The sequence below is a fragment of the Pristis pectinata genome, chromosome X (genome assembly GCF_009764475.1).
Source record: "Pristis pectinata isolate sPriPec2 chromosome X, sPriPec2.1.pri, whole genome shotgun sequence".
NCBI classification, from domain to species: Eukaryota; Metazoa; Chordata; class Chondrichthyes; order Rhinopristiformes; family Pristidae; genus Pristis; species Pristis pectinata.
This window is the reverse complement of record NC_067450.1, coordinates 13255459-13383420: the sequence shown is the minus strand read 5'-3', so window position 1 is coordinate 13383420 and position 127962 is coordinate 13255459. Positions and strand designations below refer to the sequence as shown.

Sequence of the window (127962 nt, the reverse complement as noted above, 5' to 3'; positions counted from 1 at the left end):
TACCGTCACTGACACCCTGTGGGGAGGGAGCGGAGTCGTTCGTCACCCTCCCCTCAGCAGCCCAGTGGGGAGCCCCTTGAACCGGCACCATCGATGGGAGCCACACCCGTGCCCCTCCCTGTCTTGTTGAGGATGGCACGGACAGACCCCAGGAGCAGCGCCAGTTCCAACTGATGGTCAATAGTCAGCTGGATCTTATTGCAGCAACCCCTGGTCTTCTCCAGGAAATCCCAGAGTTCTTCCATGGGGATGAGGGGAGACTCGGTGGGGAGCATGAGGATGCCCACCATCTCACTGGTGATGGACTCCCAGATTGTCCCGTGTCCCCCCACACAGACTTCCCCCTCCTTCCCTGGGCAGTCACCCTCAGTGGCTCTCCAACTGGTCCCACCTCCCACACAATCCCACCCCCAGGTTCCATGGCCGAGGAATCCTCCTCAGGAACCTCTGGGGAACCTGGGCCCAGGGGTGGCATCAGGACAGGAACCCCTTTCACCTCAGGCCAAAGGGTGTCCCCAGCTCAGGACATCCAGTCAGAGCCAGGTCCTGAGGCAGAGGGGCAACTCTTTCCCCCTAACCTGCCACTGCCTACAGGCCCAGGAACTGGGGAACTATTTGCAAATTAAACAACATTTGCTGTCTCTGGGGCGGGCTCCTCTGAGGCACTGTTGGTATCAGAGGACAGTGAACTCTCCCTGACCTTTTACGGGCAGTGAACTCTCCCTGGACACCTAACCCAGCACAAGACAGTCTTTCCAACCACCGGCACCCTCGCTCTGCCCCCGGGAGGGGTTGGTGCGATAAGACACCAAATACAGCAGCAATGCTCCTAGGAGTAAAAATTGCATCGGGATTCCACATCCTGCCGACAGCATCTGGGAACTGTAGCTCCTTTCAAAACCAACCAACCAGTCAGGAAGCTCTTATTACAGGGTATGTACTTGATCTCGATAGCAAAGCAGTGATGACGTTTTCTTGTTTAACAGGAGTGAATTTCTTTAGCCAATTGCTAGATGACAAATCATTTTTAAAATAATGAACGCCAATCCCCATTGGGGCATCCAGGCCCAAGCCTCAAATTCAGCATCATGCCAGTTGCTAGACTTTATTCAAAGGCCTCCACTGGTTGGAGAATCCTGTAAAACTTCAAATTCAAATTTGCCCTGAGCCATTTAAGCTTACTATATCTAACAATGGAGTCTTCCAAGCTAACCCCAAAAGAACAGAGGGACCAGCCCATCGCTGGCCTCTAAATAAAAGCTCTGAATTTCTTGATAATGGATAAAGGGATCTGGACCTCCAATTTAGGAAGTCCAAGATCTCCATTCCTTGTTCTAATACTAATTAATATTTGTGTAAATGTAAAAGTCCCTTGACACTATATTCCTAATCACTTCATCCATTTTAACTAAAGTATTCTGGGAAGTCTTATTTAATATCACTGTACAATAGAGGATCATATAAACTTTACACTTCTGGTTTTCGGATAAGTTTTAGGTTAGTTATGTGACCATTCCTCAAGTTTACAAATTCAGTCTTCACCTGAGTAACAATCCAGGGATTGATTCAAGCACCCATTTGAGTCCAAGCACTCAAATAGATTGGGACTAATAAAATCTAATTCACCACCATTGATAACCCACTTCTTGACAGAATTAAAAATAAAGGTCTTATTTTTGGATTCCATATCAAAATTAATGCCTTGTTAATATCAATCTCAAGACTAGTCCTGTTACAAAATTTTCCACAACTTTGACGTCTCATGGCATGTCCTTGTGAGAATAATTCAGAGACTGTCATCTGCAAAGGCCAGAGTGGTACAATAAAACTTGTCTATCCCTTGGTAGAGGTTGCACCCATCCCTATCTACCAAACATCGTAAAATGTCCCTAATGACATTAAATAAAATAAGGGAAAGCAGGTCTCCCTGCTTCACCCCCTCCATAATAGGGATGGGTCCGGTTCTGGCCTTAACATTTTCAATAAATGTGGCTGGATTGAATTATAGATTAGAAATGAGGTTGATAAAATGGGTGCCAACTCCCACGTGGTCCAAAGCCTTTAATATTAAGCTTGTGACTGATAGAGTCGACGGCTTTGGCAAGATCTATTTAAAAACTACTTTCAAGTTTTGTATTGCGATATTTTGGTTGCATTTGGAGGTGGCTGCCAAAACACTTTTGCCAGACATTCATAGTGATTGACTCAGCCAACTGCATTGCCGAGATTTTGGTGAACACCCCTGATGTCGAACAGATTGTAGGCCTCCAGTTATCTATATTTGTTAATTTAATTGGGTTGTCTGACTTCAGAATAAGGACTGTGCAGTCGTTTTTAAATATTTGATGGAATCCGGCTGCATTTAGCCCAAGATTAATACATCAGAACTAAAATCAGGATGTCCATCTTAACAACCTTGTTTAAAACTTATCCGGTCTTGCTGGACAGCTTATGGCCAAGCCAGTATATGGCTTTGGAGAAACATTTTTAAATCCCAGTTTGTGGTGTGTAACAAAGCTGGAATTAGTAAATTTAACCCAGGCAACTAATGACATTTTTTCAAAATAAATATCAGTAAAAGCATGATTTTCAGTGCTCTTATTGGTTTTAAAATAGCTCCAGGAGGGTCCCCAACCACGGGGACCCCCTCACTCTGGCTCACTGGAGGAGCTGATGTCACAGGGGTTCCCCTATTCCTTTTTCCCACGGGACAGTGACCCCATTAGGGCCTGTGGCCACAACAGGGACCCGGCCAGCAGCTGTCTCTTCCCCCATCGGGTGGCCCCTGCACCCCAGAGCCACTCTTCTTCCTCCAAGAACAAAGTCCTCTTCCTCTCCTCTCTCCCACCAGCAAGGTAGATGGAAAAACTGTAGCCTCTCTCCACCTCCCGTCAGCTCCAGCCTTCCCCACACTGACTGCAGCAGCCAGCTCACTGGTCAGGGTCAGGTGTGCCCAGTTCTCCAGTCTTCCTAGCAACCCTATTTATCTTTGAGGTTTATTTACATTTACAATATTTGCATCAGAATATTTACACGGTTCTCAAATTATAACATTGCCATCCTTGTCCAAGAGACATCCACCAGTCCCGGAAGGCCTCCAGAGAGCCAGTGGATTCCTCGTGCTCCCTCTCCAGGGATATCTGAGGACGGACAGAAGAGAGGCAGGTAGTCAGATCAGGTGGAACTCCTGACAGCCCACTGCCAGGACCTGTGAATGACCACCTCGGCCAGGCCCAGGAGCAGACCAACGAGGAGGTTCCCCAGACCAACCCACCCCTCTCTGCACCAGGTGCTCAAAGATCAGGAGCATGGGGCTGAGGAGCAGCCCCTTCAAATACTCACAGAGGTTGCAACCTCTCACTCAGTATGTACGTGGACCACTGACTCCTCTAGGCTGCAGAGATGGCAGGCAGTCTGGGATAGCAACTTAAACACTTGTTGCATTGCAATGCTCTGGGCAACACTCTCCACACCAGGTCCCTGATGTAAAGGGGGAGTTCTCTTGTGTAGAGACACCTCCACTGGGGACATGAGCAACCTTCTGAATGGTACCAAAGAATGAGATTTTATTAATCATCTTTGAGTTGAATGCCAGCAGAATCTATAGCCTGGTTCAGATGCAATAGAATGGTCTAATGGCAAAGAGGTGCAAGCTGATTTGGGAGCAGGCTCTGCTGCACACTTGCCTACATATGTGTCCTTGCACTTTGACCAAACTCACAGGATCTTGTCTGCTGTTCCCCAATCTCCCTCTGCTTCCTTTGCTGCTTGATTTTTTTCCCCTGTTTTTCTTTATCCTCCTTCCTCCCTCCTCCCTCCCTCTTCCCCTGCATCTCCCCCCCCCCAATCTTATTTTGCAGCTGCTCATTCTCTCCTGCATCCAGCTGTCCCTGATTTCTGATTGCCCTTCCTCTTTCCCCTCGCCTGTTCTCTTTCTTCTCTCTGTCCCCCCACCAGCTGCCCCATGTGAAGTCTGCAGTCTAACACAGACTGCATCGAATCCCCCCCAAGAAGGCAAAGAAGGGTAGGACATACAGGGTAGGGTAGGGCAGGGCCCTGAGGAGTGTTGATGTACAGAGGGACCTTGGGGTATTTATTGAAGACTATTGAACAGTCCCATAGTACGATAAGATGGATTCTTGACCTCACAATCTACCTTGTTATGACCTTGCACCTTATTGTCTGCCTGCACTGCACTTTCTCTGTAACTGTAACACTTTATTCTGCATTGTTATTGTTTTCCCTTGTACTACCTCAATGCACTGTTGTAATGAAATGACCTGTATGGATGGCATGCAAAATAGTTTTTGACTGTACCTCGGTACATGTGACAATAATAAACCAATTACGTGTCCATAGATCTCTGAAAGTGGCAGCACAGGTAGAGAGAGTGGTGAGGAAAATGTATGGGATGTGTAGAATTTAAGAACTAGGATGTCACCTTACAACTTTATAAACCATTGGTCAGACCACAGCAGGAGCACTGTGTACAGTTCTGGTCACCGCACTACAGGAAGGATGTGACTGCACTGGAGAGGGTGCAGAGGGGATTCCCCAGGGTGCTTGCCTGGGACAGAGTGTTTCAGTTATGAGGAGAGGCTGGGTTTGTTTTCCTTGGAGTGGAGGAAGCTGAGGAGTGACTTTATAGAGGCTTATAAAAACTGAGGGGAAGAATAGATAAGGTAAATAGTAAAAAATCTTTTTTCTGTGGTGGGGGTTTCCAAGACAAGGGGACATAGGTTTAAGGCGGGAGGTTTAGGGGGGGGGAACCTTCCCTTAGGGGGGGGGAACCTTCCCCCAGAAGGGGGTTGAACCTGGAACGCACCACTTAAGAGGGGGTGTGGAGGCTTCAAGTTCTTTTTTCTTTCTTTCTTTTTCAATCTTTTTATTAATTTTCAAATTAGTACAAAATAATATATATAACATTAGTAATTATACACATGGTGCAAAGAGATCAGGATAGCAATCATAACAGTTAATATATATAATGACATGGAGTAAAAAAAAGTAATCTAGACCTCCTGTTCTCTTATTAAGTGAACAAATACAAAAGGAAAGATTGAAAAGAAATGAAATTTAATTATATGAAAGAACCCCCAAATCAAAACAAAAATTGACAATAAACCAAAATAAAACCAAAAACTTCAAAAAAAAACTGACTGATATTTCTTCAATTAAAAAAAAACATCATTATGTCGTCAACTCTGCTCCCCTGTATTCAAGGGTTATTGAAAGGGATCTGAAAAAGGTCAGCTTATATCATATGGAAGTATTGAATAAATGGACTCCAAACTTCCTCAAATTTAAGCAGAGGATCAACAGTGCCACTCCTAATTTTTTCTAAGTTTAAACATGCTATAGTTTAAGAAAACAACTGAAGAGTGGTGGGAGGCATTGGATCCTTCCATTTGAACAAAATGGATCGCTTGGCCATTAATGTGACAAAGGCGATCATACGACAAGCAGAAGCAGATAAATGGTGAGGTTCCATCATTGGTAACCCAAAAATTGCAGTAATAGGATGAGGTTGTAAATCAATATTCAATACAGATGAAATAATGTTAAAAATGTCTTTCCAATATCTTTCCAAAAGGGGACAGGACCAAAACATATGTGTCAGGGAAGCCACCTCTGAATTACATCTGTCACATATAGGATTTATATGGTGATAAAAATGGGCTAACTTGTCCTTGGACATATGGGTCCTGTGAACCACCTTAAACTGTATCAAAGAATGCCTGGCACACATTGAAGATGTATTAACTAATTGAAGAATTTTCTTCCCTGTCTCTGTAGGTAAAAGTATCTGGAGTTCTCTTTCCCATTCATTCTTAACTTTATCAAGTTCCTCTGAATGTATTTTCATAATTCGATCATAAATTATTACTATCAGGTCCTTCTGATAAGGATTAAAACCTAAATTTTTTCCCCTAATTTCGATTTTATATGGTGTCGGAAAAGAAAGTAAAGTAACTTTTAAAAAATTTCTAATCTGTAAATATCAAAAAAAATGTTCATTTTCCATAAGGAAAAAGCTGAGTCAATTCTAGATGGTCGAAAGAAAAAATTAGATTGAATAGGACTTGATAAATTAAATTTATTCAATCCAAAAAGTTTATGAAATTGAGACCATATCCGTATTGTATGTTTAACTATTGGATTAGTCATTTGTTTACTCAATTTAGTAAATGCAAAAGGGAATGAAGCTCCTAAAATAGAAACTAATGAAAATCCTTGCACTGATTTGCACTCAAGGTGTACCCAACAGGGACAATGAATTGCATCTAAATCTTGTGCCCAGAAAATTAAGCATCTAATATTAATTGCCCAATAGTAAAATCTAAAATTAGGCAAAGCCATACCACCATCCTTTTTTAATTTTTGTAAATATTTCTTACTTAATCTTGGGTTTTTATTCTGTCATATATATGAAAGAATTTTGGAATCAATAGTGTCGAAAAAGGATTTTGAAATAAAAGTTGGAATCGCCTGAAATAGATACAAAAATTTTGGTAAAATATTCATCTTAACTGCATTAATTCGGCCAATCAATGATAGAGAGAATGGGGACCATTTAGTAAATAATTGTTTAACATAATTAATTAAAGGTAAAAAGTTAACTTTATAAATAAGTCCTTGTGTTTCTTGGTAATTTTAACACCCAGCATCCAGGTGACTTTATAGCGGCTTATAAAATTGAGGGGGAGAATAGGTAAGGTAAATAGTAAAAAATCTTTTTTCTGTGGTGGGGGTTTCCGAGACAAGGGGACATAGGTTTAAGGTGGGAGGTTTAGAGGGGGAATCTTCCCCCAGAAGGGGGTTGGAACCTGGAACGCACCACCTAAGGGGGGGGAGGGTGGAGGTAGAGGCTTCAAGTTTAAGAAACACCTCAACAAGTGCTTAAATCACCAAGGCATAGAAGGCTGTGGATCTAATGTGGGTAAATAGGAATAGTATAGATGGATACAATGGGTGGCATGGACATGGTGGGCCAAAGAGCCTGTTTCTGTGCTGTCCACCAAGGAGAATCTCCCAGTGCCGGGTTGGCGGGTCTCAGTACACATTCCTGGTTGATGGAGGCCAATTCATCTCACAGCACACACTGTAACCTGAAATGTATGGGGCCTAGCTCCTCTACTGCCTTAAAAGCCAGCCAGCACCTCCACAGAGCCAGGAGGTGACAAGCACAGTGGGGGCTGCATCACAGAAGCAGCATTTTGCTGCCCTCTTTAAGATAAGGTATCTATATTAGTCACATGTACATCAAAACACACAGTGAAATGCATCTTTTGCGTAGAGTGTTCTGGGGGCAGCCCGCAAGTGTCGCCACGCTTCCGGCGCCAACATAGCACAGCCACAACTTCCTAACCTGTATGTGTTTTTTTGCCATTTGAAAAATGTTGTGAGCTTGCCCTATCTGTGTAATAGATATGAACCAAACCTAACTTAGATGTCTTGTCATTAATAGTGTCTGTACTTTCCAATAATCACTGCCAAACTGGAAATTAGATATTAATAATGTGGAATCTCAGTTCCTTCAGGGAATTAATTGGAGGTTAATTTAATATAAATATTTAAAATGTTTACTTGTAACCTTTCTTGCATCTCTCTCTCTCTCTCTCTCTTTGTAATCTAATCCATCTTTCTTCCTTTCTGTAGTTAATTCGAATGGCGCAGTGGGTAGAGCCACTGCCTCTCAGCTCTAGAGACCCCAGTTCGATCCTGACCTCTGGTGTTGTCTGTGTGTGGAGTTTGCACGTTCTCCCCGTGACTGCATGGGTTTCCCCCGGGTGCTCCAGTTTCCTCCCCAAAGATGTGCAGGTTGGTGGGCTAAATGGCTGCTGTAAATCACCCTCAGTGTAGGTGGGTGGGAAAAGAATTATGGGGGGAGGAGGGAAGAGGATTCGTGTCAGATTGTTGTAACTGGGTGCTTGGTGGTCAGTGCTCCCTTGGCACCACTCCTCCACTTGCCCTTAACTTCCCGTAGCTAACTTTCTACGTGCCCTATTTAACTGTCACTCTTGCTGCCCTCTTTGACCTCGTACCTAGCTGGTGACATCTATCATAAATACTTCTGTTAACCTTTGTGTCCATAGTTCCACATGGTCAGTCATTTCTCAATCGAAGAGCCTTTGCAGTTCAGTCTGGCCTAACTACATCCACCGTGCATGCTACCATCCAGCTGAGCTAATCATTTCTCAGCCAAAGCAGAAATAATTTCAGAACAGGTTTGGTTGTTGTCCCATTTACCAGCACATAGTCCATAACCTTCTCTGCCTTGGTGATTGAAGTGCTCGTCATAAATGTTGTGAGAGTTTCTGCCTCCACCACCCCCTTCAGGCAGTACGTTTGATTCTCATCACCCTCTGGAGATGCCCTTCAGATTCCCCCCTAAAACTCCTATATCTCACCTTAAACCTATGTCATCTTGTTTTAGACACCCCAGCAATGAGAAAAAGATTCTCACTATCCACCCTATCACCTCATGTTTTTGTACACCTCTATCAGGTCCTCCCTCATCCTCCTCCACTGATGTCCCTGCTCTTGTATTCTGTGCCATGGTTGATGAAGCAAGCATCCCATATGCCTTCTTCACCACCCTTTCTACCTGTGCTGCCACTTTGAGGGATTCATGGACTTGTATCTCAAGGTCCCTCTGTTCATCATCACTCCTTGGGCCCTACCATTTACTGTGTATGTTCTACCCATATTTGATCTTACAAAATGTATCACTTCACACTTGTCAGGATTAAATTCCACCTGCCATTGCATTACCCAGCTTTCCAGCTGGTATCATGCTATAGCCTAAGGCAATCCCCCTCACTATCACCGATTTTAGTGTCATCTGCAAACTTACTAGATTCACATCCAAGTCATTAATGTACACAACAAACAGATGGCATACAAAACAAAGTTTTTCACCCTACCTCAGTACATGTGACAATAATAATAAACCAATTCCAAATGCAGGCAAATGGGACTAGCTCAGGAAGGCACCTTGGTTGACATGGATGAATTGGGCTGAAAGGCCTGGTTCCATGCTGTTTAACTCTATGACTCGACTCCTGAGCCCTCACTCTCCAGTCTTCCTCCAGGGACCTAAACCTCCCATTCCAATACTTCCAATTTTCCCTATTTCTCTCCACTCTGGTCTACTGTCGCTTTCTTACCCTGCTCCAAGGCCCACTCTACTGTGCCCTGCGTCCTCACTCGCTAGGTGTGTCTGGTCACTCCTACACAGGGTTCTCTCCTATGCTGGGGGTAGTATCACACATTCAGGGTGTCTGATTATCAGCTGGTGATGTGATGTGATGGAATGAAGGAGATGGAGGTGGTGGGGATGGTGGGAACAGGGGAGGGAATTTGAATTACACAGGTCTCCAGGTTTGCTAGCATGGTAGGGAAGTTACTGGAGAGGATTCTTAGGGATAGGATTTATGAGCATTTGGAAAACCATGGCGTAATTAGGGACAGTTAACATGGCTTTGTATGGGGCAGGTCATGTCTTACTAACTTGACTGAGTGTTTCGAGGAGGTGACAAAGGTGTTGAAGGTAGAGCTGTGGACGTTGTCTACATGGATTTTAGTAAGGCGTTTGACAAGGTCCCTCATGGGAGGCTCATCCAGAAGATTAAGATGCATGGGATCCACGGTGAATTGGCTGTTTGGATTCAGAATTGGTAGTGGTCAATGGGAGTTATTCTGGCTGGAGGTCCGTGACTAGTGGCGTTCCGCAGGGATCTGTGCTGGGACCTCTGCTGTTTGTGATGTATATACATGCCCTGGATGAAAATGTGGATGGATGGGTGAGTAAGTTTGCAGGCGATATGAAGATTGGTGGCGTTGTGGATAGTGTATAAGGTTGCCAAAGGATACAGCGGGATATAGATTAGTTGCAGATATGGGCGAAGAAATGGCTGATGGAGTTTAACCTGGCCAAATGTGAGGTGTTGCACTTTGGGAGATTCGATGTAAAGGGACAGTACGCTGTTAATGGCAGAACCCTTAACAGTGTTGATGTGCAGAGGTATCTTGGGGTCCAAGTCCATAGCTCCCTGAAAGTAGCTACACAGGTTGACAGGGTGGTAAAGAAGGCGTACGGCATGCTTGCCTTTATTAGTTATGGAACTGAGTTCAAGAGCCGGGAAGTTATGTTGCAGCTTTATGAAACCCTAGGCTGCATCTGGAGTATTGCATTCAATCCTGGTCACCCCATTACAGGAAGGATGTGGAGTCTTTGGAGTGCAGAAGAGGTTTACCAGGATGATGCCTGGATTAGAGGGCATGTGCTATAAGGAGAGGTTGGACAAACTTGGGTTGCTTTCTACTGGAGCAGTGGAGGGGAGTATCTTTTTCCCAGGGTTGAAATGTCTAATACTAGAGGGTATGCATTAAAGGTGAGAGGGGGTAAGTTCAAAGGAGATATGCAGGGGCAAGTTTTTTTTTACCCAGAGTGGTGGTTGCCTGGAATGCGCTGCCAGGGGTGGTGGTGCAGGCAAATACAATGGAGGTGTTCGAGAGGCTCTTAGATAAGCACATGAATGTGCAGAGAATGGAAGGATTTGGACATTGTGTAGGCAGAAGGGATTAGTTTGGTTGGGCATTTGATTACTAATTTAATTAGTTGGGCACAACAGCGTGGGCTGAAGATGCAAGATTCTGCAGATGCTGGAACCTGGAGCAACACACACAAAATGCTGGAGGAACTCAGCAGGTCAGGCAGCATCTATTGGAGGGAAATGGACAGTTGACGTTTCGGGTCAAGACCCTTCAGGACCTGTGGGCTGAAGGGCCTGTTCCTCTGCTGTACTGTTCTACATTCTATGACCCATTCTGGGAATCTCTCAGGCAATCCAGGAGGATTGGTAACCCATTTACTCTTTGTATCAACAATAACAACTTTGCATTTATATTGTACCTACAAGGTGAATAAAATAGCCCAAGGTGCTTCCGAGGTATGGAACAAAAGTAGAGACAAAGAAGACAATAGGAGATTTTCAGCCTGGTCAAAGAGGTGTGTTTTGGGAAGAGAGGTATCAGTGGGAATTCCACTGGTTCAGACAAATGGAAGCTCATCCTGAAAACAGGTTATAGGATTTAATCCAGGGTTGGATTGGAGGATTCCTAGCATTTTGTGCCTGCTGGAATATTTTAATAGAGATTCAGAATTGTTATGGTCAGGAAATTTAAGATGTTAATTGAGAATCATGGAATTAAACAACCAAAAATGAATTTAAAACGTGACACTATTCTTAAAATAAAGGACACCTTTTGCACTGCCAAATCTTTTACACTTTCAGACGAAGATGGGTGAGACTGGACAGGTACCTCAAGTGGGTAGCACTCATTATTGTCTGAGGAGATTGAGAGTTCCTCGCACTGAAATCTCAGCACTAAGATTAGAGCTTGGTACAAGTTCAAGTTTAGCGTTGTCACAGGCATACAAACATAGGGTATAAATGCCACGTTAAATCTTGGTCTGCTCCCTCAGGTAAGTGAGTGACAGAAGATGCCGTGGGTCTGTGCTGAAGAGCAGGGCAGGACCAGCACCCAGGCCGACGTTTATCTCGCAACCGACATCACAGAAACGTTATCATCACAAAACGGTTTGGAATCTTGATGTGCGCAACACGCTTTACCGTCTTTTCTCCCCCATCTTAACAGTGACCGTACTTCAAACATCTACACCAATTCAAACCATTTCGACTTGTTTGGGATGCTGGAACTCGCCAGTAACAAACATGGCGGCCGCGGGCAGTGCAGGCGGCAGTTGCCAGCTAATGTCATGGCGGCGCAGGCTTCACATCTCGCCGTGGGATGGACGCGCTATTTCCCGGCGTGCTCGCTAGGTCCTGTTCCGCTGCGGTCACGGTGTGTTTTGTTGTTGTTGTTGTTGCTAATTTTGTCGCCCAGACTGAGTGAGTGCCGGGCTGTCTGATGCTGTGAGGAGCGCCTCTCCCGGTGAGTCACTCGATCCTCACTTCCAGCCGAGGGAGTGGGCGCCCGGAGCCTGGATCCGGGGGAGGGGGCGGGGGCGGAGGGGAGGGGGAGGGGGAAGGCCCGGCTCGGCCCGGCCCGGAGGCTCTGCCTGCGCTCCCTAGGCCGGGCCCACACAGGGTTCCTCAGGGACTAACGGGGCATCTCGGCACTCGCGCCCATTTTGTCGGGGGCCAGGAATGGGAATCCCGGCCCAAAACACCCCGCACCCGCGCCAGCGATGACTTATGAACAGAAATTAAGGAGGAATTGGAAAATCAAAGCTAGACTCGGACACCGTCCCCGCGGCATCTCTCTGCTGCCCGGGCCTTTTACTGACGTCCCACGGACAGGAGGGTTGCCTTTCATAAGGATCCAGTTCAAAACCTACATTTTTATTTTCTACATCTATGTAAACATTGCACACAGCTTCCACACCCTCCCCCCATAACTTCAGAGTACAGGCTTGCGGTAGAGTTAAAGCAACATCGCCGTGAGGTTAACTCAGTTTAACACACCTACATTAACGCCTCGCTTTGACGTTGGTATGTGACTACTGTGCATTTATTGCTGCTGGGACTCCGCTAAGTGCCGTTATGTTCGTGTTCCAAAAAGCGTTAAATCTGTCTGCAAACATTCTTGTGGCCCCGTCGTTGTGTCAGTCCGAAGGGTTCATAAACCCGTGATAACTATGGATGCTTGAAACCAGAAAGAGTACTGGCAGTACTCGGCGGATGTAGAGAGGGGAACAGAATTCACCTTTCAGGTCAATTACCTTTTTCAACATTTTTAAACCCAAGGATTTTCCAGCTGGTGTGAGCCCCCAAATTCCTCCTGATTTTGAGTACGAAAACATTGTGATGAGGGTGGAATTTGGGCAGAAATTGTTCTTCTTGGATTATTAACCTAGGGGCTTGAAATTCTGCTTGGTGAGGTGGAATTTGTTTGACACTCCCACTACAAACACCCATCAATTACTTTTTCTCCTGTTGCCCAGACAAAATAGTGCTATATAAAATCACAAGTGGAACCTCTAATGTTGGGAAACCAGCCAAGTTATCGCTGGCACCTTTTTTTTAAAAACAAAATATGCCTTTTCAGTACGGCCCAGTCCCACAATGGAATGCAAAGTGCGACTCAACATGAGACATAGTCATGAAGCACAATCCTAGGGACTGATCCCTCTCTACAGAATTTGAAATGGGATCAGCACCAGGTCAGAGAAAGTCTCTCCCCACTGTAGATCTGGTGGCAAGAACAGTTTGCCAGAAATTTTTGGACTTGACTTTCTGACAGATATTTTAAAGGGGGTGCTAGAATATCATAATAGGATGTAAATCTGCATAGTTTAGGTTAGTTGTGTTCCTAAAGTGCCTCAGGTACTTTTCTGCTGTGGCTTTCTCTTCTGTGGAAGACTTTTTTTTAATCCACTGACCTCTGGGCCTCTGCTATGGTCCTGCTTGGATGTAGGAACATGTTTGATTAGGACTCACTACTGCTTGTTCTTTTTTCCTTTCTAGCTAAAAGTAACAGTGCTATTAGGAGAGAGTTTCAAAACCAGGGTTACAATGGAATGCTTCTCCTATATGACATGCTTACAGCAGTCTAATTCTGTTTTTTGTACTTCCATCTTGGGTCCAACTTCTGGGCATTGTAAACCAAACTCCCAGCTCCATAACCTCTCTCACCATCTTTAAAAGTTTTTTCAGAACACATCTTGTTGACTGATCTTTTGCTTGCCCCTTTGACCTCTCTTTCCAATGGTTTGCAAAGTTTTGCATGCTTTTTTTTTATCTTTGGTTTCACATCACACTCCAGAGTTGACCACTGCAACATATTGAGGAAGAGCAGGGAGGAGTCCTGGCCAATATTCATTTCTGGTTCTGGTGTCCTGGCCAATATTTATTTCTTAATTAATATAAAGCAGATTTTCTGGCCATTATCACAAACTGTTAGGGGATTTGGGGATTTTGTGTAAAATTGTTGCATTCTTATATTACAACAGTGACTGCATTTCAAGGGTACTTCGGTGACAGTAAAGTGCCTAAAACGCTGTTTGTGGAAGCTTTCTGTGGCTGTTGTGATTTCTATAGTAGAGCAGTGATTGCACTCCAAAAGATTTCATTGGTTGTAAACTACTTTAGAATGTCTCAAGGTCATGAAAGGTGCTATGAATATGTTAATCAGTTTTTTTTTATTTCTATATAAATTCAAGATGTAGATTGAAAACAGGAGCTTTCAGTTTGGGGCAATTGCAGTTAGAGACCTGCATCATACCATCCTACGATATAAAACTTAATTGCATTCCTGAGAGTGGCTCATAAGCAAGTCATTTGTCAAAATGTTTCAGGTAAAAATGTCTGTCCTTATATCAAAGACAGAAGCAATTTGTTTTAAAATGTGGGAAACATGGGTACCAGGGTCTTGAAAGGGAAGTTGGAAATGGGGCATTTGTCTGCAAGAACAGTGGTCAAGAGGATATTATTTTGAGGTGGGGTGGGTGTGTTAGTGGTGGTACTGGTGCCCAAGGAGAAGGAACTATTTGCAACATCTGCTTAAAGCATGGAGGTTGAGGCAGGAAGTTGTGGCCAGCAAGTTAGTGGCAGTGTGGTCAAAAGAGCAGTGAGTGTCATGGGTGAGGGCATTTGTATTTTAGAGTTACAATTTTTTGTTACTGACTAGGGGAAGTTTATAAGCCTTGGTATATTTGAAAACAATGATCTGTGCTGAATGGTTGGAATAGTGCTGGGGATGCTATGGTTAATCTTAGTGTCCCAGCCTTTGGTGGGAGTGAGAAGGGAGGGAAAAGTAACATTGATAGGATTCCTGTTCCCAACCCCTCTGCTGTGAGATTTACTGGAAAATCCACATGTGAAATTAGGATTGGGCTCAATGATGTACCCTTTTTCCTCTTCCATTCTGCTCCTTCACCTTCAGTCAAATTGGCTGCATACATCCACTGGAATGCCTATTTCCTGTTGACAACTCAGGCCAAATTAGAATGGGTAATAACTGCCGCCTTTCTGGTGCAGCCAATGAGCAAAGTCAAACTTCTTTGAGGACATAGCTACCATTGTGGAGCAGTATCCAAACAAGGGTGGGTGCTTTTGGGGTGAGAAAAGTGAGAGGAAAACAGTAAGTGTGTCCTTAGTGGAGTCATGGAGGACAATAAGTGCTTCATGGTTTGGGGGTACTTCTGTACATCGATCTTCCTTCGTAATCACTATTGTAGATTGGACTGACCCTTGTCTTGAACATTAACATTATTTTCTCACAGGTTTATTTTCCCCTACAGTGACTCCTAATTATATTTGTTTACAGTATTCCAGCCAGATGAGCAGGGTGGATGGAATTTCAGATCATCCCAGTGTCCCCACAGGTGGGCAGCAGCCCCTCCTTGAGTACAGGAGAACTCCTCAGCAGCCACCTCTAGTAGACAATGTCATGCTACAAGACAACACCAGAGAAATCTTGCAGAACAGCTCCGTCAGTCATGAGATTGTGGGTTCCCACAGTCTCCTGCAGAGCAGCACAATCAATCATCAGCGAATAACTGACAGCAACCCAGTGACTCAAAACGCTTTGGGAAGTGCAGATGAAGCAGACAATCACGTTGCTGTTACTGTCACACAGGAACTACCCTGTGCACCACAGGTAAGTACCTTGATTTTTTTTTAAGAAAAGAAAAACATTTGCACAAAGAAATCTTGGAGCTCCAGGTGTACAAATCATATTTAAAGGCAAGGGATGCTCAAAAAGTTCAATGGAGTGCTGGTTTTTATCCCAAGAAAGCTGGATTACAGGAGGGAAGAAGTATGCTTCAGTTGCACAGAGCCTTGGTTAGATTCCATCTAGAATACAGCATTCAGCTTTGGGCAATGCATCTCTGGAAGGATATGGAGGGTGCGCAGCACAGATTCATCAGAATGATAAGAGAACTTAGCGAGTTAAATTGTTCCCTTGATCGTAGAAGGATGAGGGATGATCTAATATTAAAGGATTTCTGTGCAGATCAGGGTGAGTCAAGAACAAAGAACCATAGAACCATACAGCACAAAACAGGCCCTTCGGCCCACCATGTTGCGCCGTCCATCAAACCACCCTCTCACTATCTAACCCTTTCCTCCCGCATATCCCTCTATCTCACATTCCTCCATATGCCTATCCAACAAACTCTTGAACCTGTCCAATGCATCTGCCTCCACCACCACCCCAGGCAGTGCATTCCATGCACCAACCGCTCTTTGGGTGAAAAACCTCCCCCGACATCTCCCCTGAACCTCCCACCCATAACCTTAAAGCCATGCCCTCTTGTTTTGAGCATTGGTGCCCTGGGAAGGAGGTGCTGACTGTCTACTCTATCTATTCCTCTCAATATTTTTATATACCTCTATCATGTCTCCTCTCATCCTCCTCCTTTCCAGTGAATAAAGCCCTAGCACCTTAAGCCTCTCCTCATATTCCATACGCTCTAATCCAGGCAGCATCCTGGTAAATCTCCTCTGCACCCTCTCCAACACCTCCACATCCTTCCTATAATGCAGCGACCAGAATTGAACACAGTACTCTTAAGTGTGGTCTAACTAGAGTTTTGTAAAGCTGCATCATCACTTCATGGCTCTTAAACTCAATCCCACGATTTATGAAAGCCAACATCCCATAGGCCTTCTTAACTGCTCTACCCACCTGTAAGGCAACTTTCAGTGAACTGTGAATATGAACCCCCAGATCCCTCTGCTCCTCTACACTGCCAAGTACCTTGCCATTTACCCTGTACTCTGCCCTGGAGTTTGTCCTTCCAAAGTGTACCAAAGCATGTAATTCTAAGATGAGAGCCAGGTCACGTAGGGAGATCAAGAAGCAATGTGTAGTCGGAACTGTCCCATGATGCTGGGATAAGAGGAACTCCAAGACTGAGGTCAATGGATACTTGTCAGATAAGTTAGTCAAGGGAGATGGATTCATAGCACTTGGGGACAATTTAGCCAATGTGTAATTGATTGATGGAGGATCCTCAAGGGGCTAAATGGTCTATACCTATTCCTGTGATCTCAGCTGTTCCAAACCACAACTGCAAATTAATTAATTTAAGTGTAGTAGGAGGGTAAAAACAGATCTCATTGTTGTAAATAATATAATCTATTTTCAGTTAATATACTTGTCATGACACTGGAGGAACTCCCATGTTCTTCAAATAACATGCTGGCATGTTTTACCTGAGAGGGTAGTCCCAACCTGGCTTCTCTGAGAAATAGGACTGCTGACAATGCATCATCACTTCAGTTTTGGATGTTGGCCAGGATTATGTGCTCCTCTGGAGTGGTACTTTAACCTGTGTCTTTCTGACTTGCTGCCAGCCATGCCCCTTTCCTCACTGGTGTATAGTTTTTGGGTACATGTTCCACCCAGTGCGAGCACAAAAGTAGCCTGGGTGAGATAGCTTAATTGAAAGAAGTGAATGAAATTTATCTCGAGGCAGAACTTCTGAGTTTCATATGTTTAAAACAAAATTGAAGGGCAGACTGCAATTGGTGAGGCGTCAGCTTCATCCCCTTGCTTGACTGTGATGATGAAGGGACAAGATTTCATGTTTTCTACTCCCGTGCAAAGATCCAGTCCTACTTGTAAAACCTGCAGCGTGCAATCCAAAAAAAGACTTGTCTGTTGAATCTGGCACATGGTGCTAGCTTCCGGTCCTCCCTGTAATCTTCACCCCCTACTGAATGCATTCTCTCGCTTCCTCCTGCTTACAAACTGAAGGTGTATCCCACTGACCTAGAAACCAGCAGATAGCACTAGGTCGATATAGATTAAGGTGTTCTGGTCTTAAAGTATTTCCTGAGGCAAAACCAGGACTGGCTCACACATCAACAACATCTCCTGTATAGAGCAAGACATTGGGATGGCAGGTACAACCTCATTTGTCCATGGAAGTTTCAAAATTGTAGCCAAAGGATCAACAGAGTTTTAGATTGCTGCATTAGCAGTGGCAGCAATGAATAGCAGTGTCCATCCACTAAGTCTGCTGGAAGCTGCTACATATGGCTTACTCCCCAATGCTTGGCATTTGTTATGAGCACTGGGCAACATGCATTGTAAACTATTCTAACAACATACAAATGTATAACCATTGTAAATGAGAACAATTGCAGTAGTAAAGACCACTAATGTTCCAGCCTGTTAATGCTTGACAATAGGGCAATGAACTGATTATGTCTGTGACGCAGCTAAATGCTTATTTCGACACTACATATGCCAGAGGATTAATTGCATTTATTCTTTGTTATTTGTAGTTTCGGGTATTTATTCTTGCTGGTCATGTTACACAAGTGAAGGCCACAAGCAATCTTTGAGTGAAGTGGGTTCGAAGGTGGGGAATTAGTTGGATCAGGATGTGTAGATTTATTTCTGGCTCCATTGAAAAGTCATAAATCCTGGCCTTATCTTGTATTTCCACTTTGCCTTGCTATGTCCACACTTAAGGAAGTTGCATATACAGTTCCCCTGTCAAGCTCTAGACAATGGAATACCAATTTCTGAAAAAGGGTTTCTGAGCTGAAACATTGACCCTGTTTCTCATCCCACAGCTGCAGCCTGACCTGCTGAGTGTTTTCAGCATTTTCTGTTTTTATTTTAGATTTCCAGCATCTGCACTTTGTTTGATTGTGACCTGTTTGTGTGGGCCAGTTCTTAATAAATGTGGATGTAGGAATTTACAGTCAAGGTTGACAATGAGTTTTTTATATTGTGAATCTGCATTCAACTTGTGGGGTATGTGTTGTGAATTTTTTTATCTTTGTGTTGCAAACTTTGCCTGGACAGTTTAGTTGCTGAGATGGCAGGGACTGGCAGGTGCAAAAGAGTTAATTTTTTTTAAATAAAACATTGAGTTGACTTTATTTTGTTGGGAAGTTTTGGTTATTGATTATAAAAATGTAGTAATATCTTGTCTGGCAGTTCTAGCTGGTTTCTCTGCTTTTAATTCAAATTCTTTTTCTCTTCAGTTTTGATCTATTACCCTTTTACTTAAAATATGAAGGGTGAAGTGTAGTAATTACAAGATGTGCCCACTATTTTTAATTTTTAATATTTTATTTACAGCGTGGTAACAGGCCCTTCCATAGTGTCATGCTAACCGCTACGCTACCCTGCCACATTGCATACAGACAATCTTTGTCTTGCCTGTATGTGGCTAATTGTCTCTCCCCTCTTGTCCCTCCGTTACTCTGTAGTTTTCTTTCAGTGGCTGTCCCATTCTGCTTTTCCTCTGGGCATCTCAATGTGGAATAGAGCTGCTAAATTCAAGTGGCCTTAGCTTGTGGTGCAGAGGAAAATGTAGCCTGTGGTTCTTGGTAGCTTGCTTCCCCTGGCTTTCCTCCATTGCTTTGTTTTTCCACAGCAGTCAATTATCTGTTCACCCTGCCACACTTTCCTACCAATCCATTGCAGATAGAGGGGGAAGCTGATTGGTGTGGAGGCAGCTGCAGGTAAGTACATCCGATATTAAATTAAAATTTCTGATAGCAGTGGAAAAAGTAACCTAAATTTTTTTTAAGCTGAAGGGAACTGGAGTTGGAAAATACCTGCATGCAGCTACATCTGGACAAATAGAGCAAAGTAGCAGCACCAAACAATTGTGGTGGTTGAAAAGTAAATGTAATGGTGAGTATCTAATCTAGACAACACAAGATTGCTCACAGGAAGGAAGTGTGACAAACCCAAGACTTATAATGCATACAAATTAGGAGCAGGAATGGGCCACTCTTTGAACCTATTCCTCCATTCAATAAAATCATGGCTGATATGATTGTAACCTCAACTCTACATTTCTGCCTACCTTGCTCATCACGAAATTATCCACCTTTGCTTTAAAAGTATTCAACAACTTTGCTTCCACCATCCTTTGAGGAAGAGAGTTCCAAAGACTCAGGACCCTCGGAGAAAAAATTCACCTCGTCTTAACTGGGTGACTTTTTTTTTAAAAAAACCACAACCGCTAGTTTCAGATTTTCCTACAGGAGGAAACAGCCTCTCCACGTTTCATCCTGTAGAGAACCCTCAGGTTCTCATATTTCAGTCAAGTCCCCCCCTCACTTTTCTAAATTCCAACAGACATAAGCATAGGCTGTCCAACCTTTCCTCAAGGCAACCTACCCATTCCAGGGTATCAATATAGTAAACTTTCTCTGAACTGCTTACAATGTATTAACTTCCTTCCTTAAGGAAAGGAAACCAATACTGAACACAGTACTCCAGATGTGGCCCCCCTAATCCTGAAGCATAACCCCCCTACTTTTGTATTCAGTTCTCCTTGCAACAAATAATACCACTGTTAGTTTTCCTAATTTTTTTTTGCTGTATCCACATAAGCCTTTCGTAACTCATGCACTAGGACACCCAGACCCCTCTGCATCTCAGTGCTATGCAATCTTTCACTATTTAGGTAAAAGGCATTTTCATTTTTCCTGCAAAAAATAAACTTTTACAATTTCCCACATTTGCCCAATTTGAGTCCACTCACTTAACCTATCTATATCCCTTTGTAGCCTCCTTGCATCCTCTTCACAACTTATTTTCCACATATCTTCCATTACTCACGCCTCTGTTCTTGCTCCATCCAGAATGGGTGAGAGCAGAGTTCCTCTGGCCCTAACCTCACCAACTTCTGCATGCCATGTATCATATTTCACAATTTCTGCCAGCTCCTTCACATTTTCAACTCCAGACACAGTCCCCTCCCCTTTCAGCATTTTGTGGCGATTGCTCCATTTACAACTTCCTGGTGCACTGTTTTGTCCCTGCTGGCTTCTCCCCGCCGTATGGCACTTTTCCATGCAACCACAGGGGATGTAACACCTGTCCTTTTATCTCTTCCCTTCCCATTATCCAGGGACCTAAAACAGTCTTTCTAGACAAGGCAGTAATTCATTTTTATTCCTCCCAATCTAGTATACTGCATTTGGTGTTCACAACATGGCCTCCTCTGCACTAAAGAAACCACACGCAGATTGGGTGATCACTTGGAGTACCTGCATTCAGTCTGTAGGAGTGATGCTGAGCTTCCAGTTACCTGCCACTTTAATTCTTTATCTCACTCCCACTCCGACCTCTCTGCCTGTGGCTTCCAACGAGGCCCAATGCAAGCTCAAGACACAACTTGTCATCTTTTGTCTAAGCACGTTGCAGCCTGCAGGATTCTGAATTGAATTCTCCAGCTTTCGATAACTTGCTCTTTCTGTTTGTATCAGGATTGGCCATTTTTGCCTGCTGTTCCTCTTTCATTTGTATATTCCAGCCTGCTGGGCACATCTTCCTGCACTTTCTCAGATACTCAGACTGAGAAGTTTTCTCTTTCTCAATCCTAATGAAGAGTCCTCAAACTGTAATTTTAATTCAGTTTCTCTCCACAAACACTGCCTGACTTGCTGAGTTTTTCCAGCATTTTCTGTTTTTATTTTTCAGGGTTCCAGCATCTGCAGTTTTCTTGATTTTCATTTATTGTCCCACCTAACTTTTAGATTCATAGGGTCATACAGCACAGAAACAGCCCCTTCAGTCCAACTCGTCCATTCTGACCAAGATGCCAATCTAAGCTAGTCCCATTTTTCTGTGTTTGGCCCATATCCCTCTAAATCTTTCCTGTACATTTTAAACATTGTAATTGTACCTGCCTCAACCACTTCCTCTGGCAGCTCGTTCCATATCCCTACCACCCTCCTGATGGAAAAACTTTTCACTCAGGGTCCCCTTTAAGTCATACATCTCTCACCTTAAACCTATGCCCTCTCGTTTTAGACTCCCCTACACTGGGGAAAAAGACGTACAAAATTATGAGACACAGATATGATACAACTCTACAAGGTCACCCCTCAGCCTCCTTTGCTCCAGGGAAATAGTCCCAGCCTATCTATCTCTTTATATCTCAAGATCTCCAGTCCCAGCAACATCCTTGTGAATTTTTTTTGCTGTACCCTCTCTACCTTAATCACATTCCCAATTGTCATCAGCAAATTTAGTGACCATACCTTTGGTGCCTTCATGCAAGGCATCTGTATAAACTGTAAAACGTTGAGGCCCCAGCACTGACCCCTGTGGCACATCTCTCACTTGCCAACCAGAAGGCAGCCCATTTATGCCTAATCTGTTTCCTGTAACCAGCTAGTCTTGTTCTTGCCAAGATGTTTACTCATTCACTATGAGCTTTTATTTTCTGTAATGACCTTTTGATGTGGGCACCTCATCGTATGCCTTCTGGAAATCTTGGTCTTATCCACAAGACATGTTACTTAATCAAGCAATTCCAATAAATTGATCAAACATGATTTCCCTTTCACAAAAATCATATTGACTTTATGTGATTACTTTAAATTTTTCTATGACCTTGTTAATAACAGCTTCCAGCATTTTCCCAATGACCGATGATAAGTGAACTTGCCTGTGGTTTCCTGCTTTCTGCCTTTTGTTTTTGAATAAGTTTGCTATTTTCCAATCTACTAGAACCTTCCCAAAATCCAGGGAAATTTTGGAAAATTGAAACCAATGGATCAACTATCTCACTTCTTTTGAGGTCCTGGGCTGAAGTCCATCAGGACTGGGAATCTGGTCATCCCAGGTGATCCTACAATTTGCCCAGTACCATTTCCTTTTTCACTGGTAATGTTCCCGAATTCCTCCCTCCCTTACAATTCTTGATTTACAGCTATATCTGGGATGTTGCTTGTATATACAGTGAAGACGTGCAAAATACCTGTTTAATTCATCTGGCATCTATTTTCCGATATTAATTACCCAAACTTACTTTTTTAGGACCACTCACTAACTTATTAAAATATCTACAGAATATTAACAGTTTTTACAGTTTTGTTAGGTTTCCCACCTTTTATCCACTCTGCTGTTTTTAATATTCTGTCTAGTCTCCTGACCAACAGCCCGTCTCGGTACGACAATGTACTTTTTCATTAAGTTTGATACTAACTTTAACTTTAAGTTAACCACTGATGGTGGGTTCACCCCTTGGAATTTTCATCCTCACTGGAACGTATGTGCTCTGTGTGTTCTGAGAGATCCCCATCAACAGCTGCCACTGTGTCTCCACTGACTGACCCCAGCTCACTTCAGCCAGCTCTGCTTTCATCCTTCGTAGCTGCTCTAATTTAAGTTTAAAGGACTCATCTTGGACCCACTCTTCTGTCCCTCAAACTGAGTGTAAGCTTCAATCATTTTACGATCGGTGCTACCGAGGGGTGCCTTCACTGAGAGGTCATTGACCCTGTTTCATTGCACAATACCCGGTCTAGTGTAGACTGATCTCGCCTTGGTTCCACAGTGTGCTATTCTACAGAACCACCCTGAAGACACTGAACTGCCCATCTCCACTACTCCTGTACATCTGATTTTCTAGTCTATATGTAGACTGAAACTGCCCTGACTATCACTGGACCTTTCTGACAAGCTCCCATTCTTTCTTCCTTTATACTCTGGTGTGGTGACCCTTCCAGGGCCTGTATAACATTCCCACAAGCAACCTCCACTTGCATCCTCCTCTGGACCAAGGACAATGGCACAGCTGCTGCCTCAGTTCCAGTGACCCAGGTTCAATGCCAACCTCTGGCACTGTGTTGAGTTCACGCTTTCTCCGTGACCACATGGGTTTCCCCTGGGTGTTCCGGGTTCCACCCAATTGGTCACTATAAATTGGCTCTAGTGTGTGGGCGAAGGGTAGAATCTTGGGACAGTTGGTGGGAATATGGGGAGAATAAAATGGGATCAGTGTAAATGGGTAATTGATGGCCAGCACAGACTCAGTGGGATGAAGGGCCTGTTTCTGTGCTGTCTGACTCAGATTCTGAGAACCAATCTGGCTTCTCCAGTCCATCCACATACCTACATTTGTCACTATGGAATCATGTTTGTAAATCTTTTCTTCATCTTCACTAAAGTCTTTACAACTTTTCCCACAGTGTGGTGCTCAAAACTGGACACAAACTTGGGGGAGGGAGGGGAGGGTTGGGGGGAGGTGGTGGGTGGTTGTGGGGTGTGTGGGAGGAGAAATAACAGTGCTTTTTAAAAATGTTAGGCATGACTTAATCTTCTACTCTATCTTCTATTTAAAGCTCAAGATCCTATGCACTTTCTAGACCTGCTCTGCCACATTAGACATGGAACCCTGAGTTGCTTTGATTTCGTGCCCCTTTTAGAATTGTGTTCTCCAGTATATATTGCCTCATTATTCATACCAAAGTGTAACACTTCACATTTCTTAGCATTAAACTTTATCTGCGCTTATCCACTCATTCCATCAGCCTGTCTATACACACGAAGTCTATTACTGTCCTCCTCACAATTCACTGTGCAGTTTTGAAAATTGTGCCTTGTACACCCAAGTGATTAACATAAAACCAAAGCAGTGGTTCTAGCATCAACCCCGAAAAACTCCACAATACACTTCACTCCAGTTGGAAGGGCACCCTTTCACTGTGATATAGCCAATTTTGTTTCTGTGTTGTTACAGCTCCTTTTTATTTTCATGGATTTCAATCTGGATGTGGCACCTTACCTAATGTATTTTTGGAAGTACATACATGCTGCATAAATTGCATTACACTTATCGACCTTCTCTGTTACTTCCAGAAGCAGTGCTGATAAGTTGGTCGGACAAACTTCCCTTAAACAATCCACAATTGTCCAAGTGACTGCTGATTATTGTTCCTAAAACTTTCCCCACTTCCAAGGTCAAACTGCCTGGTGCGTAGTTCCGTGGCTTATCCTAAGTTGACTGTGACAGAGCTTGATTAATCGTTTTAGTAAGAGATGGAGAGAGTACTGATGGTTGATTCCTGGGTTTGAGTTACAGGTTGGAACCTAACTGAGGAGCTCAGATGGTTTACGTATAGAATGATGGATACCCTGGAGGGAATTGCAAACTGCCATCAAAAGATAGAGGGTAGATTCTGTATCTAGCAAAGCCTTGTCAGTTTATTTCTTCCTTTTCCAAAGATTTTTGTACAGGTGAGAAAATTACTAAAGTGGTAATTAGGTAGAAAATAACAAAAACTTAAAATCTCTGTTGATGCACTCAGTTGAACAGGACATCTGACTAAATTGGATGGAAGTGAAATTGTAGATAGGTGAGGGTAAAGATACTAGGGATTGCTTTTTGTTTATTTCGGTCAACAAATTTGGGGTTTATTGAGAGGATTTTATTTACCTCAAAGATTACAAATTCTTGTTCTGGACCATTTTGAGTGTAATTTTTTTAAAATTCAAATTCTGGGAGCTGCATAAACAGCATTTTAAGTATTTAGTTGGACATCTGTGCTTTATCATAAAAGGCCATAGAAGCCAGCAGAAGAATGGACAAATTGCTGAAAGGCAGAATTAAAAATGGGAACTGGCTGACAGTTGAGAAATGGGTAACTGGGTGGATCATATGTCCCCCCAACCCCTCAATTAGAACATTGCCAAATTGCAGAGAGCCAAAGTTTTGCCAGACTATTAACCACATCCTTGATCTTTTTCCCTCCATCCTCTAGCCTACAGATTCAGGTCCATTTCCTTGGTACTGGTGCGCTATGATCCTAGGACATTCAATCATATCTTTAGACCCGAGAAATTCTTCCTTAATCCTCCCAGTATTTTGTTTTCCTTGTGATCTCAGATCCCAGGAGTCTTTCCTGGTGTCTTCAGAATTCCCTCCTCTGTAGCATCTGTGGAGTCATTAGACCCCATTTCACTCTTCCTAGACAGTTGTTACTTAATCTTGGATACCGAGCCTCAATTCCATTAGTGTTGGGCCACTTCAGTGTTGATCATATGAATTGGTGTTGCATCCCTGCTTTTCTAAACCTCCCACCATGCGAGCAATATCAAGGAATGCTTTCTAGTCTAATAAAACTATCCATTTTTGTGGCTTTCAGACACTCATTGCTTGATTGCACCCAATAACATTAATTTCAATATGGTAAGGTGATGCATTCATAAGTTACACCCCATACAGTTTTGCTGATGTGGTTGGGAGTGCTTGCTTGCATAGTCAAGAGAGCTGAATTCCAGAGATTAGATGAAAGTGGCAGTGGCATAGCGATAGAGCTACTGCCTCACAGTACCAGAGACCAGGGTTCAATCCTGTCCTGGGACGCTGTTTATGTGGAGTTTACATGTTCGCCCTGTGACCCTATGAGTTTCCCCCAGGTGCTCCAGTTTCCTCCCACATCCTAAAGCCACGTGAGCTGGTAGGTTAATTGACATGAGAGATGTCAGAGGTCTTTTTTTTATATAAATGACAGAGTCGTGGTAGAGGCTGATACAATACGAAATTTAAAAGACTCTTAGATGGGCATATAGATACAAGAAAAATAGAGGATTATGGACTGGTAGGAGGGAAGTGTTAGATAGTTCAAGGAGTAGGTGTTTATATAGGTGGACACAACATCATGGGCTGAAGGGCCTGCACTGTGCTGTACTATTCTATGTTCTAAGTCAATCATTTCAGCTCCAAGACACATTCCACATTCTGGACACTGTTCTAGGCTGCTTAATCAGTGACCTTCCCTATATCAGAAGGTCAAAAGTGCAATGTTTGTTGCTGATGGCAGTGTTGAGCTTTATTTGCTTTTCCTGTTAATAAAACAGTCTGTGGCCACATGAAGCAAGATCTGGGCAGTATCCGTGTATATGCAAGTATCAATTAACACTCCTGCTAGGCAATGACCATTTTAAGTAAGGGAAGAGTCTAATAGAGTCAGAGCACGGAAACAGGTCCTTTGGCCCAACTGGTCCATTGCCAGCCAAGCTAGTCCCATTTTGGCAGCGTTTGGTCCACAAGCTAAACTTTTCCAATCCATGTACCTGTCCAACTGTCTTTTAAAAGTTATTTACCCACCTCAACCACTTCCTCTGGCAGCTCGTTCCACATGGATACTACCCTTCGTGTGTAAAAACAAAAGTTGTCCCTCATGTTCTTCTTAAACCTTTCTCCTCTCACCTTAAACTTATGCCCTCTAGTTCTTGATACCCTACCTCTGGGGGGAAAAAAGACAGTGCATTCACCCTATCTATGCCCCTCCTGATCTTATACACCTCTATAAGATCACCTCTCAGTCTCCTACACTGCAAGCAATAAAGTCCTAGCCTGTACAACCACACCACGACCTCTCAACTTTTATACTCAGTGCCCTGACTAAGGCCAGTGTGCCCAAAGCCTTCATCACCACCCTGTCTACCTGCGACTCCACTTTCAGTGAACCATATACTTCAAGGTCCCTACAACACTCCCCAGGGCCCTGCCGTGCACTGTGAAAGTCCTAGCCAGATTTGACTTTCCAAAATGCAACACCTTGCACTTATCTGAATTAAACTCCATTTGCCATTCCTCGGCCCATTTACCCAACTGATCAAACCACCCCACCACCCCCACCCCGTATTTTTTGATAAACTTCATGTCCACTATACCACATACTTCAGTGTCATCCTGCAAACTTACTAACCACACCTTGTACATTCTTATCCAAATTGTTGATATAGATGACAGACAACAATGGGCCCAGCACCGACCCCTGAGGAACACCACTCGTCATGGGTCTCCAGTCGGAGAAATAACCTTCCACCATCACCCTCTTCTTTCCACCATCAAGCCAATTGTGCATCCAATTAGCCAGCTCTCCCTGGATCCCATGCGATCCAACCTTCCAGAGCAGCCGACCATGTGGAACCTTATCAAAAGGCCTTACTGAAGTCCACATAAACCACATCTATCTCTCTGCCCTCAGCAACTTTCTTGGTCACCTCATCAAAAAAACTCAAGTTTGTTAATCACTTCCCCAAGATGTTGATCAGGAACTTAATTGGGCTGTGGCTACAAGAACAGATTGGATCAGAGCTCCAACAACACAATTTTGACAATCCAGGACAAAGCTGTTTGACATGAGAGACTGCAGAGAACAAAAACAAACTGCTACAGGAACTCAGTGGGTCAAACAACCTCTGTGGAGGCAAAGGGATAGCCAGCATAAAGAGGTGAGAGGGAGGGGTCTGGCAGGTGATCAGTGGAACCAGGTAAGGAGGGAGATAATGGGGAGGCAGAGCTGGGAGTGGGGGGGGGGGGGGGGGGGGGGAGAAGAAAAGAGGAGGCAGAGCTGGGAGGTAGAGACAGGGTGACAAGTGAAGATACAAAAGGCTGCAGGCTGCAGATGCTGGAATTTAATAAGGATGGAGATGAATTGAACCAGATAAGGGAGGGATGAGACTGATTTGGTGGGGGGGGGGGGGGGGGTGGCGGGCAGAGGCAAGGGAATAGGAGAACCAGAAGTGTATTATGTGGGTGATAGGTAGATGGATGCAGGTGGGGGAGGGGGAACCAGAAGGAGACAGAAAGGAGCATAGGGAGTGTGTTTGGCCTCACAATGGCTGTGGAGGAGGCAGAGGACAGACAGGTTGATGTGGGAATGGGAAAGGGAGTTGAAATGGCATGCAACTGGTAGGTCAGGATGGCCATTGCATACTGAGCACAGGTGTTCTGCAAAACAGTTGCCTAGTCTGCACTTGGTTCCACTGATGTAGAGGCCACATCAAGAGCACCAAATGCAGTAGACCAGGTTAGAGGAGGTACATGGGAATCTTTGCCTCACCTGGAAGGGCTGTTTAGGTCCTGGGATGGTGGTGAGGGAGGTGTAGGGACAAATGTATGGTTCCACCCTTCTCCCTCCTCTGACCTCCGTTCCATCGCCCTGACTCTACACCTGACCCCAGCTAGGTTTTCACCAACCTCCACCTCTCAGATGCTGTGAACACCAAGCCACTATCTCCCAGACCATCACAGATCTCATGTCAAGCGATCTCTCCTCCACAGTCTCCAACCTTTTAGTGTCCCAACCACGCACTGCTATCTCTTACCAAAGATCTACAAACAGGACTGTCCTGGTAGGCCCATCGTTTCTGCCTGCTCTTACCCCACTGAACTTATCTCCTCTTACCTCAACTCTATCTTGCCCCCCCCCCACCCCCCCACTTGTCCAGTCCCTTTCCACCTACATCTAGCACACTTCACATGTCCTCCACCATTTTGACAACTTCCAATTCCCTGGCCCCCATGACCTCATCTTCATGATGAATATCCAGTCCCCATACACTTTTATCCCACATCAGGAAGGTCTTGGGGCCCTCCATTTCTTTCTGGAACAAAGATCCAACCAGTTTCCCCCACCACTAACACCCTCCTCTGCCTGGCAGAACTTGTTCTTACCCTGAACAATTCCGCTTTTGATTCCTCTCACTTTCTACAAATCAAAAGTGTAGCCATGAGTATTTTCATGGGCCCCAGCTACACCCGTCTTTTGTTGGCTACATGGAATAGTCCTAGTTCCAAACCTACTCTGGCACCACACCCCAACTCTTTCTTTGCTATTTCAACAACTGCATCGGTGCTGCTTCCTGCACTTGTTTGGAATTTATCTCTGTTATCACCCTCACAACAAACTTTCACCCCACCCTCATTTCTGACACCTTTCCCCCTTTTCTGCATCTCCATTTCAGGATACAAACTATCTACTGACATTTACTATAAACCCACTGATTCCCACAGCTACGTAGACTACACCTCTTTCCATCACGTCTCTTGTAAGGACACCATCCCTTTTACTCAGTTTCTCTGTTCTGCTGCATCTGTTCTAGGATAAGGCTTTCTGCTCCAGGACATTTGAAATGTCCTCCTCTTCCAGGAAAAGTGGTTTCCTTTCTACAGTGGTTGATGGAGCCCTCGCTTGCATTTCCCATACTTTAGCTCTCACTGCCCCCATGCCCCCTGGGCCCCACTCAGGCAGCACAGCAGTTCCCTTGATCCTTGTCCTTCACCCTACCAGCCTTTGCATCCAGTGCATCAGCTTTCGCCATTTCTGCCAGCTGCAACATGATCCCACCACCAGCCACATCTTCCTCTCCTCACCCCTTTTTGCTTACCAGAGAATAACAATAGTCCTAGTGGTTCGCTCATCCCTATCCATTTATGCCTCCCCATTCCCAGCATTTCCCCCTGTAAATGTAGGAGGTGTAACCATTGTCCCTGCACCATCTTCCTCACCACCATCCCAGGACCTAAACAGCCCTTCCAGGTGAGGCAAAGATTCCCTTGTACCTCCTCCAACCTGGTTTACCGCATTCGGTGCTGTCAATGTGGCCTCCTCTACATTGGTGAGACCAAGTGTAGACTGGGCAACTGTTTTGTGGAATACCTGTGCTCGGTCTGCAGCAGCCATCCTGACTATTGCTTGCATGCCATTTCAACTCCCCTTCCTATTCCCACACTGACCTCAGCCTTCCCCACAGATAGAACAACACCTCATATTCCACCTGGGTAGTCTACAGCCCAATGGCATGAACATTGAATTTTCCAATTTCAGGTAACCCACATCCATGCTCCTCTCTCTCCTGGTTTACCCCATCACCCAGTTTTATTCCCCTCCTCCACCTGGTTCCATCTGCCTATCACCCACACACTACACCTACTGGGTCTCCTATCCTCTTTCCCCCACTAGCTCCGTCTGCCCCTCATCCCTCCATTACCTGAATCCACCTATCACCTCTCTGCCTCACCCCTCTCTCACCTATTTATATCGGCCGTCTCCCCTCAAAACTCTGTCCTGATCTAGGTCTCAACCCGAAACATCGACTTTCCCCCTCCCTCCACAGATGCTGCTTGGGCCACTGAATTCCTCCAGCAGGTTTGTTTTAAAAACTTGGTTGACCACATTCTTCCTCCACCACCAACACTGTTTACTAGCTGCAAGATATACTGCAGAAACTTGCCACAATTTCTTCAACAACACCTCCCAAAACCACCGATAAAGAGACAAGCATATTGGAAATATCGTAACTTGTATGCAGACAGTTGTGCAACATATTTGTCATTCCATTATCAGTAGGTTAAAATCCTGGAGCTTCTAAATAACAACATTACTGATATTGTGTCATTACAATTAAGGATTGGCATTTTGTGCTGATCTTAGCATAGATGAACACAGCCTGGGAATATTTTAGGATGAATTGTGGCTGGCAGTGGTCTGCATTTCCAAATGCAACTGTTGGCCTTCAGTTGCTATCACTTGAGTAAACAAAACATACTGAGCAATAAGTGCTAACTTATCTATTGTTTCATTTCATTGCTGGACTCCATGTGGAGTCCTATCTTGCAAAAAAACTTAGGATCAGAGGCCCCTTTCATTTGAATATGGATTCCTGGCCTGGAGATCAGTAGGGTAATGCCAAGTTGTTACTTATTTGTACATAGAATTACATAAGACATCAGGAACAGAACAGACTATTTGGCCCAATGAGTCCTTGTCAGTGGTTAAGCTCCATTCAAGTCTCTTCCCATCTTTCCTCATCTAAATCCATCAGCATGACTCTATTCCCTTGTCCTTCGTACTCTTGTCCAGCCTCCCCTTGTATACAAGTCGCTTCAACCACCCCTGTAGGAGTGAGTTTCACATTCTCACTGCCTTTTGTGTGAGGAAGTTTCTTCTGAATTCCCTTTTGGATTTTAGTGACCACCTTATATGGATGGCCTCTAGTTATGCTCTTCCCCACAAGTGGGAACATTCTCTCTGCATCCATTCCATCAAAACCTTTCATCATCTCTAAAGGTCATTCCCTCATCTTCCTCCAAATGAAAAGTGAATCAGTCTGATTATCCTTTCCCTGTTGTCATCCTCTCAAATCTAATCCATTACCTCTATATGCAGTGGTAGTATTTCAGGTGTGGTACAGATTTAGCATATCCTCTACTTTTCAATTCTATCCCTCCTGTGCTTGGTTTGCTTTCTCTAGGGCTATTAACCTGTGGCACAACTTTCAGTGATTGTATATTTGTACTCTGAGGTCCCTTTGTTCCTTGACCCCTATCTTGCTTGTTCTTCCCACCAAAATGCATTTATCAGCATTGAACTTAATTTGTCAATTATTTGCCCATTCTACAAGTTTATTCATGTCCTGCTGTAATTTCTTGTTCTTGATTCCAGAGTCTGAATCGTTCTGTAAATTGTGACAGAGCCTTGTGGAACACCATCACTCACTGGAAATACTGACCCTTTACTCCCACTCTCAGATTTCTGCCTTGAAGCCTGCTAGCAATCCATTTTTCTGCTAGTCCCTTGACTCATTCTGACATTCATTGCTTTATTATGGGATACCCTATTGAAGGCCTTTTGAAAATGTGGATAAATTACAGCTACTGCATTACCGTTGTTCACTCTTTGTTAGCACGTCAAAAATAAGATTGGCCAAGCAAGAGTTTTCCTTTTGAAGTCCATACTGACTTGTTCTACTTTTCATTACTAGATATTCCATTCTTTCCTTAGCAGTGATTCCATTATTTTTCTTACTACCAGTATTAAGCTGACTACAGTGACATAGTTCACTGGGCATGTTCTATCCCATTTCATAAACCTGGGTATTATGTTGGCTATCTACCAGTCCTCCATCATCACACTTTCTTCAAAAGAATTATTAAATACCCATAGTAATGCCTCTGCTACCTCTTTCCTAGATGGATCCAAAATGAGTAGATGCATCTTATCCTAGTAGGGAGTTTTATCCTCAGTTTTATTAGAAGAGGATATATTAAATAATCCATTTTAAGTGCACATCTCATTGATCATCTCATCACCCAATGTTATATACATCAGTTCTATCTCCCTAGTAAATACCAAAATGAAATCATATTTCAGCCATCTCCCTGTCATTATCTGTGACATTGTCCAATCAATCCCTAAATGGCTAATCCCATTCTTATTCTTTTTAAATTGACATGTTGGTGAAACATTTTGTTATCTTATGTTCCTTATTTAGGTTCACAGTTCCTCTTTGCCTTACCATTTTTGTTAATTCTTTCCTTATCACTTTCTATTCTCTCATCACTCTTTCCTCTATATATTCAACATATGCCTCTAACCTTTCCCTCAATTGTTCCCTAATGTCTCTATTCATCCATGGAGCCTTATGAGTGTTTGTATTGTTCTTGCCTTTCAGTGTAATATATTTTCTCTGCAATCTGTTAAATACTGTCAAATGTTTGTTGTTTAACAGTATTGTTGCTCATTTTTATCTAGTCTGCTCAAAATCAGCTTTTCTCCAATCAATTAAACCCTATTTTCATCATACTTTGGTCCTTAAAGTGTGCCATGTTATGGTCACTATTGCCTAGATGTTCCCCTACATGTTGTTCGGATTCATTTTCCAATACTTGATCCAATAGTAACTCTTCCTTTGCTGGGCTTTTTGCATATTATTTAGAATGGAGTCCTTTACACATTGTAGGAACTATTATTATCTACAATAGTGTTCTCCTTGCTGGAAAAAAGGATATTTTGGAGCACAGTGAGCAATCACCAGACTGGTTCTTGGGATGGCAGGTCACGGGGTGATAGACATGCAGAGAAGAAACAGACCCTTTGGCACACCACATCTACACCGACCATTGCACCCGTCTGTACTAATCCCATTTATCTGCATGAGGTCCATAACCTTCTAGGCCTTGCATCTAGATAAGCATTTGAATTGCTTCTCAAATGTTGTGTGTATCTGCCTCCATCGCCGTCTCAGGCATATTCCAACCACATTGTGTGGGGAAAATCCCACCTCTTGCCTTGGACACCCCCACTATGGAAAAAAGATTCGTACCATTTCCAGTATTTATCCCCCTCATAATTTTGTACATCTCTTTCAGGTCACCCCTCAGCCTCCCCTGCTCAAGGGAAAACTGAGCTGGCCTATCCAATCTCTCCTTGTAACTGAAATGCTTCAATCCAGGCAACATCCTAGTGAATCCTCTGCACCCTCTCCAGTGCAGTCACATCCTTCCCATACTGTGGCGACCAAAACAGTACACGACTCCAGCTGTGGCTCAACAAATGTTTGATAAAGTTGTAATGTGACACCCCAGCTCTTGTACTCTGTTACCTGTGACTGTGAAGGGAAGCCTCCCATATGCTTTCTACATCACCCTCTCTGTATATGCTGTCCCGTTCAGGGATTTATGGACTAGTACTCCCTCAGTTCATCGACACTCCCGAGGGCCCCACCATTTACTTGTTTGCCATCCCAAACTGCATCACTCCACACTTGTCAGGATTAAATTGTACCCCCCACCACTGTTCTGCCCAACTTTCCAGCTGATTTATATCATGTGGCAACTTTAGACAAACCTCCTTGCTCTCTACGACACCACTGATTTTTGTTATCTTCAAGTTCTAACCTTTTGGACCACCAGGTCTTCCATATGAGATGAGATTAAGTATGTTAGGCCACCTTTCTGTAGAGTTGTGATGAATGAGAGACGACTTCAGTGAAACCTAAAAGGTTTGATAGGGTAAATACAGCGAGGATGTTTCCCCTGCCTAAGTAGTCTCAGAATAAAAGGCAAGTCATTTAGGACTTGGATAAGAAGTTTCTTGACTCAAAGTGGTGAAAGTTTAGAATTCTCTAGTCTGGAGAGCTGTGGAGGCTCAGTCATTTAGTTCGTTTAAAAGAGATAGATTTCTGGACATTAGAGGAATCAAGGGATTAGAGGGACAGGTTGCACCTAAACCAGAATGGGACCAACATCCTAGTGGAAAGCTTTGCCAGTGCTGGTGGGGGGTTGGGGGGGGGTGAAGGCCAATTTCATTAAAATAAGACAGGACCTGGCAAAGGTGGACTGGGAGCATCTATGTGCAGGGTAAGTCTATATCTGCACAGTGGGAAGCATCAAAAGAAGAAATACTGAGAATTCAGGGCCATCATGTTCCTGTAAGGGTGAAAGCCGGAGTGACAAGTACAGGGAACCCTGGGTGTTGAGGAATATCGGGGATTTGTTAAAGAGGAAAAAGGCAGCATATGGCAGGTATAGAGAAGTAAAGAAGGGGAAATCCCATTAAGAGTTTTAAAAAGTGCAGGGATATGCTTAAGAAAGTTAGGAAGGCAAAGAGTGGTCATAAAATATCACTAGTAGACAGGAGTCAGGTAAATCTGAAGGCATTTTACAAGTGTCGCCAGGGAAAGAGTAGAACCTACCAAGGACAACGGGGGCAGCCTGTGCATGGAGCCAAAAGGTGGAGGTGAGGTCCTGAATGATTACTTTTCATCAGTATTCGCAAAGGAAACTGTTTTTGTAGTTGGAGAACTCAGTGAAGAGGAAGGTGCAGGTCTCCATAAATAAAGAGGTACTCGATGCCTTAGTGGGCTAAAAGAGGGAAAAATCCCCAGTCTCATCCACCTAAAGTTGTTCAATATATGAACATCAGAAATATGAGTGAGAGTAAGCCATTTGTCCCTTTTCAGCTAGTCCATAGGTTCTAGCTGATCTTTTACCTCATTGCCACTTTCCTGTACCGCCCTCAAATCCCTTTCATATATGAAAACCTAGCAATTTCCTCATTGACTAAGCTGTTCCCCACTGCACCATCAGTCCACTACCACTCCTTCCTTTCTCTTCACTCCCTCCATTTGAATGGCTGCCTGTACCATGGTGGTGTGGTCAGTTTGCTCATCTTCCTGCCCCTGGTCTCATCCACATGGGCTGCAAGAGCCTCGTGATGTTGGACTGGTGTATGTGTTGAGGCTCCAGTAATGTTATCAGCTGGATCCGTACTTGTCTCATTCATTGTCACACTTGTCTATTCATAACCACTGTCCACAGAGGCTACTGCTTAACCTACAGGGTGTGACTGTCTCCTGGAACGAAGTATCCAGGTAACTGTCTCCCTTCATGATCCAGCGTAATGTCTGCAACTCAGTTCAGTTCAACAACCTTGAGGTGAAGTTTCTCACAATCCAGGCAGATGTGATTGCTGGGGATCTGAGCTGCTCCAACTCCCATGTTACAATTGCCACACATTATCTGTTCTGTCATTCCTATCTGATCCTGATTTATATATTCAATTTACTTGGATGTCAAATGCAAGAGGAAAGTATACTGTTAATGGCAGGACCCTTAGGAGCATTGATGTACAGAGGGGTCTTGGGGTGCAATTCCATGGCTCCCTGAAAGTGGCAACTCGAGTAGATAGGGTGGTAAAGGTGGCACAAGGCATGCTTGCTTCATTGGTCAGGTATTGAGTAAAAAGGAGTTGGCAAGTTACATTGCAGCTGTATAAAATATTGGTGAGGGAACATTTGGAATATTGTGTGCAGTTCTAGCCGCCACACTCTAGGAAGGACATGGAGACTTTGGAGAGGGTGCAGGAAAGGTTCACCAGAATTTGTCTGAATTGGAATGTATTAGCTATAAGGAGAGGTTGGACAAATTTGGATAGTTTTCTCTGAAACGTCAGAGGCTGAGGGGAGACCTGATAGAAATATATAGTATTATGAGAGACATAGGGTAGATAGTCTTTTCCCCCCGGGGTGGAAATGTCAAAGAGGGCATAGCTTTAAGGTGAGAGGGGAAAAGTTTAAAGGAGATGTGCAAGGCAAATTTCGTTTTATTATGCACAGAGTAGTTGGTGCCTGGAATGTGTTACCAGGGGAGGTGGCGCAAACTCACAATAGCAACATGTGCTGTACCTTCTATGGTAGCTTGTTTGTTTTGAAAGTAATTTGACTATCTATTTAAAGTTGTATAGTCTATACTACTTTTATCTACCTTTTAGGTTTATGCTTAAATAAAATAATGCAATAAGCACTGGAAAAATACTTACAGCCTGAAGCTGACATGAGCCACCACAAGTATTGGAGAAACACGGCAATCTTGTTGTATCTCTGCAAATTCCTATACTCACCCAGTTTCTGACTTGTAAACTCTAGTTAAGCTGCACTCTGCAACCATCTCGTTAGCAGACATTTTCTTATTTTGGAGATGCAAATTATTGGCCAGCCTATTTTCAGCTGACCCAGTGGAATTGAGTAATCAACTTGAACTTATCGATTTCCAATAAGCTGACTCATTCACAGTGAATGCTGCAATGAAAAACTATTTTTCATACAATTATGTTGATTCTGAAACTATGACAGAAGTTTAGTCATCATTTTGCTATGTGCAAACATGGCTTTTGAATGCCAAGTCAAAAACAAATCACAGTGCAATCTGCTCAGGGATGATAATCTTGAAATGCTAAATGTACCCAACAATATCAAACAAAATCTGTCATTCTCAAAATGATCTCCCAGAAGCAGTACAGCACATCATGTTTATCCTGAGTAAATGTACATTGTTAAATTTGTATATTAATAATTAAAAATCAGTTTGTAAAGCAATGAATATTTTAAGCTAAATGATGAGATGTTGGTTTGGTATTTTGTATGTCAAAACACATTGTTATTAAGTCTCCAGGATCAATAAGGTCTTTAAATCTCATTTCAAACAAATTACCCCAAGAAACACACAGTCATAATTCTGTAAAGTGTAATTAAGGAAACCATTATTAGTCTGTTGACCTGGGTTCAATCCTGACTTCCAGTGCTGTCAGTGTGGAGTTTGCATGTTTTCCTTGTGACCACATGGATTTCCCCTGGGTGCTCCAGTTTCCTCCCACATCCCAAAGATGTGCAGATTGGTAGGTAAGCTGCTGTAAATTTTCCCCTAGCATGAATGAGTGGAGGAATCTGTTGGGGGGTGGGGGGTGGGGGAGGCAGCTGTGGGTATGGAGAGCTGTGGCAGAGTTGATGAGAATGTGGGGAGAATCAAAAATGGGTTAGGGTAGGATTTGTGTCAAATGATGGCTTACTCATTGGGACAAACGGCCTGTTTCCATGTTGGATCTCAATGACTAAAGTGAAACATGTTGCTTGTGATTGACCCTCAACCTTTTTTTTTGGTAATCTAAATTGCTTTTATGTGTTACTGAGATAAATGGAGGGAAACTTTCACCTGCTGGAAAACTCCAAATCAAGGCGACATGACTTTATTACCCAGGATACTAGGCTTTGTGTTTTCATTAATTCTTCATCACTTCACAGGGACTGGATTGGATCAGGGTTCACAAGCAGCTGATCCCAACAACATGCTGTTTTTCCACCTTGCACTCAAAAGTGTATGGGGGGGGGGGGGGTGGGCATTACCGGAACAACTGCAATGCAGGGGCTTAATTTAATGCCGTATTGTGACCCTCAGAGTGACTGCACCGTGCAGTTCTATGAACTTGAGCCTCGCGTTTAGGTCCATCAGACCTGGTTGATCAACTGTCCTGGTTGATTCCAGAATCAAAATACTTCATCTCCACTCTCGAGCCAATTAGGGAGAGCGAGCAGGAAATAGACAGGAGTTATAAAGAGTTTGTAGAGAGTACCTCTGTGGCGGTCCCCCTCGAAAATAGGTATCTCATTTTAGATTCCGTTGGAGAGGATGACCTGACAGGAAGACCATGGCAACTGGGACCTTGGCACTGTGCCCGGTACTGTGATCCAGCAAGGAAAGAGAAATGCAGTGGTTATTGAGGATTCTATAGTGAGGGGTACGGATAACAGATTCTGCGAAACCGACAATGAATCTTGGATGGTGTGTTGCCTCCCTGGTGCCAGGGTACGGGATATCACGGACAGGGTCCAGAATATTCTGAGGAGAGAGGGTGATCAGCCAGAAGTCTTGGTACATGTAGGTACCAATGACATAGGTGGAAAAAGAGAAGAGGTCCTGAAGGAGGAATACAAGGAGTTAGGGAGAAAGTTGAGAATAGGACCTCAAGGGTGGTAATTTCAGGATTACTACCTGTGCCACGTGCCAACGGTAGAAAGAATAGAAAGCTCTGGCAGATGAATGCGTGGCTGAGTGACTGGTGCAGGGGGCAGGGCTTCAGATTTCTGGATCACTGGGACCTTTTTTGGGGGAGGCATGACCTACTCAGTAAGGATGGGTTACACCTAAACTCCAAAGGGTCCAATATCCTGGCGGGAATGTTTAATTTAGCTGTTGGGGAGGGTTTAAACTAATCTGGCAGGGAGATGGAAACCAGGATGTTAGGATACAAGATGTTAGGGTAAGGGAGGAGGTTTATAGAAACAAGTCCAAGACAGTGTGCAGTGAGGATGGCAAGAAGGACAGGCAGGTGAGAAGTCAGGATAATCTGCTGAACAACAGAAGTACAACAAAATCAATAGCAGATACTGGACTAAATGTACTATATTTAAATGCACGTAGCATTAGGAATAAAGTAGATGACCTAGTGGCACAACTAGAGGTTAATAAATATGACATTGTGGCAATCACCGAGTCATGGCTTTATGACGGATGTGATTGGGAACTGAATGTCCAGGGGTACACAGTGTAAAGGAAGGATAGGCGGGTAGGCAGAGGGGGAGGTGTGGCTATGATGGTTAGTAATGATATAAAATCAATAGAAAGGAAGGACATTGGGTCAGAAGAGGCGGAATCCTTATGGGTGGAGCTAAGAAATAGCAAGGGTAAAAGGACAATAGTAGCAGTTATATATAGGCCCCCTAATAGCAGTCAGGAAGTGGACCATATGTTGCAGTTTGAAATAGAAAAAGCATGCCAGAGTGACAATGTGAAGATAATTATGGGGGATTTTAACATAAAGGTGGACTGGGAAATCCAGCAAGGCAGTAGATCTCAGGAGAGTGAGTTTGTGGAATGTCTACAGGACAGTTTTTTGGAGCAACTTATTGAGCCCACCAGGGGATCGGCTGTTTTGGATTGGGTGCTGTGTAACGAACTGGAGGTGATTAGGGAACTAAAGGTAAAGGAACCATTGGGAACTAGTGATCACAATATGATTGAGTTCAGTTTCAAATTTGAAAAGGAGAATCTGATAACTGGTGTATCGATATTTCAGTGGAACAAAGGAAATTACAGTAGTATGAGAGAGGAGCTGGCCCAAATTGATTGGAAGAGTAAGCTAGCTGGAGGGACGGCAGAGCAGAAATGGAAGGAATTTCTACAAGTAATAAGGAAAATGCAGGATAGATATATTCCAAGAAAAAAAGGTTTTGAATGGAAAAAAAAGGCACAAATGTGGATGACAAGAGGTGAAGGCTAAAATAAAAGCAAAAGGGAGGGCATACATGGAAGCAAAAATTAGTGGGAAACCAGAAGACTGGGAAACTTTTAAAAACCTGCAGAAAGCAACTAAGAAGGTCGTTAGGAAAGAAAAGATGAATTATGAAAGGAAGTTGGCAGATAACATTCGAAAGGATACTAAGTTTTTTTTAAATGTACAAGGAGTAAAAGAGAGACATGGGTTGATATAGGACCAATTGATAACGGTGCGGGAGAGATTATAATGGATGATAAAGAGATGGCAGAAGAACTAAATGAGTATTTTGCATCGGTCTTCACTGTGGAGGACATCAGCAATATACCGGTTAGTCAGGGGTCTCATGGAATGGAACTGAGTTCAGTTAAGATTACTAGAGAGAAGGTGCTAGGAAAACTAAATGGGCTAAAGACTGATAAGTCTCCCGGACCGGATGAGGTGCATTCCCGGGTTCTGAAGGAGGTGGCTTTAGAGATAGCGGAGACATTGGTGATAATTTTCCAGGAATCAATAGACGCCGGCATGGTTCCAGAGGACTGGAGGGTCACAAATGTCGTTCTGCTGTATAAGAAAGGTGGGAGGCAGCATAAAGGAAATTACAGACCTATTAGTCTGACGTCAGTGGTGGGAAAGTTATTGGAACCGATCCTCAAGGATGAGGTTATGGAATACCTGGAGGTGCAAGGCAAGATAGGTCCAAACCAACATGGTTTCATGAAGGGAAGATCCTGTCTGACCAACCTATTGGAGTTTTTTTTGAAGAAATCACAGGTAGGGTGGATAAGGGAGAGGCTGTGGATGTTGTGTATTTGGACTTTCAAAAGGCCTTCGACAAGGTGCCACATAAGAGACGGATTAATAAGATGAAAGGTCATGGAATTACAGGTAGGATAACAGAATGGGTGGAGCATTGGCTGGTTGGCAGGAAGCAAAGGGTGGGAATAAAAGGATCTTGTTCTAGTTGGCTACCTGTTACTAGTGGTGTTCCGCAGGGGTCGGTGTTGGGGCCGCTTCTTTTTACCTTGTACATTAACGATTTGGATGATGAAGTAAATGGTTTTGTGGCTAAGTTTGTGGATGACACCAAGATAGGTGGAGGAGTAGGGAGTATTGAGGAGACAGGAAGGTTGCAGAGACCTAGATTAGGAGAATGGGCAAAGAAATGGCAGATGAGATTCAATGTTGAGAAATGTGCAGTTGTACACTTTGGAAAAAGAAATAAACAGGCAGATTATTATCTAGAAGGGGAGAAAATTCAAAGTACAGAAGTACAAAGGGACTTGGGGGGTACTCGTGCAGGATACCTTAAAGGTTAACCACCAGGTCGGATCGGTGGTAAAGAAAGCAAATGCTATGTTGGCATTCATTTCAAGAGGTATAGTGTATAAAAGTAAGGAAGTGATGATGAGGCTCTATGGGGTGCTGGTGAGGCCTCATTTGCAGTACTGTGCACAGCTTTGGGCCCCATATCTTAGGAAAGATGTGCTGATGTTGGAGAGCGTTCAGAGGAGATTTACGAGGATGATTCCTGGAATGAAAGGGCTTACGTATGATGAGCGTTTGTTGGCTCTTGGACTGGACTCACTGCAGTACAGAAGAATGAGAGGGGATCTCAGAGACATTTAAAATTTTGAAAGACTGGACAGAGTAGATGTGGTTAAGCTGTTTCCCTTGGTGGGTGAGTCCAGGACCAGAGGGCACAATCTTAGAATTAGAGGGTACAGGTTTAAAACAGATGAGGAGAAATTTCTTTAGCCAGAGCTTGGTGAATTTGTGGAATTCCTTGCTACTTACAGCAGTGGAGGCCCGATCATTGGAGGCATTTAAGGAAGAGATAGATAGATATCTAAATAGTTGGGGTATCAAGGGATATGGGGATAAGGCTGGAAATTGGAGTTAGAATAGGTTTTTTGTTTTTGTCTCCCCCCCCCACCCCAAAATTTCTCATTCCTTTTTCTTTTTTCCCCTTTTCTTTGGAGCAGACTCGATGGGCCAAATGGCCTACTTCTGCTCCCTCATCTTGTGATCTTGTGACCCACGACTGAGGTCAGGAAACTCCCAGTCGTGGAGAGGTTTGGGACCCACAGATACAAGGCCAAGATTTAAAGATCAACTTTACATTAACTTTTTAAAATTATTGTATCTGGCTGTTTTAGTGATCTTTGTGCTTAGACTCCTAGATTTTTTTGGACTTTTATCCTTTGATCCAAAATGGATGGTGTTAACATAGCTGTGTTAAAATCCATCAGCTACCATTCTTATTCACTCCCTTCTAATTCGGTGCTCCTTTCTGCACTATTCATTGTGCCAGCAATACTTATCTCATTGGAAATATAGGTCTCTATTGTGGCATTTAAGTTACTGATATAGGTTGAGGTACCTGCACAGACCCATGTGGGATTTTAATTCAAGAACATGGCCATTATCTCTCTTCACTGTGTTCTGCTGCTTAACCAGACAATGATTTGCCTTCAGTGAGATAAGCTTTGATTTTAGCTGAAGGAGAGACTTTGAATATTTTTAAAGCAGAGTTAGATAAATTCTTGATAAGCAAAGGGGTGAAAGGCTGTCATAGAATACTACAGCACAGTACAGGCCCTTCGGCCCACAATGTTGTGCTGACATTGTATCCTGCTCTAATATCCATCTAACCCTTCCCTCCCATGTAGCCCTCCATTTCTCTATCATTCATGTGGAAGTTAAGGTTACACTTGGATCAGTCATGATCTTATTAAATAGTTGAGCAGGCTTGATGGGCTGAGTGCCTACTCTTGCTCTTAATTTGTATGCTCATATGTTAACTACTTCTGTAGATCTATAGTGATCAGTCTATTGCTTTACCACTTAAAAATATTCAGATGGATACATTACACACATCACCCCATCACTATTCCTTTTGGTAAAAACATACAATTTATGCAAATCACTGCTCATACTCCAATCCCTTCAACCCCTCAGCAATCTGGTTACTCCTCTTAATAGCTGCATTATCCATCTTGCGTTGTGGTGACCAGAATGGTGCACATTATTCTAAACATGCTCACTCCAATAATTTATGAAATTGCAGATTCTCTCTTCATTTTGGGTCCTTACTAGTCTTTTAATTTGTCACAGAATATGAAATGACTTTATTCACTGCCGTTGAGCAGCGTTGTGATAGCTTCATGTTCTTGTCAAATCAAGATCCCCAGCTGTCCATATTTGGCCTATAGGGGAGTTGGGGGTTAAGGGACAGACAGGAAAGTGGAGTGGACACCAAAGTTAGAGCAGCCCTGACCTTACTGCGTGGCAGAGCACGTGAGCGGGGGTTCACAAGATCACAAGACAAGGGAGCAGAAGCAGGCCATTTGGCCCATCAAGTCTGCTCCAAGGAAAGGGAAAAAAGAAATGAGAAATGGGGAATGGGGGAAAAAAACAATCACCTATTCTAATCCCAATTTCCGGCCTTATCCCCATATCCCTTGATATCCTGACTATTTAGATATCTATCTATCTCCTCCTTGAACGCCCCCACTGCTGTACGTGGCAAGGAGTTCCACAAATGCACCACCCTCTGGCTGAAGAAATTTTTCCTCATCTCTGTTTTGAAACTGTACCCTCTAATTCTAAGATTGTGCCCTCTGGTCCTGGACTTGCCCACCAAGGGAAACAGCCGAGCCACATCTACTCTGTCCTTTCCTATCAATATTTTAAATGTCGCTATGAGGTCCCCTCTCATTCTTCTGTACTCCAGTGAGTACAGTCCAAGAGCCGACAAACGCTCATCATACGCAAGCCCTTTTATTCCTGGAATCATCCTCGTAAATCTCCTCTGAACCCTCTCCAACATCAGCACATCCTTCCTAAGATGTGGGGCCCAAAACTGCGCACAATATTCCAAATGAGGCCTCACTAGTGCCCGTAGAGCCTCATCAACACTTCCTTACTTTTATACACTATACCTGTCGAAATGAATGCCAACATAGCATTCACTTTCTTTACCACCGATCCGACCTGGTGGTTAACCTTTAAGGTATCCTGCACGAGTACCCCCAAGTCCCTTTGTACTTCTGTACTTTGAATTTTCTCTCCTCCTAGATAATAATTTGCCCGCTTATTTCTGCTTCCAAAGTGTACAACTGCACATTTCTCAACATTGCATCTCATCTGCCATTTCCTTGCCCATTCTCCTAAACTGTCTAGGTCCCTCTGCAACCTCCCTATCTCTTCAATACTCCCTACTCCTCCACCTATCTTGTATGGTTAACTCCTGCTCCTGACTTTAATGTTCTTAAGTAAATGGAGATAGAGAATTTGAAAAAAGGGAAAAGCAGAGTCAAGATGAGAGCAGGATGAAAATTGATATTTTGATGAAATTTTCTTGCTCAAGGTGAGAGGAGGAAGTGACACTAAAATAGTCAATAGTATCCCACAAAAAGTAGTGAGGAAGGGGACTGAAACAAAGAATATTACACAACTCACAAAGGGTCAGATACATTCATTGTCTGTGAACTCTAGTGTTCTGGGCTTGAGGCACTGGCAGAGACACCTGGTACAAGCTTATTCTACAATTCAAACTCTGCACTTGAACAACAGTTGACTCACCTACTCTTTCTTCTTTAAGCCATGACCAATATCTGCAGTAAAATCTGTGTACAGCTGGCAAGAATGGAACATGACAGATCAGCATGCTCCAGTAAGATTCCACCACTGGCTACAGAATGGTGAAAGCAAAGACCTCTGTTTCATACTTGAAAAGGATCTCTGCATTAAGCAGCCAAATAGTTCCAATGCAACTAATTTATAAACATTAACCAGGAGTCTGATTGATTAGCAGCGCCTGTCCTCATGAGGGAGGACCTCTCACCATACCCAGAGGAATCATTAAGTACAATCAACTGGTTTCATTAAAGCTCTTCAAATGGAAGTATTATGATTAAAGTTTCTACATTTGCACCTGAGCAACTTGGAGCAAAGTAGGAAGACTTAGTCACTGACTTTTTCATCAAAATTACAGCAAATATGGCAGCTGCCATGGCTTGATGTTTGCCATATTAGATATTATAAGATATTTATTAGTCACATGTACATTGAAACGCACAGTGAAATGTGTCTTTTTGCATTACTGAGAATGCGCTGGGGGCAGCCCGCAAGTGTCGCCACTCCTCTGGCGCCAGCATAACATGCCCACAACTCCTAACCTGTACACCTTTGGAATGTAGGAGGAAACCGGAGCACCCAGAGGAAACCCACGCAGACACACGGGGAGAACGTACAAACTCCTTACAGACAGCAGCGGGAATTGAAGCCGGGTCGCTGGTGCTGTAATAGCGTTACGGTAGAGCATTGAGTACTGAGGGATGTCTTTAATAGGAGATTGTGTGCCAATCCTGGATTCTAGCAATTCAATGTGGTTGCATTGCACTCTCTGATGTTTCAGCAGTCCTGAACAAACCAGGTGGCCAATAGTGCAAAGAATACAGATTATGAAAATTGCAAACCACTGGATTTCTTCAGAGATCTGTGGTATCTAATATTCTATTACAGAGCAGTCTTGAAAACGTAGCAGTGGCTGTTTCATTTGACATGCTAGTACTGACACTGTGACAGTCAAGAATGCTGCCCATTCCATTTAGACATTGCATTTCCCTGTCCTCATGTTACTTGACAGTAGTTTCACAGCATTCATGGAAATGGACCCTAGGAGAGATTACTGTGAAGGCAGTGTAAAGAGTGTAATGTGAGTAGTAGCTTCACGTATCCATCAAAAATGAGTGAGAATCTGTACTACTGGCTATGATTAGTAGAGTATGGTTGTCCAAAAATTGATAGCATCAACTTTAATGGGCTGAAGTCTCCAGACAATAACCTCACTGTTATAGAACCCATATTATTGTAGGTGGCAATTGCTACTAGTAGTGTGTCAACAACCATGGGAGAGCACTGTCCACAGAGCACACTGGCAGTGCACAAGGGTGACTTAGTTGCATTGGAATTACACTTTGTGTTTTCCTTATTTAAGCTTAATAGAGGAAGTCAGCTGTCACCAATTCATAATTGAGCCTGCAATCATTCAAACAGGTGAGTCCTGTGCACTTCAGCAAGGCAGACTCCAGGCCCTGACCCCCAACTCCTGTGGGAGGCTTTTCTGGGCATCTATCCTGTGTATGCCTTTGATCTGAATTGCCTGCATGTAATTTTAATCATGCTGATGGATAATGCAAATGGGTACTCCTTAAGGCCTGATCATTGATGGCACCACTGCCAAGATGCCTTCATCTCCAGTCCTCTATGGCATTAATGTCCGCATGTGACTTTCCATTGAATCCTCACTGATGGTGCAGGTCGTAGGGAAGGCCCTGCAGCATGATCTCCTTCAGGGCAGAACGAAACTATCTTCTACAAAAAGGTGTTGCAACAGGAAGCATTAGAAATTCATAAAAAACTGGTACAGATGCAGAAAATGTTTCTTTTCATGCATTATTTGTCAAATCATTTAGTTTTTTGTAACAAATATAATTTTCTGTATGATGTAAGCATGCTTTTATGAAAATCAAACAACTGCAAATTCTGGAAGTCTGAAATAAAAATGGAAAATGGTGAAAACACTCAGCAGTTCAGGCAACTTCCATGGAGAGAGAAACAGAGTTAATCTTTCAGATTGAAGATCCTTCGGAACTGGGAAAGAGAAAAAATAAGTTAGTATTAAGTCATGGGGAGGGTGAATAGGACAAAGGGGATATCTGATAGGATGAGGCCAGGGTTGCTGTGAGGATAAGCTGTCAAAGTTATCTGCTTTTGTAGGATAGTGAGGATAGATGGAGAGAGAAAGAGAATGAACAAAAGAATGTAAAAGGTGTGAAGTGAGGGCAGTTACAGAGAGAGAGAGAGAACACAAACAAGGAACAGTTAAAAGCTGTGAAACACAGAGTTGTAGGAAATGCCCAGTAGGCCAGGCCATGCTAGTGGAGAGGGAAGAACTAAGCTAATATTATAGATGTATGACTTCCGACAGAATAGGCCAATTCTGATGTAAATAGAAAAATCAATTTACCTGATGTCGTTGAACTCAGTACTGAGTCCACAAGCTGCAACATGCCTGGACGGAAGATAAGGTGTTGTTCCTTAAGTTTGTGTAACAGAACAGGACGCCACAGACAGATGGGTAAGAGTCCTACAATTCCCTTGATATCTAAAATTCTATGAATCATCGATTGGTTCCGGATTACAGACATGGGTAGGATTTCAATGGCTGGTAGGCTGAATTAGGGACAAAGGCAGCAAATATTGCTGAGGTGGATGTGAGTGAACATATTGAAAGAATTAGAATCTCTGCGCAAGTTGAATGGGATACTGAGATTGCCAACACCTGGCTCAGCCTGAGAGTTGAACTGAGACCATGTGTGTGGTGTGGGGTGGGGTGGGGAGTGAAATCGATGGAAAGTGTAAAGGAAATTGTACTGAGCCTGAAAGCAGTGGTTTAGGTGTTCTCAATGCTTGGCTGGAGAAAATTTTGACTTTCTCAGTTGAGTGTAGGATAGCCAGCCTGATACCACAGAGGGGTTGGGAAAAGTGAGAGAAATTCAGAACTGGTTGCTGCAGGCATACATTTGAGAGCTGACTCTATGAAGCAATGTGGAGCTGAAAAAGAGGAGTGGACAAGGGATAGATCCTTGGGTACCAGTACAAAGTGGGAAGGGAAACTGGAAGTCCTGTAGTTGGACAGGAAGAGTGGAATCAAGTGAGTGCAATTCTGTTGAGCTGGATAATGGAGGAGGATAGTATGAACCACCACACCAAAGGCAGCAGACAGGTCAAGGAGGGAGAACGGACAACAATCACTGTTATAGAGGTTGCAATTTGTGCAGCAAAATGCTGTGGTTGGGGTAGAAACCAAATTGCTTCCAGTATTTCAGAGATCTAGAATAAGGGGTTTTATTTAACACTGTTCAAAGAGTATAAGGAAGAGGTTTTTAAATGAGAATGACAAAAACATCTTTACACTGAGAATTCTGAGGCTGTGGAATTTGCTTCTAGTGGTTGAAGTAGAATAGATGGTAACATTAAATGGATGGAAGATTATGGGAACAGGATGAGAAAATGTGATTAAGATCACTTGCTTCAATAGTAAGTGTAAATGTGGACTGGTTGAACTTAAACACTTTGCCTCTCAGTGAAATAGTTGGGCTTGGTTTGGAAGATCAATAGACAATGGATTTTCAAAGAAAGTTGAGGAGTGAGTTCCTCTGAGAGGGAGGAGTAAAAGAAAGACCATGGTGCAACTTCATGATAAAGGGTTTCACAGCCACCAAGTGGTTTGGTAGGATAGGAGGGCCATAGGTTGGTTGGTTGCTGTCAGAGTCCAGGGGGAGAGTGGTGGCCAGAAAGAGCAATGCCTTGCTGAGCTTTAAAATTAACTTGAAAGGATAATGGGATAATTGGGGTTGTTGTGGTGCATCTTGTCAGGAGATTCTGTGCCACCAACGGCAGCAGAAAGAAAGATGACTCGATAAAATGGCCAATGCTCATGGTTGCATTTAATAAGTTTAAATATGTAAGCATCAAAAATAGTACAGTGGAACAAGATTAGTTAACTAAGTGTATGACAAATGAAGAAGTGACTGATAAAAGGGAAAAAACATGTTTGATAAAGATAAAGGCTGTTGGGTAACCGACAGTAATGAAACCAGAATCACAAGTGCTGATTCCAGTTCATCTGGCTATATTTCTACATTAGCTCTTGGTTTCACAACACCACAATTTAAAAGTATTCATCTTTGTTTTGAACTCTTACATAGTCTTGCCCTGTCTTATTTCTGTATCCTACTGTAACAACCCACTGAGACTGCTGCCCTCTTTCACTTCCGGTCTTTTGCGCATCCTAGCTTTAATCACTACACCACTGGTGGCCGTGCCTTCAGCTGGACGTTCCTCAGATTCTGGAGTATGCACCCTAAACCTCTCCACCTCATCCCTTTTCTCCTTTAGGTTGATCCTTGAAAACCTCATTCTTTGAGTAAGCTTGTTCTAATATCTACTTATGTAGCTCATTGTTGAATATTGCTTAGTAATGCTCCAGTGAAGTGTCTTCTTGGGTTAAAGTTGTTGTTGGGATGGTAGGAAAAACAAAAATGGTCTGATAAAATGCCCAAAGTTCCGAGTTTGCATTTAACAAGTTTTTAATCTGTAAAAAAAATAGTTCAGAAGAACAAGATTAAATTAACCAAGAGTATGACCAGAATGAAGAAGTTATTGACAAAAGAAAAACAAAAATGCTCAACAAAGCTTCTTGAATAACTATCAACAAAGAAACCGGAATTGCAAGTGGTGCTGATTACAGTTGTCTGAGTAATCCGTCAAAGAACACAACATGCCTTACTGATCCAAGCTTTGAAGATTCATTCTGTGATTTCTTTTATCATCTTTTGGAAGCAGTAAAGGAGCTTGGATCTTCACAAGATAAGGAAGTAAACGCTTCTATTCTTTAGTTCCTGTAATGCACAAATTACATTCTTGTAAAATATGCAAATTGCTTCTGTTCAGAATGGACAGATTATGTTTTGGGGAAAGGCCTGCAGAATGCACATATTCAGAATGCACAGCTGTGGTGAAAGTTCCATCCAACTGGAGAGAGAAAAATATTCGGTTGAAGGCCTGATTTCTCATAGAAGCTGAGATCTTCAAATGATTTCAGATGAAATTTTTAAAAAAAAGATATTTTTAGTGGGTTAATTTCATTGTTATTTTGAAATACACTTTAAAAAAAATGTAATTTAAAATCTTACTTTCTATGTTATACATGTCAGTTATTTAACAAAATAGCTTTTTTGAGTGCTTCTGTCGGTTTTGCAGCAGTAAAATTTCTCGCATTTCTCATTTTTTTTTTCTCACGATATAGAAGGAGGTTATTCAGCTCATTGAGTCTATGCTCTGAGAACAATTGCATCGATCCCATACCCTCACTTATCTACCTACAACCTTATTTTTTCTCACATATGTCCATTAACATACACCTCTCGCTGCCTCGGTAAAGCAGCCAACATAATCAAAGACCCCTCCCACCCCGGTCATTCTCTCTTCTCCCCCCTCCCATTGGGCAGAAGATACAAAGGCCTGAAATCATGTACCACCAGGCTCAAGGACAGCTTCTATCCTGTTGTTATAAGACTATTGGATTGTCCCCCAGTACGATAAGATGGACTCTTGACCTCACAATCTACCTCGTTGTGGCCTTGCACCTTATTGTCTGCCTGCACTGTAGACTGTAACTGTAACTTTCTCTGTAACTGTAACATGATATCCTGCATTCTGTTATTGTTTTTCCCTTGTACTACCTTGATGTGATGAAATGATCCGTATGGGTGGCATAAAAGTTTTTCACTGTACCTTGGTACATGTGACAATAATAAACCAATTTACCAATTTACATCCTCCTCGATTTACCTACCACCACCTGCACACTAGGGGAAATTTCAGCAGCCAACTAACCCAGTGACCCACAAGTGTTTGGGATGTGGGAGGAAACCAGATCACCCGGGGGGAACCCACACAGTCACAGGGAGAATGTGTAATCTTCACACAAACAGCACCAAAGGTCAGGATTGAACCCAGGTCACAGGAACTGTGAGACAGCAGTACTACCTGCTGCACCAGTGTACTGCCTAATAACAACTGACCCAATCAATACTGAATGTTTGGTAGGGTCTTGTTTTTTTTAAATAGGTGCTTTGTAACATTGGAAATACATGAATTGGAAGTGTGGATTGCAAGATTGCTAATTTTGGTCTGCCAAATCAAAAATATTTTGGTCTGCCAAATCTTTTGATTTATTACAATTTTAAAACAGTGGCTTTGGAAGTATATGATTTTTGTGTTAATTCTGAAGAATGACATTTACCTTTAAGGGAAAAATAGGCTCTGGTGTTTGCTGTTCCTTTGCGGGTGTACTTGGCTCATGTAGGAGGAAACCGAAAACTGACACAGTCACGGGGAGTGCATACAAATTCCACACAGACAGCGCCGAAGGTCAGGATTGAATCCGAATCATTGAAGCTGCAGCACCACTGTGCTGAACAATTAAAAAACTGTCCCAATCGATAGTGAATGTTCAGTAGGCTCTTGGGAAATGCTGAAAACACTCAGTAGGTCGGGCAGCATCTGTGAAGAGAGAAACAGAGTCAGCTTTTCAGATTGAAGACCTTTCATCAGAAATCAAGATTGGGCAGTGTCCATGTGGCTTGACCTGACAGGAACCTGAAGTTTTCAGCAAAATATGCATCTGACCTGGCCCCAACACATAGAAGAGGTGGCTAATCAGTGTTATGTTTTGAGTTTGAAAAACCTGTATATTTTATGAGTAAAGAAAGGGTGTGGGAGGAGAGGAGTTCCAGAGCTTTGTGGGGTCTGGCTAAACACACGAGTAGGAGACAGTGTGGTGAGTCTTGAGTTCAACTGGGTTTTGATGCTGGGAGATGGAAGTGGATCTAGTGTGTTAGATTTGATTATTAGCAGGAGGAGAAATAATTTGCAGTTATATAATGCCTTTCACAACCTCAGGATGGCCAAAGCACTTTAAACTCAGTGGTTCAGTTTTGAAATGAAGTGATTGTTCTAATGTAGGAAGGCTGCCAGTTTCTGCACTGCCAGGTTTAACAAACTGCAATGAAATAAATTCCCAGATTGTGTGTTTTGGATGTTGGTTATGGGCGATATGATCAGGGCCTAACAGGAGCTGACTTCATGGGTTTGGGCGTAAATGCTAATGGAACCTTCAGGGTCAGGTTGGGCCATGATGTGGTGGCCCAGTTCAGTACTTTGTCCAGGTTAGATTTGTTTGACGTTACCAACAAATGGATAGTATGTTTAAATTATTATGCTTATGGCAAGGGTCAGTTCAGGTGTTCAAGTCTGGAAATGCTTATGTACTGGACTTGCGTCAGGTTTTAGTTTCATACCTGAGTGGACCTCTTAACAACTAGGCCAGTTTACTGGGAAAACTTCCCTGCTCTTCGAATAGTTTGGGATATTTTACAACCACTTGCTAAAGCTGATTAGCATCTTGTCTCAAAGTCAGCATCTTCGATAGAGCAGCATACAGATTGCACTCTGAGGTTGATAGAGTGACGCTTGGACCCACAACTTTCTCACTTAAGAGGTTGGAGTTAATGAGTCACAGTTACCGAGGCCATAATAATTTTAATAAAACAGAGAGAAACAAGAAGGCCATGGAAACAGCATTTGTTGTTTCATTCCACTTTGGACCCATTTTCGGTAAAACCTGCCTTACACAATATTTTTCTTCGTTAAAGGTACTGGGGAAAACCACTGATCTGGAAGGAGTTGAACAGCTTGATGAAAAGAAGCAGAGAGAGCAGGAAGATCTAGAAAAGCTGCGGGTAAATGAAAACCTAATGACGCTTGGAGAGAATGAAGAATTGTTGAAGCTCAGACAGCATGAAGAATTGATGAAGCTCAGGGAGCATGAAGAATTGCTGAACAAACAAAGGAGTAAAAAAGTCCGTACTACTTCTAAAGTAAGTTTGCGATGTTTTGCCTGTAAGATTGTGGTTTGGAATTTCCACAAGGGATGCAGTTGGAAAATGCGCTGAACAGTGCTGATAGCTGAGGAGTGGCAAATGGATTTCAATACAGATAAATGTAAGGTGATACATTTTGGAAAGTCAAACCAGCATAGGACTGGTTTGAATGGTAGGGCACCAGGGAGTGTAATGGAGCAGAGGGACCTTGGAGAACAAGGGCATAGTTCATTGAAAGCAGAGTCACATGTAGACGAGGTGGTGAAAAAGGCATTTAGCACGCAGGCCTTCATCAGTCAGGGCACTGAGTAAAGGAGTTGGGACATCATGTTGCAGTTGTACAAGTCGTTGGTGAGGCCGCACTTGGAGCACTGTGTACAGTTTTGGTCACCCTGTTATAGGAAAGATGTGGTTAAACTGGAAAGAGTGCAGAGAGGATTTACGAGGATGTTGCCAGGATCAGAGGGCCTGAGTTACAGGGAGGGGTTGGCCAGGTGAGGTCTTTATTCCTTAGAGCACAGGAGAATGAGGGGCGACCTTATAGAATTGTTTAAAATTATGAGAGGCATAGGTAAGGTGGACGGTAACAGTCTTTTCCCCAGGGTAGGGGAGTCCAAAACTAGGGGGCATAGGTTTAGGGTGGGAGGGGAAAGATTTAAAAGGGACCTGAGGGGCAACTTTTTCATGCAGAGGGTGGTGAGTATATGGAACGAGCTGCCAGAGGAAGTGGTTGAGACAGGTACAATAGTATCATTTAAGGAGCACTTGGATAGCTGGGTGAGCACTGTGGTCAGCATGGACTGGTTGGGCCGAAGGGCCTGTATCTATGCTGTATGCTGTATGACTCTATGTTGTCTAGTAACGTTATGTCCAAGTCTCTGCTCAAATCATTTACTTGTGGTCAAGTATAAAACCTCCCTTCAATAAATGCAACAAAGTAATTGAAAATTTGCTCAAATAATTGGTGTGTTTGAAGAACCAGACCAATCTGTGGTTTCAGTTGACTCTTTTTCAAAGCAGTTGCATTACCAAGGAAGATTAGTTGACTGAATTTGAACTTACGAAAGCTGAATTTAATATTATTTACAGATCCTCCCCAGCTTGTGTATGCTTGACTTGTGTACAGCCTGTACATATGAACGAGCATTGAGGAGACCAGCAGGATGGATCTGCCGGCTGCTGTGGGGCTGCGGGCATCTTCTGCCGGGTGGGAATTGAGTTTGCAGATGCGTTTCTGACTTGTGAACTGTTCGGGTTACGAACAGTTCACGGGGCAGAACCCTGTCGTAACCTGGGGAGGAGCTGAGAAGTAGCTGTAGCATCAGGATGAGAAATGGACCTGAGTGAGGACTTCAGTTCATTGCTGGTCACAGCCAGTCAGGCTGTTAATGATGAATTTGTGTAACCGCATGCACCAGTCGAGCCGGGATTCTGGATGTAATGTTTGAGCGCTTGCCCCACATCAGATGGCACAATTGACAGAAACTTTCCTTGCAGTGGGCATGGATGATTCCAGTAAAGCGACATTTGAAAGTACATAAAGATTTGCAGAAACCCCATTATAAAGTGGTAGTTTGTGTCCATAGCATGTGCTTAAAATTTTTTTGGAGTTTTTTGATCTATTACATTTCATTCTCTGTAGGTTCAGTTATTATCTGCACAGAAATCATGTTGGAAACATCTGGCCCAAATTTGCACTTTTGGTACTATTTGTGTATGGGCTGGATTTTTTTTTAGTGTAGTGCAATGTTTTTGTGCACTGCAAGGTGGAACATGTATGGAGGCCAACACCAACTACTTGCATTGTAGTTGTCCTTAACTGGAGAGTTGAAACCTGCTAAGGCAGCATTTAAAGGGGGCCAAGCATACCCATTCTACTGTCAGGGAGCCTGATGCATTTGTTGATTCACTAAATATGTTCTCTGGTATTCGCTCCAAGCTCCACCCCTCAACAGTGGATGTCTTCACAATCCCCAATTGCAAGGATGCTAGCCTGGTCATCGGTTCTGTTGAAAGATCTTTGACCAAAAACATTAACTCTCTTTCTCTCTCCACAGATGCTGCTGACTTGCTGAGTGTTTCCAGTATTTTTGATTTTTATTTCAGATTTTCAGTATCCGCAGTTTTTAATTGGTTTTCAGTTAACTGACATCTTTGAGCCCTTCTGCTCTGTCCTTTGATGCTGCTCAGTTCCTCAGTACCCTTTGATCCCCTGGCAACCCACGCTCAAGCTGGGCCTGATCCTTATTATGCGCAGCCTCTCTTCAACCCCTGAAATCTGTAGCATACCCTACTTCCTCAGCTGGCCTTGCACAGAACTGGTGTTAGCCCTTCCAGGTTGTGCCACTATATCTTTCCTGATTTGGATTACTTCCATTTCTTTTTGTTCACATGAGGTACTCACAGAATAATAACTTGTCCGTCTTTAGTTTTATAAAATCAAATACTTTATTTCAAATGAAAAATCCCATGGAAAATGTCTGTGTATCTGTGGAAACGTAGGCAAGGTTTTACATTTTTACTGTCAGTACATTTGCTGTTGTATTTGGAGCAATCTCAAATTTTATGAACTACCAGTATTTGGCAATTTCTCCTTTATCAGTGCACATTCAATTTTTTTTTCAGTTTTTTAATGTTTATCCCAAATGTTCCATTTTCCAATAGATTTTTCACCTCTGAAACTTTGGAGCTCCCTTCACTGACTTAGGAAGAAGGGTGAGTCTGTAGTGGGTTCTCCAATTCTTTGCCATAACTTTGTCAGGGGATTGATGAACACTGAATGAAGTAGCCTTAAGGCAAGTTCTGTCAACCATATGGCAGGAGATTGAGAGAACCCTACCAGAGCCTTTTGTTCCCATCTCGCAGTTTATAATTTGTTGAGAGGAAGATGATGGGTAGTGAGCTGCATACTTGCCTTTGGTGAGCTCATTTGTTGATGAACATGGCCAGTTCCCTCAGTTTTTAAAACACAGAGACCTGGAATTTCCACTAGGAATGCTGAGGTAAAATTACGCCCATGTTTATGCTCAATTTCATTATCCTAAACTTCACTGTAAAATCTCCCATCATTCTTATTTTATTTTGTGGTTGGGAACTAATTTGGGCATTCTCCATGCACAATTGACTTTTCAACCAGCGTAAAAGAATTTTGAAGACTTGAGCATTGTTGGTAATGGATGTACCTTAAATTCTATAGTCTTTTGAACTTTCTTGGTTGGCTCTTCCCAGATTGTGCTGATATCCGGGTGAAGATCAAGTAGAAACCCAGAGCTCTGGATATGTGTGGTATTTTGTAAAACAAATTGATGTTCTGGAAGATGTTGAATAATGTAGTAATTTTCATCACTTTACTGTATCCTGATGGATCGATGAAGTGAGTGAACCAGCAAGTTCCAAATGTTGTCTTAACAGCCTTGGTCCATTTCACTCTTCAAGCATGTTCCATCATTCAAAAATGATTACTTTTTTTAAGCATAGTCTCCATTCTTTTTCCCCCTTTCGTAGAGCCATAGTATTATACAGCATGGAAACAGGCCCTTTGGCCCAACTCATCCCTGCCGACCAAGTTGCCTACCTGAGCTGGTGCCATTTGCTTGTGCTTGATATTCCTCTAAACCTGTTCTATCCATGAACCTGTCCAAATGTCTTATAAATGTTGTACTTGCACCCGCCTCTACCACTTCCTCTGGCAGCTCGTTCCACATACCTACCACACTCTGTGAGGAAAAAAGTTGTCTGTTAGGTTCCCTTTAAATCTTGCTCCTCATGTTTAGACTTCCCTATCCTGGGAAAAAGATGGTGACCATCACGAGTTGGGTGAAAGGCCTGTTTCCGTGCTGTATAACCCTATGACACTCTAACCTTATCTATGTCCCTCATGATTTCATATACCACTGTAAGGTCACCCCTCAGCCTCCTTCACTCCCAGGGAAAACAGTCCCAGACTATCCAACCTCTCCTAACTCAAGCCCTCCAGCCCCGGTAACATCCTTGTGAATCATTTCTGCACCCTTTCCAGCTTAATGACATCCTTCCTATAGCAGGGTGAACAGAACTGCACACAATGCTCCAAGTGCGGTCTTGCCAATGTCATGTACAGTTGTAACGTGATGTCTCAAACTCTTGTACACAATGCCCTGATCGATGAAGGCAAGTGTGCCAAGTGCCTTCACCACACTGTCTACCTGTGTCGCTACATGTAGGGAACTAAGTATTGTGCCCCTAGGTCTCTCTTTTCCACAACACTTCCCAGGGCCCTGTTATTTACTGTGCAAGTCCTGCCCTGGTTTAACTTACCAAAATGCATCACCTCACACCTGTCCGGGTAAAATTTCATCTGCTAATCCTTGGCCCACTTCGCCAGATGTGTAATCTTAGACAACCTTCTTCACTGGCCACTATACCACCAATTTTGGTATCATCCTCAAACTTATTAGCCATACCAGCCAAATTCTCATCCAAACCGTTAATATAGATGACAAACAACAGAGGACCCAGCACCGATCCCTGCGGCACACCGCTGCTCACAGGCCTCCAGTCTAAGAAACACTCCTCCACTACCACCCTCTGCCTCCTACCACCAAGACAGGTCTGTATCCAGTTGACTAGCTCACCTGGGTCCTATGTGACCTAACCTTCCGGACCAGCCTATGTGGGACCTTGTCAAAGGCCTTGCTAAAGTCCATGTAGACAACATTTACTGCCCTGCCTTTGTCCATCCTGTTGGTCACCTCTTCAAAAAAACTCAGTCAAGTTCATGAGGTACAATTTCCCACACACAAAGCCGTGCTGACTTTCCTTGCAGTCCTTGCCTTTCCAAATGCAGGTAGATCCTGTCTCTCAGAATTCCCTCCAGTAACTTCCCCACCACTAATGTTAGGCTCACCAGCCTGTAGTTCCCTCGCTTGTCCTTGCAGCCCTTCTCAAATAAAGGCACAATATTACCCACCCTTCAATCTTCCGGTACCTCACCCCTGACTAACGGTGATACAAATCTCTCTGCCTGGACCCCAGCAATTTCTCCCCTACCTTCCCACAATGTCCAAGGATACACTTGGTTAGGCCCTGTGGATTTATCCACCCTTATGCTCCTCAAGACTGCAAACACCTCCTCTTTCATAATGTTTATATGTTCCAAGACATCATTATCTCCTCCCTGAGTTCCCCAGCTTCCATGTCCTTCTCCACTGTAAATATATACGAGAAATATTCATTTAACACCTTGCCCATCTCCTGTGGGTCCACAAGTAGATGACCACATTGGTCCTTAAGGGGCCCTATTCTCTCCCCTGTTACCCTTTTACTCTTAGTATACTTCGAAAATTCCTGTCTCAGGCCACCAAAATTAGCTTTGCCCCAATTTATGCCATTAACTTGTGGACCAGTCTTATCTTTTTCCATTGCTATTTTAAAACTAAGAGAATTTTGGTCATTGGTCCCAAATTACTCACCTACAGACACTTCAGCCACTTGCCCTGCCTCATTCCCCAACAGGAGGTCAAGTGTAGCCATTTCTCTAGTAGGGCCATCTACATGGTATGGTGGCACGGTAATGTAATGGTTAGCATGACGCTATTACAGCACCAGCAACCCAGGTTCAAATCCGGCCGCTGTCTGTAAGGAGTTTGTACGTTCTCCCTGTGTCTGTGTGAGTTTCCTCCGGGTGCTCCGGTTTCCTCCCACATTCCAAAGACATACGGGTTAGGAGCTGTGGGCACGCTATGTTGGCACCGGAAACATGGCAATACTTGCAGGCTGTCCCCAAAACATTCTCAGTAACACAAAAAGACACATTTCACTGTGTGTTTCAATGTACATGTGACTAATAAATTAATGTCTTATCTTACATATTGCTTGAGAAAACTTTCCTGGACATGCTTAACAAATTCCACCTTATCCAAGCCCTTAGGACTATGGCAGTCCTAGTCAATATGAGGGAAGTTAAAATCACCTACCATTACAACCATGTTGTTTTTTACAGCTGTCTGTGATTTCCCTACGTACTTGCTCCTCTAATTTCCACTGATTACTGGGGGGGCCCATAGTACAATCCCATCAAAGTGGTCACTCTGTTCCTTTTTTCTGAGTTGCACCCATATAGCTTCATTGGACAATTCGCCAAGAATGTCCTCATTTGTAGTATTTTCCCTTACTATCTTTGTACTGGGATAAATTTCATGGGTGACATTCATCAAGTGACTGTCCTTCACAACACAGTCCTTACTGACTTTACAGGATGCTGCCAATTAGATTGATGGCAACATCAGAATTGAACCCGGTGCCATTTTATCTTAGTGCTTACATGTAGCCACTGGCAAGTATACATTGCCTTTAATAAACTAAAACATCCCAAGGTACTTCAAACTTTGTCAATGAGCCATAGAACGATATGGGTAACTAAAAATTAAGTTATAGAGCTAGTTTTTAAAGTTGCCACCTACAAGGAAAGAAGGAGCAGCAGAGAAGTTCAGAGAGAGAACTCCAAAGCTTCAGGCCTTGACAGTTGAAGACATGGGAACCAATAATGGATCAATTAAAATCGGAACTGCACAAGAAGCCACAACTGTAGAGATCTTGGAAGGTTACTGTCTGAAAGAGATTGCAGCCTCACATATGCCTGGAATGCTTTATCCTTGGAGTTCATGGTCGCTCTCAGCTTCCTGGCCTCAGGATCATTACAGGCTGCTGCTGCTGCTGACCTCCACTGCATCCCAAAGTTTGTGCTTGTTTCTGTATTAAGGAGGTCACTGAAACTCCATACTTAAGGAGAGACTTCTTTTTCTTCTGCCCACTGGAGCAAACAGACTGGGCATTGGGCATTTCCCTGTGTTGCAGGCTTCCCCAAAGTACAGATATTCAGAGACTGCACCCTTGTTCTTACAGAGACTTCCCTGGCGTCACTCTTCACCAGCATGCCCTGGTCTCTCTGATCCCCACATGGCTGCCCCCACCATCATCATTGCAACATCTGATAGCAATGTTTAAGACACATTTAGACAGGTACATGAACAGGCAGGGAATAGAGGGACACAGACCATGTGCAAGGAGATGTGATTAGTTAAATTGGCACCATGCTTGGTGCAGGTGTGATGGGCCAAAGGGCCCGTTCCTCTGCTGTACTGTTTTTTATCATCATAGATCATAGAACAGTACAGCACAAAACAGGCCCTTCGGCCCACAATGTTGTGCCGACCTTTAAACCACGCCTAAGACTAACTAACCCCTTCCTCCCACATATCCCCCTATTTTAAATTCCTCCATATGCTTATCTAACAATCTCTTGAACTTGACCAACATATCAGCCTCCACCACCACCCTAGGCAGCGCATTCCATTCACCAACCACTCTCTGGGTGAAACACCTCCTTCTGATATCTCCCTTGAACTTCCCACCCATTACCTTAAAGCCATGCCCTCTTGTATTGAGCATTGGTGCCCTGGGAAAGAGGCGCTGGCTGTCCACTCTATCTATTCCTCTTAATATTTTGTATACCTCTATCATGTCTCCCCTCATCCTCCTTCTCTCCAATGAGTAAAGCCCTAGCTACCTTAGTCTCTCCTCATAATCCATACTCTCCAATCCAGGCAGCATCCTGGTAAATCTCCTCTGCACCTTTTCCAACGCTTCCACATCCTTCCTATAATGAGGCGACCAGAAATGGACACAGTACTCCAAGTGTGGTCTAACCAGAGTCTTGTAGAGCTGTATCATTACCTTGCGGCTCTTAAACTCGATCCCACGACTTATGAAAGCTAACATCCCATAAGCTTTCTTAACTACCCTATCCACCTGTGAGGTAACTTTCAGTGATCTGTGGATATGAATCCACAAATCCCTCTGGTCCTCCACACTGCCCAGAATCCTGCCATTAACCTTATACTCCGCCTTGGAGTTTGTCCTTCCAAAGCGTACCACCTCACACTTCTCCGGATTGAACTCCATCTGCCACTTCTCAGCCCAGTTCTGCATCCTATCAATATCCCTCTGTAAGCTTTGACAGCCCTCCACACTATCCACAACACCACCGACCTTTGTGTCATCTGCAAACTTGCTAACCCACCCTTCCACCCCCTCATCCAAGTCATTAATAAATATCACGAAAAGTAGCGGTCCCAGAATTGATCCTTGAGGGACACCACTGGTCACAGTCCTCCAATCTGAATGCACTCCCTCCACCACAACCCTTTGCTTTCTACAGGCAAGCCAATTCTGAATCCACACAGCCAAGCCTCCCTGGATTCCTTGGCCTCTGACCTTCTGAAGAAGCCTACCATGTGGAACCTTGTCAAACGCCTTACTAAAATCCACGTAAGCCACATCTACTGCACTACCCTCATCAATCTTCCTGGTTAAATGTAGAACATTTCAGCACAGTACAGGCCCTTTGGCCCACGATGTTGTGCCGACATTTTATCCTGCTCTAAGATTTATCTAACCATTCCCTCTCACGTAGCCCTCCTTTTTTCTATCATTCATGTGGCTATCTCAGAGTCTCTTATATGACCCTAATGTTTCTGCCTCCACCACCTCTGCTGGCAGTGCATTCTACGCACCCACAACTCTCTGTGAAAAAAAAACTTACCTCTGACATCTCCCTATTACCTTCCTCCAATATCCTTAAAATAATGCCCCCTCATGTTAGCCATTTTCACCCTGGGAAAAGGTCTCTGACTCTCCACCCAACCTATGCCTCTTATCATCTTGTACACCTCTATCAAGTCACCTCTCACCCTCCTTCACTCTAAACAGAAAAGCCCTAGCTTGCTCAACCTATCCTCATAAGGCATGCTCTTCAATGCAGGCAGCATCCTGGTAAATCTCCTCTGCACCCTCTCTAAAGCTTCCACGTCTTTCCTATAATGAGGCGACCAGAACTGAACACAATACTCCAAATGTGGTCTAACCAGAGTTTTATAGAGCTGCAACATTACCTCGCGGCTCTTGAACTCAATCCCCTGACTAATGAAGGCCAACACACCATACACCTTCTTAACAACCCTATCAACCTGTGCAGCAACCTTGAGGGGTCTATGGACGTGGACCCCAAGATCCCTCTGTTCCTCCACACTGCTAAGAGTCCTGCCATTAACCTTGTATTATCCTTCAAATTCAATCTTCCAAAGTGTATCACTTCAAACTTTTCCAGGTTGAACTCCATCTGCCACTTCTCAGCCCAGCTCTGCATCCTATCAATATCCTGTTGTAATCTACAGCAACCTTCTACACTATCTACAACGCACGGTAGCGTAGCGGTTAGCATGACGCTATTACAGCACCAGCAATCGGAGTTCCATTCCCATCGCTGTCTGTAAGGAGTTTGTACGTTCTTCCGTGTCTGTGTGGGTTTCCTCCGGGTGCTCCGGTTTCCTCCCACATTCTAAAGATGTACAGGGAGGTTAATATGGATTTAAAATGGGCGGCGCGGACTCGTTGGGCCGGAAGGGCCTGTTACCACACTGTAAATAAAATTAAATAAAAACCACCAACCTTGTGTCACCTGCAAACTTACTAACCCACCCTTGCACATCCTCATCCAAGTCATTTATAAAAAACACAAAGACCTAGGGGTCCCAGAACAGATCCCTGCGGAACACCACTGGTCACTGACCTCCAGTCAAAATATGCTCCATCTACAAAAACCCCCTGTGTCTTCTATGGGTGAGCCAATTCTGAATCCACACAGGCAAGTTTCCCTGGATCCCATGCCTCCTGACTTTCTGAATGAGCCTTCCATGAGTAACCTTATCAAACACCTTACTAAAATTCATGCACACCATATCCACTGCTCTACCTTCATCAATCATAATGATTGTGCTTCATCATGAGCACAACCTACATGAAGGTAGATTGTGCTGTACCTTCATCAAAGCACAATCAGGCTCGTGAGGCACGACCTGCCCCTCACAAAGCCATGCTGATTGTCCCTAATCAGCCTATGCTTCTCTAAATGCCCATAAGTCCTGTCTCTAAGAATCTTTTCCAGTAATTTGCCCACCACTGAAGTAAGACTCACTGCCTGTAATTCCCAGGGTTGTTCCTACTCCCTTTATTGAACAAAGGAACAACATTTGCCACCCTCCAATCATCTGGCACTACTCCTGTGGCCAGTGAGGATGCAAAGATCATCAAAGGTGCTGCAGTCTCTTCACTCGCTTCCCATAATAACCTTGGATATATCCAGTCCGGCCCCAGTGACTTATCTATCCTAATGTTTTTCAAAAGTTCCAGCACATCCTATTTCCTCATGTCAACATGCCCTAGCGTATCAGCCTGTTGTGTACCATCCTCACAAACATCAAAGTCTCTCTCTCTCTGGTGAATACTGAAGCAAAGTATTCATTAAGGACCTCCCCTACTTCTTCCGACTCCAGGCACATGTTTCCTCTTTTATCCCTGATCGGTCCTACCCTCACTCTAGTCATCCTCCTATTCTTCACATATGTATAGAATGCCTTGGAGTTTTCCTTAATCCTACTTGTCAAGGCCTTTTCATTCCTCCTTCTAGCTCTGTCCATTCTTAAGATCCCTCCTGGCTATCCGTCTGATCCTTACTTTCTAAACCTTATGTAAGCTTCTTTCTACCTCTTGACAAAATATTCTACATCTCTTGTCAACCACGGTTCCTTCACCCTACCATCCTTACCCTGCCTCAATGGGACAAACCTATCCAGAACTACATGCAAGTACTCCCAAAACAACCTCCACATTTCCGTTGTGCACTTCCCCAAGAACATCTGTTCCCAATTTACACTCCCAAGTTCTTGCCTGATAGCATCACAATTCCCCCACCCCTAATTAAATACTTTCCCATATCATCTGCTCCTATCCCTCTCCAAGGCTATTGTAAACGTCAAGGAGCTTTGGCCACTGTCTCCAAAATGCTTTGCCACTGAGAGATCTGAAACCTGATCAGGCTTGTTGCCTAGTACCAGGTCCGGTATGGCCTCTCCTCTAGTCAGCCTGTCCACGTTCTGTGTCAGGAATTCTTCCTGAACACACCAAACAAATGCTCCCCCATCTTTCCCCTTTACACTAAGGAGGTGCCAATCAATGTTAGGGAAGTTGAAATCACCCATGACAACAACCCTGTTATTTTTGCACCTCTCCAAAACCTGCCTCCCGATCTGCTCCTCAGCATCTGTGCTGCTATTGGGAGGTCCATAGAATACTCCCAATAGAGTGATTGCTCACTTCCTGTTTCTGACTTCCACCCACACTGACTCAGTAGATGATCCCTCCAGTATGTCCTCCCTTTCTACAGCTGTGACACTGTCCCTGATCAGCAAAGCCACTCCCCCACCTCTTTTACCTCCGTCCCTGTCCCTTTTGAAACATCTAAACCCCAGAATATCCAGCAGCCATTCCTGCCCTTGTAACAGCCAAATCTCTGTAATGGCCACAACGTCATAGTTCCATGTACTTACCTATGCTCCCTTGTTCTGATACTTCTCGCATTAAAGCAGACACACTTCAGCCCATCCAACTGACTGCAATTTTGCCCTTTCGACTGCCTATCCTTCCTCAGTCTTTCTACACTCTGCATCTACTTGTACACTAAATTCACGAACCTCTGATCTATCACTCAGGTTCCCATCCTCCTGCCAAACTAGTTTAAACCCTCCCCAACAGCTCTAGCAAACCTGCCTGCAAAAATATTGGTCCCCCTCCAGTTCAGATATAACACATCCCTTTCGTACAGGTCATACCTTCCCCAGAAGAGATCCCAATGATAAAATCTGAAACCCTGCCCCCTGGATCAATTTCTCAGCCACGCATTCATCTGCCAAATCACCCTATTCTTACCCTCACTGGCAAGTGGCACAGGCAGCAATCCAGAGATTACTGCCCTTGAGGTCCTGCTCATCAGCTTCCTACCTAGCTCCCTGTATTCCATCTTCAGGACCTCATCTCTTTTCCTGCCTATGTCATTGGTACCAAAATGTACCACGACCTCTGGCTTTCTCCCTCCCTCTTCAGAATGCTGTGGACCTGATCCAAGACGTCCCTGACCCTGGCACCAGGGAGGCAACATACCATCCGGGAGTCTCTTTCACATCCACAGAATCTCCTGTCTGCCCCCCTTACTATCAAATCCCCTATCAGTACCGCCCTCCTCTTCTCCCCCATTTCTGCACCACACGACCTGGCTCAGTGTACCTCCTCAAAGAACCCTATCAGACTTATGAGGCAAGATCTTCCCTTCACAAAGCCATGCTGGCTGTCCCTAATCAGTCCATGGTTCTCTAAATGCCCATAGATCCTATCTCTTAGAATCCTTTCTAACAGCTTGCCCACCACAGACGCAAGGCTCACTGGTCTGTAATTCCCTGGACTATCCCTACTACCTTTTTTGAATAAGGGGACAACATTTGCCAGCCTCCAATCCTCTGGTACCATTCCCGTGGACAACGAGGACTCAAAGATCCTAGCCAACGGTTCAGCAATCTCCTCCCTCTCCTCGCGAAGCAGCCTGGGGAATATTCCGTCAGGCCCCGGGGACCTATCTGTCCTAATATTTTCTAACAGCTCCAACACATCCTCTCTCTTGATATCTACATACTCTAGAACATTAACCTTACCAACACTGTCCTCAGCGTCATCAAGACCCCTTTTCTTGGTAAATACGGAAGAGAAGTATTCATTGAGAACCTCACCCACTTTCACAGCTTCCAGATACATCTTCCCACCTTTGTCTCTAATTGGACCTACCTTTACTCTCGTCATCCTTCTACTCTTCACGTGCGAGAAAAAAGCCTTGAGATTCTCCTTAACCCTACTTGCCAAAGCCTTTTCATTTCCCATTCTTGCTCTCCTCAGCCCCTTCTTAAGTTCCTTCCTTGCTACTCGATATTCCTCACGAACCCTATCTGATCCTTGCTGCTTACACCTTATGTATGCTGCCCTCTTCTTCTTAACTAGTTGTTCCACCTCTGTCGTCACCCATGGTTGCTTCACCCTACCATTCCTTCTCTGCCTCATCAGGACAAATTCATCCCTAACATCCTGCAAGAGATCCCTGAACATCGACCACATCTCCATAGTATGTTTCCCTTCAAAAATGTCATCCCAATTTACACTCTCAAGTTCTAGCCCTTATAGCCTCATAATTTGTCTTTCCCCAATTAAATATCTTCCTGTCCTCTTTGCTCCTATCCCTGTCCATGACAATGCTAAAGGTTATGGAGCAGTGGTCACTGTCCCCCAGATTCTCACCCACCGAGATATCTGTCACCTGACCCGGTTCATTACCTAATACTAGATCTAATATGGCATTCCCTCTAGTCGGTCTGTCAACATACTGTGACAGGAGTCTGTCCTGGACACACTTAACAAACTCTGCCCCGTCTAAACCTTTGGCACTAAGCAGGTGCCAATCGATATTTGGGAAGTTGAAGTCTCCCATGATAACAACCCTGTTATTCTTGCACCTTTCCAAAATCTGCCTCCCAATCTGCTCCTCAGTATCCCTGCTGCTATCGGGGGGCCTATAGAATACTCCTAGTAGAGTAACTGCTCCTTTCTTGTTCCTAACTTCCACCCATACTGACTCTAGAGAGGATCCTTCTACATTATCTACCCTTTCTGCAGCTGTAATAGTGTCCCTGACCAGTATCCCATCCCCCCCCCAATCCCTTTTAAAACACTGAAAACCAGGAATATTCAATATCCATTCCTGCCCTGGTGACAGCCAAGTGTCTGCAAAAGCCACAATATCATAGTCCCATGTACTTATCCAAGTTCTCAGTTCATCACCCTTATTCCTGATGCTTCTTGCATTTAAGTAAATGCACTTTAGCCCATCCACCTTTCTACTTTTATAGCCTGTACTCTGCTTCTCTTTCCTCAAAGCCTCTCTACATGTTAGATCTGACTTTTCCCCATGCACTTCTTCCTCTGACCTACCCCTCTGGTTCCCATCCCCCTCGCAAACTAGTTTAAATCCTCCTGAGCCACCCTAACAAACCCAAAACTTCAACATTGAGCATTATGTTCATCCCATAATACATTTACAGGCATTTTATGGATTGTTTCTCATATGTCTGGAAAAGATTAAATGCACTTCATGAAGGAGTGGGAACTTCCTGTTCCTCCTCCTAGTTCTCTTGTGCTTCTCTCCTGAAGGTGCTGCCTCAGGATGAATACTGTTCCAGAGGTGCCAGCAGCCTTCCAGTACTTTGATGAATTGATTCACATTCTTCCAACTTAATAGGATGAACACAGGCAGGCTGATGGGTGGTAGGGGGCATTATAACTTTCCCCCGACATTCACAGAAATCAACTTCCCAACAGGAACAGCAATGGGTGCATTGCAGTTTTGTACAGTGAATGTGAATGGTATATGATTAACTCTTGATACTCTGTAAGGATGACACAGGTGGAAATGGTGAGGTTTGTATAAATTCTGCCGAGTGAAATCAGTTTCAAAGGATGTCTGCTGTAACCGTGTTGACAACAAAACAACTCTGATTGCAAATCAATATAATTTACAATGGGAATTGTTTGAGAAATGCAATGGCTTATTGTACAAATGAGAAAAAAGACAGAAATTTGGGGGTGATATGGATTCTTTCCACAAAAATGAATGTATGACTACATTGGATTTCTGGATGCTGGTCACCTCATCGTTCACTAGAAAATGCTTCACTATATTTACTATACTGGTACCTCACCTCACATTTGGGATATGTTCCCAGGAATATGAGCAGTCAATGGAATCAGCACTGAAAGGGATCATTATAGCATTATCCATATAGTGATGCATTACTGACAGCCCTGCAGTGCAAACCCCTGCCCACCCTGCTGCTGTCGTGAACCTGACTGGAATCCAGCAATGAATCGCCCATGGCTCAGTGTGGAGAGGTTGTCTCTGGGGCTTGGTGTTGGATGGGCCAGGGTGAGGGTGTGGCCCCTAGCACTATCAGGTGAACTGCACCATAGAGTGTGGGGGCTCGGGTACACCATGGTCAGCATGGTGAGTGCAGCCGTTGCTAATGCCTGGCAGCACTTGCTCCATGTGTCAACACAATGCCTGGACCCTACAATGTTGTGCATCACCAAACGTCTTGCTTAGCAGTCAGCACTCCTGCTCCTTATCATCTGGATAAGGTCCAGACAGTCCAGATGAAGGGTCTCGACCCAAAACGTCGACTGTCCATTTTCCTGTATAGATGCTGCCTGACCTGCTGAGTTCCTCCAGTGTTTTGTGTGTGTTGTTCCAGATTTCCAGCATCTGCAGAATCTCTTGTGTCTCCTTATCACCTGATCTATCTTATCATATCTCCGTATAGGCTTTTGTGTTACACCTCACTCCTCGCCTCAGCACTGCTTTGAAAACTGTAAACCCTTCATTCTTCCCCCGGTTCTGAGGAAGGGTCACTGACTTGAAACGTTAACTGGTTTCTCTTTCCACAGATGCTGCCTGACTGGCTGAGTTCTTCCAGCATTTCTGTTTTTGTTCTGTCATCACCTCCTACTGGATGTGATGGAAGCTGCTGTTTCCCCCTCTTTTTTTCATCTGCATAGGTCTCCCCAGCCCGTAGATTTATTTACAGTAACAAGTTCAACAGCCAGTAGCCAGTGTTGCTGTGGTGTGGTCCCCCGGTGCCAGTCATTGCTATAGTGCCATCTGTTACCTCGATGCAGTGCACTGGCGCAGTTCTACTTGGCTTGTATGTCAGAGTGGCACTTTTCCGCTCATGCCACGTGTACCTGTGGCGCATTTGCATTGCTATCATCCATAAGTGTGGTGCATTTCCTCTGGTGCAATGCATTAAATGTCACTGTGTCACAGTTAAACTGGCATTAACTGTTGCTATGGTACAGCTGTAACCATGGCACAACTTCCAGGGCATGATCCTTGCCATGGTGCAGTTCTGCCAGCAGCGTCTACTCTTTTGCAGTTCCCCCTTGCATCAGCTCCTTCTGAGGCACAATCCGCTAAATTCTCCTGTGGTTGTGGTGCAGTCCTGCTGGCACCATTCATAATTGTGGTGTAGCTGTGCTGGTAAAATCTGCTGCTGTGCTATGCACGGTTCTATTGCACTATTTAACTGTGAAGCAAAAACAGAAGGTGCTGGAAACACTCAGCAGGTCAGGCGGCATCTGTGGAGAGAGAAAAACAGTTAACATTTCAGGTCACTGACCCTTCATCAGAACTAGAAAAGTGAAAAAAAAAACATGTTTTAAGTTGTAAGAAAAGGGAGGTTTGGAGAGGAAATGTCTGTGACGGGGTGGAGACCAATTTTGTCCAGGTAGAAAGGAAACAAAAGTCAAGTCGTCCAGTTTATTGTCAGATGCACAAGTACATGTGTGCACATATGCAATGAAAAACTTACTTGCAGCAGCATCATAGGCACATAGCATCAGATAAGCAGCATTCACAAGGAAAACATAAATTAAACACAATTTTTACAAGAAAGTACACAAATAGAACAAAAGAAACAAAGTCCATCTTAGTGCAAAATGATCAAAATGGTCATAATGTTGCTAAACTCTCGTGATTAGGGTTGTGCTGGTTGGTTCAAGACCAAATGGTTAAAGGGAAGTGACTGTTCTTGAACCTGGTGGTGTGGGACTTCAGGCTTCTGTACCTCCTGCCCAATGGTAACTGTGAGAAGATGGTGGGGACCTTTGGTGATAGATGTTGCCTTCTTGAGGCAGCGCCTCATGTAGATACTTCGTGTAGAATGTGCTGGAACTGTGGGAAGCTGAATATAGCACCTGCTGGAAATCTGAGACAAAAGGGAATGCTGGAAATACTGAGCAGATCAGGCAGCGTCTGTGAAGAGAGGAAAAACTGAGTTAAAGATGACCTTGCATCAAAACTAGCCAGTTCTGACCTAAACAGCTGGTTCTCCGAAATTGTTGAATTCAGTAATGAATCCTGAGTGCTACAAGGAGATGTGTTGCTGTTCCTATGCTTGCATACGGTTTCATTGGAGCAGTATAAGAAGCCAAAGGTTAGTTCCAAACTTGGAAGCTCAGGGTGCAGTCAATCTGCATTTGGTTTCTCCAGCGTAGAGGAAACCACATTGTGAACACCAAATTCAGTACACTACATTGGAAGAAGTGCAAGTGAATCATTGCTTTGAAGGGACTGCTTGGGTCCCTGGATAGTGGGAAGGGAGGAGGTAAAAGGACAGATTTGCAATTCCTGCGGTTGCAGAAGAAACTGCCATGAGAAAGGGTCTGATTGGTGGAGATGGAAGAGCAAAGCAGGGAGTTGCAACGGGAAGGGTCCCTTCAGAATGCTGAAAGGGGAGGTGGAGGGAAGACGTGTCTGGCGGTGGAATCACGTTGGAGAAATTGTGAAGGATGATCCATTGCATGTGGAGGCTGGTGGGGTGGAAGGTGAGGACGAGGAGGCTCCATCCTTGCTCTGCCTGGGAGCAGAGGTGTGGAAAGTCTCGTCACGAGACCAAAGATGGAGAAACTGGGCGGATGGAATGGAGTCCCTACAGAAAGCGGGCTGGGAAGAAGTGCAGTTGGTTCAGCCGTGAGAGTCTGTGGGCTTATAATGGAGACTGGTTGCTAACCTAAAATCTGAGGTAAAAATAGAGAAGTCAAGCGATCGGCATTCAATTATTGCCGCTGTCTGTGAGGAGTTTGTATGTTCTCCCTGTGACTGCGTGGATTTCCTCCGGGTGCTCCGGTTTCCTCCCACATTCCAAAGACGTACGGGTTAGTAGGTTAACATGGGTGTAATTGGGCAGCGCGGGCTCATTGGGCCGGAAGGGCCTGTTACAGTGCTGTATGAATAAAGTTTTAAAGTAAAGTTTTAAAAGTTCAACAGGCAAGTGAGAGTGGTGGTAAGGGGGACTAGTTGAGCTTCGCGTTCAAGGAGAAAGGGCCTGCAGATCATCCCGGTATGGATAGAGGTGGAGAGAAAATGTGATTTAGTTCCACTGGCACCATGTGCAGCTGGGATGAGGTTCCCCTGGCATCAACAGCTGGAGGGTGCAGTGTTCCTCACACCATCTCTGGGTTAGATGTCATTTACCATTAGTTTCTTTTACTGTGGTGAAGTTCCATTGGCAAAATCTCTTCCTCTGGTGCACTTTGCATGGCATTTACTGATGCTGCAGTGCATTTACACTGATACGACGTTATTGTGTCACAGTTGCATTGGTATGATCTGTTGCCAAGGCACAGTTCCAGCAGAACCATCTGTTGCTTCAGCTCGGTCCAATTGGCACCATTTGCTCCTATTGCACTTTCCCATTAGCATCAGCAGGTGCTGTCTGTGTGGAGTTTGCACGTTCTCTCTGTGACTCCATGGGTTTCCCCAGGTGCTCCGGTTTCCTCCCACATCCCAAAGATGTGTGGGTTGGTTGGTTAATTGACTGCTGTAAATTGCCCCTAGTATGTAGGTGAGTGGGAGAATTGGGGATGTTAATGGACACATGTGAGAGATATGGTTATTGAGAGAGGTTATTGAAAAATAACTTGGGGTATGGGATTGATTAGATTGTTCTGGGAGCTAGCATAGACTTGATGGGCTGAATGGCTTCCCATGTTGTAAGGAATACAATATCACATGAGTTTGACTGTCAGTACCTGTTACTGTGGCACAATTTCTCTGGACCCATGTGTTATTGTGGCCTAGTTCCTCTGGCATCATCTGTTGCTGTGGTATGTTTCATTGCATTTTCATGGGACGATGTGTTGTTGGAACCTAGCTCCCTTAGCACAATGATACATTACTGTTTTCCAGTTCACGTGGCATACTTTGTCATTGTGGTGTTCCTTCACTGCACCACCTGTTACTGTGGTGCAGTTCTATTGGCACTATCTATTTGTGTGGCTTAGTTGCAGTGGTACGTACTGTTATTGTGGTATAGTTCCATTGGTACAATGAGTTACTGTGGTTCTGTTCCACCTGCACTATCTGTTGCTGTGGCACAATTGCACTGCCATCATCTGTTGGTGTGTTGCAGTTGTCTTGGCACTACCTGTTACTGTGGTGCAGTATACAATTTTGCATGGCACCAACTGCTGCTGGGCTGCAGTAGTCCTGGCACAAGCTCTTACTGTGGTACAGCTTCCATGGTATATAGTTCCGCTAGCACCGCATATTGCTGAGATACTGCTGAGTGTTGCAGCGATTTGGTAGCAATCTGAGACCTTGTGTTTACCTAATTTTTGATCAGAAAGTCATGCAGTCATGGATCAATAGCAGAGCAAATGATGTAAAGAAAGAAAAGGAGAGGCAGGAAGGAAAGTAATGCAGATAGATAGTTATAACATTTTGGAATATTGTTATTAAATGCTATTTGCATTGAAATAAGTATTCAGTAAAAATCGCCTTTTTGTTCATTCTAAACCTTTTTTGCAATGGTTGTAATGGGAGTACTAGTTGACGTGACCCGTGTATAGCAGAATATGTATACTGTAGCCGTTGTCCTGTGCATCCATGTTGCGATTTGCCTAGCAAGGATTTCTGAAGACACGTATAGTGTCTTATCAGTAAACATGCAGAGCATTGTATGTGAATATTATGCCTTTCAGATTCTGGTAGTCGGCGAAGATGGGACATTCATGGTTAAATCTCCTAAGACTCACATCTGCGAGCAATGCAGTGCAGCCTTCCGGACTAACTACCACCTGCAGAGACACATCCTCATCCATACAGGTAGAACACAGGACCATGGCGTGTACAGAGCTCACAGTAAGATAAAGAATATGCCTACTTACAGAAGAAAATACCACTGCAGCCAAACTCTTGTTACAGATATGAGAAGACATTAAGGTCTAATTCCATTCGATAAGAATTCTTTTCTTGAAGGTTTGAGTATTGTTTTTAATGAGTATTCATAAAATGTTTTTCCTTGGATCATAAAATGACCACATGCTTAAATTTTTCCCTGTCCAATTTTCTAATCTCTTCCTCCTAATGAAATCACTGAGATGATAGTTGTGCAGGCACCTCATCCAAGTGGCCATTGTGAGTGAGCCTGGGTGCTGAATGTTCATGGGTTATTTTAGCATGGCAGAGCCCAATCTTGTCCTTTCTTGACATCAAGGCTTGCACACTTACCAGCAGAGGTCTGTGACTGGGATCAGGAAGCTTGGTGCCTCTACTATCAATGGATCTTTGTAATTGAATTCTCTAAAAAAAAATCCATTAAATATTTTCTGCTGTTGTAAATGTTATGACATTTTTCAATCTGAGGTGTGTTCCTTCGCACAGGTTTCTGTGACCTGGGAGCACTGGCTCTGACTTATTCGTGAATGATAACTATAAATGTGGCCAGTTGACTTTTACACTGCTGCAACAAATACAATAGCTTTTATTCTGATTTCATAAACTGTTTGATGTAGTTCAGTCTTTACAGGTGTTAGGGTTATATGTGCAAATAAGAAATGCATTTTCACGCTACAAAAAAATAAACATGACCATGGCTTTCTTCCTCCCCTCTTCTGATCTTGCTGCCTCTTGTTGGGAGAACAGTTCCGCAGATGTCAACCACCCTCCAGTATCTCGATCAACTGGTCAGTCCACTAGTGTAAGTGTAGACAGTCCGTGTCAATGGACTGCTTGACTGGGGGCAGGTGGGGATATAACAGCGGAATCTGCTTAAAATCCAGGAAATGTTACTGGACTGTGATCAGGAAAGGGAACCTGAGCTGTTCACCTCCTTTCCCCATCCCTGGCTCTGCAACTACTCCATTTGGGCTCAACTAACATAGCAAAAAATGAGAGGAACCTGGGTCTTTTCTCATCTGTTTGGCTCAGTGATATTTTAAACAGACAATTTGCCAGCAGATCAGGTTTAAGGGGTTCAATGCACTCTTTTGCATTTCTGTGATCTGTGGGCAGAATTGATTGTACTTTTCCAACAGAACTCTAAACCATGAATGCTTTTCATGTTTAGTTTCAAAAGACAAACAGCTGAACACAGTGGTGCATTGTGTAATATGCTGCTTGTGTCAAACTTGGAACGTAACGTTTTCAAAGTACTCAATAACTTTTACCATCGCAAGATTCTGTACTTTAAACTGCTGGCATCAGTTTCATTCTTTATTATATTTATAACATATTGGCTCTAAACATTTTTCTAACCCTGCAATCCGCCAATGACAAATCTTAAACTAACTCTGATGCAGCTGTGAATGGGAAAAGTTAAATGTGCCAAGTGTAACAAGGGTTCTGTTGTAACAAGGTTTGACTGTTGGTTGGATTCACTTTGGGCCTTTGTTTCTTTTCAATAACTTGGCACCAAATTGAAAACTTTGCAGAAGTAATCTGCAGTTAATTGCTTGTATTGATTCTGCTTGCATTATAAGAAGGTACAGATTAGTTTGTTTTAAAAAAATGGAAACGTTAGACATATGCAAGATAATAAGACACCAAAATGGGCTACATGCAATTGTTAATTGTGATGCATGTAAGTTAGCTGGAGTACACTGGTAAAATTTGTGCAAACTTGCAGTAACACTGACTTTTTAAGTCAAGAAAACTCAATTGAGATTACTGTTAAACATAATAAAATACTCCAAAATAAGATTAAAAGCCATAGTAGCTTGGGCAGAAAGGGAAAAACAGATGTTAATTATGCATAATTATGTAAAGTGAGGTGGTTTGAGACAATATTCTTAAGAAACATAAAAGGTGGCTGTCATGAGGTGCTATGACCAGAAATTTTCTATTGTCTTAGTCTTGTAAAATACACTGATTTATCTATTCATCTCTGAACTATTTGACATGACTCACCATATTCAACAAACCTCTGTTGTAACACCAACTTAAATATCAATTACTTTCTTATGATTTGCTCTGAGAATTTGGGCAATATTCACTACTCATCCTTAGTAATCAACCATTTTATGTGAGGCTGGAGTGATATACAAGGCCAGATTTGGTAAGAAAGGTGAGTATTCCTCCCTGGAGGACCTTAGTGACCCACAGGGTTTTTACCAACTATCTTTTCCAGGTCATTGATTTAATGTATTCAGTTTCATAACTTATAGTAGTGGTATTTGAGCTCATGACCTCTGCCTGTTGATCCACTAAAAAAAAATCTATCTCATTGCATTGCTTTTTGGTAAGTACTAAACTGGCTTGCCTTTGAAATTCAGGACAAAACAAAGCCTGTTATGTGAAATAAATCAGTTTGTTTCAACGGTGCATTGTGCAGGTGCACTGGCATGTTACTATGGGTCTACAACAGCAGCTCCCCACCACATTACTCAAGTTCTACAGACCACCTCAAAGTCATCTCCGCAGGACCCAGCCCTAAACTTTGGTAATGCAACCAAGAGGTTGCAATAGTCCAGGCCTTACAAGCCTGCCTTTTGTCCCCTCCTTTTGCTCTATAAGCTCTTAAAGTGGACAGTGGCCGAATCAGGGTGTGATCTTCAGAGCCCAAAGAATAATGTAAGAAGATCTGTTGAGGTGCTAATGTTCCTTTGATTTTAAGTACTGGAAGCACTCAGCAGATCAGGCAGCATCTGTGAAAGAGAAATGGGAGGAATATCTTAGGTCGAAGACCCTTCATCAGAACTGGAAAGGAGAGAGAACGAGTCAGTATCAAGCTGCAGGTAGATGGGGAAGGGATGGGTAGGATGATGAGGCCAGGATTGCCCTGGGAATCAGCCATAAATAAGGTCATTTGGTTGTTGGTTAAATGGAGAAGTTGGGGTGGGTGGGTGGTGTGGAGGAGAGAGAGAGAGAAAGAAAATGGTGTTTTGTTCATAGAAGCTATGTAATGAGGACAGTTAGAGAGTGCGAATACACAGGAATGTAAGAATTATAAGATGCAGGCTGAAGAATATGCCCAGCATGTGAGTCTGTGCTAATGGAGAGAGGAAAAACTGAGCCAATATCACAAGATGGATGACCTGGCAAATTCTGATAGAGACAAGGAAAGCAACTTACCTGAATTGTGGAATTGGATATTAAGTCTGGCAGGCTACAATGTGCCCAGACGGGGAGATGAGGTGTTGCTCCTCAAGCTTATGTTGGGCCTTGTTATAACAGTGCAAGAGACCACAGAGAGACAGGTCAGAGTGGGAGTGGGATGGTGAATTAAAGAGGCAGGTAACAGGAGCTCAGGGTCATCCGTGGACCAAACACAGGTGCTCCACAAAGTAGTCACCCAACCTGTGTGTGGTTTCTCCAGTGTAGAGGAGACGACAGTGTGAACACCAAATGCAGGACTGTCGATCAGAAGAAGTGCAAGTGAATCCCTGCTTCACCTGGAAGGACTGTTTGTGTCCCTGGATGGTGGGAAGTTGCATGGGAAAGCACCATGAGAAGCGGAGTGATTGGTGGAGGCAGAAGAGAGGACGAGCTATAAGCTATAAGGAAGAGGTTGGACAATCTTGGGTTGTTTTTTCTGGAGTGTCAGAGGCTGAGGGGAGACCTGATAGAGGTTTATAAAATTATTAGGGACATAGATAGAGTAGACAGTCGGTCTCTTTCCTAGCATGGCAATGTCAAATATCAGAGGGCGTAGGTTTAAGGTGAGAGGGGTAAAATTTAAAGGAAATTTACGACGCAGGTCTTTTTACACAGAGTGGTAAGTGCCCGGAACGGGCTGCCAGGGGAGGTGGAAGCAGCTATGATAGTGGGGTTTAAGAGGCTGTTAGACAGACACATGAACAGGCTAGGAATGGAGGGATACAGGTCATGTGCAGGCAGAGGTGCAGTTTAAATCGGCATCATGGTCTGCACAGATGTGGTGGCAGATGGATCTGTGCCTGTGCTGTACTGTTCTACGTTCTGTGACTGGGAAGTTGCAAAGGGAACGGTCCTTTTGAAATGCTGAAAGGGAAGGAGCAGAGAAGATATCTGGTAATGGAATCTCATTGAAACATTAACTCTGTTTCTCTCTCCACAGATACTGCTTGAGTTGCTGAGTGTTTCTAGCATTTTCCATTTTTATTTCAGATTTCCAGCACCTGCAATTTTCTGCATTCCAGTTCATGGACTTGATTTTGTTTTTTCTAGTAGCCGAGTAAATTTGGGCCATGGAACATAGATGAGGTTACTGATTCATCCATAAGCTTTGAAACATGATATGTTTGGTTCAGGGGATTATGCATTGGTTCGCCAAAGTTGTTAATTGTGAAAGCGAGGGACTAACGATAAACCCTTCCCGCCTGCCTTGTATTGGGATTTGAAAGTTGTGTGCTCTGCTTCCAGCACATAATAGTTTGACATTTTTGCTCTACTTGTGCTTTTACTTTGTTTGCAGTTTCCAAATCTGCAACCCTTCCTCGGACCCGAAACATTGACTGTTTCTGTCTCCACAGATGCTGCCTGACATGCTGAGTTTTTTCACCATTTTCTATTATTGTTTAGGTCCCCTTAAAGCCTCTTTACATCCTCCTCCTTACTCACAATTCCAACTGTTTTTGTATCATCAGCAAACTTAGAAATAAGACATTTGGTCCCCTCAGCTTTTGTCTGTTAGCCAATTTTTAATTCGTGCCAATAGGTTACTCCAATTCCATGTGCTCGACCCTTGTTGATCAATCTCCAGCGTGGACCTTATCGAAGTTCTTCTGAAAATCTAAATGCATCACATGCTGTTCCTCTTCTTCATCTATTATACTACTTGCATCCTCAAAGAACTCTAATAGGTTAGTCAAACAATTCCCCTTCATAAATCCATGGATCTTTAGAATTTTGGACAATGATAACCAATGCACTCACTGTCTCTGTAACCACCTCTTTCACAACTCTCCAATGTAGATCATTAGGCCCTTGTGATATCTCGACTGTCAAGCTCACCAGATTCTCTAGTACTACAGTCTTACTAATACTAATTTCCTTAAGTTCTTCATTCTTGCTAGACCCTTAATTTGCTAGTATTCCTGGCAGCCTTTTTGTGTCACCTTCTGTGAAGACGGACACAAAGGAGTTGTTTAATTTCTCTGACATTTCCTTATTCCCCAGTATAAATTCTCCTGCCTCTAGCTGTATTTGCCTTTGCTAGTCTTTTCCTCCTTACGTACCCATAGAAGCTCTCTCAGTCTGTTTTGACGTTTCTTACCAGTTTACACAAGAAAATAGGAGCAGGAGGAGGCCACTTGGCCCTTCAAGTCTGCCCCACCATTCAACATGATCATGGCTGATCTGCCCTAGGATTCAACTCAACCTCTGTGCCAGTTCCACATAGGCCTGAATTCCCTGATCTTACAAAAATTTATCTCCCTCCAGTGATTTAGCCTGCAGGCCCTTCTTCTTCTCACAGAGGGTCGAGAATGCCAAAGGTTCCCCACCCTCTACAGGAAGAAATTCATACGCAACCCAGTTTTAAATTACTGCCTCCTTATCTTGTAAGCCTGTCCCGTTGTTTGAGACTCTCCCACTAGTGGAAGCATCCCAACATTTACCCTGTCAAGCTCCCTTACAATCTTGTAAGTTTCACCCCTCATTCTTCTAAATGCCAAAGAATACAGATTTAATTTCTTCACCTTTTGGTGATAGGACAGCCCTCTCACCCCAGGAATTAGCCTGATGAATCCCTTTTGGACTGCCTCCAACCTCAGTATATTCTTTCTTAAATAAGGGAACTAAAACTGTGCTCAGTTCTCCAGGTGTGGTCTCGCCAACTGTAACATCACTTCCAAATTCAAAACTCCAACCCTCTTGCAATAAAGGCCAAGATGCCATTTGCCTTCCAAACTACTTGCTGCACTGCCTGCTAACCATTTGTCTCATGCATAAGAACACCGAGATCCCACTGTACTTAGTTCATTTGCAATTTCTCTCCATTTAGATAACAATCTACCTTTTGATTCCTCTCACTGACGTGCACACTTTCCACATTAAACTCCATTTGCCAACTTTTTGTTCAACCTATCTATATCGTATTGCAGAGTCCAAATATCCTCTCACCTATCATCAGTGATCCTGGATAACTTACACACTGCTTCCTCCTGCAGGTTATTAATATAAATTGTAAATAATTGAGGGAAATGAATTGATTCTTGGAGCACTCCACCAATTTTCTCTCATTCTAAAATTTCCAGTTCTAAAATACTCCCAATCATCAGGCCGACTGCCGTTTCTGGCAACTTTATTAGCCTGTTCCTTTGATTTAATATTATCTTTAATTTTTCCTGTCAGCCGCAAAAGGGGTGTCCCAAAGGCATCCTCTATTGATCTTGTACAAGGCAACCTTGCCAGGACAGCATTCCGCTTTTGGAACACTTGGTGTACTCCTATTTCTCATGTTCTTGTGCAATTTTTTTCTTGTTTTACAATGGTGTTTACTCTCAAGTTGCCAAAAACTTCAACAGATAATGTTCTATTGCACCCCAGGCTTGCTTCCTGCATTGACAGGAATGCCTTCAAGTGTCAAGCAGCAATTTGGTTTTTGTTATAGAGAAGGAGAACTTGCAAGAGACCTGTAGGCTATTTGATTACGGATGATTAATCTGTGGCTTTGGTGCTTTCCATTGCTAACATTTGAAAAAGTCTAGAATGATTTCCACAATATCAGAATCCCTCATTGTTTTGGAGGAGGCCTTTGTGAATGCTGTTAATATTTTGGTGATAGCTGAGGATGAGATTTACTAGAGCAACAAAATGGGATACTGTCTCACTACTTCAATTCCTTCTCTAAGGAGCTGTGTTCAACTGAGGAGCTTCATAGCATGAATGTATCTCGGGTCGCTTGCAGCCTGCCTTTGAAACAAATCCAACATTAACAGCTTAGACTGCTAGATTGAGAAGAATAATTATAGGCATTTATATCCTGAGTGAGCTGAGGAGAAATTTGGATTTTGTTTTGCTTTTAGGTGAAAAGCCATATCAGTGCAGCCAATGTAGCATGCGATTTATCCAGAAGTACCTACTGCAGAGACATGAGAAGATACACACTGGTAAGTGAAATGCTAGGGGCATGTGCCAGTGACACGAGATGAACCATCTATGAAACTCCTTAAAGAGACATTATCCCTTTTGTTGACCTAAATAAGTTAAATAAGCACAAGTGTTAAAGCATTAAAAAACTAACAGTATTTCTGTTGTTTGCTCTTTCTTTGCAAATACAAGGTGCATGCAGAAGCAGTATGTCCTTGTTTGCCAATGTCCAGTTGAGTGAGACTATAAATAACATTCCAGTCATTCTCTCTTCAGATCTCAGTTGTTTCAAAATATTAAGTTACTTCAAAGCCTTTGAGTAGTGAAGGCATCTTTATTTTTTAAAGATGCACCTTTTCTCTACCATGGAAAGTGCGCAAAGTACATTTTCTGCAAGTATTTGGGGGGATGGATTTGGGGAATAAACAAAGTTCCTAATTCACTGAACGTAGCTAAGATATTTTCTTAAAATATCTTGCAGTTTGATCAGCGCAGAAATGAACTTGTAACCTTTGAAGGAATTGATAAATTCACACTTTCAAGTCACAAATAGACACCAAAAGTAGATATCAGATATTAGGGATGTTTCTTTTAACCACCAGTAGCATAGAGGTTGCCAAGTGAAGGGAAACTATGCTGGAGATTTGTTGTCATAGCCAGGTAAGCAAAGAAAGAGGGATACTGTCTCTTTAGTTTCTTACCTAACCACAGTAATTCCTGTTGCTCATTTACCATGGTGACTTGTTCCAATTAATTGTAATATGAGTCTCTATTAGCCATTATATACATTGGGAATGTAATGTCCCCAAATGCTCACTTTGCCACTGTAATACTTCAAAACGTTCAATACCCACAGAACCACTGTGAAAAGGAAATACTCCACAGCACTCACTGGGACATTGGAATATCCCATGACACTCGTTGTTACACTGTAATACCCGAAAATGCTCACTGTTACATTGTAATACTCCAGGCTCACAGATTACCCAAGGTGTGGCAGTATAATAAGTAGTTAATTGAGCAGCAATAATTGCACCATGGCTCATAATTACTGAAGAAGTTTATCAGCCTCTGATTGTACAGACAGTTTGGTATTTACTGTCAGCAGTAATTGGTTCTTTTCACTGTTCACCTTGAGTTGATCAGGGTGTCCAGCACAAGCTTAATGCCCAACTGTCTGCTCCCTTCGCATCCTCTTTGTCTCTCTTCTCTAATGATCTGATTCTTTCTTGGTACCTCTGTCTTTATACATCCTGTTTTGCTGATTGGCAAGGCCCTTGCATCAATTTTAGCTTAATTACACCCCAGTTCAACTCTAGGTAAAAGAAGGCAGGTTCACAAGATCGACTTCTTCTTTTTTCCACCTAATCCAGGTGGCCCCCATTACACCATCCCTTGATATCTTTTATGTGGACAGCATGTACCTTGCCCTAGGCAGCTTGCCCAATAAATTTACAAAGAGGCACCTTCCCATGCTTTTTATGAAGTCCACTTACCTCTTGAACAATGGCTCGTTTTTGAAGTGTGCCCTTGGGCAGGTCATGACCCTTAAATAACATATCCTGTACAGTTCAGGGCTAAGCTAATAAAACTAACATTGTTTATTGTCCTGCGTTGTCAAACTGTGGGAATTAACAGCCAAAGGTTTATTATTTCAATTAGCTTAATCCACATAAAGGATAGAAAACATGAAGTTAAATTGCTCAGATTAGCCAAAGGTATTTCGTATGGCACTCCATGTGTCACTAACAGGACTCGCTATGGTAATAAGGCTCCATGGCACCTAGTGTCACACTGAAATTTTAATTTTCCTAATATTGACTGGGACTGCAATTGGCTTGGATGGGGCACAATTTGTAAAGTGTGTCCAGGAAAGTTTTCTCAAGCAATATGTAGACGGCCCTGCTGGAGAGGGGGTAATGCTGGACCTCCTGTTGGGAAATGAGACAGGGCAGATGACTGAGGTGTCAGTGGGGGAGCACTGTGGGACCAGTGACCATAGTTCTGTTAGTTTTAAATAGATACGGAAAAAGACAGGACTGGTCCACAAGTTAGTCCTAAATTGGGGCAAGGCTAATCCTGAAGGCATTAGGCAGGAACTTGAAGAGGTTGATTGGGAGAGGCTGTTTGCAGGTAAAGGGACCTCTGGCAAGTGGGAGGCTTTTAAACGTGAGATGGGGAGAGTTCAGGGCCAGCGTGTTCCTGTTAGAGTGAAGGGCAAGGCTGGCAAGGGTAGGGAACCCTGGTTCACGAGGGATATTCATGAGGCTCAGGAAAAACATGGAGGTGTATACCAGGTACAGGCAGCTGGGATCAAGTGAATCCCTTGAGGAGTACAAGGGATGTAGGGGTGCACTGAAGAGGGAAATAAAGAGGACATGAGATAGTTTTGGCAGACAAGGTGAAGGAGAATCTTAAGAGATTCTACAAGTATATTAAGAGCAAAAGGGTAACTAGGGAGATAATAGGTCCCCTTAACGATCAGTGTGGAGCCACAGGAGATGGGTGAAATCTTCAATGAACATTTCTCATCAGTATTTACCATAGGGAGGGTCATGGGAGGTGCTGGTGGTCTTAAAGCTCATAAAGATGGATAAATCCCTGAGGCCTAACCAAGTGTATTCTAGGACACTGTGGGAAGGTAGGGAAGAAATTGCTGGGGGCACAAGAGACTGCAGATTTTGGAATCTGGAGCAACACACAAAGCACTGGAGGAACTCAGCGCGTCAGGCAGCATCTCTGGAGGGATGTGGACAGTCGACGTTTTGGGTCAGGACCTTTCATTACGACTGGGAAATTGCTGGGGCCCTGGTAGAGACATTTGTATCATCATTAGCCACAGTGAGGTACCGGAAGACCAGAGGGTGGGTAACATTGTGCCTTTATTTAAGAAGGGCTGCAAGGACAGGCCAGGAAACTACAGGCCGGTGAGCCTAACATCAGTGGTGGGAAAGTTACTGGAGGGGATCCTGAAGGACAGGATCTACCTGCATTTGGAAAGGCAAGCACTGATTAGGGAGAGTCAGCACGGCTTTGTGTGTGGGAAATCGTGTCTCATGGATTTGAGTTTTTTGAAGAGGTGACCAAGAGGATGGACGAGGGCAGGGCAGTAGACGTCTGCAGTGACTTTATTAGCAAGACTTTTGACGAGGTTCTGCATGGTAGACTGGTCCAGAAGGTTAGATCACATGGGATCCAGGGTGAGCTAACCAGTTGGATACAAAACTGCCTTGGTGGTGGGAGGCAGAGGGTGGGAGTGGAGGGGTGTTTCTCAGACTGGAGGCCTGTGACCAGTGGTGTGCCGCAGGGATCGGTGCTGGGTCCTCCGTTGTTTGTCATCCATAGTAACAGTTCGGATGAGAATGTAGGTGGCACGGTTAGTAAGTTTGTGGATGACACCAAAACTGGTGGTGTGGTGGACAGTGAAGAAGGTTGTCCAAGGTTACAACAGGATCGGGATCAGCTGGGGAAGTGGGCCAAGGAATGGCAGATGGAGTTTAACTCGGACAAGTGTGAAGTGATGCATTTTGGGAAGTTAAACAGGGGCAGGACGCACACAGTGAACGGCAGGGCCCTGGGGAGTGTTGTAGAACAGGAAGACCCAGGGGTACAGGTACATAGTTCCCTGAATGTGGTGACACAGGTAGACTGGGTGGTGAAGAAGGTGTTGGCATCGGTTATGGCAGTGAGTACAGGAGTTGGGACGTCATATTACAACTGTACAAGTTGTTGGTGAGCCACATTTGTAGTATTGTGTGCAGTTCTGGTCACCCTGCTATAGGAAGGGTGTCATTAAGTTGGAAAGGGTGCAGAGAACATTCACCAGGATGTTGCCGGGACTGGAGGTCTTGAGTTGTACAGAGAGACTGGACAGGCTGGGACTGTTTTCCCTGGAGCAAAGGAGGCTGAGGGGTGACCTTATCGAGGTTTATAAAATCATGAGGGGCGTAGATAAGGTGAATGGTCACAGTCTTTTTCCCAGGGAAAAGGAATCAAAAACTGGAGGGCACAGGTTTAAGGTGAGAGGGGAAAGATTTAAGGGGGACCTGAGGGGCAAGTTTTTCACATAGTGGATGGTGTGTATATGGAATGAGCTGCCAGAGGAAGTGGTAGAGGTGAGTTCGCTTACAATGTTTAAAGATATTTGGACAGGTATATGGATAGGAAAGGTTTAGAGGGATATGGGTCAAACAGAGGCAAATGGGACTAGTTCAGCTAGGCACCTTGGTCAGCACGGATGAGTTGGGCTGAAAGGCCTGTTTCCATGCTGTATAACTCGATGACTCTCTGAAATACCCCATGACATTCATTGTTACACTGTGATACTCGACAGCACTCACTGGGATATGGAATATCCCACAGCACTCATTGTTATATTCTAATACTCCATGGCAGGTACGGCACTGACTGGGGCATTGTTACACTGAAATATCCTACAGTGCTCATTGTTACACTGTAAATTACCATAATACTTGATGGGACACAATGTTGGTTTCTGAGGTCAACTCTCACTCCAATAAACCCCAGTGACTATAAGTCTACTTGACCCAATCTCTCGTTATCTGTCACTCCTGCCATCCCAGGGGTCAGTCTGGTGAACCTTCACTCAACTCCCTCTAGATATGGAGACTAAAACTGCACACAGTACTCAAGGTGCAGTCTCACCAAGGCCCTGTACAATTGCAGCAAGATATCCCCGCTCCTATACTCGAATCCTCTCAGTGTGAAGACCACCATTTGCTTCCTTAACTGCCTGCTATATCTGCATATTCACCTTCAAAGACTGGTGCACAAGGACACCCAGGTCTCGTTGTATCTCCCTCTTCCCCAATCTATCACTGTACAGATAATAATCTGCTTCCTGCTGTTGTCACCAGAGTGGATCACCTCACATTGATCCACATTGTCTGCCATGTATCCCCCCACTCCCTCAACCTGTCCAATCAACCCGGAGCTTCTCGACATCCTCCTCAAGGCTCCCCCTCCCACCAGCTTTGTGTCTCCAAACCTGGGAAGATATTGCCTTTAATTCCCTCATCTAGATCATTATTTGACTCTCGCGCTCTATTTTCCCCATTCCTAATCAGTCTCCTAGTCCTCCTTTGCTGAATTCTAAACTGCTCCCTCGGGTTTGCTACTTTTTACAGCTCTACTCCTTGGACCTAATACTATCCCAAATTTCCTTTGAAATCCTGGTTTATTTGTGTGCCGGACAGGAATGAGCGATTGTTGTAATTGATCCGTGGTCTCTTTAAATGCTCACCATTGCCTATCCACTGTCATTCCTTTGAGTAATGTTCCCCAATCTATCACAGCCAACTCATGTCTTGTACCTGCATAGTTTATTTAGGTTCAGAACCCTCGTCTCAGAATCTGCTCTCTCATTCTCTGTCTTAATGAAGAAGGTTATGGTCACTTCTTCCCAAGGGATCCTGCACCAAGATTGTTCATTAATCATTTCTCATTACACAATACCCAGTCTAGGATGGCCTGCTGATTTGGTTTGCCCAATCTCTATATAGATTGAAGTTGCCCATAATTACAGTTGTAATCCTGAAAGTCCCTCCCCAACAGCACTGTGGGAGCACCTTCACCAGAAGGATTACAGCTGCTCAAGGTGGCAGCTCACCCCTGCCTTCTCAAGGGTAATTAAGGATGGGCAATAAATGCTGGCCTTGCTATTAATGTCTATATCTTATAAATGAATAAGAATATTCAGCCCTGAGCCTCTTCTGATATTCAAGCCCTTGCTTGCAGTTGTCTTGCAGCATGTCTGACATCTCACCTGGGATAAGTATTCCCAAACAAGCAGTGAGAAGACTGAAAGTTCATTTGCTGGTCATAAATTCCATTCCTCTTCCTGCATAGAATTGCAAATAAATGCAACTGATAAAATCTGGCTGAGCATTATGGTCATTTGTCTCTTTTCTTTGCTACAAATTAGTGCTTTGTGGTGGTCCTGCTGGGCCTCCAGCACAACCAGGAGCAGAAGGGGAGGGCCAGAAGGCAAGGTCAATGTCAAGGGAGGCTAAAGGAGGAGAGGAGTATGAGCTGTGCCCTGGAGAGTCTATCCTCCCCACAGTCTTATGGAAACCATGTTCTTAGCTGCAGCAGTCTGAGGAGAATTGCATTGGGAAGCAAAGGTTTTCAAAGCCATTGAGAATCTCACAGCTTCTGCAGAGGGAGCTCCAGTCATGCATCCATACCTGGGCTCTTCTGGCTGTAGTGGTGATCAGTGCCAGCCTGAACTACTTCACCAAGGCAGTGCCTCAGTTGGCCTGGCAATCTGCCGGAGAACGGATGGCAGATGTCCCATCATACCCTTAATGCAGAGCCATGATGGCAGTGGCCTGAGCTTTTACAGGCACTGGTGACCTCCTACTCTACTGTGATTGAAGCAGAGACCTACCATCAGATGCTACACTATGATCAAGTCATGAGTACTGACTCTAAGGTAGGCTCAAAAGACGTGTGCAAGGTTGGAGTTCGGCTCCCACACCATTCTTGATATTGCTCAAGCTTTCGGACATATCCATCTTTTTCTAAAGGCTTTTCAAAGTATTTTTTTGAGTCTCCCCTTTGGGGAGTAGATACACACTAATCTTTCACCTTAACCCGCTTGCAGTACAATGACCTAATGATCTCAGTTACCTTATTTTTGATGCAAAGTGCCAGGATTTGAGCTTGTGAATGTAAGTGGCAGGTGTAGTGTTTTCTTATCAACTTCCTTGCATTCCCATGCTTCATCAAGCAGGGCCTGGCCGGGTGGAATGCCTTGTATTCATGAAATGAGGAAGGTTATGATGATGGTTTGGGGGAGGAATCTGATTAAGCAGTCAACATTTGAACCAAGTGGATACTATCAGGCAGAAAAACTTGTAAAATGAGAAGAGGTGGGATGTGAGAAAGTTCTGAGCATAGCCTCAGCCTCAGAAACCACCAAGCCACCAGTGATTAGTAGCTCTATTGACAGGCAGTGGCTCTTCTTCTAACCAATAGCTAGTGGGTTCAGAAGAGGCCCCTTCTGGATTGCTACTGCAGCCAGCGCAAGAAAATAGGAGCAGGAGTCGGCTACTCTGTCCACCAAACCTGCCCCACCATTCAATATGATCATGGCTGATCTGTCCCAGGCCTCATCACCTCTTCTGTGCCAGTTCCCCATAACCCTCAATCCCCCCCAATCTTTCAAAACTTTATCTACTTACACTTTAAATAATTGTAATGAGGTAGCCTCCACAACTCCCTAGGGCAGAGAACTGCAGAGGTTCACCAGTCTGCGAGAAGAAATTTCTATATACTTTGGTTTAAATGATCAGGCCCATAAGAAGTCATAGAGAGATACAGCATGGAAATAGGTCCCTTAACCCATCGAGTCCGTGCCGACCATCAACCACCCATTTACATTAATCCTACATTAAATCCATTCTCCCTATGTTCTCTCAATTCCCCCCAGATTCTACCATTTCCTTACACACTAGGGGCAACTAACCTACTGACTTGCATGTCTTTGAGATGTGGGAGGAAACAAGAGCACCTGGGGGAACCCAAAGGTCAGAACCCAGGCAGAATATGCAAACTCCACACAGACAGCACCTGAGGATAGCATTGAACTTGGGTCTCTGACTTTCTGAGGCAGTGGCTCTCTTGAAACTGTGTCCCCTCATTCAAGGTTCTCTGCTGTGAAAATATCCTGAAGTCCACCCTGCCACGTCCCTTTAGGACCTTCTATCTTTCAATAAGATCATCTCTCATTGTTCTTAACTCCCACGGAATACAGACCTGACCTGTTTAGCCTGTCTTGATAGGACAACCCTCTCATCACAGGAATTAGCCTGGTGAGTCTCTTTTGGACTACCTCCAATGCTACCATTATCCTTTCTAAGGTAAGGGGTTCAGAACTGAGAGATCCAATACCAGAGGGCGTGCATTTAAGGTGAGAGGGGGTAGATTCAGAACAGGCGTGAGGGGTATGTTTTTTACTGAGAGAGTGGTGGATGCCTGGAATGCATTGCCTGATAGGGTGGTGGAGGCAAACTCATTGGGGGCTTTTGAGAGGGGCTTGGATGGGCACATGAATGAGATGAAAATAGAGGGATATGGGCATTCTGTAGGTAGGAGGTATTAGCTATGTCGGCACAACATTGTGGATCGAAGGGCCTGTTATGTGCTGTACTGTTCTGTGTTCTATTACTCCAGGTGTGGCCTCACTGACAGTTGTAACAAAACTTCCTCATTTCTAAACTCCAACCCCTTTGCAATAAAGGCCAAGATGCCATTTGCCCTCTTAACTACTTGCTGCACTGCCTGCTAACTTTCTTGTGATGCATGCACAAAAACACCTAGATCCCTCTGTACTTCACTCATTTGTGGTCTTTTGCCATTTAAATAATCCACCTTTTGACCTCACGCTTCCCCACATTAAACTCCAATTGCCAGTTTTTCACTCTCTCAATCTATCTACATTCAGTTGCAGAGTCACAATATCTTCATCACGACTTGCCCTTTCACCTATGTTCATGTTGTTGGCAGATTTCAATATCTTATCTGCTGCCACCTCCTGTAGGTCATTAATATACATATTATGTAACTGAGGGCCAAAAGTTGATCCCTGGGGTACGCCACCAATTCTATCCTTCCACCCCAAAAAAGGCCCATTTATTCCAACTCTGTTTTCTATATGCTAACCAATTTTCAATCCATGCTGACACGCTTCCTCCAATACCATGAACTCTTACCTTGTGCATCAACCTTTCACATGGCACCTTGTCAAATGATGTTTGGAATAACACCATCCACAGATTTCCCTCTATCCACCCTGCTTGTTATGTCCTCAAAAAACTCAAGCAAATTTGTCAAACATGATTTGCCTTTCATTAAACCACATTGACTAAATTTTATTAGATTAAGATTTCCTAAATAATTGGTTGCAAAAAAAAGATTTCTTCTAGAGAAAGGGAAAAATATTAGTCATGATTAGTGTGTCATCAACATTTGCACCAGTCTTACTGTGCCCTATTTTCATCCCACATTCCCATTGGCTCCCCACAGATTCTACCACTTTTCACACTCAGGAGCAGTTTGTCGAGCTGCTGTCTAACAAGACCAGAGACCCAGATTTGATCCTGACTTCGGGCGCTGTCTGTGTGGAGTTTGCACGTTCTCCCTGTGACTGCGTTGGTTCTCCTGGGTGCTCCGGTTTCCTCCCACATCCCAAAGACACATGGGTTGGTAGGCTAATTGTCCGCTGTAAATTGCCCCTTGTTTGTAGGTGAGTGGTAGAATTTGGAGGGAGTTGATGGGAAGGTGGGGAGAACAAAAAATGGAATTAATATAGGATTAGTGTAAAATGAGTGGTTGATGGTTGGCATGGAATGGGCTGAAGGCCTGTTTCGATGCTGAATCTTTGTGTGACTCTGATCTTATCTACATACTAGGGGCAATTTACGGTGTCTAATTAACTCATCAACCAGCATATTATTGGGATGTGGGAGGAAACCCTCCTAGTCATAATGAGAATAGACATCACTGGAGCTCAGGATTGTACCTGGGTCACTGGATCTGTGAGGCGGCCGTTCTTCTAGCTGTCCCACTGTGCCATATGGTTCAGTCTGTGTGCATGAAATGGCTGCTGTGCTTGAATATGTGTAAGGTGGGTGGGAGTGTTAAAGTTGTGGTACATCTAAGTATAGTAGTGCTTGACCCAGATTTGTATCTGCTTTCCTAATATTCGGATGCGTTGTCTAACCTTGACCACATAAGTGATGTCATTAATCCTATTATGCCAATTGGATCTGCTCATCAAACAGAACTCCTTTGGCCACTTCATGTCTTCGGTCCTTCATCTCAGCCTGGTGGGGGGCTTCCTAGAACTTCTAATGTCCAGAACCTCTCTGTGGCTGAGCTCTTCTACCAAGATTTCAAGGTCAGCATCTGTGAATTAGGTTGTCTGTTCCCATTCCTGCCCCTATGCCTGTGTCTCTAATTCTCTGCTCAGGGTTCCAAGGGGAACATTGACTTAGTAGTGGTTGGATTTGGTGGTCACCTCACCTATAAGAGGTGGAGACATGTTGTCAGTGAGTTCTGCACTCATGAAATTACTTGTAACTTGCGCTAATAAGGAAATGAATGCAATTAGCCTTTCAGAGTGCATACACTCTTGGATGAGGTGTGCACATGAGGACCATGTGCCAACAGCACCAAAGTAAACAGACACAGAGTTCCAGTGCAGTGTCATTTTTGGGCATGTTCCTACAGGCAATGCATTTTCCAGCCAACACACGCTGGCGCCACCCAGCTCTACCTCATCATGTCTCCAATGTCTCTGTGCTCCCAAACTGCTTGTCTGATACCAGGTCTCGGATGAAATACAGTTTTCTCCACATAAACATTGCGAATACTGAAGCCATCGTCTTTGACCCCAGTGCCATTCCCTTTCCACCAATTTGATTCCCCTCCCTGGCCATTATTTCAGGTTCACGCTTGATTGGACCACACATCCAACTCGTATCTTCTCCATCACAAAGATTAATATTACTCTACCACAGCTCCTCTGCTGCTGAAACCATCACCCAGGCTTTTGTTATCTCCAGACTCAGCTGGTCTCTTGGCGAACTTTCTACCCTTAACCTCCACCCCACCTCCCTCACCAAACCTTCAAGAAATCTAAACCTGTGCTGTCCATATCCTAACTTGCGCCTTGTCTCCCTTGACCCATCACCCCTGTGCTCATTCTACCCTCCCATCCTTCCCACCAAGTACCCCACTGCCCAAATCCCCACCACCTCAGAAACTCTCCGCTCCTTGAATTGTGCGTTCTCCCTTCTCTTTGTTCCACCATTAATGCTTTTGGACCCTGCTCTGGAATTCCCTCCTGAGACATCTTTGCCTCTTCACCTTCACTTCCTTTAAGACATTCCATAATATTTTAATGTGATTGTATCTTTGTGAATCCCATAGGACATTTTTCAGTGTTAAAGGCATTACATGAATGCAAGTTGTCAAATCTGGTGACAATAATACTACAGTGCTGTCACTGTGATACTGAGTTTGAAAGAAAACCCACAGTTGTGACATTACAATATAGCAGTCCTTCACTGATGATCATGTAACTCAGTGCTTTATAGTTCTTCACTGTATCACTGCAATATACCTGGGGTTTGTCTGATAGTGATATAATAGATCTTATTTGTGAAACTGGTATTCAAAGCCTCTCTGTGTTTTCCTGTCCTCTCACTATTGTATCCTGTAACGTACCGGTGCTTCACTATAAACATAATAGACAGACTCCTACTGTATGACACTGAGTTTCTAAGTACGACATTGACTACACCAATTCCCTCAATATAAATGTGTAATATATTGGAGTGTTCGCTGCGATGCTATACGTGATGTTGCCTCTGGTTTCAGTTTACCACCTTAATAAGCTGGAACACATTAATATTTTGTCGTCATGGTCATATTAACATACCGGGTCAGTCACTGTTCTGATATAATATAGTGGTTCATTATTGTGATACTGCAACATCACAGGTCTCTGTGCAATCATTCAATATATTGGGCGTCCATCTATGAAATGGTGATCCTAGGTGACTCCTTGTGACACTGTAACATTGCAATCCTCGTTGTGTCACTGATGTGCAAGGCTCCAGCTGTTATATGGTAAAATTATGATACTGGCCTGCTGAGGCCCTCATTGTCGCCTGCCAAGCTCTGCTATGACACTGTAATATATTAGTCTGCTCTGTGACTATATGGTATTCTTAGCCCTCATTGCATTAACTCTCTTATGCTGTATAATACTGAGCTTCACTGTTGATCAAAGAATGCTGCAGCACAGATGGAGGGTATTATGCCTCTTTGGTAGTGATACCTAATTGGTCCCACTCCCTGTTCCTCACCCTAGCTCTGTAAGATTTTTGCCCTTTGTGTGTTTATTTAATTCTTTTTTAAAGTTATTCAATTTCCTTCCATCTTCCTTTAAAGCAGTGTGTTCCAGAATGTAGCAACTTATGGTGTAAGACATTTTTTTTAAATGTTCCTTTCTGACATAGAAGGAGACCATTTGGCCCATCGAATTTATGCCAGCTCTCAAAGCAATTCCATTAATCCCATTCCCCCATATATTTTCCTGGAACTTATTCTCCTCACATTCCCATCAGTTTGCCCCAGATTCCACCTACACACTGGGGACAATTTACAGTGGACAATTGACCTTCCAACCCACACGTCTTTGGACTGTGAGAGGAAACTCACACGGTCACAGGGAGAACGTGCAAACTCCACACAGACAGCGCCTGAGGTCCGGATTGTGAGACATCGGCTCTACCTGCTGCATTACTGTGCTGCCCATTTGTGTTTTGTGGTGGTTACCTCAGACTCTTGTCAGTCAATCTCTATCCAATGGTTACTATTTCCTCTGTCACTGAAAGCAGTTTCTCCATTTTTACATTATCAAAACACTTAATGATTTGAACACTTGCATCAAATTTTCTCTTAACTTTTTCTGTTTCAAAGAGGACAGCCCGATCTTCTCAGTCTCCCCACCTAATGAAAGTTCCCTGACCCTGGTACTTTCCTCCTCCCCAAGGCCTGGCATCCTTCCCAAAGTGTAATGTGTTGAATTGCCCATAATATTTCAGCTGAGGCCCAACAATGTCAGAGCCTTCATTCCAAGAACGTAATAAAGCAGCCCTTTTAAAGTGGCACTCTTAATATGTCAGTCTCCCAGTGGGCCACTGAAACTTACCTAAATCTTCAATATGTTACTAATACATTGGTCTTATTTCAGTATCAATATCATGCATTAATTCTTCTCTGTGACAATGTGACATACTGGATACATCACTGTGATGGTGTAAATCACAGGAACAAGTAATGCAGTTTACGAAGAATCTCAATCTCATTATGGTAATGTATGAGACGCAGTATTTACTTAATTAGTTTGGAAACTCACTGTGCTACTGTCATATGCTGAGCTCTCAGTGCAGCAGTGTATTGCACGTGGGCCTTCATCATTTTGACAATATAACAAGTTTCCTCACTATTGAATATAACAGGCCGCCGAGTGTAATATACTGACCTCTCACTCGGTATCAGAACAAACTGATCACTGTGACACGGTAATATATGACAGCTAGATTCCCAGCAGCTTGCTGTAACACTCAAATTTCACTTCCTTAGTGTTGTGCTAATATTGCATGCTCTTAGCATTGCAATCTTAACAATGGCCCCTTTTTATGCATAGAACCGTGGCACTATAGTTTACTGACTTCTCAGTATGACACAGCAATATGCTAGGACAAGTACTTAGGTACTTTTCCATTGTTAATATATGAACTCTTACTGGCATATTCTGTAAAATCATGGTATAATTGAATAAGAAACCCTTGGTTTTCTATTAACTGATAGCAGCCATTACAGCATTTAAAATAAAACATTGGCTTTAGTGCCCCTGGAAAAATTAGGCAAGATTACAGGCTATGATTTGCTGTAAAGTACGTATCCGTGATACTCAGGTCAGGACTGACTTGGGCCCTATATCATGGACTATGCAGCTGAATAGTTTGTCATAGTCCAGGCTCACTTGAGAAGAACTGCTGCTTTAGCAAAGTACAGAAAGAGGTGTACTGCCTCTAAGAGTGGACCCTAACAAGAGTGTGTAAGTCCAAAAAGAAGCAGAGAAACTTGGAAGGGGAAAAATTGTAGTCTATCTTCCTTGGAGTTTAAAATCCATTCCCAGCCAACTGTATGGATTAAAACACTTCAATTCAAGAGCTAAGCTAGGAGCAGGAATTTGTAGTTCAAGTTAAAAGTTAATTTAGATCACAAAATTTTGTACATTACAAAAAGACATGCATTAGATGATTCTTAATTTGATTCCACAGGTGAGAAGCCATTCCACTGTGATGAATGTGACATGCGGTTTATTCAGAAATACCACATGGAACGACACAAACGGACTCACAGTGGAGAGAAACCGTACCAGTGTGAATACTGCCTTCAGGTACTGTATTACAAGAGCCATGTGAATACTACCTACAAGATCTGTATTACAGCAACCATGTGAATACTGCCTACAGAAACTGTTGCAAGAGCACTGTCAATAATGCCCACAGAAACTGTATTACAAGAGCAATTCTGCCTACAGGAACTGTATTACAGGAGCAGTGTGAATCTTGCCTGCACTAACTGTATTTCAGGAGCAGTGTGAGTGCTTCCCACAATACTGTAGTGCAGGAACAATGTGGAACAATTGCAGGAACAATTTTTTTTCTGCAGGAACTGTAACTTCAGCTTAATACTGTCTACAGGAACAGTCCTGCAGAAGCAGTGTGAATACTGCATAAAGAAACTGCCTTCGGGAGCAGTTCGAATGCTGCCTACAGGTGTGATCTTGCAGGAGCATTGTGAACCCTGCGGCCAGGGATGGTATTACAAGATCAGTGTTAAAACTGCCTGCAGGAACTGTGTACAGGGACAGTGTGAATACATCCTACAAAAGCTGTTTTACAGCACCAGTATGAATACTATCGACAGGAACTGTATTACAGGAGTAGGGTAATTCCTGCTTACTAGAACTATTACTGAAGCAGCTTCACTATTTTCCACTGGAATTTGTATTATAGAAGCAGTCTGCTTCCTGTCTGCAGGAACAATGTAAATACCACCAACAGGAACTTTCGTACAAGAGCAGTATGAATGTTGCGTGCGGGGACTGTATTACAGGAGCCTTGTAAATGTAGGAGTAGTGTGAATACTGCTTACAGAAACAGTATTACATGAGCATTATCAGTGCTACTTGCAGGAACTGTATGACCATGCTGTCCTGCTGAAAGGAACTATTTTATAGGAGCAGTGCCAATACTGCCTATGGAAACAGTATTACAGGAGCAGTGGCAATACTGTCCAGAGGAGCTGTATTGCAGAGGTTACCTGAATATATTGCCTCCAGGAATTGTAATGGTAAATCTGTGTGGGTGTCTGCTCCAGTTCCCCAGTGCAGGTATAATGTCTGTTCTTTGTACGAGAACTACATTTCAGGAGCAGTGTTAATGCTACTTGTAGGAACTGTTGTTGGATCATTGTGAACGCTATTAACTGTTGCTGGAAGCACTGCACAAACTGCACCCATAATGTAGTTCCTGTAGGCAGTATAGTACTTCTGTAATACAGCTGCTGTTAGCAGTATTCGCACTGCTTCTTTATAATACTTCCTATATGCTGTGTTTACGCTGCTTCTGTAATACAGGTAAATCTTTACGGAGCGCTGTCAAACTGCTTGCAGGAACTGTATTGTAGGAGTAGTTTAAGTACTGCCTTTTGTGAGCTATGGTGCAGGAGCAATGTGAATACTGCCTAAAGAAACTGTATAACAGGATGAGTGTGAATGCTGCTAAGAAGAATTGCATTACAGCAGTAGTGTAAGTGCTACCACAGGTACTATTTTACACAAGACGTTTGAATGTTGTGTATATCAACTATATTACATGTGCAATCATAGAAGAGCAGTGCCAATCCTGCCTGCAGGAATCACAGAGGTGTTGTCAATATTTCTTGCAGGAACTATTACAGTATAACCCTAAGTACTGCCTTCTGGAATTGTATGATAGGTGCATTCTTTAGAGTGCCTCTGGGAGTTGTGTGGCAAGATCAGTGTGAGTGCTTCCTTTAGCATGTGAAGAGCAGGAGCAGTAGGTGTAATTTCTACAAGAACTATTTCACTAGCAGCTTGTATGTTGCCAACGGGAACTACCATTTAGGACCAGAGATTTGCTACAAATTAAGAAGCTACTTGGTCCACTGTGTCTACGCCGGCTCCCTGTAGAGCAATCTCATCAGTCCCATTCCCCCTGCTCTTTTCCCAGAGCCTGACAAATTATTCTGTATCAAGTATCTATTCACATCCCTTGTGAAAACCTTGATTTCCACCACCTCCATATGTGGTGAACTCCAGATCATCACAACTGTTTAAAGAGGCTTTTCCATGTATCTCCCTTGTATCTTTTAATCAATATTTTAAGTCAGTTTCCCCCAGTCCTTGAACCATCTACTAATGGAAGCAGCTTCCTTCTATTTACCCTCTCTAAGCCCACCATAACCTTGTCCACCTCTATCAAATTTCCTCTCAACCTTCTTTGCTCCAGGAGGAACAGTGCAAGCTTTTCCAGTCTAACCCTGCAGCTCAAATCCCTCATCTCAGCAACTATCCTCATAATATTTTTCTGCACCCTTTCTAAGATTTTAACATCCTTTTCAAAGTTAGGTGACCAGAATTGGATGCGGTGACCTAACATGCGTTTTATACATGTTCAACATAACTTCCCTGCTTTTGTACTCAATGTCAATGCAGTATTTATTTCCAAAGAGCAGTCACTGTTTCCTGCCAGAACTATAAATTACAAGAGCTGTGTCAATATTGCATACAACAGAAGTGTCAAGACTGGTTAAGGAAACTTTATGAGTCCTGTGCTATTACTGTCTCCACAAGCTCTATTACTGGTGCCATGATTATATTGCCTGCAGAATATATATGTTACAGAGCAGTATCAGCTTTGCCCCCAGAATCTGTATTACAGGAGCACTGTGAATACTGCGACAGGAACTGTTACTGTATTGTGACTCCTGCTTATAGTGACTTTTACTGTATTGTTCAATGTTGTCTGTATTTTGGGGCCGTGCATCATGCAGCCTTAGTCACACAAAGTTCATTGCGACACAGCTGAATGCTGCCACATGAATGATGACAGTCCAGCCCGCATTTCCCCGCACGTCATCTGCCACAATTCCAACATCCTCTCTGAGGTGGGAAAAAACCGCAAGCAGCTTCAATCTCCCAGTTTACAATGACTTGGTGAAACCACCACAGAAGTGTTTAAAATCACGCCAGCTGTTCTGGGGAAACAGTTTGTGCCTCGGCACAGACCTGTTTTCTAGACGGAAGGAGCTAGAGGGTACGTGCAATGCAGAAAACCAGGACCTTGACAGTGACCCAACATCAAAGGTCCCGCACTTCAATCTTCCCCTGAAGACAGTGGATAGCCTTCAACAAAATCCACACAGGCCATGGAAAATGTGGTCACCTGTTCCGCAACCGGAAGATACTCTATAACCAAAGGTGCCCCTGCGGCCCTGAGTCTGAAACCGTGGAACACATCACTTCAACCTACCTACCATCCAGGAGTGAAGCTTTTCATTTCATACAAGAGAAGGTGACAACTCAGAAGAACTGTATTGCAAGGGCAAAACTGAAACAGAAACTGTGTGAATACTAACTACAGGAAGAGTTGTACAGCAACACTGAATGCTACCAACAGGAAGTGTATTACAAGGGCAGTGTTAATACTGACAAGAACATTTACAAGTGTAGTGTGAATACTAGCCACAAAAACTCCATCCAGGAGCAGCATCACTACTGCCGGCCGGAACTATATTACAGCTGCAGTGTGAATGTTGCCAGCAGGACATGTATTACAAGAGCAGTGTGAATACTGTCTTTAGAAACTGTTTTGCCAATTACTGGCCACAGGAATTACTCCAGGAGCATTGTGAATTTTGCAGACACAGGAGTCTGCAGATGCTCGAAATCTGGAGCAACACACATGGAACTACGTTGCAGAAGCATTGTCGATGGTGTCTGCAAGAATTAATTTCCAGCAGCAATACTGCTAATACTGCCTCCAGAAAGAATATTACATCTGCAGTGTGAATATTGCCAAAGGAAAATGCATCACAGGGCATTGTGAATCCTGCCAACAGGAGCTATTACAGGAGCAGTGTGATACTGCCTCCTGGAATTGTGTTACCAAGCCAGGGTGAATACTGCCTACAAGAACTGTGTTACTTCAGCAGTGTGAATGGGGCTTAAAGAAAACTGTATTACATTGCAGATACAGCTTATGGGAACATTACTGTATTACAGGAACATTCTCAATTCTTCTGACAGGAACTGCATTATTGAAGCAGTGCTAATATTCCCTGCAAGAACTGTTGCAGCCACAATATGTATAGTGCTGACTGAAGCTTACAGGAGCACTCTCAGTTTTGCTTCTGGGACTTGCACAGCAGAGGCAGTGTGATTACCGCCTGTAGGAACTTTATCACAGCAGCCTAGTCAATACTGCCTATCAGAACTATATTACAGGAGTATTGTCAATACTTGCAAGAACCATATTTCAAAAGTATTGTGAATATTACCTGCAGGAACTACACTGCAGGAGCAGTGCCAATGCTGCCCTGCCAGATTCTGTTATATGAGGCTGCACCAACACTGCCTATAGGTGAAAACTGTCTACAGGCACTGTGTTGAAAGTGTCAAGAGGAACACTAGTACAGAAGCGAAAAGAACTGTATGGCAGGAGTGGTCTCAATAGTTTCAACAGTGTCTTTGTTCATTCAACCTGAATTACTGGAGCAGTGTGAACACGACCTTTAGGAATTTTGTGAGAGGAACTTTGTCAATTCCGCCTTCACTGCAAGAATTGTTCTACAGGAACACATTAGTATTGACTGCAGGAAATATTATACAACCTACTGTTTCACTGAGTACTTCCCATATTTCCCAGACGACATGCAGTCCAGACACAATGAGAATATTGACTGTCTGTTACTGTTCTGCAGGAGCAGTGCTAACACTGCTTCACCCTGTGTGTCATGTTTGCTCATTTTGTGGTGTCCTTACCTCTTCGAGGTGGAATTCAAGTACATGGTAGCAATAGAAAGAATGCAGAGGGGATCTACCAGGATGTTGCCTGGAATGGAGGGCTTTAGTTAGAAGGAGAGTCTGGACAGGCTGGGTTTGTTCTCACTGGAGTGTAGGAGGCTGTGGGCTGACCTTACAGAGATTTATAAGATTATGAAGGGCATAGATAAGGTAGATAGAGTCTTTTTCCCAGGGTAGGGGAATTTAGGACTAGAGGGCACAGGTTTAAGGTGAGAGAGTAGGTTTCTCACACAAAGGCTGGTGAATATTTGGAATGAGCTGCCAGAGGAAGTGGCCGATGCAGTTACAATGTTTAAAACGAATTTAGACAGGTACTTGGATAGAAAAGGCATAGAGGGATGTGGGTCTAATCTGACTACTTACCACTGACTCAGTCTTCATTTATTAGCAGAGTGATGGAAGTTGTTGACAATAGTACAATTAAGCAATATTTACTTGCCAATAACCTCCTCTGTTGTCCAACTTGAGCTCCAGCGGTACCATTTGTCTCCAGACCTTGGCCCAAACATGGACTAAAGAGCTAAATTCCAGAGGTGACATGTGAATGATTGCCCATGACATCCAATGAGCCCTGCTAAAACAGAAGCCTGTAGGCATCAAGGGGAAGACGCTTCAGTGGCTAGAGCCATAACTCCTACGAAAGAAGATGCTTGTTGGGTCAATCGTACCAGCCCCAGGATATCACTTCGGGAGTTCCTCAGGGCATTGTCCAAGGTCCAGCCATTTTCACTGTCTGCCAGTTCCCCTCCAAATACACGCTATCCTTACTTGGAAGCATATCACTAGTACTTCATCATCGCTGAGTCGAAACCCTGGAACTCCCTCCCCTGCAGCACTGTGGGAGCACCTTCACCAGAAGCACTGCAGAAGTTCTAGAAGGCAGCTCATCACCACCCTATGGGCAGTAAAGGGATGAGTAATAAACGCCCACGTAACAAAAAAATAATTAACTTAAAAAAATCTGTTATTACATGAACAATGTGAGAACTGCATATGGGCGCTGACGGCTGGTTGAATTATGCCTGTAGATTCTACGTTACAGGAACAATTTGAATACTGCTACTAGTTATTTGAGAGTAATGTGAATGCTGCCAAAGTATGTCTTTTCCAACGATATTGTACATTCAGACTAGAAGCAGTATTTTCTAGGGGCAATGTAAGCATTTTGATGGTTTTTAGATTATAGTCATTATGAATACTTCCTGTCTAATTACTACATGCTAGGAGAATTGTGGATACAATCTGAAGAAGTATACCACAGGAGCTCGGAATATTGCTGTAAGATACTTTATTAGAAACATCATGATAAAAGCTGCCGAGAGCAAATTATGTTACAAGAATAACATGAATATTTTGTAAAATTACTGGACTGCACTCGCAGTCTGAATCCTGTACCCCAGGGAATGTGTCACAGGAACAATAAAAATACTTTCCGCCATGTTATGTCCTCCAGCCTGTCCCCAGAACGTGGCCAGCCACAAAAATGCTGCTTCAAGAAAATCAGTGCTGAAGATCTCGAGCGCCCCACAGAGAGAGCTCTGCTCTGACAGCCTGATGCCCCCAATCAACAGGAATCACAGTGTCCATGTCATTATGGTCTACCCTGAAGTCTGCCATAATTAGCACCTGTGAAGAGACTTGGCTTCTCTACCAGAAAACACTAGGACTGGTTTGACGAGAGTGGCCAGGAGATTCAGGAACTAATTAACCACAAACGCAAGGTGTTCCTGGATTGGAACTCCACCACACCAAGCAAAAGGAATGGTTCTAAAGGCAGCTGAAGGTTGAGGCCCAACAGAAGACTTGTGACCAAAAGAACAGGTGCAGGGAGGGGCAGACGCAGGGAGCACGGGAAGCCCAGCAACTCACTGGATTCTTCTGCACTGTCAAGATCTCTGGCCCAAGCACTGAAGACCCACACCATTGAGAGCCAAGAATGGATAGGGCTTATCAGAAACACAGAGGTAGGCAACACTCACTGAAAGCACCTTAAAGAACTCAGCCGGGCTGTGGTGTAAATATCCTTGACTCTATCCCACAGCAAGTTATCTGATGCAGTCTCACCACCAGCCCAGATCAGCAAGTTGTTTCTCAGTTCACATATGGACAAGACCTCTGAAGCAGGTGGTGTTCCTGTTGAAGTTCTAAAAATTGGCACATGTTTGCAGTCTCATGTCCCTCATCTGGGAAGAGGAGGTCATGCCAGGGTACCTCAAAGGTGCCATAATCATGACCATCTTCAAGTAAGGAGACAAATCTGATTGTGGTAACTATAGAGAGGTCTCCCTCTATCTGCCACAGGGAAGGTCATTGCCAGGTCTTCCTCAACCACCTCCTCACGGTGGCCTGGGGACTGCTCCCTGGATTCTGCTGTGGATTTCATCTATCAAGAAGCACAGTGGACATGATCTTTACTATATGTCATCACCAAGAGAAATGGAGAGTGTAGCACCAACCTTTGCATGACCTTTTCTTATCTCACTAAAGCCTTTGACTCTCAGCTGAGAGGGACTGTGCAAAGTTTTCTCAAAATTGTCTGCCCTCAGAAATCTGGCCCCATTTTATATTTGATATACAATGGTATGCTAGCTATGACTTTAATTAATAGGGCCAGTTAATTTATCAAAGAAGGCTGTGCCATTGCTCCAGTCTTTTTCCCTGCCACATTGTAGTTCACCTGTAATTAGCTTCCTGCTGGAGTGGAGCTAATCTACAGAACGAATGGGAACATGTTCAATGTATGTCTCCTCCACTCCAGAACCAAGGTCACTCCAACCTCTATCATTGGGCTGCAGTACGCAGATTTTGCTTGCGTTTACATGCGTTTGGAAGATGAGCTTCAAGTCATAGTTAATCCGTTCACTGAAGCATACCAGAGAATGGGCTTTTCACTAGCATCCACAAAACCAGGTGTTCTACCAACCTGCACCCAGTGTACAAAATGGACAATGATGAGTCCCTAGAAGATATGGACCGCTTCCAAATCTCAGGAGTCAACTCTCAGCAAAGGCAGACATTGATGATTAAATTTGTCACCATATGCAGTTATGACAGGATAGAAGAAAAGACTGAAGATCAAAATCTTAAACCTGTCATAAGATAACCATCATGACTGCCTTCCTGTTTCAGAGACATCAACAACCCACAGCAGACACCTTAAAGCACTGGATGGATACTACTGATGCTGGCTACATAAAATAATTCAGAGCAACAGCAGGAGAAGGGAACCAACATCAGCATCCTCTCCATGTACCCAGCATCGAGGGCCTAATTATGCTCAACCAACGGGCAGTCCACATCATTCACATGCCTGTCTCCAGACTCCTGAAACAGACACCCAATTCCAAGCTCTGTCACAGAAAGAGGTAACCAGGCAGACAGAGGGACGAAGTCTCCTTGAAAAAGTGTGACATCCCCACTGACTTCTGGGAATCTCCTACCCGTGACCTCTTAAAATGGAGAAGGAGCATTCAGGATGGCACTGAAAACCTTGTGCGTTGGGAGCATGCAGAAGCCCAACATAAACAGTGGAAGGAGCACACCATCTCCCAAATTACCCATCTGTCAAGCACTACCTGCCTCACCTGTGGCAGAGCCTGCAAATCCCGCATTGACCTCATCAGCCACCTCAGAACCCACAGAACCGGAGTGGAAGTAAGGCAACTTCAGTCTGGAGGGACTGCCTCAGGAGAGAGAAACAACACCAGTACAATTTCTAGATGATTACTGCCACATTAAAGAAGCAGTGTGGATACAAGTATCAACACTATGTTAAAGCATTGTGAGTATTGGCTGTAGGTACTGTATTGCCGGAGTAACCTGGACGCTGGTTGAAGTAATGTGAAAACTGTTCAGAATCCTGTATTTCCAAAGAAACTTGTATAATCTTTAAAAGTTGTTACTTTGTGCAGTACAATCGTGGTTGTACCATTGGATTAGTGCAACAATACAAAATGTGACTTACAGCTCTTGTATTACAAAGCAGCTTTAAGGTATAATGTTAAAAGAGCAGTGCCAAGTGTCACCATCCAACACTACAGGTGGGGTGTGGTTATGTTGCATTTTACCAGCAGTGTGTTTCCTGCAACATGAGTATTTGAGAGGAGCCCTGTGCAAACTGCATATATAAATTGTTCCAAAAAATAAATTCACATGCTGCTTAATAGTGTGGAATTATAGGAGCAGTGTAAATACTGCCTGAAGGTGCACATTGTTTAAAGTTTTTACATTATAGAGGCAATGCAGGCATTACATTACAGAACCAATGCAAATACAGCCTGAAGATAACATTACCTAAATATGTGATGCTACTGCAGCAATGCTAATACTGACCAAATCAACTATACTGGTACTGCAAATAGTTCCCAAAGTTACTATAATACAGCAGAATGCAAATATTGCCAAAGGCACCTGTAATGGAGTGACAATGCAAGAAATGCCTATAGGTGCTATTTGCAGCAGCAATGCAAATTTTATTGTCATCTATGTTGTAGCAGCATTGCAAAAATGCCTAACTACTATATTATAGCATCAGTGCAAATATTTTGGGAAGAACCCATGTCAAAACAGAAGTGGAAACACTGTTGAAAAATTCTGTATTGCAGCAAGAATGCAAATATTGCCGTAAGGTGCTGTTTTATGGAAGCAATGCAGATATTACCAGAAGTTAATATACTGCCACATCAGTGTTATAAATTGCTGAAAGCTTTTGTATTATAGCAGCAGTACATTTGTTGCTGATAGATGCTGTATTCCAGCAGCAATGAAAATACTTCTAGAAGTTCCTGAATTGTAGGAGCAACGCAAATACTGTGAAGAGATACTGTATCACAGCAGCAATAAAAGAAGCCAAAAGGTGCTGTATTATAACAGTGTATGTATGGCTAAGTACATTGTATTAAAGTAGTGGTGCAGCTTCTTTCTAAAGGTATTGTCTTAGAGCAACAATGCAAAGATTGCCAAAACATGCAGTCTTACAGCAGCATTGCAGATATTGTTGAAAGGTAATGTATTCCAGGATTGGTGGACGATGGTGTGTTACAGCAGCAACACAGATATTTCCAAAAGGATATGTGGGATCAATGAGTATATTCCCAAAAAGGATAGTATTGCAGCATCAGTGCAAAGATTGCCAAAGGTAATATATTGTAGTAAGGGTGCAAATAATGCCAGAAGTACTTTACTAGAAGTACAATCAGGAAGTACTTTATTATGCAGCAGTGCAAATACAGCACAATGTGCAGTCACGGCAGCAGTGAGAATGTTGCTGAAAGGTACTGTATTACAGGAGCAATGTACTACGTTGCCAAAATGTACTATTTAAGGAGCAATGCAGACATTGTGAAAGATATTCAGTAGCAACAGTGAAGCAAGTATTGACAAAGAGGACCATATTTTACAGCAGCAGTGCAATATTGCAGAATAGTACTGAATAACAGCAGCAATACAAAATTACCAGACATGTGTCAGTATGTCAGCAGCAAAGCAAGTATGGCTGAAATGTAATGCAGATATTTCCAAAATTACTGTATTGCTGCAGCATTGCCTATAATACTGAGAAGATTCTATCACTACAGGAATGCCAATATTGTTCAAATTACAGCAGCAATGCAAGTACTAGCTAGTGGTAGTGTATTACAGCAGCAGCGCAATTATTTCAGAATATTGCAGTATAAAACAGTCATCCAAATATAAATAATGACAAAAAGGTTCTTTATTACAACAAGTATTCCCAAAAGATACTGTAGTACAGTAACAATGCAAACATTGCCAACAGGTATTGCTTTATAGCTGCAATACAAACATTACCAACAGGTACCACATTACACCTACCATACAAATATTGCTGAAAGGTTCTGCATTACAGTAGCCTTACAAATGTTGGCTAATAGCAGTGTATAACAGCAGCAATGCAAATTTGCCAAATAGTGCTTTATTATAGCAGCAATGCAATTATTGCATAATGTTACTGCATAAAACCAGTAATGCAAATATGAATAATGACAACTTTACAGCAGTAGTGCAAATTTTGCCCAAAGATTCTGTATTACAGCCACAAGGTAAATATCAGCTAATGACATTGTGTAACAGCAACAATGCAAATTTGCGGAATAGTTTTATACTGTAGTGGCATTGCAATTATTGCAGGATGTTATTATATAAAACAGTAAAGCAAACATAAATAATGATCACATTTACTTTATTACAGCAGCAATGTCAATGCACTGTTTTATAGCTGCAATGCAAATATTGCTGAAAGGTGCTGCCTTACAGCATCAATGCAAATATGGCTGTGAGGTACTGTATTATTACAGCATTGAAAAATAATGCTGAGAGGAAATGCAAATATTGTTCAGAGGCATTGCGTTAAAGCAGCAGTGCAAATAATGGCAATTACGGTGAGTTTGCTAAGAACAGTATTACAGCAACTTCGCAATTATTGCAGAATGTTACAGTGTAAGGAAGAGTAATGCAGATATAAATAATGGCAAAAGGTTCTTTATTATAGCAACAATGCAAACATTGACAGAAGGCACTGCTTTAGCTGCAATATGTTTACAAACGTTACAGCAGCAATGCAAATATTGGCTAATGGCTGTATCTCACCGCAACAATGTGAACTTGTCAATCTACTACATTATAGCAAAAACGCAATTATTGCAGAATGTTACTGTATAAAAGCAGCAATGCATATATAAATAAAGACAAAAGGTCTTATAACACCAGCAATGCAGATATTGCCAAAAGATACTGTATTACAGCAACAATGCAAATATTACCAGGTGTTACCCTATTGCTGCAACATTGCAACTAATGCTGAGAGGTATTCTATTGCTGCAACAATGCCAATACTGTTCAAATGTATTGCTTTACAGCCACAATGTGAATTTGTACTATATTACAGCAGCAGTGCAATTCATGCAGAATGTTACTGCATAAAACCTAATGCCAATATAATTAATGACAACAGGTTCTTTATTACAACAGCAATACGAATATTGCTGGAAGGTGCTGTATTACTGCAGCAATATGGAAATTGCTTACATGTACTGTACCACAGGAGCAATATGGCAGCTGAGGTCATGTATGCACAAAATTCTTTTATGTATGCTGGAACTTTATGAAAACAAAATAACTTTAAAATGGATGTAAAATACATAGATAAAGCAGATAGCAATCCCTGTTTTATCACCATCCTTTCCTTTTAGAGTGTATCTCTAGCAGATGGTAGGCAGAGCACCAGACCTTCGGTCCTGATGGCAGTCTAATGGCCAGAGGCTTAACACCAGTCTTGATCTTGGGGGGAGACTGACAATGAGCGGGGTGCTGGGTCTCTGTCCCTGGGAATGTTAATGGCAGTGAGCAGAGCAATGGGCCACAGGACCTGTGGATTAGAGTTGATGTCTAAGTTGGACACCAGGCCTGGAATGAACAGGGCCCAATACCAATGGCACCTGGAATTGAGTTAATAATGAGCTTGGTACAAACTTCTTGGTGTTTTCTGTGGGGGAGAATATAATGGCTCTGCTTGTTCATTTATAGCAAAAACAGAAAATGCTGCAAATACTCAGCAGGTCAGGCAGCATCTGTGGAGAGAGAAACAGTTAATGCTTCAGGTCAGAGACGCTTCATCAGAACTGAGAAAGAGAGAAAGATAAGTTAGTTTTCATTTGCAGAGAAGATGGGGTGTGGTAGGACAGAGGGAATATCTCTGATAGGGTGAGACCAGAGTTATTGCATACATCATCCAGTTAATGGGTTAATGGAGGCAGAGAAAAAAAACGAACAAAAGCTATGCAATGAGTGCATTTAGAGAGTGGAAATGCAGACACTAGAATGTGAAAAGCTGCCAATTACAAGGCTATAGGACATGCTGAGCAGGTCAAGCTGCACTAATGGAGAAAGAGAAACTGAGCCAACACCAAGATGGATAACCTGGCCATTCTGATATAGGCAGGGAACGGCGTTACCTTCAGTTGTGGAATTAGATACAAGTCTGGAAGGCTGCAACATGTCTGGGACTCGATATCAAATTTTACAACTTCAGGGTAACTTGCTCTCTCTGTCTGTATCAGAACTGGCCATTTCAGTTGCAACTCATCTGTCTCAGTTGTTCTCTCTCCATTAGGACAGCCTGACCTGCTGAGCATGTCCCACAGCCCTGTACTGTATTTCATGCATTTACTGTGTCTGCATTCTCACTCTCTAACTGCCCTCATTACTTAGCTTTAGTTCCATGTTTTCTCTCTCTAACTGCCTCCATTAACCCATCGACGGGATGACCTCTACAATGTATCCTCACAGCAGCCCTGGCTTCCATTTGTCCCCCCACCATCTCTGCAACTTACTATTAATGTTCTCTCTCTTTCCCAGCTCTGACAAAGGATCTTTGAAACATTAATGCTGTTTCTCTCTACACAGATGCTGCCTGACCTGCTGAGTGTTTTCACCATCTTCTGTTTTTACTGCTAAGAATACAGTATAAGAATGGCAACGTAAATAATGCCAGAAGAAATATGATAGCAACAGTGTCCAGGAATGTGTGTAAATGATAGTAATGCAAATATCATGAAATGTAACTGCATTACAGTAGCAAAGGAAATATTTCCAAAGGTTACAACTGTAACAGTAAGGCAAATAATGCAAAAATATGCTTCATTTCAGCAGTAGTATAAATATTGCCAGAAGGTTCTGCATTACAGCATGACAGATCCACTAGGGGTGGCAGTATAGTGCTATAGAGATGGGAGGCCCTTGGAGTCTTTAAAATTGACTACAGATCCCATGAAGTCTCGTAGCATCAGGTCAGATATGGGCAAAGAAACTCCTCCCGATTGCTATCTACTGTCCTCCCTCAACTGATGAATCAGTGCTCTTCTCTGTTGAACAATGCTCAGAAGAAGCACCAAAAATAACAGGGCATAGGATGTACTCAAGATAAATGACCTCAACAGTGAGCATCACCGTGGATTGAGCTGGTTGAGTCCTGAGGTATGTAGCTGCCACACTGGGTCTGCAGCAGGTAGTAAGCAAACCACCATGCGGATGAACCTACTCAGTCTCATCCCCGCCATTCTACATGTTGCAGATTCATCCCCTCACGATAGCATTGGTAGGAGTGTCCACCACACAGTCCTTGTGGAGACAAAGTCCCATCTTCACTCCCTCCTTCGTGTTGTACGGTACTGCAGTTGTACTAAATGTGGTAGACTCAGAATGGATCTGGGAGCTCAAAACTGGGTCAACAACAGCAGCAGAAACGTACACCAGAACGATCTTGTAACTTCATGGCCAGCGTACCCCTTACTCTACCATTGCTCTCAAGCTAGGGGACCACCCCTAGTTAAATAAGGAGTGCAAAAAGATGTGCCAAGAAGCACCAGGTATATCTAAAAATAAGGTACAAGCTGCAGCACAGGACTACATGCATGCTCAACAGCAAAAACAGCATGCAAAAGACAAAGATAAGTACTCCCGATGAATGGATCAGATCCAAGCTCTGCAGCCCTGCCACATTTTGTCATGGACAGTGGTAGACTCCTAATGGGAGGTGGAGGTTCCAAGAACATCCTCATCCTCAACCATGGTGGGGCCCAGCATGTAAGTGAAAAAGACAGGGCTGAAATATTGCAGCCATGTTCAGCCAGAGGTGCCGAATAGATGATCCACGTGGGGATGTTCACTGATGATTGCATAACATTCAATTCCATTTGGTAACTCCTCAGAAAATACAAATATTGTATTGCAGCCCCAATGCAAATCTTCCTGAAAGGTACTGCACTACAACAGCAGGGCAAATTGCCAGCATGCTGCATTGCAGCAGCAGTGCAAATATTGGCTCATGTTACTTTTTCATGACAGCGATGCAGATTTTGCAGGAATATCCTGTATTGCAGCAGCAATGCCATTATCAGCAAAATTTATTACATAAGTGCAAATTTTGTCAAAAGGTGGGGTATTGCAACAGTAGTGAAAATATTACCAGAAGGTACTTTCCAATGGCAAGACAAATATTATGTAGTTATTGTTACAGTAACAATGCAAATATTGTCGGAAGATACAGTATTCCAGCAGGAATGCACATATTGCTAAAAGTAACTGTACTGCAACATCAATGCAAATATTGCTGCAAGGTACTATATAACAGCAGCAATGCAGATATTGCAGAAAAATTCTGTGTTACAGCAGCAGTGTACTATTGCCAATACAGTATTGTAACAGCAGTGCATGTTTTGTGGAAAGGTCCTGAAATCCAAACATTGCTGAAAGATGCTGTATTACAGCAGAATGCAAACACTTCTAGAAGATGCAGTGTAAAATCAGGAATCAAAATATTGCTGAGAAACTGTTCTAACAGTGTGAATATTGCTGAAATATACTGTATTATTACTAGCAATCCAAATATTGCTAAAAGAGACTATACCACAACAGCAATACAGATACTGCCAAAAGCTTAGAGTGTAACAACAATGCATTGTCAAAAGATGCTGCATTACAACAGCAATGTAAGTATTGCTAAACTGTATCATTCAATGCAAATATCACCAGTCAGTGCTGTCTTATGCCAGAATGCAAATATTGCTGGGAGGTGCTATATGACAGCAGCAGTGTAAATGTTATTATAAGGTACCACATTAAGCAGCAATGTAAGTACTTTCAAGGTTTACTGTATTACAGTACCAATAGAAATATTGTCTGACGGCGCTCTATTATGGCAGCAAAGTGATGTTAATGGTTCTCTATTACTATTTAATGCTCTCTCCTATATGACATATTTTAAAAAGTGACAAGAACACAGTGAATTTTTTTAGTTAACTTTTAATTCAGTTGATATGTTCCCTTAAGACAAGGAGAGAATTGCTCCAATGCGGAACTCTGTGCACCCCAGAATATTTCTAAGTATTGCATTGGGCTTTGTGATTCCACAGCAGCCTTGGAGATCATCCAATGCCTCTGATTCTGTCAGACTACCTTACCAGCTCCATGTGATACATAAGCAACTAGTATCAAAGTTCCTTGATAGGACCAACTATGTATTTGCACAAGTTAAAGGTCAATTCTTTTCCTGAAAATATGTTAGCCAAACAAAATGAAGGCAATGTATGTACACCAGAAATATATTTGACTTGCATGTATACCTTGGCTGAGCTACAGTAGGACAGTTAACGTTCCTGGAACACTACCTCCTCAAGCTTCCGCGTCATCGGAGAAGGAAAAAAGAAATAAATTGTGAGAAAGAAAATATAAATTAATTACAGCTGTTTGTATTTATGCCAACTCAGTGAAATGTAAAACATAAATTTCTGGTAGATAATACTTAGAGTCATAAAGCACAGAAACAGACCTTCGGCCCAATTGGTCCATGCCGACCAAGGTGCCCATCTAAGCCAGTCCCATTTGCCAGTGTTTGGCCCATATCCCTCTGAACCTTTCCTTTCCATGTACCTGTCCAAGTGTCTTTTAAATGTTGTTATTGTACCTGCCTCAACCACTTCCTCTGGCAACTCATTCCATATACATAGCACCCTCTGTGTAAAAAAAGAAAGTTGCCCCTCAGGTTCCTATTAAATCTTTCCCCTCTCACCTTAAATCTACATCCTCTAGTTTTTCATTCCCTTTCCCTGGGAAGAAGATGAGTACATTCACCCTATCTATGCCCCTCATGATTTTATACACTTCTAGAAGATCACCCCTCAGTCTCCTACACTTCAAGGAATAAAGACCTAGCCTGTCCAACCTCTCTCTATAACTCAGCCCCTCAAGTCCTGGCAACATCCTTGTAAATCTTTTCTGCACTCTTTCCAGTTTAATAACATCTTTCCTACAGCAGAGCGACCAAAACTGAACACGATACTCCAGGTGCAGCCTCACCAACATATCATACAACGGCAACATAACCTCCCAACTTCTATAATCAATGCCTTGACTGATGAAGGCCAGTGTTCCAAAAGCCTACCTGTGACTCCACTTTCAGGGAACCATGTACCTAAACTCCAAGGACCCTCTGTTCTACAACACTCCCGGGCCCTACCGTTTACTGTGAGAGTCCTACCTTGATTTGACTTTCCAAAATGCAACACTTTGTATTTATCTGAATTCAACTCCATTTGCCATTCTTAGGCCCACTTACTCAGCTGATCAAGATTCCCCCCCCCCCCCCCCCCCCGTAATTCTTGATAACCACCTTCACTGTCTATGATGCCACCTATATTAGTGTCATCTGCAAGCTTACTCACCATGCCTTGTACATTCTCATCCAAATCATAGTTTGATTCCAAATTTCATCCAAGATTCTCATCCAGACTTATGGTTAATATATCCTTCTTGCAAAAATTGAATATGGATAAGTAAAGATAATGAGTAAGATCAGTTGCATACTTTATTCCTTTAACCCCACCCTCAAGTTTCCTTTCCTCTTCTGAAATTGCTGACTCTTGCATGGAATCCACATAGTAAAAAAGGCCAAAACACGATGATGCTGGAGGAACTCAGCAGGCCAGGCAGCATCCGTGGAGAAAAGCAGGCGGTCAACGTTTCGGGTCAGGACCCTTCTTCAGGGCTGAAGGTAGGAAAAGGGGAAGCCTAATATATAGGAGGGAAAAGCAGAGCAGTGATAGGTGGACAAAAGAGGGGAGGCGGGGTAGGCACAGGGCGATGATAGGTAGATGCAGGTAAGAGATAGTGATAGGCAGGTGTGGGGGAAGAGGGGAGAGCAGGTCCACCGGGGGTGGGTCAAAAGTAAGGAGAGAGAGGAAAAAAAGGTAGGAAAAAAGAGGCTGGGAAAGGGAAGAAGAGAAGAGGCGTGGTGGGGGTGGGGGGGCGTTGGTGGAGGGGGTGGGGATTACTTAAAGTAGGAGAATTCAATGTTCATGCCATTAGGCTGCAAGGTTCCAAGATGGAAAATGAGGTGCTGTTCCTCCAGTTTGCGCTTGGAATTTCCACTGCCACATTCCTAGCCTCTTTCTACCTCTCTCTCCTTACCTTTGACCCATCCCCTGGTGGACCTGCTCTCCCCTCCTCCCCCACACCTGCCTATCACTATCTCTTACCTGCATCTACCTATCACCACCCTGTGCCCACCCCGCCTCCCCTCTTTTGTCCACCTATCACTGCTCTGCTTTTCCCTCCTATATATTGGGCTTCCCCTTTTCCTATCTTCAGTCCTGAAGAAGGGTCCTGACCCAAAACATTGACTGCCTGCTTTTCTCCACGGATGCTGTCCGGCCTGCTGAGTTCCTCCAGCATCATCGTGTTTTTCATCTAGATTCCAGCATCTGCACTCCTTTGTTTCTCTAGTAAAACAGGCCATCCCCCCCCTCCCCCTCACCAACTTGCTCGTATTAACTCTTCCCATTCTGTCGCCATTACTTTTTACTGGTATACAGTTCCACAGATGCCACAAGTTCCTTGCTAAAGTTACCATTTTCATGTGTGAGCCTATATAATGAACGTCATCAGAATATTTTAAAGTGTATGGCCTCATTGTCACTCTCAACCCTGTGACATTCCCTTGCACTTTCCAGCAAGAATTACTGGGTAGAACACAAGAGTAAGAAAGGGCAGGTTGTCATTGCTCCAATGCTAACAGCTGAGTTCAATTAACACATCACAGACTGAGAAAAGACCATGAACTCTAATGACCAGTGCAATTCAGTGACACGTTACACAGTGCATTGCTAACTGATTCCATGCAGGCAACACACACTTTCTTGTTTCTTGAAGGGAATTTACACTGGTTGTAATTTTTCAATAGTGTTCTGCCAAGCAGGAGCCTACAGAATCTGAAGTTCAAATCAGAAGCTTGGGTGGCCTTGGTGTATCATTTTCTGACTGTTTCATTTTACAGTACACATGTCCAAATTTCCAGTGTGTCATCAACAGATGAGGCCTCTGCTGGAAACACAGTTGGAAAATTATACCCAAGGGTTAAGTGTAGCTGTTTCCACCAGGCGAGTCAGGTAGCAGTGGATATGAAGCTGTTTTCTTGGAAAATCAGTAGGGTTAAAATAGCCACCCTGCCCATTGCATACCCGTTTCATACTTGGCAGGAACAGTTAAGATCAACCGCTAAATTAATCAGGAATTACACTATATCTGCTGTCATAAGTTGGAATCGTAAACAGACAACATTAAATTCAAAATGTATATGCTTTAGTCTATGTTAGTGGTTGAACAGTTCGAGCTTATGGAGGTCTTAATCCATCCTGTAAATTTTTAGTTAATATTTGGTGCCCAAACTTTAACATGCTTATGGCCACAATGAATGTACACCTTCATGTCCATTATTGATTTAATCATAACCTAATAAACAATAATGACATTAATTCTCTCTGATGCATTTCCTTGCAGTATTTTTCTAGAACTGATCGTTTGCTTAAACACAGAAGAATGTGCCGTGAAAGTCAAGGGAAAGCTCCTGACAAAATCCCAGCAGTGAAAACTGAGCCAATTATACTTGCCATCAGTACAGAAAACAGGTTGTTGTCACCCCAGAAGGATGTCATTAATCCAACAACAAAAAAGCTCAAAACTGCAGAGAAGTTGGAATTGGAAATTTCTAATAAAGAGGAGACTGGTAGTCCAGCAGGTGTTAACTTGAACAAGAGAGATTGTATAGAGTATTACACCAGCAACTTGAAGGTAAAGGATGAGTATAAAGTGGAGCAGTCCTCACTTATAAGTGCACATTCTTCACACGGTAGTGATCATCTAGGGGAAACATATCAGAATCTGCATCCACCAAAGCTTGTTCTGAAGAAGATAAGCTCAAACAAAACTCAGAAGACAACAGAACAACTGAATCAGACCTTGCCAGTTTCTACCAACTTCGATGCCACAAAAGTCACCAAGTACACCTACGCAATGGGAAGCAACCCCGACCTCCTGGTCATCGAGGGCCAGAATACTGATCAGGGTCAGGATGCCTCACGCAAGCCCGGAGGAAGCCACAGCAACTACGATGATGCAATGCAATTTGTTAAGAAGAAGCGATTCTTGCAAGGGCCTAACAGTACCAGCAGAGAGTTTGCCTTATCTGTAGGCCAGATTGCAACCCAACCAGCTGTAACACAGGCAGTTACCACTACTGTAAGTGAAAGCAGCGATGGCACATCCATGTTGGTGCAGCCCGGCAACACTGAGCTGAAAAGCAGTCAGGACAAAAGTGGAATTCCTGATGAAGTTCTTCAGACTCTCTTGGACCACTACACTAACAAGGCAAATGGGCAGGTTCCATTTTCTGTCAGTGATACCCAAGTTGCTTCAAATATAACTGTAAGCTCTACCGACAGTTCAAATGTGCCTCCATTGGAGCAAGTCAGTGAAAGTTCACAGCCAGCATCTGCAGACAACTGTAACATGCTCCATGAATATTCGAAGTTCCTCCAACAAGCTTTGGAAAGGACTTGCCACAATGATAGCTATTCAAGTGAGCAAGGACTTGCATATGAGACTGAAACTCAGCCCCTAACTGGAAGTCTTCAGATGCCACCTCTGTTTTCTTCTCTAGAGCGACAGGTTTTTGCCACAATGGTTACCCAGCATGGCTTCAGACCAGAAGTGGGTTCTTCTTTGCGGTTACCAACACAAAAGTCCCAGTACAGTTTATTAGTTGGTGAATCCCAGCATCCTTTTGCTTTCATAACAAGCAACAACACCATCTCTTCACCGCCAGATTTCATAGAGCAGGTTAACTCACAAAAAAAGCGAGAGGAGCCACCAGCTCACAACAATCACCATATGGGCACATTCGGTCAAGACTCTAGGTTCTCAGCTACTGGAGGAGAAATGACCCCATCGTTCAGTGACAGTGCCGGTGGACAGGTGAACCTAAGGGTCCGGCAGGGCAACTCAAACTACTCGGAGTTTTCTTTGGTAAATGTGCCAGAGGGAAGGGATCAAATGAGTGCCTCACCAGCTGCAACAGGGGGTCAGACTTTTAGGTGAAATAATTTGCTCATCGTACTTGGGATCATGATATACTTCTGTTTTTGAGTTGCTCCACAAAGAAAACCATTTCAAACTTTTGTTTTAATGTTTAGAGATCTTATTTAGAGATCTTATATTATCTTGTTGAATGGCAGAGCAGGCACAAGGGTCTGAATGGCCTAGTCCTGCAATTTCTTATGTTCTTATTAGTGATTTTACCAGAGGTTATTTCAGAGTCCAGTATTGAAACATTCTTCCCTCCTCTCCATTGATATATTTTTGCTGCCTAGCACAGAAAGAGGGTATTCATGTCTCTCTCTAAGTTCTTTGTATTCATCAGAAGCATTTGTCCAACCATAAAAGTGCCATGGGCAGGAGCTAGTTATAAGATAACCCTGGAATTTGTCAAATAGTTACACCAATACTGTCATCTCTTTAGTTTAAACATTGTCATTTCAACCCATCAAATAATTACTCTGACACAAGCATCAATACACATGCAATAATTCTTTTGATAAGTAGGTCTTCATTTCAAATAATTGGCCTGGTACTCATCTGTAAATTGATCCAATAATACCACAGTATGGGTATTTAATTGCATGCACTGTTTACCCTGATATTGACACTGTATGTTTCTAGTAAATGTCCCAATTAGATGAATTAATAATACCAATACAAACATTTGATCCACTAATCATCCTGAATTTTCCATTAATGTCGTGATCAGCCTGATTCTGACATAATGTGGAGAATCAACAAAAGACATAGCATAATAGGAGGCAATTTGGTCTATCATGCCTCTGCCAGCTCTTTGAAATTCTAAAGACTTTGTTATTTTGATGATTATCTTAAATTTATGCCCACTTTACTAACTTGCTTGCCAGTTGAAATAGCTTCTTTCACTTCAACGTATTAAAACCATTTCATACTTTTCTGTACTTTCATCATAGACTGCCCCTAGAAAACTCTTTGTAACCTGTGCTTTAATGAATTGAGCCTTAGTATCTGTATTAATAACAGAAGCCTTTCACTGATTGGTCTTTGTTCTCTATATCCCTATTTATAATATTGAGAATTCCATTCATGTACCCGAGCTCTTCTGTCCTGTTACTCCCAGAATGTTATCTCACACTGATACACCTCCATTACTTAACCTGATATTGGCATTGATGCAACTCTTACATTGATATTGCCCTATTAATACTGATCCAGCCTAGTGATTATGTCAGCATTAATATTGGTAAATAATAATTTTGAGTTTGCCAAAGATATACTATTAATAATTACTTTGATAACACCATTGATATAGCTCCAGTAGTTATCCTGATATTAGCATCGATACAGCCCAAAATTGCCCAATTTTTGATATTGATTCACTAATTAATAATGTTGATATTCACAGTCAAACAGTGCAGTATCATTCAGTCAATGATAACTGATTCACTTCCAATATTCATTCTGATATTGATACTCATGTAGCCTATAGTCATTCTGGTATTGCTATTGATGTAGTTTTAATAATCTGGTATTCATACAGCTTCAACAGTTATCCTGATGTACCCAATGATGCACTTCCAGTAAGTATGCTGATCTAGGTTTTGGTGCAGACTCTGATGTTGGCATTGTGTTTATCCTGATATTGGTATTAAAACAGCTCAACAATTACCCTGGTATTTGCATGTTGTACTTCCACTATTTAACTAATATTGCCACTGATACATCCTCAGTAATTATCCTCATGTTGCCATTAATTCACTTCCAGAAAATGCTTATATTGGCATTGATGCGGCTCATGTTATCTTAACATTGGCATTCAAAAAGCCCAATGATGACCTTGATACTAGTATTACTGTAACTCCAAGAAATAGGCTGATACTGGCTTTAACACACCTACTATTATTTCCCTAATTTTGGCTGGTAGCACAGCTCCAGTTGTTACTGTTTTATTAGCATTAGCACAGCCCAATAATAATTATCCTGATATTCACTTTGATACAGCCCAGTAATTGCACTGATGTTGTGATTGATTCAGTTCCAATATCTGCCTTGGTATTGGTACTGATGTAGTCCAGTCATAGACCTGGTTTTGCCATTGATATGCTTTCAATAATTGCCATGGTACTGCACTTGATTCACATTTGCCTGAAAAAGGCAATGATACACTTTTTACCATGATATTTACTAATTAGCTTCCAATAATTTATCTCACAATTGCATTATCACATCTGCAATAATTATCCCTATGTGCTTGAAAATGGTGCTAGCATGCCATCATTTACCCCAATTATCTTAATATCAACATTGATTCACATTCAGTGGTTACCTTGACATTGATGTTGATTGACTTCCAGCAATTACTTTAATATTGGCATCAATTAACTTACAGTAGTTGCCTGATAAGGGCACTTATTTTTCCCAATTATTACTTTGATATTGTCATTTGTTCTATTCAATAATTACACTCATGACATTGTTTCAGTTTTAATAATTGTCATGCTTTTGTGATTGATTGACTTCCAATAATTACTCTGATATCAACATTGATTTAGTTTTAGTAATTAGCCTGATAATGGCATAATAGCACAATAATTACATGGATATTGATTTTGATTGACTTCCAATAATTATGATTGTATTGGCAGATACACAATCAATAATTAACCTGGTATTGGTATTGGCATAATAACTCTGCTGATATTATCATTATCTCTTCCATTATTCACCTTTACGTTAGTAGTGATGCATCCCAGTAATAACCCTGGTTTTGCCATTGATCCACTTTCAATAATTACCAAGATATTGCCATTAGATCATTCACAGTAGTAACCCTGATACACTTCCAATAAATTCACCTGATATTAGTACTGATGCAGCTTGGATTTTGATGCTGACATTCAAAAACAAAACCATGATACCACCGACATCTGTGCACTTTGTTGGTGTTGCTGGTGCAGCCCCGTAATATCCCCGGTATTGCCATTTATATGCTTTCAATAATTGCCTTATAATTACAATTCACTTGCAATCATTTTTCTGTCCATAGAATTGATGCACTTGATATTAATATTGGGACTGATTTATTAGTCTGCCTGATAACGGCGTTGATGTGCCTCAATTAATGCCCAGATGTTGCTAATGACACAACTAAAATAGTTAACCTGATCTTGGCATTCATTCAGTTCCAATATTCACCCTGAATTTGGTAACAATGTAGTTCAGTAATAACTGATATGGCCATTGCTGTACTTCTAATAATTATCCAGATATTACCATTGATACATTTCCTATAAATACCCAATTGATATTGATATGCTTACAATAAGTACCCTAATACTGAGATTAATGCACTGACATAGCTCCAGTAAAAGCCCTGATATAGTCATTGAAATGGTTTTACTAATTACCTCCTTGATATTGAGATTTTTATACATTCAGAAATTACCTTGATATTAATTTGTTTTCAATAATTTTTCTTGACAGTGGCATTGACATACACTGCCAACACACTCGATTGAGACATTTGCTGATACCACCAAAATTCCCAGTGAGGACCGCAGTTTGAGGCTACAGTAAGATATCAATGGACTGGTTAGGTGGCAAATGGAATTCAATCTGGAGAAGTGTGGGGTAAACGTGATGAGGGCAAACATGGCAAGGGAATACACAGTAAATGGTGAGATACTAAGAAGTATAGAGGGACAGAGGGATCTTAGAGTGCATATCCACAAATCACTGAAGGTAGCAGGACAGCTTGGTGAGCTAGGTAAGAAGGCATGGGCAATTAAAGATGGATGTTAAATGCTGCCATTGTCAGAGACGTCCACGTCCTGTGAACAAATAAATATTTGCTTTTACTGACTGAAGCACAAAATATAAGTGCAGGGAGGTTATATTCGAACTGTACAAAACGGTAGTGAGGACACACAGGAGCACTGGGGACAGGGCTGGTCACCACACAATGGAAAGGTGTGATAGTACTGGAGAGGGTGCAGAGGGGATTCATCAAGGGTTGGGGAGGTCGAGTTATGAGGAAAGACTGACTAAACTGGGGTTACTTTCCTTGATCAAGATGTTTGAAATTGAGAGGCCTGGACAGAGTAAACAAGAAGGGCTCTTACCCTTAGCAAGGAGGTCAGTAACAATGGGAAATTAATGAAGGATTACAGGAGTATTGAGGAAACATATTTCACCCAATGAGTGGTGGCCATCTGGAACTCGCTGCCTGAAAGGATGACGGGAGCAGAAACCCTCCCCTGGAAAAGCACATGAAGAGGCTGCTGGGCTGTGGGCCCAGTGTGGGAAGTGGGAATAATCTCAATTTACGACTGGCATGGACACAATGGCTGACTCATGTCCTTCTGCACTGTATGTTCCTGTGATTCTAATTTCAGCATTGATTCTGCTCCAGTAATTGCACTGATATTGGTATTAACCCAGCCACAGGGTTAACCCTGATGTTGACATTGATACAGCTCATACACTTTCCCTGGTATAAATATTGATACTCTTTCAATAATGATCATGTTTTTACTTTCTGAAGTGTCCCCGGAGATTGGTGTTGGCAGATTTCCAGTGCGCTGATATGTTTCCAATAATTACCTGATATTGCCATTAATACACTCCCAGTAATACCTGTGATGTTAGCACTAAAGCACATTCATGTTCATTAACTGTACCGATACTGATAGTGATGCAGTTCCAATCATTACCCGAATTTTTCCATTGATGCTCTTCCCCCAATAGTTACCCAGGTATGAGCATTGATGCATTTTCAATATTTACCCTGATATTAGAATTGATATCCCAATAATTGAACTGGTATGACTTGCACTAATTGTACTGACATTGAAGTTGATACAGCTCTGTTAAATTATCCTGATATTGGCATTGGTGCATTTCCAATAATCACCCTGTTGTCATTGGTCCACTGCCAATAATTATATTGATATTAGCATTGATATGCCCCCCGTCATTATCCTGCTATTGGAATTGATACAGCTCCAAAACGTTTCGTGAAACTGGGGTTGCCACGTTTCTGATAATTATACTGAAATGAGCACCCAGTAATTAACCTGATACTAGCACTGATACACTTCTGATAATTAACGTAATACTAGAAATGATTAATGTGGCTGTTGATACGCTTCTAATAATTATCCTGATTTTGCCAGTGCTACGCGGCCAATGTTTACCCTCATATGGTATTGATACAAATTCTGTAATTAATTCCACTGAGATTGGCAGTAATACACTTCCAATAATAACCCTGAATTTATCATTGGTGCACCCTGATATTGCCAACTGATACAGCACTAACACTTAACCTCATGCTGACATTAATTTCACATCCGTAATTATCTTGGCGTTGCCTTTGAAACATGGAAACAGGCCCTTCGGCCCACCAGGTCTGTGCCAACCACCCATTTACACTGATCCCATTTTATTCTCCCCACATTCCCATCAACTCTCCCCGGATTCTACCACCCACCTACACACCAGGGGTAATTTATAGTGGCTAATTAACCCACCGGCCTGCACCTCTTTGTGATGTGGGAGGAAACCGGAGCACCCAGAGGAAACCTCTGCAGTCACAGAGAATGTGCAAACTGCGCACAGACAACACCAGAGGTCAGGATGGAACCTGGGTCGCTGGAACTATGAGGCAGTGGCTCTACCAGCTGCGCCACAGTGCCACCCATCTCCAAATCTTACTGTGCGAATGGCATTTAAACTCAGCAATTAACCTGATGTTGCTGTTGTGAACCTATCAATTAGGGGCAGGATTAAACCACATCTTCTCAAACCTTCTCCAGCATTTAACAAGATTGTGGCTGATTTGATTGTAACCTCAATTCTGCACTTCCATCTGCCTGCAGTAAACTTTCAGCCCCTTGCTTTCCAAGCATCTAACTCAGCCTGAAAAATAGTAAAAGATTGCTTTCACCACTTTTTCTTCCTTAAGTTCTCACAGCCCTTGAGAGGAAGAAGTTCATCTCATCCATGTCTTAAATGTGTAACCACTTATTTTAAACAGTGGACCCTTGTTCTAAATTCTCCCACAAGAGGAAAAATCCTCTCCAAATCCACCCTCGGGAAATCAATACATGTCCAGTAAGTAACCTGATATTGATTCATTTCTAATAATTTTCTGTAATATTGGTATTGATACAGCTCCAGTAATGGTCTGAATATATTGCCTTTGATATACTTCAAATAATTCCTCTGATATTGCCATTTTTACAGCTCTGATAATTGCCCTGATACTGGCACTGCTGGACCTCTGCTAGTTACTCTGATATGGCCTGATGATTGCCATCGACACATTTCCAATAATTATCTTGATATTGATACCACCTGATAAAAATCCTGGCACGGGCATTGACAGGTCTGCAGAAATTGCACTGTTGATACTTACTTCCAGTAAATATCCAGATATTGGAATCGTTGTCCCACCAGTAATTATCGTGAAACTCAAACTGGTATACCTCTAATAATTATTCTGATATTAGCATCAATGTAGTTCATATAATTATCCCAATATAGACATTGATACACCTTCAATAGTTACTTTTTTGTTGTCATTGAGACTTTCCAATAAGTACCCTGATGCTGCCATTAAGTCACTTTCAATAATTATACTGATACTGTCCGTGATACAGCACCAATAATTCCCACAATTTTTGTATTGGTGCTCTTCCATTAATTACCCTGATGTGGACATTCTTACACTTACAATAATTACCCTGATTTTGGAATTGTTATCCCTAATAATTCAACTAATATGGCTGTTGGTACACGTACACACTGGTACTGGAATTGATCAGCCTTCATTCCCCATTCACCCCATTTTCATTACTTTCAGGCTCTGATTATCTGATGGCCTGCCATTTTCCATGGGATAACAGTTCTGCCCAGCATGGTGCCAGCCATAAAGACCAGAATTATTCAGGTTCTACTTTTTGTCTCTGCTGAGTTTGTTGATTTCAGCCAGGACAATGGTAGGAGCATTAATTGGGCAATAATGCTGAACTAAGAAGATGAGAGGAAGGAATTCACTGGGGTTCTCAGCCCTAATCACCATCCAGTGAGTCAGCTTGGAACTTGGACATCATCACTGAGTTCAGGCAGGCTTGGGTTCAGTTATCAAGTCTCCTCACAATTAAATAGCCTTGCATCTATATGATGGCCATTTCAATAAAGTGGGTGGGTTGTGGGGCTGGTGGATTATGAACCGTCTGTAGAATGGTAATTCAGCAAGAGTTTAGCAGCCTAAGGAGAGGATGGAAGCATATTGGAGAGTGTGGTGTAGTCTGTGAAGTTGGCAGAAGTAGAAAGAGTAGATATTAACCCAGTCACTTTAGCACAGCTTCACATTGTAAGTAATCTATCAGTGTTTACTGGCTATGAGCAATAATGTTTTCTGTGTCCACTGTCGCTGCCCATCTGAGTTGTTGATTCCAGGATTTTGGAAGGTGAATTTTGGAATGGCACAACACGGTGGGCCGAAGGGCCTGTTTTGTGCTGTATGGTTCTATGGTAATTCTGGTATCTGTTCTGTATATATAACTTTTGACTCAGAGTCTAGCTGAGAATCAAGATGAAAACAGCCAAATGTATATTTGCATTTGCTGAGATTATAATCTTTTTTCATGAACTTAGTGAAGGTGCTTAGTACAGCATTCTCAAACAAACCCATAATGTGCGCACTTGAACACTAATATTTTAGTCAAATCCATGAGTAGAACCAAGGGAGAAGCTGTTGGTACCTGACCACAGAACAGTATTATTGTGTGCAAAGAAAAGCCCTTGGTTCCAAAAATCTTACCTTGACTGGAGAGTAATGTTTAACATTTTTTGGAAGTTGGAAGAGTGCACCGTGCAAAAGGAGAGATACTTTACATTTTTCTTGAAATGTTTCAGATTCCCTAATCACCACTTGGAGCTAGTAAGGTCCAATAACTGTCCAGGAGCAAACTGTCTGTTCATCATCAGTGCGTTTATCTTCTCCAACTCCATTCCTGAGGTTTACTGATTTGGTAAAGAACTATAACCCATGTGTATGTATGCATTGCGCAGGGAACTTCCCAGTGCAGAATGGTACATATTTTATAAAAGACTGGTTTGACCACAGCTGGAATGTTGTGTCCTGTTCCGAGTGTCACACTTAAGAAAAAAAGTTATGACTTTGGAGAGGGTGCAGAGGAGATTTACCCAAATGATTCCAGAGGTAGTTACATTGATAGAATTGAGAAACTGGTGTTCCCTTTGAAACACAGGGGGTTGTGAGAGGATCAAATAGAGAGATTTAAACTCATGAAGGGTAGGGACAGAGTAAGGAAAGAGAGAGAGAAACTGTTCCCATTTGTCAGGAACTAGGAGACACAAAATGAAGGTGATTGGCAAAAGAACCAGAATTGACATAGGGAGAAACCTGGTTACACAGCGAGTGGTTGGAGTCTGGAATGCACCACCTGGGAAAGTAGTGGAGGCAGATTCAAAGGGAGCTGGATAAGTAACTGAAGGGGAAGAATTTGCAGGGCTATGTGGAGAACAACTAGCTGGGTTGCTCTGACATAGAGCTGTTACGGACGCAAAGGGCCAAATGGCCTCTTTCCATGCTGTAACCATTCTGTAATCCTGTGGTCAATGATGCTCAAAGGTTCTTGGTGAATAATGTTGCACAAGTTGCCTTCCGAAGGTATCACACGTGCCACACACTCTTCAAACTTTTGGAACTCCATTTTATGTTGATATACTTTTTTTTTCAGGTGGGGTAGTGGAAGAAAAAGAGTGGTGCTCCCAAAGGAATCACTAATTCATTAAAATTCAAGGAAAGCAAGAGTACCTGTTTGAGACCTTGTCAAATTTAGAATATTTTGCCATTGTGTCTATAATGTCCAGATCAAAAGTCAAATCTCAATATAAAGTCTAACAGATACTTCACTGAAACAACTTTAATTCAGAAAAACAATTCTTGTGTAAAAGTTGTATCGGGTTTTACAAGTGACTAGCCTGAGTATTGTACTTAAGGAAATAGTTTAGTTGTGCTTTGTACTATTATTTTGGAAGGTGGGCAAACAGTGTGTTGCATCTTTTGTTTTTCGAAGTTGTAAGTAGCTTTTTTCTATACATGTAAGAAAATGTATATCATGCAGTTAGATGTAGCATTTCGTATGGTATACCCTTCATTAATCAGAAGTAAATCACCAGCCTGCATTTACAATTTAGACCTGTTTTGTAGCTATAATGTTCAAAAATTTCAAATTCCTGTTCCTTCCCACTCTGTAACAAGTTGATGCACTATATGTTGTGGGTTGATTGGCAGCTGTAGTCCCTGCAGTATCTGTTGAACCTGTGTATCCATTGGAACAGTTCGTTTTGGCAACAATATTTAAGGCTTCTGGGATTTCAATTTTGGATTCAACTTTCTTTTTAAGAAATCAATCAGCAGTTAGAATCCATAAATGTGTGTTGGTAGAGCAGAGAATCTACTCAAATATTAAGTGAAGTTGGCTTGTGGCTCATTTTCTTTTGTTGGATCAGGATCAGGATCACATCTGGCTGAATAAGGATATCACACTGAAATATTTCTTGACTCAGTTTGTGATCTGTTACAGACAAGCTAATGGAGAGTCTGTGGCCCTCACCAAAGATCTCTGTTAGAAAGCTTTATTGAGGAAAAAGTAATGGGGATTGGTTGAGGGTGGGATAGGGAGCTGCTATTAGCCTATGAGCATTTGCAAGCTAAATGTTACTGTGACAACAAACAGCCCAGTTGGTTTACATTCTGCGTTTCAGATGCTTTCAAACATTGAAGCAAATGGTTTTCTATTCTATTAGATTGAATGGTCCATTGTTGAAATAATCCCATTTATTGCCTTAATCTGCAATATACTCTATCGTCCTTGCATATTTTAACCTGGCTGTTCCATAAATTAGTGAGCTTCGTCAGTAAAGCACAGAGACCTACTGCCTCCAGGTATTTAATGCTAAACACTTCTCAAACTTCAGTATCTCTGTTAACCAATGTGAACCAGGATTTCCTGTTGGTCAAAATGGTACAATGATGGAGTATGCTATTTTATGAACCCCTATGAGCTGTAACTCCCAGCTTCCAACATAAGCCTTCTATTCTCTGTAAACTCTCCTAGAGCTTATAAAAACTATTAAAAATAGACAAATCTACTAATAAAATGTGGTTTTGGTAACAGTTGTATTTATATTCAGCACATTTAATGAGCTAAATTTTAACCTTTGTACTAGAAATTGGGCATAGACACCCAACAGAAATGTATCTTAACAGCATTGCCAGGATACCATCACACCAGAATGGAGACTTGAAGGAAACCCTGAGGAACGGGAGCTTGGTTGGACTGTGCATACCTATTGGAGAGTGAAGATAGGTTATTTTCACCTCCAAGTCTTCCATATCCTTTGTTCTGAAGGTGCAGACCCTGTGTTGAGGCAGATATTTGTAACGATCACCTATCTTCTGAGAACTTGCGTGGATATCAACTTTTCACGGATGAGCATAAACACTGAGTGTTGATAGAGGTCAGTTAGCCATGTGGGCAGAGTGATAGCTACGCCCGTTGCTATTATCACCAGAAGCACCCAGAGGCAGGCATGCACATGCACATCATTCACACCCACATGTGCAGAAAAAGGCGTGCAGTTCACACACACACACACACACACACACACACACACACACATTTTCCAGCAGGGATGATGGGGCAGTGATCAGGTTCAAGAGCCCTGGCTGGTTTTAGTTTCTCAGCTGTTGAGACCAGTTGTAGTACCCCTAACGCTGCTTTGGTTGGCATAATGGTGAATGTAGATTTTATGCACTCCCTGGTGACATTTCTGGTCCAATCTTTTGTGTTCTGTTGTAAGTGTTATAATGGTAAATTAAACACCATTAGCAGCGAGCCATTTTTGAAGGCAATGTGGGTCAGAGATTGGGCTACCACACCATTGCACCATTTCTCTGATGCCCACTCTGTCTGATGCCCGCTGGAAGCCAAAATCACTGAATTGGTCTAACTCTGATGATACACAGAGTCGAGACCAAGTTTAGTCTTTGAGAGACAGGCTGGATAATTGGACCAGGTGTAAAGTCACACATCTGGTTCTAATTTTAAATTTCTTTATAAATCCTATGTCATATTTATAAAAGAACCCAGCACACAGTAATGATACCCTTCTGCAACTGACGGTGCTGCTGTATTTTTGCTCACTGGAAGGTACAATTACAGCTTGACAGTTTCATCCTGATACTGATGTTGATACAGCTCCAATGTAGTTGTGGAGAGGTAGCTTCTCTGACTGTCAATTATTCACAGTCAATGTGTGATGAATGCATTGACTTTAAAGGCATCTATTAATTGCCTGTCTGCTTTGACCATATACTGGCTGAGGGCCACATCTGAGCCACTCTTGGACCGGGATCAACAAGCATGAGGCACCTGGGCTGTTATTTGTACAGTACACACATGACCCAAGTTCCAGTGTTACTGTTCTCTCCCATGTTTACTGGTGGGTGTTAAAACCTGAACCTCATTTTCCTCCTATTTGCATTAGGCTCTTTCTCCAGCCCCACAGCCACCATTTCCATTCCCTGTTCCACATGTCCAACACCAAGCCACCACAAACATGGTTACAGGTTGGTCTTTATACTTTAATCAACAAACAACTGCCACTGACTCTCAGCTTCTGAAAACAACTAGGGTCTTCCACTCGCTTGCCATTGATGTTAGGTGTGGTGTGATACTCAATGCAGTTTAATTGGCCTGAAGCTAGATTTTGAAGGCGACTTCCAGAGTTTGCTCTCAGCTCTGTCATTTGCTGCTTCTCTTTCAACTTCCAGTGAGTCACAATGTAGTGACAATGGGATTGTCATTAAGCTCAGGCATTGCTCACAATGTTCATACGAATAAAGTAAGCCAGAGGGGTCAGGGTGTGGCAGCAGATATGAAGGGAAGGAACCCTCGCACACCACATGAGAAGGTTAGGTCATTCACCAATCCACCGTCACTCGATGTTGTAAACTGTGGCAACTTGCATTTATTAAAACAGGAAATGCTGAAAACACTTGGCAAGTCAGACAGTGTCTGTGAAGAGAGTTAACAGTTCAATTTAGGCAAGGATAGCTACTATGTTCATTAAGCAAGTGCCACATCACAGAAATTAAAAAGTAATTTACTGTACCTAAAGAAACTTCAAACAGCATTTCCATTTTGTACTTAAAAACCTTTGGAAGCAAAATACCAGCATTTGTGCATTGGATCAAGTGTTGGAGACAGCGAGCTCCCCATGCCAAAACGCCAAGAGAAGGAGTTTGCTCCATCCTACACTCACCATCACAGCAGGAGGAGAGTTGGTGGCCTTGCGACAAGCCAAATGTGGACCGTGGGCAGAATGTGGTGCAATTTTTTTTAGAAAGACGTGGTGCGCAATTAACATATTAGGAAGAAAGACACGCTAATTTATGTTTGCGTTAATTGTACACATTAACGCTGGTTATTAATAGCTTTAAAAAATAATCTTGTCTTTCTTACTGTGCAACTATGGTGAACAAAAGTAATAAACTGAGCATTGACCACTTTGTATTCTGTTATGTTTGAAATCAATATTTGAAAATAGAAAAAAACCTGAAAATGTTGGTATTGTTTGGTAATGCAATTTAATTTAATTGTATGTATATTTGTGAATAGTTTTTCAAATCACTCATCAGCCCTAGCAGTTTACATTCTGAATGTGGAAAATGAAATTTAAAATGGATTAAGATTTCAGCCAGTATGTGAAGACACAAAATGCACATCATATACTATACCAATACATTCTGAGCAATTATTCTTGAGGAATTTTATCATCATCGTCATTAATCTGAGCATCACTCATCATGGACAGGGTGTGAACAGGTAGACAGGGTGGTGAAGAATGCGTTTGGCACACTGGCCTTCATCAGGGCATTGAGTATAGGAGCTGGGATGTTATGTTACAGTTGTACAAGATGTTGGTGAAGCCACACTTGGAATATTGTGTACAGTTTTATACCCTGTTATGGGAAAGGCGTCATTAAGCTGGAAAGAGTGCAAAGAAGATTTACGGGAATTCTGCCAGGACTCGAGGGCCTGAGTTATAGGGAGAGGTTGGGCAGGCTAGGACTTTATTCCTTGGAGTGAGGTGTACAAAATAATGAGGGGCATAGATAGGGTGAATGAACAGAGTCTTTTTCACAGGGTTGGAGAATCAAAAACTAGAGGGCACAGGTTTGAGGCGAGGGGGAAAGATTTAAAAGGGACCTGAGGGACAACTTTTTCATGGAAGGCGGTGCGTATATGGAACGAGCTGCCAGAGGAAGTGGTTGAGACAGGTTAAATAACAACATTTATAAAACATTTGAACAGGTACATGGATAGGAAAGGTTGAGAGGGATATGGACCAAACGCAGGCAAATGAACTAGCTTTGATGGGCATCTTGGTTGGCATGGACCAGTTGGGCCGAAGGGTCTGTTTCCGTGCTGCATTACTCTACGATTCTATGGACATCGTGTATGTGGAGACATTTGACTACCCATGTTGATGTGCCACTAGTACATTGCCAAGAAGAATAAAATTGGTTAATGTTATCAAACACCAACATCTTAAGGCAGGAATTTAAACTCAGTCTCCTGAGAATTCCTTTATTCAACCGAGCTTTACCTCCACAACTTAAGCCAGCAAGATTTTGCAGTTTGATTGTCTTGTATGAGCAGTCCTGGGTAAATTCATTGCATGGTATATTCAGCCAGGTAAACCAGGAAGTTACACCTGCACTGAATGGCTGATCACATTTGGGTTAAAATAATGACAATTACACTGTGTCTCCGTAGTAAAGGAAGAAAATCAGATGAGACTCTTGAACTTCTAGTGGTTACTGCTGGAATGTGTGAGAGAAGTTACTTCAGGATGGCCCCTCTCCATTCTCTCAGTCAATAGGTCATTGACATTTATTGTATAGTATTACACATAAGGACGGGCCATTTGCGTGAGGTACTGGAGGATGCCAGT

General features: G+C 43.0%; 1 protein-coding gene across 4 annotated transcripts; it reads left to right on the top strand.

Annotated features, from left to right (window-relative positions):
• The first annotated feature begins 11843 nt into the window (after window positions 1-11843).
• On the top strand, window positions 11844-115580 carry LOC127567046 (zinc finger protein 148-like). Of its 4 annotated transcripts, none has more exons than XM_052009699.1 (7): window positions 11844-11961; window positions 15298-15630; window positions 52220-52444; window positions 71954-72077; window positions 79199-79282; window positions 93146-93264; window positions 112330-115580. In XM_052009699.1, the coding sequence occupies exons 2-7, from the start codon at window positions 15310-15312 to the stop codon at window positions 113923-113925; spliced, it is 2469 nt and encodes an 822-aa protein (XP_051865659.1). In that variant the 5' UTR covers window positions 11844-11961; window positions 15298-15309; the 3' UTR covers window positions 113926-115580. The 4 variants fall into 4 exon arrangements, with proteins under 4 accessions (XP_051865659.1, XP_051865662.1, XP_051865661.1 ...); XM_052009701.1 differs by lacking the exon at window positions 11844-11961 and adding an exon at window positions 12079-12521; XM_052009702.1 differs by lacking the exon at window positions 79199-79282.
• Window positions 115581-127962: the final 12382 nt, after the last annotated feature.

Excerpts from the sequence above, each read along its gene's own strand:
- LOC127567046 (XM_052009699.1), top strand. The coding sequence starts at position 15,310 with ATGAGCAGGGTGGATGGAATTTCAGATCATCCCAGTGTCCCCACAGGT. Across the intron at positions 52,445-71,953 it reads AAGTCCGTACTACTTCTAAA|ATTCTGGTAGTCGGCGAAGA; the intron begins GTAAGTTTGCGA and ends TATGCCTTTCAG. Across the intron at positions 79,283-93,145 it reads ACATGAGAAGATACACACTG|GTGAGAAGCCATTCCACTGT; the intron begins GTAAGTGAAATG and ends TTGATTCCACAG.